Raw genomic sequence first — 128,698 nt, 5'->3', positions numbered from 1 at the left:
TTTCTCGGGGTGGATAATGAGACATTTGTTTTTCCACTGGCTGGGGAATCTAGAACACGGGACACCGTCTCGAGGTAAGGGCAGCACAATAGCACAGTGGTTAGCAAAGTTGCTTCACAGCTCCAGGGTCCCAGGTTCGATTCCCGGCTTGGGTCACTGTCTGCGGAGTCTGCACGTTCTCCCCGTGTCTGCGTGGGTTTCCTCCCACAGTCCAAAGACGTGCAGGTTAGGTGGATGGGCCGTGCTAAATTGCCCTTAGTGTCCAGGAAGGGCCGGTGCAGGCTCGATGGGCCTGTGATTAGGTGCTGATTATTTAGGATTGAGATGAGGAGAAATGTCTTGACTAAAAGGGTTGTGGATCATTGGCATTCTCTACCCTGGAAGATTACGGATGCTCCACCAGTGAATATGTTTAAGGCTGGGATAGAGAGATTTTTGGTCAAGGGATATGGGGGCTGGGCGGGAAAGTGGAGCTGAAGCACCAGCTCAGCCATGATTGTGTTGAATGGTGGAGCAGGTTCGACAGACCATATAATCTCCTGCTTTATCTATCTTTAATCTAAGTTTTAACAGTTTCACTTTACATTGCCTCAATAGTTTTTTGTGGGAGAGAGTTTCTGATATGCCTTGTGTGACAAGAGTGGTTCCTAACATCAACCCCTTTTTTTTGCCTCCCCAAAAAGAGGATATATTTGCTCTCCGTTTTACCCAGCCAATTCAATTAATTATCTTGAGGACCTCCATTTGATCATCCCTTCCTTTTTTATATTTGAGAATGCAAGCGTAATTCATGAAACATCCTCATTTTAACCCTTTTTGCCCATGTATCATTTTGATCAATCCTTTGTTGCACAAGGGGAGGCAATGGCATAGTAATCTGGAGACCCAGAGTAATGCTATGGGGACCCGGGTTTAAATCCCACCATGACAAATGGTGAAATTTGATTCAATAAAAGTCTGGATTTAAAAGCCTAATGATGACCTTTTCTTGTCGCTATCTGATTCACTAATGTTCTTTTAGGAAACTAAATCTGCCATCCTTACTTACGGGGCAGCACGGTAGCCTTGTGGATAGCACAATTGCTTCACAGCTCCAGGGTCCCAGGTTCGATTCCGGCTTGGGTCACTGTCTGTGCGAAGTCTGCACATCCTCCCCGTGTGTGCATGGGTTTCCTCCGGGTGCTCTGGTTTCCTCTCACAGTCCAAAGATGTGCAGGTTAGGTGGATTGGCCATGATAAATTGCCCTTAGTGTCCAAAATTGCCCTTAGTGTTGAGTGGGGTTACTGGATTATGGGGATAGGGTGGCAGTGTTGACCTTGGGTAGGGTGATCTTTCCAAGAGCCGGTGCAGACTCAATGGGCCGAATGGCCTCCTTCTGCACTGTAAATTCTATGATTACTTGGTCTGGCCTACATGTGACTCCAGATTCACAGAAGTGTGGATGACAAATGTACTTTGAAATAGCCCAGTAAGCCACTAGTTCAAGGGCAATTTGGGTTGGCAATAAATGCTGGTCCAGCCAGCGACGCCCACATCCCACAATGCAATTTTAAAATAATGCTTCCAAGACCAAGATAATATTTTATTATTTTGTACCTGCCACTAGTCTTTAATGATTAGTGTGCATGAGTGGCATGGTAGCACAGTGGTTAGCACTGTTACTTCACAGCTCCAGGGTCCCAGGTTCGATTCCTGGCTTGGTCACTGTCTGTGCGGAGTCTGCACGTTCTCCCCGTGTTTGCGTGGGTTTCCTCCGGGTGCTCCGGTTTCCTCCCACAAGTCCCGAAAGACGCGCTGTTAGGTAATTTGACCATTCAGAATTCTCCCTCCGTGTACCCAAACAGATGCTGGAATGCTTTTCACAGTAACTTCATTGCAGTGTTATTGTAAGCCTACTTGTGACAACAAAGATTATTATTATCTCTCTGCCTATCGACAGTTTTAGTGCCTCATACCGAATAGATACTTTGCCTCAGTTTTCACTGGAGCGACAAAGTAGAAATGGCAGTGGGTTGAAGTCAAGGAACATTGCTACAGCTAAGAGGATAAGAGTGGAGATACTAGATGAGTGCCAGCTCACTCCAGAAGTGGAAAGGGCAGCAGTGCAGGAAGAAGATGACTGACCTTCTTCACTGGGCCTGGGTAAGTCTACCACCTCCAGTGTCTTACCACACCCCCTCACCCACTCCTCTCACTGAGGTGATCTCTCACGCAGCCACCTCACGGGTTGGCCACCTGTCATGAGCCCCTCCTCCACCACCGATCCTCTAATTAGGTGATTGGACTATTGAGTGGATGCATCCTCACAGAGTACCTCAAAGGTGCCTCCCTGTCATGACCTATAACTGGGTGAGTGATGAGAGACTTCACCATGAAGCCTTACATTGGGGTTCACATCCGTGTATCCTGTGTGATGTTAACTCTTGTATGAGCATTAGAGTTCAATGCTTTCGATGAGCATTAGAGGTCGATGCTTTGGACTCCAATCAGTGAAAGTGAATTTTAGCTCTTCAAATTTCATTTGCACAAATGACCTAATAATGCAGGGTGAAGTAGCATATCACTCAATGACTGCCTCTTGTGGCAGATGAGGTGTAGCTGATTAGAGTGAAGCCTGCAATTAGTATGACCAGTACAGACCTAGAGGGTACCCTCATTCTCCCATTTCACAGACCGACACATTAATTCCTGACAGACAAACTTCCCAGACAAGTGGAATTGAATATCCATAAAGCTCAACCCCTTGGTCCTCAGAGTGTGGAGTTCTACTTACCGTTCAATTGTGCTTCTCCAAGTGAGAGAGTCTTCATTCCTTTATGAGGCTGGGATGCAACCCATCCCTGAGTCGCCCACTCTGTCTGGCCTCTCCTCATAATAATAATCGCTTATTGTCACAAGTAGGCGTCAATGAAGTTACTGTGAAAAGCCCCTAGTCGCCACATTCCGGCGCCTGTTCGGGGAGGCCGGTACGGGAATTGAATCCGTGCTGCTGCCTTGTTCTGCATTACAAGCCAGCTGTTTAGCCCATTGTGCTAAACCAGCCCCCAAGAAGGATGTCAGGAATGGGACCTCACCCAGGAACCTCACAGTCAGCCCTTATGGTGACCCTTTGTATTCATCTCCTCCCACCCACTTTCCAGCTCCCAATAAGGATGGAAACTCCCTCAGCGGTGATTTGAGCAGAAGCTCAGCAAGCAGGCCACAGGAAGCGATGCTAGGAGTCAGCCTCCAGATCCCCTTAAAGTAAGGGGGACCCTAAATGAATGGAAGGTAAGGCCTGTTAGTGACCCCTCCTCCTGAGATTGAGAGACTGACCTCCAGCCCTGATCCCGGGTTGAACGTGTCCTCTCCGGTGCACCCTTAACAGTGAAGAACCAGGAGAACCATGGCTGGCTGATATCCCCCTCGGAGGTGAGACTGCTAGGTTCACGTTTTTGTAGGCCTTTTGTAAATGATGCTAGCGTGACGTCACACCGATACCCGCTGAATATTCCGTGAGGGGGGTGGAAGGTCTGGAGAGAGCGCTCACTAATGTATTAAAATGAGGTTTCCGGACTCCCATGGCGTGATTTGCACTGTCCCACCGAAGAGGGGCGGGGGGGTGAAAATTCCAAAATCCCAACACGCTGGAGAGAATCGCGTTTTTCAGTTCTCGGAGTTTCTCACGGGCCGAGAGTGTGGGCTCAATCGCCCCCATAGTCTTCCGCTGAAGAATTTTCACACGAGGTGCACAGTGAGTGCAATCAATGGTTGCCAATAATGCAAAAAAAAATTCAACACATTTTCTTTAAAAGAATCCTAAGAGGATGTGGAGATTTAAAGTTTGTGCAAAATTGTCCCAGTCCTTAATCATTCATGGAGGGTTTTTTTTTTGGGGGGGGGGAATGAAGTTAGCAAAGGAGACATGTTGGGTTGTGTAGATTTGAAGCTGGTGGTTTTCAACTCTTCAACGCAATGACTTTTTGGCTTTATGTACTGCTTAGAAATATGTAATAGCCATTCAAAATTTAGAGGCGTGTCAATCTGAGGGCCTTTTCTTTGGTCCCAGAGACTGCCAGCCTAGTAACGTGACCAATTGGGAGACATTGGTACATCCTGGCATTGAAGTTTCTCAAGGTGGGTCATTTCTTTAGCAGTATATGGGTCCCAAACAGCTACGCCATACTTAAGGAGCGGTCTGACCAGTGTTTGATATAGTATTTTCTTTACTATAAGAGTGCTGAAAGCTTCTTCCCCGCTGTTACCAGACTCCTAAATGACCCTCTTATGGACTGACCTCATTAACACTACACCCCTGTATGCTTCATCCGGTGCTTATGTAGTTACATTGTGTACCTTGTGTTGCCCTATTATGTATTTTCTTTTATTTCCTTTTCTTTTGATGCACTTAATGATCTGTTGAGCTGCTTGCAGAAAAATACCTTTCACTGTACCTCGGTACACGTGACAATAAACAAAAATCCAAGTTCCATTTTGTGAACCAAGCACCTTGGATTTGCTTATCGACTTTGTCAAGAAACCTCCTGATGATTACCGCCTACCATTCCTCCACTCGCCTCAGCTCACACATCAGTACTCCTCCATGGTGAACAACACTTTAATAATTTTTAATAATCTTTATTGTCAAAAGTAGGCTTACATTAACACTGCAATGAAGTCACTGTGTAAAGCCCCTAGTCGCCACATTACGGCGCCTGTTCAGGTATACGGAGCGAGAATTCACAATGTCTAAATTACCTAACAGCATGTATTTCGGGACTTGTGGGAGGAAACCGGAGCACCCGGAGGAAACCCACCCAGATACGAGGAGAACGTGCAGACTACACACAGACAGTGATCCAAGCCGGGAATCGAACCTGGGACCCTGGCGCTGTGAAGCAACAGTGCTAACCACTGCCCTTCACTTGGAGGAAGCACTCAGGGCGGGAGGAAGCACTCAGGGCGGCAAGGGCATGGAATATAATGTGGCTGAGGGACATCAATGCTGATTATCAAGAGTGGCTTGGTACTATCCCTACTGACCGAACTGGCCCAAGTCCTAAAGGACTTAGCTGCTAGACTGGGTCTGCAGTACGTGCGGAGAGAACGAACAAGAGGGAGAAACACGGTTGACCTTGTCCTCACCGTCTTTTGGGGAGATGAAGTCCCGACTTCACATTTATGTCAAAGAGATCTATCAACTTAAAACTGGGCATCCATGAGGCGTTCTGGGCCATTAGCGGCAGTAGAATTCTATGCAACCATAATTTGTAACCCCATGGTCCTGCATGCCCCCACTCTACCATTATCACCAAGCCAGGGGATCAACCCTGGTTCAATGGAGAGTTCAGGCAACACCAGAAATACCAGAAATGATATGTCAACCGGGTGAAGCAACAGCACAGGACTACTTGCATGTCAAACAGCATAAGCAGCAAGTGATAGAGAGAGCTAACCAATTACACAACTAATGGATCAGATCTAAGCTCTGAAGACCTGCTACATCCAGTTGTGTACGATGGTGAATATAAAACTAACAGAAGGAAGAGTTTCCACAAAAATTCCCTTCCTCGGTGATGTGGGAGCCCAGCACACCAGTGCAAAAGACGAGGTTGAAGTACTTGCAACAAACGACAGCCAGAAGTGCCGAGTGGATGATCCATCTCGGCCTCCATTGGAGGTCCCCACCATCACAAATGCCAATTTGACTCTGTCCATCGGTGAAGAAATGGCTGAAGGCACTGGATAGTGTAAAGTGTCATGTGAGAGTACCTTTAAGAAATGGATGTTTAAGAAATGTACCTTTTTAAGAAATGGGTGTTTATCAGTGATGTCAGAGTGTGGGTGGAGCTGGGCTGTCTGTCAGCTTTTTACTTTTGTTTTAGGCTGTTTGCTGCAGGGTGTGTTTTAGTTTTGTTTTCAGAGCTGGATAGCTGCAACAGCCAGAAGGGGTATCAGTCTCCCTCTCTGTAATACAAAGACTGTAAATCGATCCATTGGTGATTTAAAACTAATAACTGCTCTCAGTAGTGACTTTAACCTGATGTGCTTCTGTTTAAAGGTTGTTTTTTTAAAGTCTTCTGGATGTTAAAAGGACAGCTTACGGATTACTTAGTGTTGTATTCTTTGGGGGTTGTATTCAAATTAATGGTTGCTAAGATGTTCACTGTTTTAAAAAGGTTAACTTGAGTTCTTTGTTTTGCTTTAAAAAATACTTTTCCATTTCTGCTGTACCACACCTGTAGAGTGGGCCGTGTGCTCCCCATACCACAATCTATTAAATGTTGTGGGTCAGGTGAACTCCATGATACACTTTGGGATTCTCTAAACCCTGGCCCATAACAAAAGGCAGTACAGCTACAATACTGGCATCTACCAGGTGATGTGAAAACCTGCCCAAGCACTGACCCAGCCAATTACTGCCCCATCAGTCAACATTAGCAAATGATGGAAGTGGTCATCGACAGCGCTATCTGATAACACTTACTCAGCAGTACCCTGCCCACTAATGCTCATTTAGTTTCTGACCTCATTACAGCCTTGGTCCAAACATGGGCAAAATAATTTAACTCCAGATGTGAGGTGAGAGTGATTGTCCTTGACACTAATGCTGCATTTGACTCAGTGTGATATCAAGGAGCTACAGCAAAACTGGAGTCAATGGGAATTGGAGGAAATCGCTCCACTGGTTGGAGTCATGCATTGCACAAAAGGTTATTGTGATTGTTGGAGGTCTCTCATCTCAGTTAAAGGACATCACTGCAGGAGTTCCTCAGGACACTGCCCTAGACTCAGCCATCATCAGCTGCTTCATCAATGACCTTGCCTCCATCATAAGGTTATAATTGGGGATGTTCGCTGGTAATTGCACTGCACAATCATTTGCAATTCCTCAGACGTTGAGGCAGTTGCTGCCCATAAGCAGGAAGTCCTGGACAACATTCAGGATCGGGTTGATAGTGGCATGTAACATTTGCGCCTCAAGTGCCAGGCTATTTCCAACAAAACAGAATCCAAACATCTCCCCTTGACATTCAATGACATTGCCATCACTGTATGCCCTGCTGCCAACATCCTGGGGGTTACTATTAACCAGAAACTGAACTGGACTAGTCATAGAAATACTGTGGATACAAGAGCAGATCAGAGGATTGGAACTCATCTCCTGACTTCTAAAGCCTGTCCACTATCTAGAAGGCACAAATCCGAAGTGTGATGGAATGTTCTCCACTTGTCTGGATGTGTACAGCTCCAACAGCACTCGAGCAGCTCAACACCATTCATGGCAAAGCAACCTGCTTGATTGGAGTCCCATCTACCACCTTCAATCTCCACTCCCTCCACCACTGACACATGGTGGCAGCAGTGACTACCATCTACAACAATGGTGGCAACCTACAGCCTGGAGGCCACATGTGGCCCATCTGGGATCTGAATGCGGCCCATGAGACATGTTGTTGACCGTTGCCCATGCACACGGTTGCCATATTCACTGATTTCCATCCCCATATTTTTTTTGTTCTTACCAGTATGATTAAAGTGACACGGATGTAAAGCATGGGTAAGTGAAGTGAGGTGTGTGCTGATTGCTCACATCATTGACTGTGAGAGCCGTGTGCTCCCTGTGTCCAAAGTGTAAATATTTCCTTTGTTTTTACCATCAGAAGTTGATAGTTCTAATAATTAATAAATAAATGATTAAGCTTTTTTATAACCTGTTAGGAAATATTTGACATGTATTTAATCTTAGTCAAGGGGGGCCATGGTTAGTGAGCAAGGCGGGCCACTCAAGGCGGCTAGTCTCAATTGCCCTTCACCGATCTACGAGATACACTTCAGGAATTCAGCAAGGGTCCTTCAACAGCACCTCTCAAACCCACTAGAAGTTCCCCACCAAGCCACATTCCATCCTGACTTGGAACTATATTGTTGTTCCTCCACTCCACCTCTGAAAGATTATATTGGCCTTGAAGGGACTGCAACATAGATTTACTAATTGTGTGTAGGAGTGTTTCCAAACTGCACTCTTGAAAGGTCTGGATCTAATTTCTAGAGTCTGTCACCTTACCCTAGACTCCCCAACAGCAGAATAGGCTGCTTTTTTCGATCCTACCTGTTTCTTCCTTAATATATTGAACATTTGATTAAAATATCCCTCAACCATTTCAAATCTCTCCTCATAATTTAATTCAAAAAGTCCTGGTATAGTTCTGCTGCACTCAAGAACAAAGAAAAGTACAGCACAGGAACAGGCCCTTCGGCCCTCCAAGCCCGTACCGACCATGCTGCCCGTCTAAACTAAAATCTACACTTCCTGGGTCCGTATCCCTCTATTCCCATCCTATTCATGTATTTGTCAAGACGCCCCTTAAATGTCATTATCGTACCTGCTTCCACCACCACCCCCGGCAGCGTGTTCCAGGCACACATTACCCTCTTGTGTAAAAAAATAAATTAAAAAACTTGCCTCGTACATCTCCTCTAAATTATGCCCCCTAGTAATTGACCCCTCTACCCTGGGGAAAAGCCTCCGACTATCCACTGTACCCTCTGTACATCTCCTTGCCTCGTACATCTCCTCTAAACCTTGCCCCTTGCACCTTAAACCTATGCCCCAACGACTGCCAAATATGGGCCATTGGCTTTGACAGAGTTTCAATTGACCCCTCTACCCTGGGAAAAAGCATCTGACTATCCACTCTGTCTATGCCCCTCATAATGTTGTAGACTTCTATCAGGTCGCCCCTCAACCTTCATCGTTCCAGTGAGAACAAACCGAGTTTATTCAAGTGCTCCTCATAGCTAATGCCCTCCATACCAGGCAACATCCTGGTAAATCTCTTCTGCACCCTCTATAAAGCCTCCACATCCTTCTGGTAGTGTGGCGACCAGAATTGAACACTATGTCTAGCACGAGGGGGCATATCTTTAAGTTGAGGGGAGATAGATATAAGACAGATGTCAGAGGTAGGTTCTTTACTCAGAGAGTAGTAAGGGCGTGGAATGCCCTGCCTGCAACAGTAGTGGACTCACCAACACTAAGGGCATTCAAATGGTCACTGGATAGACATATGGATGATAAGGGAATAGTGTAGATGGGCTTTAGAGTGGTTTCACAGGTCGGCACAACATTGAGGGCCGAAGGGCCTGTACTGCGCTGTAATGTTCTGTGTTCTATACTCCAACTGTGGCCTAACTAAGGTTCTATACAGCTGCAACATGACTTGCCAATTCTTATACTCAATGCCCTGGCCAATGAAGGCAAGCATGCCATATGCCTTCTTGACTACCTTCTCCACCTGTGTTGCCCCTTTCAGTGACCTGTGCACCTGTGCACCTAGATCTCTCTGACTTTCAGTACTCTTGATGATTCTACCATTCACTGTATATTCCCTACCTGCATTAGACCTTCCAAAATGCATTACCTCCCTTTAAGGCTAATATAATCTTCCTGAGGCGGCGTGTACATAGTGCTCTAACTGGGATTATGTATCTGCAACAAAATGTCCACCTCTTCATATTCCAATATAAAGTCCAACGTTTCATTAGCCTTTTAAGCCATTTAGCCCATCATACCTGCACCAGCCCACTCTACCTAGGCCAACTCCCTAGCCCATCTCACCCTAACCCCATAACCTAACCTGCACATCCCTGGACTGTGGGGGGAAGTTGGAGCGTCTGGAGGAAACCCATGCAGACACCGGGAGAATGTGCAAACTCCACACAGGCACCCAATGCCAGAATTGAACCCATGTCCCTGGCACTGAGGCAGCAGTGCTAACCACCGTGCTGCCCGTCAATTGTACATATCCGGTTGGGCAGCACGGTGGCACAATGGTTAACATTGCTGCCTACGGCGCTGAGGATCCGGGTTTGAATTCCGGCCCTGGGTCACTGTCCGTGTGGAGTTTACACTTTCTCCCCGTGTCTGCATGGATTTCACCCCCACAACCCAAAGATGTGCAGGTGAGGTGGATTGGCCCTTAAATTGCCCCTTAATTGTGGGGGGGGGGGGGGGGAGGGGGGGGGAATAATTGGGTACTCTAAATTAAAAAAAAAATTGTACATATCCTGTTAATAATAACATTTAGCTTAATGCTGCCCTGATAGGTTAACTGTTGTACTGCATTGAGATTGCAGCCATCAATGCTGATCTGCAATGAATTGCCATTTCCTCCGGCCGTGGTTGGTGCTTCTGTTTTCTTTAGGTTACTGTAAGACGAGAGGCACTTGCTGCCTCAGAAAAACAGTTTAAAATGAGCTGCATTACCTTCTTCGTGAGTGGAGGGTGCAATTGGCAGCAAACCAAAGCTTCAGGATAAGCTGCTCTGTGGTTTGAGTGCGTGTCAATAGTTGTCGCATCTGTTTGGGAATGGATGTATATGCTCTCCTCCCTTTGCCTCTTGAAACATTATATTGAAGAAATATTTTGGTGCCAGAACACATTCTTTCCTAGCATGAATGGAGATAGGGACGTTGTCCAAGAGGACTCTATTCTGCTTGACATGATCATTCTGGCCTTTATGCAATTGACTGGATATGGTAGAAGCTTTGGAGTGTACCTCAATCTAGACAATCTTCCCAAGTCCATCCCGGCTGACAATATGGAATGCCTTAGTAAGATCTACAAAATTGGGTGCACAGGCCCATGTTTTGTTTTCTACACTTCTTGATCTGTCTCAGCACAAAGATTATGTCAGTAGTTCCACTGTTGGGTCTCAATCCACTCTGATTTTCATCAAGGCTGCCTTCAACTATTGTCAGAACAGAACCAGTCTTTTTGAGTACTTTGGCTGAGATTTAACTAACAACAGGGGGGGGGGGGAGTTGGGAAGGGGTACCGGACCATCCAAAGGAAACCCATGCAGACCCGAGGAGTATGTGCAAACTCAGATAGTCACCCAAGGCTGGAATTGAACCCAGGTTCCTGGTACTGTGAGGCAGCAGTGCTAACCACTGTGCCACCGTGCTGACCATACATGTGATTCAGATGTTGGTTTACCGCGTGCTGCAGGCTTCCCTATGTGTACCCTTTTGTAACCTTAACAGAGTGTGGAAGTGATGGACTTTGGCAAGAGTATTTCTTTGGAAATAGCTTTGGATTTTCATTTTATTTCATCAAACCAATCTTGGTTCCTTCCACTTCTGCAGTTGTTTCTTGTAGATTGGATTTGGAATGTTCTTCCTACTCTGCTGGGTTAATATCACTGCCCAGAGATGGTCACTGCCCAAAGTTTGTCTTCAAGCTTGCTCTGGAAAACTGCTGTTCCTTGTGAACTTGCATTTTCCTTTATTGTGTATCTTTCCATTTGGGTGATGGTTTGATTGTGAAGGCAATGTTAGCGGAAACTAGCCTGTGGCCCGTCTAATTACTTATCATGACGTCTACTTTTGTTGCTGATTAGAGTACTTGCCCATTATCCCTGCTTTGTCACCTGCCACTTAAACAATTTCATAACTCAGTCAATAATTACTATCTTGTCATTATCTTTGAGCTGTTTATGGGAATATGATGCAAGACAATTGGCTGTATTACAACAGCGATTATACTTCAAAACAACTTTGTTGGCTACAAAGCACTTTGGTGAACATACATAGAACATAGCAAATACAGCACAGAACAGGCCCTTCGGCCCACGATGTTGTGCCGAACCTTTGTCCTAGATTAATCATAGATTATCATTGAATTTACAGTGCAGAAGGAGGCCATTCGGCCCTTTGAATCTGCACCGGCTCTTGGAAAGAGCACCCTACCCAAACTCAACACCTCCACGCAACACCAAGGGCAATTTGGACATTAAGGGCAATTTATCATTGGCCAATTCACCTAACCCGCACATCTTTGGATATATGTGTTGTGACAATTTCTGGGCAAATACAGATTTGCACTCCTCTCCTGCCATGCACTATGCCAAGCTGCATCACTCTGTATATCCTGCCATGCACTATTGTCATACTGCATCCCTCCGTTTCTTTCCATGTATCAGAATTGTAGGGAACGGAAGAAGGGGCTCTTTTCTCTGCAAAAGGGAAGATTGAGAGGAAACCCAGTAGAGGTCTTGGAAGTTCTGAAGAGAGAATTGTATAGAGTCTTAGTGAACTCCCTTTTGCAACAGTAGAGCAAACTGAGATGTTGTTAATCTCTCCACCATGTCATTGCCACAATCACTTTCACAGCTGCTGACTATGATGTCCTTGGTCCTGCTCTGAGCCAGGAGTTATAGCTGGCAGATTTCAAAGAGGGCATTTTTTATGTGGTCAACTGCCACGCACTTTGTTCTTCATTCAGTTAGAGAATCGTTCGCTGAATACCTTGAATGGATACAGCCTCCTGGTCGGAGCCCTTTTTCCTCTTGTCTCCCTCCAACGTCCAGCGGCTTATCCTAATTGAGTGGCCTCAATGTTGCATTTCAGAGTGAATGGCTCTTTCGTCCATGCCGTGTGAGCAACCAGAAGCTTTGCAGTCAGAAAAACACTTCCTCAACATCTCCCTGCAGCAACTACAAAAAGCTTTTTGGAATCAAAGCCAGGAGAAGTGAACGAGAAACAAACCTGGAAGTTGTTGAAATGGCACTGATGGATGGGAAGGCCTGTACTTTGGCGCTGAACACATGTTGTGGTGGGTGTGACATTAAGAGAGGAAGTTAGCAGGAGCATTGAGCTCCAAAGGGCTGTTTGGCATCATGGTCTGATACTTTTGGTGTCTGCATACTTTTGATGTTGTTTGCTGCACCACTACTGAATTCTGAATTCTCCCTCTGTGTACCCGAATGTGGCGACTGGGGGCTTTTCACAGTAACTTCATTGCAGTGTTAATGTAAGCCTACTTGTGACAATAAAAGGATTATTTTTTTATTATTATTATACTGATCTCACCAACATGACGTACAGCTCAATTCAACCGTGGACGCCATTTTGATGGAAAGTACTCTTGGCGCCCCCAAAAAGGTACTTATGATCCAAATTTTGTGCTGACTGTTTGCACTCATGAGTCAGTTGAGAACGAAGGGGCATCAATATAAGATAGCCATGACAAACCCTACACGGGAAATCCTGATCCTGCAGATGAAATAAAGAATTTCGGAAGAATTTATTTTACAGAGAATGGTGGGAATGTGGAGCTCACTTCTGTATAGTAGACGCAGACACGAGGAAGAAGGGAATCAAGGTATATGGGGGCAGGGCAGCAATAACTGAAGGGAGGCTTGTGTGGAGTATAAACACTGGCAGAGACCAGTTGCTTTGGTTCCATGCTGTAGGTTCCATAATTCTATGAACAGGCACCTTGTAAACACAATCCTTAGTTCAGTTAAAGCAAAATGGTCGATTGACCATTTAAGAATGGTCGAAAGCACAGTATTAAAAACTATCGGTGCATTAAAATGATATTTAGAGCAGAAAGCATGCAAAGCACCAGAAACTGTATGCAATATATCCAAGTCAGAATGAACTTCTAACTGTGTTATGATGGTATGTTTTCCTGTTTGGAAGCGATAATATATCCCTTGGCACTAACAGTGTGCTATTTAGAGTTTGTTCTTTGTTTCTTGATGTACATGGCATTAAAGACACCACAGAGGATTAAAGACCATAACAAATAGCAACCGACTTGGCTTCAGGTTTTAGCTGTCCATTTTGCGATCTTGATAGTGCTTCTGGATAAGACGGTTGAGAATTGCTCCAAGATGTGAGCATAATTCTAAGAGAGCCCCACACTGCAGAAGTTTTTCTTCTTTATTTTGTGCCAAGGAGCCACCTGCCCTCTCGGAGAATGCAAATGATCCCATGACTTTTATTTGTAGGCGAACAAGCCAGTTATTCTGATATTCTGGCTAGCATTTATTCAGGAGTAGGCCATTTTTCCTGTTGAGCCTGTAACCAAACAGATCATGGCTGATCAGCTACCTCGATGTCATTTACCCCCATTATTTCACATTCCTCAACAAATAGCACCAAAGCCAATTATACATCACACTGCTCTTTGTAGGACATATTTGAACAAATTGGCTGCCTCGTTTGCCACACAAATGCAGCGACTACAATCAAAAGCAATTCTTTGGCCGTGAAGTGCCCGTGTGGGGCATTCTGAGGCTGTGAACAAAAAAGGTTCGGCCTGACCAATTTCGTCAACTCCTTCATGACGGTCAAGGTGACATCCCAGGTTTTCTCTCTGCAAGGCCATCCTGAAATCCTTTAACCAAGTTCCTTACATAAAACAATACACAGTTAAAACAAAAATAAATTCAGCAGGAATCTGAAACAATAAGGAACTGCCTGAAGGATATAAAGAAACCAGCACTAGTTAGGAACGGGGCTTGAGAAGGATAAGGGAAAAGTACTTAATGGAGTAGCCCAAAGATCAATGCTGGCATCCGTAATGCTTTTAATTTGCATCTTGAACTGGGAGCTCCATGATCACAAATTTAATCAAACTGAAGGGATTTGGGCATAAACTAGAGAAAACAGGCGTGGATTTATAAAAGGCATTACAGAACCGCGAGCAGGTCTTGTGGCGCAGTGGGTAGTGTCCCTGCCTCTGAGCCAGAAACTCTGGGTTCACATCCCACCCCAGGACTTGGTGACCACAGAAGGTGCGTTCATAACGCAGTTAAACCGGTTGCGTTCATAACGCAGTCAAACCGGTTGAGTGTCAACCTTCAAAATCCTTCCAAACACACACACACAACTTAGAATAGTACAGCACAGTACATGCCCTTCGGCCCACGATGTTGTGCCAACCATTTATCCTAATCTAAGATCAACCTAATGCTCTTCGGGAGGGTTTAAACTAGTTCAGCAGGGGCTTGGGAACCTGAATTGTAGCTCCAGTATACAGGAGGTTGAGAGTAGTGAGGTCATGAGTAAGGTTTCAAAGTTGCAGGAGTGTACCGGCAGGCAGGAAGGTGGTTTAAAGTGTGTCTTCAATGCCAGGTGCATCCGGAATAAGGTGGGTGAACTTGCGGCATGGGTTGGTACCTGGGACTTCGATGTTGTGGCCATTTCGGAGACATGGATAGAGCAGGGACAGGAATGGTTGTTGCAGATGCCGGGGTTTAGATATTTCAGTAAGCTCAGGGAAGGTGGTAAAAGAGGGGGAGGGGTGGCATTGTTTGTCAAGAACAGTATTACGGTGGCAGAAAGGACGTTTGATGAAGACTCGTCTACTGAGGTAGTATGGGCTGAGGTTAGAAACAGGAAAGGAGAGGTCACCCTGTTAGGGGTTTTCTATAGGCCTCCAAAAAGTTCCAGAGATGTAGAGGAAAGGATTGCAAAGATGATTCTGGATAGGAGCGAAAGCAACAGGGTAGTTGTTATGGGGACTTTAACTTTCCAAATGTTGACTGGAAACGCGATAGTTCGAGTACTTTAGATGGGTCCGTTTTTGTCCAATGTGTGCAGGAGGGTTTCCTGACACAGTATGTAGATAGGCCAACGAGAGGCAAGGCCATATTGGATTTGGTACTGGGTAATGAACCAGGACAGGTGTTAGATTTGGAGGTAGGTGAGCACTTTGGTGATAGTGACCACAATTCGATTACGTTTACTTTAGTGATGAAAGGGATAGGTATACACCGCAGGGCAAGAGTTATATCTGGGGGAAAGGCAATTATGATGCGACGAGGCAAGACTTAGGATGCATCGGATGGAGAGGAAAACTGCAGGGGATGGGCACAATGGAAATGTGGAGCTTGTTCAAGGAACAGCTACTGTGTGTCCTTGATAAGTATGTACCCGTCAGGCAGGGCGGAAGTGGTCGAGCAAGGGAACCGTGGTTTACTAAAGCAGTCGAAACACTTGTCAAGAGGATGAAGGAGGCTTATGTAAAGATGAGACATGAAGGTTCAGTTAGGGCGCTCAAGAGTTACACGTTAGCTAGGAAGGACCTAAAGAGAGAACTAAGAGCGAGGAGGGGACATGAGAAGTCTTTGGCAGGTAGGATCAAGGATAACCCTAAAGCTTTCTATAGATATGTCAGGAATAAAAGAATGACTAGGGTAGGAATAGGGCCAGTCAACGACAGTAGTGGGAAGTTGTGCGTGGAGTCCGAGGAGATAGGAGAGGTGCTAAATGAATATTTTTCGTCAGTATTCACACAGGAAAAAGACAATGTTGTCGAGGAGAATACTGAGCTTCAGGCTACTAGACTAGAAGGACTTGAGGTTCATAAGGAGGAGGTGTTAGCAATTCTGGAAAGTGTGAAAATAGATAAGTCCCCTGGGCCAGATGGGATTTATCCTAGGATTCTCTGGGAAGCTAGGGAGGAGATTTCTGAGCCTTTGGCTTTGATCTTTAAGTCATCTTTGTCTACAGAAATAGTGCCAGAAGACTGGAGGATAGCAAATGTTATCCCCTTGTTCAAGAAGGTGTTGCTAACTTTCTCCTTGGTTCAATTGCTCGGTTTTATTAACTTTGCTCTCGAATCGCCAGGTATCTTTATACCGCCACGAGGTTCAGGTCTGAGTAATGATCAATGACCCAATACACCGATTAGTAAGATTCAAATCAAAGCACATTTATTATACACAGTAATCGCTACTCATGCACAAATTCTACATCTAAGCTACTTCTACAACTAACAGGCCTATACTTAACTTCGGACTGGCCCACCAGGTCAGGGGAACAAATGGCCTTTCGTTCAGGTTCTGAGTCTGCGGGATTCGTAGTTGGTACGGATTGGTAGCTAGGAACGCCTATCTCGTAGCGAGCGTTGAATTAAGACTTACTTCTGTCGGCGGTCACTGCACCGTTCACGGTTAATGTTGGTTCGTGTTGCTGGGTGACCTGGGCAGGACGAAGAGGTGAAGAGAGTGATTGGAACTTGGGGCTTAACTCTTTTTGTCCCCAGGGGCTTCCCGCCTTTTGGGCCGGACCCTGTACCTGGTCCCAAGTGATTGGACTTTGTCCCAATCGCTTGGTTCGATTTCCCCAGTACTGGAGCGGTTCCATGATCGATGGGCGGTCTTGAGGTGCTCGTTCACCTCCTTTGTGTTGGTTCCTGCTGGTGCCGGGGAGTCTGGCTTTGCTTTGTGTGTCCAAAATGTTACTTATTGTTCCCGGGGATTGCTCATCAGTATGCAGATGGCTGCTATATTGTTATGCTGATGGTCGCTGGTATCGATGTTGTCTGGCCTTTGCAGAGGTAAATACACAGAAACCAGCAGCTGCAGGTTTGCTGTCTATGTTGGCTGACTTTCCCATCAGCCTTTGCCATTCGCCATTTTAAATCGGGAGTTGGCCAATTTAGGTGGCTACAAAAGGGAGTAGAGACAACCCAGGTAACTATCGACCAGTGAGCCTTACTTCTGTTGTGGGCAAAATCTTGGAAAGGTTTATAAGAGATAGGATGTATAATGATCTGGAAAGGAATAATTTGATTAGAGATAGTCAACACGGTTTTGTGAAGGGTAGGTCATGCCTCACAAACCTTATTGAGTTCTTTGAGAAGGTGACCAAACAGGTGGATGAGAGTAAAGCAGTTGATGTGGTGTATATGGATTTCAGTAAAGCGTTTGATAAGGTTCCCCACGGTAGGCTACTACAGAAAATACGGAGACATGGGATTCAGGGTGATTTAGCAGTTTGGATCAGAAATTGGCTAGCTGGAAGAAGACAAAGGGTGGTGGTTGATGGGAAATGTTCTGACTGGAGTCCAGTTACTAGTGGTGTACCACAAGGATCTGTTTTGGGGCCACTGCTGTTTGTCATTTTTATAAATGATCTGGAGGAGGGCGTAGAAAGATGGGTGAGTAAATTTGCAGATGACACTAAAGTCGGTGGAGTTGTGGACAGTGCAGAAGGATGTTACAAGTTACAGAGGGACATTGATAAGCTGCAGCGCTGGGCTGAGAGGTGACAAATGGAGTTTAATGCAGAAAAGTGTGAGGTGATTCATTTTGGAAGGAATAACAGGAAGACAAGAGTACTGGCTAATGGTAAGATTCTTGGCAGTGTGGATGAGCAGAGAGATCTCGGTGTCCATGTACATAGATCCCTGAAAGTTGCCACCCAGGTTGAGAGGGTTGTTAAGAAGGCGTACGGTGTGTTAGCTTTTATTGGTAGAGGGATTGAGTTTCGGAGCCATGAGGTCATGTTGCAGCTGTACAAAACTCTGGTGCGGCCGCATTTGGAGTATAGTGTGTGTCATGATATTCAAACACACACATCATGATGGACACACTAACAGGCAAATCAGAGTACACAACACCACAACCAATCACAGACAAGAACACCAACCACATAAAAAGCACGAGCACGACACCTGGAGGTCAGTAGGTCTGGGGAGAAGGAAGCATGAAAGAGCTGTTGAAACACCACAAGCAGGGAGCCCCCCACGTGCAGAGTGCAAAGACCAAGTTGTAAATAGTGAGTTTAAATAAACAAGTGTTGTACCATATGCAACTGTGTTGGCTCTTCTGTGTGTTAGAACACCCAACACCACATGGTACAGGAGTGGATCGATACCTGCCTACCAACCTGCCATTCTGGACATGGACCACACCGGCAAACCGCAGCCGATGCAAGTCACGGGGAACCTAGGCACCAACTGGAAGCTCTACAGGCAGCGATTTGACCTGTACATCCGTGCCACCGAAAAACAGAATGTCTCGGATGATTCGAAGATTGCAATGCTCCTCTTCTACGCAGGCCCCCACCCAAATGATGTCTTTAATTCACTGGTGTACGAGGAAGGCGAAAACCAGGCCAAATATGACACGGTCATCCTCAAAATGGACCAGCACTTTCAAACTGAAGTAAACGAAACTTTCGAAAGATACATCTTTCAGCAACGCCTGCAAGGTAAGGAGGAGCTTTTTCAACCCTTTTTGACGCACCTCCGGATTCTAGCGCAGTCCTGCGGTTACGGCACCACCACAGAGTCCATGATCAGGGACCAGATTGTTTTTGGCGTTGCCTCCAGTGGCCTACGCCAGCAGCTTCTTAAAATAAAGAGCCTCACCTTAGCGTCTGCTGTGGAAGCCTGTGTCCTCCATGAAAATGCGACCTGCCGTTTTGCCCGATTTCAGGCGTCCGAGTTGGCACGGAGGGGGTCCCCAGCCGTCGAATCGGCAAGCCAGGCCGCCCACGACGTTGAACGCATCCAGGCCGTCGATTTCTTCCCGCCCCACGGCCCGGACGACAGCGGCCGCTTCCCGCGCTTTTCGCGGTCTCCCGCGCAGGTGCGCGCCAAGAATAACGGCCACAACGAGGGACGCACTGCGCAGGCGCGCCCACCGCAAGATCGCACTGCGCATGCGCAGTGGCGCAACGAACGCCGTGACGTCATGACGTGCAGCAAGTGTGGAGGTCTACACTTAAAAGGGCAATGTCCTGCAAAATACCAACAGTGCAACAGATGTGCCATGATAGGCCACTACGCAGCCCGCTGTCGTGCGGCTCAACCCATGGATCCGGCGCATCCTCGACAACCTCGCACACGAGTCAGGACCGTCCAGCCCACGCATCAAGACTTCCAGTTAAGTGATGCAGATGACCAGGATGACTTCAGAGTTGCCGTCATTGATGTCAACAAGGTCAATGCCATCAATCCAGACGATGAGTGGTGTGCCACCCTGACGGTCAACCGATCGCGCGTCGCCTTCCGTCTGGACACCGGCGCATCCGCCAACCTGATTGCTTACTCTGCAGTCCAGGCCATGAAGGTCAAACCACTCATCACACCATCCCGGCTTAAGATGGTTGACTATAACGGGAACGTTATCCCGTCCGCAGGATCTTGCCAGCTACAGGTGACTCACAAGGGGTACACGGCCACACTCCCCTTCGAAGTTGTGGGCTCATCAAAGGACTCGTTACTGGGCGCACAAGCGTGTAAGGTCCTTCACCTGGTACAGCGCATCATGTCTCTCTCTCCAGATGAGATATCCGACTTCCCGGATGCTGAGTTCCACGCGAATCTCCATTCCCTCCTCGCTCACAACCAGGAGGTTTTTGAAGGCATGGGGACATTGCCACACACGTACAAGATTCGACTCAGACCGGACGCCATCCCTGTCGTTCACGCACCTCGCAGGGTTCCTGCGCCTCTCAAAGACCGCCTCAAGGCACAACTGCAGATTCTTCAGGACCAAGGGGTCCTATCCAAGGTCACGGAGCCCACGCCATGGGTCAGCTCCATGGTCTGTGTAAAGAAGCCCTCTGGCGAGCTCCGTATATGTATAGATCCAAAAGATCTGAACAACAACATCATGCGGGAACACTATCCCATCCCAAAACGAGAAGACCTCACCAGCGAGATGGCGCGAGCCAACATATTCACTAAATTGGATGCGTCCAAAGGATTCTGGCAGATCCAACTGGACCCGGCCAGCCGAAGACTATGCACATTCAACACCCCTTTTGGCAGATTCTGCTACAACCGGATGCCATTCGGCATCATTTCGGCATCTGAAGTATTCCACCGCATTATGGAGCAGATGATGGAAGGCATCGAAGGGGTACGTGTATATGTGGACGATATCATCATTTGGTCCACCACTCCGCAGGAACACATGCATCGTCTTCGACGTGTCTTCACCCGCATACGGCAAAATGGCCTGCGTCTCAACCGTGCGAAGTGTGCTTTCGGCCAGACGGAGCTGAAATTCCTCGGGGACCACATCTCAAGGTCCGGGGTCCGTCCCGATGCAGACAAGGTTAGCGCCATCACAGCCATGCCACGACCGGCTGACAAGAAGGCTGTCTTAAGATTCCTGGGCATGGTCAACTTCCTTGGGAAGTTCATTCCCAACCTGGCTTCTCATACAACAAACATGCGCCATCTCGTAAAAAAATCGACGGAATTCAACTGGCACCAGTCGCATCAGCAGGAATGGGAGGAGCTCAAGCACAAACTGGTCACGGCACCAGTGCTGGCCTTCTTTGACGCGACTCGCCCTACAAAGATCTCAACAGACGCCAGCCAATCTGGTATTGGAGCGGTACTCCTGCAAAAAGACAGCACGTCATCATGGGCCCCGGTTGCGTATGCCTCACGAGCCATGACCCCTACCGAACAGCGCTACGCGCAAATCGAAAAAGAATGCCTGGGCTTGTTAACTGGACTGGACAAGTTCCACGACTATGTGTATGGCCTGCCACGATTCACGGTCGAAACTGACCACCGCCCCCTGGTCAACATCATTAACAAAGACCTGAACGACATGACTCCTCGCCTCCAGCGCATCTTACTCAAACTCAGGAGGTACGATTTTGAACTGATCTACACTCCGGGGAAGGAACTCATAGTGGCGGACACTCTTTCCCGAGCAGTGAGCACACCACCAGATGCGGAGGGGTTCGTGCGTCAAATTGAGGCACACGTGACTCTGACAGCAGCAAATATGCCAGCTGATGATCCTTGTCTGGCCCACATACGCGCAGAGACGGCGACTGACCCTCTGCTGCAGCGAGTGATGCGCCACATGACGGAAGGGTGGCTAAAAGGGCAGTGCCCCCAGTTTTACAATGTGCGAGATGATCTCACCAATATAGACTGGGTCCTTATGAAATCGCATAGGATCGTCATTCCACACAGTGTGCGCCAGATGATTCTTCGTCAACTACACGAAGGCCACCTGGGTGTCGAAAAATGCAGACGAAGGGCCCGGGCGGCGGTATATTGGCCGGGTATTAATGAAGACATAGCCAACATGGTGCTCAACTGCACAACCTGTCAGAGGTTTCAGCCGGCGCAACCTCCGGAAACACTTCTACCACACGAGATGGTGACGTCCCCCTGGGCGAAGGTGGGTGTTGACCTATTTCACGCGCTCGGCAGAGATTACATTGTTATTATAGACTACTTCTCAAACTACCCGGAAGTCATGCCTCTCCATGATCTGACGTCGTCCGCAGTCATTGGGGCCTGCAAGGAAACGTTTGCTCGCCATGGCATTCCAAGGACTGTCATGTCAGACAATGGACCTTGTTTTGCCAGCCGTGAATGGTCGTCCTTTGCCGCAGCATATGGTTTCACTCATGTGACATCCAGCCCTCTGCATCCACAATCGAACGGGAAGGCTGAAAAGGGTGTCCACATCGCAAAGCGGCTCCTGTGCAAGGCGGCTGATGCCGGATCGGACTTTAACCTTGCCTTGCTGGCCTATCGATCGGCCCCGTTATCCACGGGCCTCTCGCCAGCGCAGCTACTAATGGGTCGCTCCCTCAGGACGACGGTACCTTCCGTCCTGGCACCGACAACAGACCATGAGGCGGTTCTTCGGGACATGCAACTGCAGCGTGATCGCCAGAAAGGTCGGTACGACACACGAGCGACGGACCTGCCCCCCCTGTCCTCCGGAGACAAAGTACGCGTCCATCAACCGTATGGTGGCTGGTCAGCACCGGCCGAAGTCCTCCGACAAGTGGCTCCCCGCTCGTTCCTGGTTCGCATGCCGGATGGTTCCGTGCGTCGCCGCAATCGGCGCGCCCTTCGCCGACTTCCACGTTCACAGCCACACAACACGCCAGATCCTCAACAGGCTTCCGAGGATGACTTTGTGGAGCTGCCGCACATCACGCCCTTTCCATCGCCACCCATGGCCATGCCTGCACAGCAGCCGGTGGTTCTTGATCCACCCTTAAGGCGGTCAACCCGAATTCGTCGCAAACCCATTAGAATGGACTTATAATACAGTTCATATGTTTAATAAGTTGGACAATTTTACATGATAACCTGTTGTTGTTTATCGTTCCAGATGTCGTCTGACTGGACAACTGTTCAAAATTTTTTTTCTTCTTCTCTCGTTCGAATTTCTGTTATGTTATGGTACAACTGGATTCATGTGACGCACTCGACATCGCCCCATGTACATAGTTCCGTCATAGACACATGCTGCACACGACACACACACACTCTTAGATGCACTCACGTCACGATCATATTTATTACCACGTAGGCACATATCTTTGTAAAAAGGGGGGATGTCATGATATTCAAACACACACATCATGATGGACACACTAACAGGCAAATCAGAGTACACAACACCACAACCAATCACAGACAAGAACACCAACCACATAAAAAGCACGAGCACGACACCTGGAGGTCAGTAGGTCTGGGGAGAAGGAAGCATGAAAGAGCTGTTGAAACACCACAAGCAGGGAGCCCCCCACGTGCAGAGTGCAAAGACCAAGTTGTAAATAGTGAGTTTAAATAAACAAGTGTTGTACCATATGCAACTGTGTTGGCTCTTCTGTGTGTTAGAACACCCAACACCACAGTGTGCAATTCTGGTCGCCGCATTATAGGAAGGATGTGGAAGCATTGGAAAGGGTGCATTTACCAGAATGTTGCCTGGTATGGAGGGAAGATCTTATGAGGAAAGGCTGAGGGACTTGAGGCTGTTTTCGTTAGAGAGAAGCTTAAGAGGTGACATAATTGAGGCATACAAGATGATCAGTGGATTGGATAGGGTGCACAGTGAGAGCCTTTTTCCTCGGATGGTGATGTCTAGCACGAGGGGACATAGCTTTAAATTGAGGGGAGATAGATATAAGACAGATGTCAGAGGTAGGTTCTTTACTCCGAGTAGTAAGGGCATGGAATGCCCTGCCTGCAACAGTCGTGGACTCGCCAACACTAAGGGCATTCAAATTGTCATTGGATAGACATATGGACTATAAGGGAATAGTGTAGATGGGCTTTCGTTTCACAGGTCGGCGCAAAATCGAGGGCCGAAGAGCCTGTACTGCGCTGTAATGTTCTATGAACATACACCCTTTCAATTTACTGCAGTCCATGTGCCTATCCAAGAGTCGCTTAAATGTCCCTAATGATTCTGACTCCACCATCTCTGCTGGCAGTGCATTCCACGCACCCACCACTCTCTGTGTAAAGAACCTACCTCTGACATCTCCCCTATACCTTCCTCCAATCACCTTAAAATTATGTTCCCTCGTGACAGCCATTTCTGCCCTGGAGAAAAGTCTCTGGCTATCCACTCTACCCATGCCTCTCATCACCTGGTGCACCTCTTATCAAGTCACCTCTCTTCCTTCTTCGCTCCAGTGAGAAAAGCCCTAGCTCCCTCAACCCTTCTTCATAAGACATGCCCTCCAGTCCAGACAGCATCCTGGTAAATTTCCTCTGCACTCTTTCCAAAGCATCCACATTTTTCCTATAATGAGGCGACCAGAACTGGACACAATATTCCAAGGGTGGTCTTATTAGGGTTTTATAAAGCTGCAGCAAACCCTCGCCACTCTTATACTCAATCCCCCTGTTAATGAAAGCCAGCACACCATACGCCTTCTTAACATACGACTCTTGGACTGGCACATGGCCAGCAGTAAATTGAAGGGGTGCAGGTTAGGTTGATCTTAGATTAGGATAAATGGTCAGCACAACATCGTGAGCTGAAGGGCCTGTACTGTGCTGTACTGTTCTATGTTCTATACTCCTTCTTAAGAACCCTATCAACCTGGGTGGCAACTTTGAGGGATCTATGTACGTGGACCCCAAGATCCCTCTGTTCCTCCACACTTCCAAGAATCCTGCCTTTAACCCTGTATTCAGCATTCAAATTCGACCCTCCAAACTGAAACACTTCACGTTTATCTAGGTTGAACTCCATCTGCCACTTCTCAGCCCAGCTCTGCATCCTGTCAATGTCCTGTTGTAACCTGCTACAGCCCTCAACACTATCTACAACTCCACCAACCTTTGTATCATCGGCAAACTTACTAACCCACCCTTTCACTTCCTCATCCAAGTCATTTATAAAAACGACCAGAGGTCCCAGAGCAGATCCCTGCAGGACACCACTGGTCACCGACCTCCAAGCGGAATACTTTCCATCCACTACCACTCACTGTCTTCTTTCGGCCAGCCAATTGTGTATCCAGACAGCCAGATTTCCTTGTGACCCATGCCCTCTAACATTCTGAATGAGCCTACCATGGGGAACCTTATCAAATCGGGCAGCACATTAGCAGAAGTGGATAGCACTGTGGCTTCACAGCACCAGGGACCCAGGTTTGATTCCCCGCTGGGTCACTGTCTGTGCGGAGTCTGCACGTTCTCCCCATGTCTGCGTGGGTTTCCTCCGGGTGCTCCGGTTTCCTCCCACGGTCCAAAGATGTGCAGGTTAGGTGGATTGGCCATGATAAATTGCCCTTAGTGACCAAATACATGGTTGGGAGGGGTTATTGCGTTGCGGGGATAGGGTGGAAGTGAGGGTTTAAGTGGGTCGGTGCAGACTCGATGGGCCGAATGGCCTCCTGTACTGTATATTCTAAATGCCTTACTGAAATCCATATACACCACATCCACTGCCCGACCTTCATCAATGTGTCTCATCACATCCTCAAAGAATTCAATGAGGCTTGTGAGGCATGACCTGCCCCTCACAAAGCCATGCTGACTATCTTTAATCAAACTATGTTTTTCTAAATAATCATAAATCCTATCTCTCCGAATCCTTTCCAATATTCTGCTCACCACAGACGATAGACTGACTGGTCTGTAATTCCCAGGGATTTCCCTTTCTTGAACAGGGGAACAACATTCGTCTCCCTCCAATCATCAGTTACTACTCCAGTAGAGAGTCCCTCCACTATCCCTGATCGGTCCTTACTCTCACTCTGATCATCCTCTTATTTCTCACATAAGTGAAGAACGCCTTGAGGTTTTCTCTAATCCTTCCTGCCGGGGCTTTTTCTTTTTTTAAAAAAATTGAACTTTTTTTCCCTGAGCAACATTTTTCCCGCTTACAAAACAAGCGAAACGATAACAGTAACAAAACAGAAATTTTTAAACTTTTTAACAATAATAATAATAGTAGTAATAATATACAAGTAACAAAACCTCGTACTCTATTGACCTATACTCAACTGCCTCCCCCCCTCCCCCCCCTCCCCCCTCCCCCCCCCCCCCCCCCCCCCCCCCGGGTTGCTGCTGCTGGTCATCCGTCTTCCCTCTAACGTTCCCCAAGGTAGTCGAGAAATGGCTGCCACCGCCTGGTGAACCCTTGAGCCGATCCTCTCAGGGCAAACTTTATCTGCTCCAGTTTAATAAACCCCGCCATATTGTTTACCCAGGCCTCCAGTCCGGGGGGTTTCGCCTCCTTCCACATGAGTAGGATCCTGCGCCGGGCTACGAGGGACGCAAAGGCCACGACATCGGCCTCTTTCGCCTCCTGCACTCCCGGCTCTTCCGCAACTCCAAATAGAGCTAACCCCCAGCCTGGTTTGACCCGGGCCTTCACCACCTGCGAAATCACTCCCGTCACTCCCTTCCAATACCCTTCCAGCGCCGGGCACGCCCAAAACATATGTGCGTGGTTTGCCGGGCTCCCGCCACACCTCCCACATTTGTCATCCACTCCAAAGAACCTGCTCAATCTTGCCCCCGTTATGTGTGCTCTATGTAGCACCTTAAATTGAATCAGGCTAAGCCTGGCGCATGAGGAAGAGGAATTTACCCTGCTTAGGGCATCAGCCCACATACCCTCCTCTATCTCCTCCCCTAATTCTTCTTCCCACTTTCTTTTTTGTTCGCCCACCGACTCATCCCCCTCTTCCCTCATCTCTCTATAAATCTCTGACACCTTGCCCTCTCCGACCCACACCCCTGAAAGCACCCTGTCCTGTATCCCCTGTGTCGGGAGCTGCGGAAATTCCCTCACCTGTTGTCTAGTAAACGCCCTCACCTGCATATATCTCAAGAAATTCCCCCGGGGTAACTTATATTTTTCCTCCAGTGCTCCCAAGCTCGCAAAAGTCCCATCTATGAATAAATCTCCCACCTTCCTAATTCCCAACTGGTACCAGCTCTGAAATCCTCCATCCATTCTTCCTGGGGCGAACCTATGGTTGTTCCTGATAGGGGACCCCACCAGGGCTCCCCGCACCCCTCTCTGTTGCCTCCACTGTCCCCATATGTTCAGTGTTGCCGCCACCACCGGGTTCGTGGTGTACTTTTTCGGTGAGAACGGTAGCGGCGCCGTCACCAGCGCCTCTAGACTCGTCCCTTTACAGGACCTTCTCTTCAGCCTTTTCCACGCCGCTCCCTCACCCTCCATCATCCATCTACGTATCATTGCCACATTGGCGGCCCAATAATAATCTCCCAAATTCGGTAGTGCCAGTCCTCCTCTGTCCCTATTGCGCTGCAGGAACCCCCTCCTTACTCTCGGAACTTTCCCTGCCCACACAAAGCTCGTAATGCTCCTATCTATTTTATTAAAAAAGGTCCTGGTGATTAAAATAGGGAGACATTGAAATACAAATAAGAACCTCGGGAGGACCATCATCTTAATTGCCTGCACCCTGCCCGCCAGCGATAAAGGCTGCATGTCCCACCTCTTAAAGTCCTCCTCCATTTGTTCTACCAGCCGTGTCAGATTAAGTCTGTGCAAGGTTCCCCAGCTCCTAGCGATCTGAATCCCCAAGTATCGGAAGTTTCTTTCCACTTTCCTTAGCGGTAAGCCTTCTATCTCTCTACTCTGGTCCCCTGGATGTATCACATATAATTCACTCTTCCCCATGTTTAACCTATACCCCGAAAATTCCCCGAACCTCCTCAAGATTCGCATAACCTCTATCATCCCCCCCGCTGGGTCCGACACGTATAGCAATAGGTCATCCGCGTATAACGAGACTCGGTGTTCTTCTCCCCCTCTAGTCACCCCTCTCCATTTCCTGGAGTCTCTCAGCGCCATGGCCAGAGGTTCAATTGCCAGCGCAAACAACAATGGAGACAGCGGGCATCCCTGTCTTGTTCCCCTATATAATCGGAAATACTCCGATCTATGTCGACCTGTAACTACGCTTGCCGTTGGTGCCCCATAAAGTAGTCTAACCCAGCGAATAAATCCGTTCCCAAACCCAAACCTCCTTAACACTTCCCATAAATACTCCCACTCCACCCTATCAAATGCCTTCTCTGCGTCCATTGCCGCCACTATCTCTGCCTCCCCCTCCACTGAGGGCATCATTATCACCCCTAATAGCCGTCGCACGTTAACATTCAATTGTCTCCCTTTTACGAACCCTGTCTGGTCTTCGTGCACCACCCCTGGGACACAGTCCTCTATCCTCGATGCCAGCACCTTTGCTAGCAGTTTGGCGTCCACGTTCAATAGTGAAATAGGTCTATAGGACCCACACTGCATCGGATCTTTGTCCCTCTTCAAAATTAGCGATATCGTCGCCTCCGACATTGTCGGGGGTAGTGTCCCCCCTTCCCTGGCCTCATTGAACGTCCTTGCCAACAACGGGGCCAACAAGTCCACATATTTTCTGTAGAATTCCACCGGGAACCCGTCTGGCCCCGGGGCCTTCCCTGCTTGCATGCTTCCCAGTCCCTTAATAACCTCGTCCACCTCAATCGGCGCCCCCAGGCCTGCCACCGCCTGCTCCTCCACTTTCGGGAACCTCAACTGGTCCAGGAACTGCCGCATCCCCTCCTCTCCCTCTGGGGGCTGAGACCTATACAGTTCTTCATAAAAGGTCTTAAACACCTCATTCATCTTTCCTGCCCTTCGCACGGTGTCTCCCCTTTCATCCCTAATTCCTCCTATCTCCCTCGCTGCTGCCCTCTTTCGCAGTTGGTGCGCCAACAGGCGACTAGCCTTTTCCCCATATTCATACCTCCTCCCCTGTGCCTTCCTCCACAGTACCTCCACCTTTCTGGTGGTCAGAAGGTCAAACTCGGTCTGGCGTCGTCTCCTCTCCCTGTACAGCTCCTCCTCCGGGGTCTCTGCAAATTCCCTGTCCACCCTTAAAATCTCCCCCAGTAATCTATCCCTTTCCTTGGCCTCTGTTTTCCTTTTGTGGGCCCCAATAGAAATCAGCTCTCCTCTGACCACCGCTTTTAGTGCTTCCCAGACCACTCCCACAGGGACCTCGTCGTCGTCACTGACCTCCAGGTATCTCTCGATACACCCCCTCACTCTTGCACACACTCCCTCATCCGCCATCAGTCCCACATCTAATCGCCAGAGTGTTCTCTGCTCCCTGTCCTCTCCTACTTCCAGGTCCACCCAATGTGGGGCATGATCTGAAACCGCTATGGCTGAGTATTCAGCTTCTTCCACCCTAGAGATCAACGACCTTCCTAGAACAAAAAAATCTATCCGGGAGTACACTTTATGGACGTGGGAGAAGAAGGAATACTCCCTAGCCCTGGGTCTAAGAAATCGCCATGGATCCACTCACCCCATTTGGTCCATAAACCCCTTAAGTATCTTGGCCGCTGCCGGCCTTCTTCCAGTCCTTGAGCTGGATCTATCTAGCCCCGGGTCCAGCACCGTATTGAAGTCCCCTCCTAAAATCAAATTTCCTGCCTCCAGGTCCGGAATACGCCCCAGCATCCGTCTCATGAACCCCGCATCGTCCCAATTTGGGGCATACACATTAACCAACACGACCTCCATTCCCTCCAGCCTACCACTCACCTTTACATATCTACCTCCACTATCTGCTACGATGTTCTTTGCTTCAAATGCTACCCGTTTCCCCGCCAAAATGGCCACCCCTCTGTTCTTTGCGTCCAGTCCTGAGTGGAACACTTGTCCCACCCATCCTTTCCTTAGCCTAACTTGGTCTGCCACCTTTAGGTGCGTCTCTTGGAGCATAACCACGTCTGCCCTTAGTCCTTTCAAATGCGCGAGCGCTCGGGCCCTTTTTATCGGCCCATTCAGGCCTCTCACGTTCCACGTGATCAGCCTCACTGGGGGGCTACCTGCCCCCCTCCCGTGTCGACTAGCCATTACCTTCTCTAGGCCAGTCCCATATCCCGCCTCCGCGCTCGCTCCCCCAGCGTCGCATTCCGCCCCCGACCACCTTCTCTTTAGCCATTTCCTTTTGGATTTCCGCAGCAGCAACCCAGTTGTTCCCCCCCCCCCCCCCCCCCCCGCTAGATCCCTATCTAGCTTGATTGCTCCCCCCATATCACTTCCGTAAGTCAGCTGACTTCAACTGACCCCGGCTACTCCTGCTCGCTCCTCGGCCCCCCCGGTGTGAGGGAACTCCCTTGCGCCTGTTTTCCCGCCTTATTCTTTCTGGCGCGGGAACATCCCTTTACCTGTCCCGCCTCTTATGGCGCAGCTCCCTTTCCCCTCCCCCTCCCCCTCCTTCCCCATTCTCTGACTATGTCCCGCCTCGCCCCCCTCACCGGCGCCCACGTTTCCCCAGTGTCCCCCCCCTTCCCTGTTTACTTCTCGCTTAACTTTCACCATCCCATTAACAAAAACAATAATAACAACAATAACAGTTCCCTGCAGCATCAGTCCCTCAGTTCCTGTCCAGTTTCTCTTCATTGATGAAGGACCATGCTTCCTCCGCCATCTCGAAATAATATTGTCTCTCCTGATGCGTGACCCATAGTCTTGCCGGCTGCAGCATCCCAAACTTCACCTTCCTTTTGTGCAAAACCTCTTTGGCTCGGTTGAAGCTCGCCCTCCTTCTCGCCACCTCCGCACTCCAATCCTGGTAGATCCTTACCACCGCATTCTCCCATCTGCTACTCCGCACCTTTTTGGCCCATCTCAGGACCTCTTCTCTGTCCTTAAGGCGGTAGAATCACACGATTATCGCCCTCGGTGGTTCTCCCGCTTTTGGTCTTCTCGCCGGGATCCGATTTGCCCACTCCACCTCCATGGGCCCGCAGGGGCCTCAGCACCCATCAGTGAGCTCAGCATCTTACTTGCGTACGCTCCACAGTCCACTCCTTCCACACCCTCCGGGAGACCTAGTATCCTAAGGTTCTTCCTTCGCGCTCCATTTTCAAGGGCCTCAATCCTGTCAGCACACTTTTTATGAAGTGCCTCGTGCGTCTGAGTCTTGACTGCCAGGCCCAGGACCTCGTCCTCAATGCCTGACACCTTCTGCTCCACCACGCGAAGTTCCGTCTCCTGGGTCTTTAAAGTCTCCTTAAGCCCCTCAATTGCCTGTAACAACGGGGTCATTACCACCTCCTTCAGCAGGTCCACGCACCGTCTCACCACCTCGTCCTGCTCAGGCCCCCATGTCACCTGTGGTTTCTCCGCCGCCATTTTGTTTCACTCCCTCTCTCTCTCTCTCTGATCTTCTGGCTGCAGATTCTTTGGGCTGCAGCCGCCGCCGCCGGTTTTTCCCTCCGTCTTTCGGGGGGGGCTCCCTTCCCTCGCGCCTCGCACCGGGTTTTACGGCCGTCCAAGTCCCCGTTGGGGCTCTTAAAAGAGCCCGAAGTTCCGTCGGAGCTGGAGCCGCTGAAACGTGCGGCTAGCTCATCCCTGCCGCAACCGGAAGTCCCTACCAGGGCTTTTTCATGCCCCCTTCTAGCTCTCCTAAGTCCATTTTTGAGTTCCTTCCTGGCTCCCTTGTAACGCTCTAGAGCCGTGCCACATCCTTGCTTCCTCAACCTTGCGTAAGCTTCCTTATTCCTCTTGACTAGAAGCTCCACTTCTCTTGTTATCCAAGGCTCCTTCACATTAACATTCCTTCCTCGTCTCAGTGGGACAAAACTATCCAGCATTCACAGCAAGTCCTCCTTAAACAACCCCCACATTACTGTTGTGCATTTCCCCGAGAACAACTGTTCCCACTTTATGCTCCTCAGCTCCTGTCTAATAACAGTATAATTTCCCCTCCCCCAATTAAATAACTTCCCATACTGTCTGTTCCTATCCCTCTCCATGACTATGGTAAATGTCAAGCAGTTGTGGTCACTGTCACTGAAATGCTCTTCCACCGAGATATCTGACACCTGGCCTGGTTCGCAACCAAATCCAATATGGCCTTCCCCCAGTCAACCTATCTACATATTGAGCCAAGAATCCTTCCTTTACACACCTGACAAAATCTGCTCCATCCAGACCATTTGTATTAAGGAGGTTCCAGTCAATATAGGGAAGTTGAAGTCACCCATGACAACTCTATTACTTCTGCATCTTTCCAAGATCTGCAGCCCAATCTGTTTCTCCATCTCTCTGCTGCTAATGGGGGGGTCTATAGAAAACTCCCAATAAAGTGACTGCTCCTTTCTTATTTCTGACTTTCACCCATACTGACTCAGCAGATAAACCCTCCTCGACTACCTCCTTTTCTGCAGCTGTGATTCACTCCCTAATTAACAGTGCCACTCCCCCTCTTTTACCTCCCTCCCTATTCTTCTTAAAACACCTAAACCCTGGAACATCTAACAACCATTCCTGCCCTGGTGAAATCCATGTCTCCTTAATGGCCACAACATCGTTGTTCCAAGTACTGATCCATGCTCTAAGTTCATCTCCCTTATTCCTGACACTCCTTGCACTGAAACAGACAAACATATAGCCGGCAGTAAGAACAGGAGAGACTGCTGATGAGCCATGCTTGATGTAGAGTGATGCCCCTCAAATCCTACGTCGAGTAACTCTCCTCCTGACCCCCCCCCCCCCCACCCCAAAAAACCTGTCCACCATCTACAAGACACAAGACAGGAGTGTAATGGAATACTCTCCACTTGTCTGGATGAGAACAGCTCCAACAACACTCGAGAATCTCGCCACCAACCAGGACAAACCAGCCCACTTGATTGCTCTTCTTTCCACAAACTTTCAAACCCTCCACCAACGACGAACAGTGGCAACTGTGTGAAGATGCACTGCAGTAACTCACCAAGGTTCCTCCAACAGCACCTTCCAAATACATGACCACTACCATCTGGAAGGACAAGAGCAGCAGATACCTGCGAACCCCACCACCTGGAGGTTCCCCTCCAAGTCACTCCCCACCATGCCTTGGAAATATATCGCCTATCCTTCACTGTCACTGGGGCAACATCCTGGAACTCCCTCCCTAACAGCACAGTGGGTGAACCTACCCCTCAAGTACTGCAGTGGTTCAAGAAGGCAACTTGTCAGCACCTTCTGAAGAGAACTAGGGTTGGGCAATAAATGCTGGCCTAACCAGTGCCCACATCCCATAAATGAATTTTTAAAAAGCCACTGGCGACGGACTCACTAGTTTTGGAACCAGATAAAAGTCTGCCTTCGTGCTCCACTAGGTGCTGGAAGAAAATTGGAATTCGACAGAAAATATTCTGCACTGTAAATTCTGTTCTGTTAGATGAGCAGAACAATGTCAGATTAAAATTAATACCAATATATAAATATTAGTTTAAAAAGGGTGGCATAATCTGTGAATGCTGTAGAAACAGCAAGATGGACAATGGGGAACCTGTGGATGTGGTATATCTAGGCTTCCAGAAGGCGTTTGACAAGGTGCCGGAGAAAAGACTGATTCAGAAGATGAGATTGGGGGTAGCGTGCTAGATTGGATTCGGGATTGGCTGACTGACAGAAAGCAGAGGGTCTGGTTAAATGGGTCCTTGCCTGGCTGGTGAACTGTACCTAGCGGGGTGCCGCAGGGGTCAGTCCTCAGACCTGAACTGTTTACAATCTTGATCTGCAAGCAGGGACAGAGTGTAACATAGCAAAATTTGCAGATGATACTAAAATACGTGGAAAAGCCAGCCGTGAAGAGGAGATAAAGTTTAAAGACGGATATAGATAGGCTAGGAGAACGGGCCAAAATTTGGCAGATGGCGTTTAATGTGGATAAGTGTGAGGTTATCCATTTTGGCTGAAAAAGTAAAAAGGCAAATTAGTATCTAAATGCAAAGCAGATTCCAAATGCATCTCAGCAGAGAGATCTGGGTGTCTTTGTTCATGAATCACGCAGGTACAGCATGTAATTAAAAAAAGGCAAATGGAATGTTTGCGGTTATTGCAAAAGGACTGGAGTATAAAAGTGAAATCGTGTTGTTGCAATTGTATAGGGTGTTGGTGAGACCACATCTGGAGTCTAGTTTTGGTCTCCTTTTTTGAGGAAGATCAGAAGAACTGCCTTCAATGCCACCAAATTGATTTTGGGATTGAAAGAGTTGACTTATGAGGAGAGATTGAACAGTTTGGGCTTATACTCGCTGGAGTTTACAAGAATAGAGAGGGGATCTGGTTGACGTGTATAAAATACTAAGAGATAAAGGACATGTAGACCAAATGTTCCCCCTTGTGGGGAAATCGAGAACGAGAGGACATAGATATAGGTTGAGAGGCGTTAGATTTAAAACTGAGATAAGGAGGATCTACTTCTCGCAGCGAGTGATGAATTTGTGGAACTCACTGCCCCATAATGCAGTGGAATCTGAATCATTAAATAGTTTCAAGAAGGAGATAGAAATATTTCTGATTTTCTAATGGGTTAAATAGATATGGGGTACAGGCAGGGAGGTGGTTTGGAGACCAGGAAGAGATCAGCCACGATCTGATTGAATGGCGGAACAGGCTCGAAATGCTGAATTTCTTACTTCTGCTCCTAATACAAATGCACCTATGCTTCAAAAGCGGGGCTCCAATGAACCAGAAGAGTTTATTCATTGGAAAGATCTGGGAATAAAGAATTTATTGGTTGAATGTGCTGAAACACTTTAAGCTAGAGTCACAAGTCAGTGATGCAGTTAAGGACACTAATGTTTACAGTAAATTATCAGGCAGAATAGATCTGGAAGCCATGTAGTAAGCATGTGCCATGCATTAAGCATGTGCCATGTAGTAAGCATGTAAGGACTAGAGCAGCCGGGGCAGCTGGTCCAGGACAGCCGGGGCCTGCTCGCCTTTGTGCCGCTTTACCTTGTCAGTAAATACCCTGGCAAAGTCTGCAATGTGCAATCTATTACAGTAACCTAACAGCTCTCTGGGTTTACATACACCATATGGACGGCAGCACTTCAAGAAGGCTGTTCTCCACCTTCTGAAGGGATGGACGGTAGATGCTTGCTGAGCCAGCGACCCACATCTCATGAAATAATCCTGTGAAAGTTAGGGGCGGCACGGTAGCACATTGGTTAGCACTGTTGCTTCATAGCGCCTGGGACCCGGGTTTGATTCCCGGCTTGGGTCACTGTCTGTGCAGAGCCTGCACATTCTCTCCGTGTCTGCGTGGGTTTCCTACGGGTGCTCCAGTTTCCTCCCACAAGTCCCGAAAGACATGCTTGTTGGATGAATTGGACATTCTAAATCCTCCCTCTGTGTACCCGAACAGGCACCGGAGTGCAGCGACTAGAGGATTTTCACAAACATCATTGCAGTGTTAAACTGTAAGCCTACTTGTGACAGTAATAAAGATTATTATTATTTTAAAAAAATTCTATGATTCTAGTACGGAACCATGACTGCGGTAGATAGCCTATATTCCCTGGAATTCTTCCATCCAACCCTGCTGATCTTTAAAATAATGGTGACGTCGTGGACTGCTGTAAGATGGTATAATCATTGCATTTTCCATTAGAGTGCAAGCTTCCACACCTGTAGTCATAGACTAGTTGCACGTTCATGTGAACAGAAGAGTTATTTCTTTGTGAAGAGGATTATATTGATGACGGTGGTGTATACGGGTGTCAAAGTTACATGAATTTTGACCAATCTAACAAGATGTTAAAGTGAATGGTTATATTTTTAAGTAATCTGGTGGGTTGGATTACCCTTAAGACCCAACCCACCCCCATTATAATACCCATCCCAATTTCAAGCCATATATTTCAATAGCGTGCAGCTGTAAGAAGCTCTGAATAGTGTTGAAAACAGCAGAATATCAAAGAATCAATGGAAACGAAAAAAACAGTTAAGCAAGATGAACAGTATTTAATGGAGGTACAAGACATCTCACTTGCTGGCTAGAGAGCAGACAAGAGCCCATGGCACCTCTTTTAGGAAAGGCCCGGCACATTATGTGCCAATCTGAGTTCTGGGTGGGCTTTTCCCGGGATTATGAATGTCGGGTGGATGAGCCACTTGCTGAGAATTTCCGGCCAATCAGAGACCAGGTGCTCCTCATTGCTCAGTGACGCTATGGCGGGGAGGGCACGATGACTGCTGCTGGCACTGCACCCACTCAAGGCCTAGAATCACCGAGGGTACCAGGCCACAGGTACGTTACGGCAGGAGACGATTCACGGCAGAGGGGGTTGAAAGAGGTTGGCAGCAAGGACAGGGTGTTAGCTCTCCGAGGGCCATGTCACTTCCGAATGTTCGGTCTCCCAAACGGGTGCTGAGTCTCTGACAATGAGGAGCCACCCTTGGGAGCCTGAGTTTGATTCACAGGCTTCCAGCATGGCGTATCCCCTTCCCACCATTGGGTGAAAACCATCGGTGGTGGGATGAGACCCTTCAATTGGCGCAGCACGGTAGCATAGTGGCTAGCACTATGACTTCACACTGCCAGGGTTCCAGGTTCGGTTCCGGCTTGGGTCACTATCTGTGCGGAGACTGCATGTTCTCCCCATGTCTGCATGGGTTTCCTCCGGGTGCTTCGGTTTCCTCCCACAGTCCAAAGACATGCAGGTTAGGTGGGTGGATTGGACATGCTAAATTGCCCTCAGTGTCTAAAAAGGTTAGGAGGGGTTATTGGGTGACGAGGATAGGGTGGAAGTGAGGGCTTAAATTGGGTCGGTGCAGATTCGATGGGCTGAATGGCCTCCTTCTGCACTGTATGCTCTATGTTCTAATTTGGATATTCTGAATTCTCCCTCTGTGTACCTGAACAGGCGCCGGAATGTGGCGACTAAGGGCTTTTCACAGTAACTTCATTGCTGTGTTAATGTAAGCCTACTTGTGACAATAAAGATTATTCTAATTGGCAGCAGGGTGGGAAGGCGATTCACAAGCATTAAATTCCACCCAGTAAGTTTACCAAAACGATGAAAGTAAATTACTGCAGAGGCTGGAATTTGCTACGAAAACAGAAACTACTGAACAATCTCGACAAGTATGACAGCACCTGTGGAAAGAGAACGGAGCTAACAGTTCGAGTCTGGGTAACTCTTTGTCAAAGAGGTGGTTCCCATAAAAAGGTGGTTCCCTTAGAGGAAAGGATATAATGTTCTGGCCGAGCTGCCCATGCAGTGCCTGTTTTAAATGGTGCATCAGAAACATAGAAACAGAAAATAGGAGCAGGAGGTGGCAATTTGGATCTTTGAGCCAGCTCTGCCATTCATTGTTATCATGGCTGATCATCCAACTCGCATGTCTGGAGTGCTGTTTAGGTACTCTGACCACATTAGCTTTTTTTATTGAGCTGTAATAACCCTTACGGAGAAATCATAATTGATCCCTGCCCGTCGAGCTCATGGAATGTGAGCTTCCCCACTAGTGGGCGGAGGTCCACCCAGCTGGGCGCATGAGATCGAGCATAAAAGCTGGCCCAAACAGGGACCGGCTTGGTGGTTGTTCCAATGGACTGGGTCATGTAAATAGTTTGCTTCCGTGGGAAGCCTTTACGTTACTCTAATTACATCTATGTTCTTCCTACTGCTGGTTTCCTGGCCATAATAGGAGTCATAATTAACCTAGTGCCTGAAAGATACAAGGACCATTCAGAAGGACATTATGAAGTATGTTGTGCAATAGCAGTGACCAGGCTCCTGGCCTCCTGTTTAACAACACCTGTTGCACCATTCAGCACATCATTAGCTGCTTGGCACATTACTTAAGGGTGTGAACTATATTGAACACCAGAGGCTACACATTCAAACTGGTGATGGGCAAACCTAGGACTGATCTAATCAGCACTTCAGTAGATGTCACAATGACCAGCAAGTTAAAAAACAGACTTTCAAGTAGGTGGTGCTATCCTTTAACTTTATTAACCTTTGAACTAAAATGGGTTGAATGTACTTACTAGTGGATTATAACCTGCCACTGCAGGAGCTGCTGCTTGCTCTCTATATTTTGAATATCTACATAGTTTTTAAAATTAATGGTTTTAAGGATGAACAATTACAACGTCATCAAAATTAACTCATGGGCTGAGACTGACATACTGCCGGAGTTACACGAGACTTCTACTCAAGGTATTTTCTGTAAGAAATGGCTGCAAAGGAGAGACTAGGTTAATCCCAGAGTTGAGGGGGTTGGATTACGAGGAGAGATTGAGTAGACTGGGACGATACTCGTGGAATTTAGAAGGATGCAGGACGATCTTATAGAAACATATAAAATTATGAAGGGAATAGATAGGATAGATGCGGGGAGTTTGTTTCCACTGGTGGGTGAAAGCAGAACTAGGGGGCATAGCCTCAAAATAAGGGGAAGTAGATTTAGGACTGAGTTTAGGAGGAACTTCTTCACCCAAAGGGTTGTGAATCTATGGAATTCTTTGCCCAGTGAAGCAGTAGAGGCTCCTTCATTAAATGTTTTCAAGATAAAGATAGTTTTTTGAAGAATAAAGGAATAAAAGGTTATAGTGTTCGGCCGGGAAAGTGGAGCTGAGTCCACAAAAGATCAGCCATGATCTCATTGAATGGCGGAGCAGGCTCGAAAGGCCAGATGGCCTACTCCTGCTCCTAGTTCTTATGTTCTAAATTGTCTTAACGTACAAATTAAGAGCAGGAGTAGGCCACTTGACTCTTTGAGCCTGCAGTGCTGTTCAATAAGGTGATGGTTGATTTAACTGTGGCCTCAACACCACTTTCCTGCTTACACCTGACACCCTTTTACTCCTTTGTTAGTCACAAATCTATCTACCTCTGCCTTAAAAGATTTCAGTGACCTTGCCTCCTCCACTCTCTGTGGAAAAGCATTACGCAGAATTTGAGAGAAAAAAAAAATCCCCTCATCTTTGTTTTTAATTGGAGACCCCTTATTTTTGTTAGACATTTAGCTGCTGTTGTATAGTCAAAGGTTCTGCTCCTTTTCCACAAACACCTTTATTTCACTTTAACAGACTCTGCACAAAACTCTATCACCACATCACCTGACACAAAGGCCACCCGAAGCCCCTTTACATATCCGTGTCAATTATTGGATACTTAACATAAATGAGACAACTAATTGGAATGTCTCAATCCATTACTTAACAGTCTCCCCTTGGAGAAAAAATAATTAGGTGAAAACAAAATTTCAAGAAACTCAGACACACGCAATTCCCCCCCCCCCCCCCCCCCCATTATGTTTCTTTTTTTGGGGGGAAGAAAAAAAACCCAAAACAGTCACAGAAACAGGCACCCTTCATTAACAATATCCAGAATTTCTGTGAACAAGCCCCTCTTTTCGTAGCTATTGTCGACCCATTTAATTTTTGCTATTTCCCCTCTGTCCAACATCTGCTTCAAACTTGCAATGTTTATCCTTAACCTTTTCTCATTGACACTTTTGGTAGAGTGCACATTTTCCCACAGGGATTTACTGTCAATGTGACAGTCAATAGGTATATTACCCAAATACCCTAATCCCAAAATTTCTGTCAATGTTTGAGATATATAAAAGGCCATATCCACCGCCTCTACAAGGTTTAACGTCTCAGCAGCCAAAGTGCTTTTTAAAAAAAAAATATTTTATTCAAAATTTTGTGGCCAAACATAACAGTACATAGTTTTTCTTTTGAACAACAACAAAGCAATATAAATTACCGTGGCCAATTTTAAACAAATAAATAAATAATATATAAACAAAAACAAAACTGAGTGGCAACTGCCTTGTCAAAAATAGTTACTCTCCAAAGATACAATCCAACAATCCAATATACATTACCTATAACAAGTGTCTATACATATACAATGACATCCCTGAGAGTCCGTCCGGTTCCTCCCCCCACCCCACCCTTCCCCCCTGGGTTGCTGCTGTTGTCTTCTTCTTTTCCATTCACTCTATCTTTCTGTGAGGTAGTCGACGAACGGTTGCCACCGCCTGGTGAACCCTTGAGCCGAACCCCTTAATACGAACTTGATCCGTTCTAACTTTATAAACCCTGCCATGTCGTTTATCCAGGTCTCCACACCCGGGGGTTTGGCTTCCTTCCACATTAACAATATCCTGCGCCGGGCTACTAGGGACGCAAAGGCCAAAACATCAGCCTCTCTCGCCTCCTGCACTCCCGGCTCTTCTGCAACCCCAAATATAGCCAACCCCCAGCTTGGTTCGACCCGGACCCCCACCACCTTCGAAAGCACCTTTGCCACCCCCACCCAGAACCACTGTAGTGCCGGGCATGACCAGAACATGTGGGTGTGATTCGCTGGGCTTCTCGAGCATCTCCCACACCTATCCTCTACCCCCAAAAATTTACTGAGCCGTGCTCCAGTCATATGTGCCCTGTGTAGAACCTTGAATTGTATCAGGCTTAGCCTGGCACACGAGGACGATGAGTTTACCCTACGTAGGGAGTCAGCCCACAGCCCCTCCTCAATCTCCTCTCACAGCTCTTCTTCCCATTTCCCTTTCAGCTCATCTACCATGATCTCCCCCTCGTCCCTCATTTCCCTATATATGTCCGACACCTTACCATCCCCCACCCATGTCTCTGAGATCACTCTATCCTGCACCTCCTGCATCGGGAGCTGCGGGAATTCCCTCACCTGTTGCTCGCGAAAGCCCTCAGTTGCATATACCGAAATGCATTCCCTTGGGGCAACCCATATTTTTCCGTCAGCGCACCCAGACTCGCAAACGTCCCATCTACGAACAGATCTCTCAATTCTACTACCCCAGCTCTTTGCCATGCTCCAAATCCCCCATCCATTCTCCCCGGAACAAACCTATGGTTATTTCTTATCGGGGACCGCACCGAGGCTCCCGGCTTTCCCCTATGCCGTCTCCACTGCCCCCAAATTTTCAATGTAGCCACCACCACCGGGCTTGTGGTGTATTTCTTCGGTGAGAACGGCAACGGTGCCGTCACCATTGCTTGTAGGCTAGTCCCCCTGCAGGACGCCCTCTCCAATCTCTTCCACGCCGCTCCCTCCCCTTCTCCCATCCACTTACACACCATTGAAACATTGGCGGCCCAGTAATAGTCGTTTAGGCTCGGTAGTGCCAACCCCCCCTGTCCCTATTACGCTGCAAAAATCCCCTCCTCACTCTCGGGGTCTTCCCGGCCCACACAAAACTCATAATACTCTTCTCGATTCTCTTGAAAAAAGCCTTCGTGACCACCACCGGGTGGCACTGAAACACAAAAAGGAATCTCGGGAGGACCACCATTTTAACCGCCTGCACCCTACCTGCCAGTGACAGGGACACCATGTCCCATCTCTTAAAGTCCTCCTCCATCTGTTCCACCAACCGCGTTAAATTAAGCCTGTGTAATGTACCCCAATTCTTGGCTATCTGGATCCCCAAGTACCGGAAGTCCCTTGTTACCTTCCTCAACGGTAAATCCTCTATTTCCCTGCTCTGCTCCCCTGGATGCACCACGAACAACTCACTTTCCCCCATGTTCAATTTATACCCTGAAAAATCCCCAAACTCCCCAAGTATCCGCATTATCTCTGGCATCCCCTCCGCCGGGTCCGCCACATACAACAACAAATCATCCGCGTACAGAGATACCCGGTGTTCTTCTCCTCCCCTGAGTACTCCCCTCCACTTCCTGGAACCCCTCAATGCTATGGCCAGGGGCTCAATTGCCAATGCAAACAATAACGGGGACAGAGGACATCCCTGCCTCGTCCCTCTATGGAGCCGAAAATAATCAGACCCCTGTCCATTCGTGACCACGCTCGCCATCGGGGCCCTATACAGCAACTGTACCCATCTGATATACCCACCTCCAAAGCCAAATCTCCTCAGCACCTCCCACAAATAATCCCACTCCACTCTATCAAATGCTTTCTCGGCATCCATCGCCACCACTATCTCCGCTTCCCCCTCTGGTGGGGGCATCATCATTACCCCTAGCAGCCTCCGTATATTTGTGTTCAGCTGTCTCCCCTTCACAAACCCAGTTTGGTCCTCATGAACCACCCCCGGGACACAATCCTCTATCCTCGTTGCCATTACCTTGGCCAGAATCTTAGCATCCACATTCAGGAGGGAAATGGGCCTATAGGACCCGCAATGCAGTGGGTCTTTTTCCTTCTTTAGGAGCGATATCGTTGCCTCTGACATAGTCGGGGGCAGCTGCCCCTTTTCCCTAGCCTCATTAAAGGTTCTCATCAGTAGCGGGGCCAGCAAGTCCATATATTTCCTATAGAATTCCACTGGGAATCCGTCTGGTCCTGGGGCCTTCCCCGCCTGCATGCTTCCAATCCCTTTCACTACTTCCTCCGTCTCAATCTGTGCTCCCAGTCCCGCCCTCTCCTGCTCCTCCACCTTAGGAAATTCCAGCTGATCCAGAAAGCACGTCATTCTCTCCTTCCCTCCCGGGGGCTGAGCTTCATATAATCTTTCATAAAATGCCTTGAACACTCGATTCACTCTCTCCGCTCCCCGCTCCATCTCTCCCTCCTCATCTCTCACCCCCCCTATCTCCCTCGCTGCTCCCCTTTTCCTCAGTTGGTGGGCCAGCAACCTGCTCGCCTTCTCCCCATATTCGTACTGTACACCCTGTGCCTTCCTCCATTGTGCCTCTGCATTACCCGTAGTCAACAAGTCAAATTCTACATGTAGCCTTTGCCTTTCCCTGTACAGTCCCTCCTCCGGTGCCTCTGCATATTGTCTGTCCACCCTCAACAATTCTTTCAACAACCGCTCCCTTTCCCTACCCTCCTGCTTTCCTTTATGTGCCCTGATAGATATCAGCTCCCCTCTAACCACAGCCTTCAACGCCTCCCAGACCACTCCCACCTGAACCTCCCCATTGTCATTGAGTTCCAAGTACCTTTCAATACACCCCCTCACCCTTAAACACCCCCCCTCATCTGCCAATAATCCCATGTCCATTCTCCAGGGTGGGTGCTGTTCTTTTTCCTCCCCTATCTCCAGGTCCACCCAATGTGGAGCGTGGTCCAAAATAGCTATAGCCGTGTACTCCGTCCCCGTCACCTACGGGATCAGTGCCCTTCCCAAAACAAAAAAGTCTATCCGTGAATAGACTTTGTGGACATAGGAGAAAAACGAAAACTCCTTACTCCTAGGTCTACTGAATCTCCAGGGGTCTACTCCTCCCATCTGCTCCATAAAGTCCTTGAGCACCCTAGCTGCAGCCGGCCTCCTTCCGGTCCTGGACCTCGATCTGTCCAGCCCTGGGTCCAGCACCGTATTAAAATCTCCACCCATGACCAACTTTCCCGCCTCTAGGTCCGGGATGCGTCCCAACATACGCCTCATAAAATTGGCATAATCCCAGTTCGGGGCATATACGTTCACTAAAACCACCGCCTCCCCTTGCAATCTGCCACTCACCATCACGTATCTGCCCCCACTATCCGCCACTATGGTCTTTGCCACAAACATTACCCGCTTCCCCACTAATATAGCCACCCCCCTGTTTTTTGCGTCTTGCCCCGAATGAAACACCTGCCCCACCCATCCTTTGCGAAGTCTGACCTGGTCTATCAGTTTCAGATGCGTCTCCTGCAGCATAACCACATCTGCCTTAAGTTTTTTTCAGGTGTGCGAGTACCCGTGCCCTCTTAATCGGCCCGTTCAGCCCTCTCACATTCCACGTGATCAGCCGGGTTGGGGGGCTCTTTACCCCCCTCTTCTCCCCCCCCCCCCCCCCCCCCCCCCCTTTTCGACTAGCCATCTCCTTTTTCAATCCAGCTCCTCTCCCGGTTCCCACGTAGCCGTATCTCCCCCCAACGGCGCCCTCCCGCCCCGACCACCCCACCCCATACCAGCTCCCCCTTCTCCCCAGCAGCAGCAACCCAGTTACCCCCCCCCCCGCTAGATCCCTTTCTAACGTAATTGCACCCCCCATGTTGCTCCCAGAAGTCAGCAAACTCTGGCCGACCTCGGCTTCCCCCCGTGACCTCGGCCCCCACTGTGCGAGGCCCCCTCCTTCCTGCTTCCATGTTCCCGCCATGATTACCATAGCGCGGGAACAAAGCCCGCGCTTCCCATTTGGTCCCGCCCCCAATGGCCGGCGCCCCCAGCTCCCCATCCTCCCCCCCCCCCCCCCCTCCCCCACGACATGTGGAAGAGAGAAAAGTTACAGGGTCGCAGGATTAATAACTTGGGAAATCATCTCTTCCCCCATTTCCCCCCCCCCCCCTTCACCCCACGTAATCACCCCACCACTTTGTCCCAAACGTTTTTTTTCTATCCCGCTTATTCCAGTTTCTCCTCAACAATAAATGTCCACGCCCCTTCTGCCGTTTCAAAGTAGTGGTGTTTCCCTTGATGTGTGACCCACAGTCTTGCCGGCTGTAGCATTCCAAATTTAACCTACCTTTTGTGCAGCACCGCCTTGGCCCGATTAATGCTTGCCCTCCTTCTCGCCACCTCCGCACTCCAATCTTGATATATGCGGATCACCGCGTTCTCCCACCTACTGCTCTGGGTTTTCTTTGCCCATCTGAGGACCATTTCTCTGTCCTTATATCGGAGAAATCTCACCACTATGGCTCGAGGAATTTCTCCAGCCCTCGGTCTTCGCGCCATAACTCGATAGGCTCCCTCCACCTCCAACGGGCCCATCGGGGCCTCCGATCCCATTAACGAGTGAAGCATCGTGCTCACATATGCCCCGATGTCCGCCCCTTCTGCACCTTCGGGAAGACCAAGAATCCTTAAATTCTTCCTCCTCGCATTATTCTCCAGCACCTCCAGCCTTTCCACACACCTTTAGTGTTGTGCCTCGTGCATCTCTGTCTTCACCACCAGGCCCTGTATTTCGTCCTCATTCTCAGCAGCCTTTGCCTTCACGACCCGAAGCTCCTGCTCCTGGGTCTTTTGCTCCTCCTTTAGCCCTTCAATCGCCTGTAATATCGGGGCCAACAGCTCCTTCTTCATCTCCTTTTTAAGTTCTTCCACGCAGCGCCGCAGGAACTCTTGTTGGTCAGGGCCCCATATTAAACTGCCACCTTCCGACGCCATCTTGCTTTGTGCTTGCCTTCCTGGCCGCTGCTCTAGAGGATCCACCGCAATCCGGCCACATTCCTCTCCTTTTTCCATCCGTGTCCAGGGGGGATTCCCTTCTGGTTTACCGCACAGTGTTTTTAGCCGTTAAAATTGCCATTGGGGCTCCTATCAAGAGCCCAAAAGTCCGTTCCACCGGGAGCTGCCGAAACGTGCGACTTAGCTGGTCATCGCCGCACCTGGAAGTCTCAGCCAAAGTGCTTTTGACCACTCTCCTTATTTTCTTTGTTTCCCACACAAGAGGGCAACATTTACCATTGTTCCCCAAAAGGAAAATTATAAAAGCTCCTGAGCTTGAAACCCCATCACATAAATTTGCATAGGGCGCATCACTATAAACTATGAGTTTCAAGTCACCTAAAACCAGGAACCTCAAAACACACTCCTGCATTTTTAGTTTGGCCAACGCTTTATTTGCTCTTCTTATGTCTTCCACTTTGGCATCATTCATTTTTTAACTAAGACATCAAATCACGTCCGGTCTAGTCTGTCTACCTAACCAATTCAGTTGCCTAATTAACCTTCGCAGTTGCTCTTTTTCCATCTTTGAAACCATTGCATCTTTTTGTGAAACCCGGCCACGACTAATTGCTATTGGACTGATGCTTTCCAAATAAGATTGCTGACGTAAAGTTGCCCCTAACCTAGTCTGTCCGATTTCCAGTCCAATATATTTAAATGCACTGGAAGCCTGACTTCCAACCCTGAATTCTTTCCTCAAACCAGAGATTACAATAGCTTCAAAATCACTAGTCCCACCCCACAAAATATTATCGACATGCATCATAAATATGCCAGAAAGATTCCTTTATAGTGCCAGTAAAACATTGCCTGATCTGCTTTCAACTGGCAACAGCCTAACTTTAATAAAACTGGCCTTACACAAAAATACCAGATTCTAGACGCATCATTTAATCCATATACACATTTGTTCAACTTCCAGAGTATCCCTTCTGTGTTAGCAGCCTCTTTCGGAGGACGGAGAAAAATGCCTCTCTGGAGTTGATGCCCCTGCAAAAAGGCAGCTTTTATATTTATAGATTTGCATTCCCATGCCTTTGTGGCTAATAGAGCCAAGAAGATCTTTAAAATAACCTTTCCTGTCGTAGGTGAATCTACCCTGAAATGAAATGAAAATCGCTTATTGTCACAAGTAGGCTTCAAATGAAGTTACTGTGAAAAGCCCCTAGTCGCCACATTCCGGCGCCTGTTCGGGAGGCTGGTACGGGAATTGAACCATGCTGCTGGCCTGCCGTGGTCTGCTTTCAAAGCCAGCGATTTAGCCCAGTGTGCTAAAAAGCCCATCCTGACTTCTAAGTTATCTTCAAATCCCCTTGCCACAAGCTTGGCCTTTGCCTTATAAGTTCCATCCGGAAGAACCTTTTCGTGCAAATCCATCTGTGGGATAGAGCTCTTTGTCCCCTATCCGGTACTTCCATGTATACCCCAAATTCACTCCAACTATGCAGTTCTTGCTGTTTGGCATCTTTGATAACTTTTTCACCTAATTTAATGGAAGCCACCAAAATCTCACATGCATGTGGACTTCTACTCCTATTAGTATTCGTACTCTTACTCGTGTTCCGAGACCTTGATAAACTACATCCCCTCTCCCGCCTGGTTTCTCGTTCTGTACTGCTATTGCTTGATCTTTCCCTTCTGCTGTGGGATGACCTTTCAATAGTTCTCAACCTTTTCCTGCAGAGCTGTTCACTCTCCGATGTACTATCTGAGCCGACACTGCATTTCTGTGCCCTCCATTTTTCAACTTTGTGTTCCCAATCCATTGTCTTGACTCCCTCCCCTGAATGCTGTACATTCAACCAATGTTTATACTTTCCAGTGGCCTTCCCTGCTCTACTAATAACAGTTGCATCCTTCCATTGACTAGACCCTTCAGGCAACTATGTCACTTTTGAACCAACTTTTGGCAGTTGTCCTTTCAGAAAAATGGCCTATTCTAATTCATCAGACGTGTTGTGTTCCTCTACAGAAACCCTGTCTATATCAGTTAACTGTCCTCATAGTTCTGTAACACGTGCGTACCAGATGACCCTGGTCCCTCGTCATGTCTGTCTGCTCTGTCTAAATTTGAAAATTTGTAATCTGTACCCATTATCCTTGATGAATGTACCCTAACAGTTTGATTGCCATGTTGCAAAATAATTGTTTTGCGATCTATGCCTATGATCTTCCCTGGGCCTCTCTTATAGCATACTATGTCTCCTTGCTGAAAAACGATATTTGATGGCTGTACATTATGCCTTAAAGCTCTGCGAATTCTTTCAGAGACTTCTGCTTCCAAAAAAGCTTTTCTACTGCAATGTAATGCATTTAAATGCTCAGCAAAGGCAGAGCTAATTGTAGTCCCTTCCCAAGCTGGAGGTCGGTCATCCAAAATGGACGGAGTTTTAGGATTTCTACCAAACACTAATTGATAGAGACTATTGCCCCCAATCATCTGCAATGAATTCTTTGCATGTACCGCCCATGCTAAAGCTGAATTTAGCTTGCAATTCGGTCGATCTGCCAAAATTTTCCGGAGCATGTCATCGATTACAGCATAGTTTCTTTCACACATACCATTACTAAATGGGCTTTCCACAGCTGTATTCATAACTGTGATGTTCACGTTTTCACACATATCCCTAAACTCATCATTAGCAAATTCTCCCCCATTGTCCGTAAGGAATTTTGCCGGTGGGCAATTCCTGCCCATTCCTGTCCCTATCCATTTTCCAACGATTTGATCCAGAATTACTCTCTTTTCTTGACTTTGTACAATCGTTGATTGACTAAATCTGGTTGCTAAATCTACAAAATGCAAAAATAAATATGTAAAAATAAATATATTAATGACTTTATCCCAGATCTTAAGGTCAATGGCCACATTGTCATTAAAATCCCTGGCCAAAGGTAGGGTTACTATCGGTCGTGCTGGTGTCCTTCTGTACTTCCTACAAACTTCACAGCGATCACTAACCTGTTCTATCAGTTTAGTATAGTCTTCATCCCTTACCCCTGCATCCTTTAATAAATTTTTCAGCCTCTGAGGAGACGGATGCGCAAATTGCCTATGCAGTTTTAATACAACGAGCTTTTTATCAGCTAAAGTCCCATTTTCAACTGCCATTAACACATCCTTAACAACTGTACTTGAAATATTATTTGTCAGTAATGGAATACAATAGTGTCCCAGCTGTGTAAATTGTAAGTCCACCGTCTTTCCAAAAACTGTTGCCTTATCCTGTTCCATATCCAGTTTCATGTGTGCTTTCTTCATTGACGGTCTGCTCAGAAGCAAAGATATCGCACTTGATACAACATCTGTGCTAATGAAATGATTCACTCTGGCAATATTGCAAGGGATCACCACTCTTCAGCGACTTCAAAGTATTATCATCCCCAAACCTGAAACTTGTGGAACTTCCAAATTCCTTAACCTTGTTACGATTTTCAGCATTCAAGGAGTCCAGGTAACACTTTAACCAGTCAATTCCACACACAGTAGATGTGCAGCCACTGTCCAATACAGCACAATTGAAGAATTCTGCAACCAACACCCTCATTACCGGCGTAAAACTGCTTGTTAATAGGACAATGCCTTCTTTCTGGTCACTATGCTTTTCCTCTTCTGACTCTTCCGTGTCATCTGTCGCTTCAAACACTGTGTTGGTCAGTTGAAAGCATAATGGTATTAAGAGTCACATCGATTTATCATGCCCCGTGCATATCTGGGGTTCATCTTCCTATTGTAAGTTCTAACTGGGTTTCTGTTTTCATAATTTCCTTGTCTCGATCTCCTTCTATAGTCTTGGAACCTGTTCGGAGCCATACGATTTTGCCATGTATCTTCCATATTCTGCTTTATTGCAGACTGACCTATTTGGGTCATCAGATAGATCAGAATCAAATGTTTTCCCAGAAACTTTTTTGAAGCTTCTGCCATCTGATCGACTAAGGTATCCTTATCCGCAAACTGAACTCCTGTCAAAACCAGGAGCCTTTCCATGTTCCTCACTCTAGCACAGTCAAGTAATTTAAAGGCCAACACAGACTGTGGAAATTCCAGGTTGCGTTTCTGCAGCCTTTTATATAGTCTGGCAAATTCCATTATATAGTCTTCAATGGAGAAATCCTCTACTTTCCGGAACCTATCAAAATCCGACCATGCTTCATATGCACTTAACAAGTCATCCTTTTTATACATCTTATCCATATAACGTAATAGAGTCTCCAGACCTTATTCTGAGTCTAACTCTTCCAATTCCAGCTAAGAAAACACTTTGCTTCGGATGTTACTGTCATAAGGTAAAGAAAGAGTCAATGCCATACCTTGTTTTCTCTTTCCCAAGGCAGTTACCTTAGTCCACATAACTACTGCACTTCTCCATTGGTCGTACGATCCCCTTTCAGAAAATAAGGGGGGAATAGTCATATCCAGCCATCTTTATCCTAGGTTCAGCCATATATCCTTTTTTTTTCTCTTCTCACTCACTCCTTGGTTTGGTCTGGAAAAGTTGTATCTTTCAACCCTTTACATTTGCACAGCAACCATCCTCTGCTACCATTTGTTAGACGTTTAGCTGCTGTTGTATAAAGAGTCAAAGGTTCTGCTCCTTTTCCACAAACCCCTTTATTTCACTTTAACAGACTGCACGAAACTCTATCATCACATCACCTGACACAAAGGCCACCTGAAACCCCTTTACATATCAGTGTCAATTATTGGATACTTAACATAAATGAGACAACGAATTGGAATGTCTCTTAACCCATTAATTAACAATTTTTAAATTGCGTCGCCTAGTTCTGGTGGTGATTTTCTGGCTGTTGTCGCCTGCGGGATCTTCCTGTCCCGTCGACAGCTGGCGGCGGGGCGTGGATTCAATGGGGAGTCCCATTGACAGCTGCGGGACTAGAGGACCCTGCCAATGGCCGGACACCTCCTGCCGCCGAGAAACATGTCGTGGGGGAGGGGGTGGGCACTGAAAATGCACCCTCTCCAGTCTCTCCCAAAAGGTAACATTGGTAGATTAATTAGATATAATGCCAGCCAAACTGACAATTTTAAGCTGTTTGTGCCTGATGGGACTAACTATTCAAAATTATTTTGGTCTAAGTCAATGATATGTGATATCGCTCGGGCTCAAATAATTGGTGTATGTTCGCAATCCATTATGCATACCATAATACATCCCATGATCCTAGAATATCTGACATTATCCATCAATCCATAATTGTGAATGAACATTTGGGTTTTGTAATGCCAGGGGGTGTAAACCTTAATAGCTTATAACATTACACAATTTCACATCTCTTTCCCCCCCCCCCCCCCCACCACTTAAATTAGGGGAAAGAAATAGGAGCAAAACATTCCAGGTGATCAGGAGTAATTGAATATCTCCACCAAAGAGCCAGTGATGGGCCAGATGACTCCTTACATGCTGCATTATTCCACAATTCCAGGATTCTTGTGAATTGTAATTTATTCTCTGCAGATATCCAGTATATTTTGCCAGCCATGTTAATTTCATGTACTGTGTGGTTTTTTTTCAGGTTCTAATATGCAGAAACTACATGGGTGACGTGGATATGAATGAAATTGACTACTTCCTGCCGATGCTGATGCAGAAGGAGGATGAGGGGACCAGTTCCCCCTTCTTCATCCATGGACGTGTTCACTTCCTCTGGATAAGGCACAATAACCTATATCGTATCCTTCATAGTGGTGGATATGGCACAGTGGAGATCTCTTTTGCAGCCCCCTGGTTTAGAGCAGGGTGTGAGGGTGATATTGGAGGGGATTCTGGAAACCTGTTTTGTTTGGCAACATGGTGGATCTGGTACATAGCCTCGTGCAGCACCGAGGTTACTTGTCCCGTCATGCGTGTGGCAAAGTGGGTTGAAGGATCAGAGGCAATTTGTACTGCAGCCCTTGCTTGAGGAAAAATAATCTGTACTGCCTCCTTATCCACAGGAGGATTAACCAAAGGGGGTCTCGTACTTTTATCAGGGAAGGTTTTTCAGATAATTTACCTGCTATCGCATTTGTTCCCTTGTGGAAGGTGGGGTGGAGTTCTGGATTTTGTTGTGTGCAGTTCACAATGTCCACCTGGAATGCTCATGCATGTAACCAGAAGAGGGGATATCTGGCAGATTATAGCAGTGGGGCGAGTGGAGTTAGCTGCTGATAGCAATGGCATGTAGTTGATGTGTCAAGAGTTGTTTTCGTACTTCCTGACAAAAGGGGTGTGTCCTCAGTTAGCTGCAGGGAATAATAGGCAGCAAAAACTTCAAAATTGGGGGTTGCTTAGGTTTGGGGCTGGGGACGGAGGGAGGGGGGGGGCGGGGGGGAGAGAGTGTGATTTCAACTGACAGCTGCTTCACTTGTAAAGGCCTGGGTGAGATATAAGCCCAAGATATTAAGTTACCAATTTTATTCTGAAGTAATTCATAAATTAAGAATGATTTGTATACTGTGAACCTGATGTTCCCATTGGCAATGTCAGTGGATGATGCTTTACCCACTAGTTTAATGTTTCACTCTGACTGCCAGCAGTCATATAACACCTGCATTAAAATACCAGACAGAAAAACGTCATAGAATGTGCTAAATGTTCATTCATTAACGTATGCAACAATAATTTCTCACTTCCTATGTACACATGAATTAGGAGCAAGTGTGGCCACTCATCCCTTCAACAAGCCTGTCCCGCCATTCAATAAGATCGGATTGTAACAGCAACTCCACATTCCCGCCTATCCCCAACAACCTTTCACCCCTTTGCTTATCAAGTATCTATCTACATCTGCCTTAAAAATATTCGAGGGCTCTGCCACCATCGTCTTTTTGATGAAGAGAGTTTCAGAGACTCTGAGAGAAAGAAATTCTCTTCATGTCTGTCTTAAGTGAGTGACCACATGCATTGGGTTTTCCAGTCCTCCCCACCTCCAGGATTGTCCAGTTCCACTGAAAGTCAATGGACTTTTGGTTGGGCCCCTGAACCTCCCAAGGCAGGTCCTGTCACAACTAGGCTGGAAAATCCCTGTCCTTTTTTTATACAGTGACCCCTAGTACTAGATTCTCCGATAAGAGGAAACATCCTTGCCATATCCACCCTGTCAAGACCCCTCAGGATCATGCTTCAATTAAGTTGCCTCTTACTCTTCTAAACTCCAGCGGGAACAAGCCTAGCCTGTCCAACCTTTCCTCATAGGACAACAATCATTCCAGGTTTTAGTTTAGTAAACATTCTCTGAACTACTTCCAACGGATTTACATCTTTCCTTAAATAGGAAGACCAATACTATACAAACTACTCCAGATGTGTAGAATTTTTACAGTGCGGAAGAAGGCCATTCGCCCCGTTGAGTCTGCACCAGCCCTTGGAACGAGTACCCTATCTACACCCTGTCCCTATCCCAGTAGCCCCACTTAACATTTTGGACACTAAGGGGCAATTTAGCATGGCCAATCCACCTAACCTACACATCTTTTGACTGTGGGAGGAAACCGGAGTATCCGGAGGAAACCCACTCAGATACAGGGAGAATGTGCAAACTCCACACAGACAGTCACCCAAGGCTGGAATTGAACCTGGGTCCCTGGCGCTGTGAAGCAGCAGTGCTAACCACTGTGCCACCGTGGTCTCACCAATGCCCTGTATAACCAAAGCATAACCTCCTACTTTTGTATTCAATTCCCCTCCCAATAAATGATGACGTTCTATTATAATTACTAGCTGTACCTACATATTTATGCGCTATAACACCCAGATCCCTCTACATCTCAGAGCTCTGTAATCCGTCACCATTTAGATAATTTGCGGCTTTATTTTATTTTTCCTGCCGAAATGGTGAATTTCACATTATACTCCATTTGCCAGCTCTTTGCCCACTCACTCTGTCTATATTCCTTGTAGCTTCCTTGGGTCCTCTTCACATTTTACTTTACTACCTATCTTTGTGTCATCAGTAAATTTAGCAACCATCCTTTCAGTCCCTTCATCCAAGTTATTTATAGAAATTGTAAAACGTTGAGGCCCCAACGTTGATCCCTGTGACGGACTACTCGTCACATCCTGCCAACTAGAAATAAAACAATGTCAGTCCTCTGTTTGCTGTTAGCCAGCCAAGCTGGTCTACCTGCAACTCCAACAATATGGCGATGGTTGGTTTTTTGAGTTCCTCCCTTCCATTTCCTGATTTACAAATATTTCTGGGATGTTACTTGTATGCTCTCTCGTGAAGACCAAAGCAAAATACCTCTTTAATTTGTCTGCCACCTCCATTACTAATTCCACAGACCCACTTTCCACACTTGCTCACTTTCTTAACTTTAAAAAAAATAATAACTATAGAAACTCTTATTATCTGTCTTTGGAGAATTATGGAATGCATTTGTCTCAATATGTGAACTTATAAACACATACATTTTAAAATTCAATTTGGCTTACAAATGGAAGTCGCGCAACCTAAAAATTGGAAACCAAGTAAAGCAAAGGAGTATTGTGTGCAGTTTATCTGAGGAAGGATGTTCTTGGTCTGGAGGGAGTGCAGCCAAGGGGTACCAGGAGAGGCAGTTAGGATTATATTCATTGCTTTAGAAGAGCGAGAGGGGATCTCATAGAAACTTTAAAAATTCTAACAGGATTAGACAGGATAGATTCAGAAAGAATGTTCCCGATGGTGGGGGAGTCCAGAAGTAGGGGTCATAGTTTGAGGATAAGGGGAATGAGGCTAAACCTTTTAGGACTGAGCTGAGGAGAAATTTCTTCACCCAGAGAGTGGTGGAACTGTGGAATTCACTCCCACAGAACGAAATTGAGGCCAAAAAGTTGTGTAATTTCTAGAAGGAATTAGATATAGCTCTTGGGCTAAAGGGATCAAGGATATGGTGGGTGGGGTGGGGGGGGGGGGGGGGGGATCAGGGTATTGAACTTGATGATCAGCCATGAATTAGATATTATTGTTGCTGGAAAGCATCCGTTCTGCTTCTTAAGGTGTTGTTCTGCAATTTAATTTCTTTAACCTTGAACACTAAGTGGTAGCAGTGACAAAGAGAAATGCAAATGCATCCCTAGTCTTTGCGTTTTTATATAAAATTGTACAGGTGAGTGTCATTCAATCAATTCTTGTGTTCTTACAATATCTAAATTAGACTCATTACCTTAAACTACTCACTATCTTCGTCTCTATCTTAGTCTCGGATTTATGCATTGAGCCAGACTGAAGGAATGTTTTACTCTCGTTCGTATATACGGACTCAGAGCGTTTGATTTAACGGGAAAAGCACAAAATGCCATAACAGGCGTGACTTCCCGGGTGCTTCCCACAGCCTGTATTTAATGGCACTTTGTGCCGGAAACTATCCCCCACAAGGTTCACGGCGGACCTGGATGTCCCACCAGCTGATTCACCTGGACTATGCCTGGCGGCTCCCCGCTAACAATGGGGAGTTGCTCATAAATTGCTCCCTTCAAACTCACTCCCAGACAGCACAGGACCATGGCACCATGTAGACCAGCTCCGGGTTTCAGAGATGCCAATCTGGCCAGGCTGCTGGACACCGTGGATACGAGACACGGCAACCTGTTCCCCCGAGGGGATTTCCTCCCCCCCCCCCCCCCAAGAGAACACCTTGGAGGACAGCGCCGAGGAGACCACCATCGAGGTGTCAAAGCTTTCCTCCCATTAGTACAGACACACACACCTCAGTGAGCAACATTAGCGGGCAGGCTTCTGGGGCACAATCTGGTGAATACCACACAGTTGCTGATGCACAGCAGTTGGAGGTCTGCTGGATCACAGGACTCCGCTGGATCCCAGTCAGATGCTGGGCCTCTGGGCAAAGTTATCCCTGAGCTGATGCAGGTGCTAGGGCATGGCAGTGAGATTCAGGAGGGGATTTCAGCAAGACTCCAAGAGTGCATAGTCGATTGGAGGAATCCCAAAGGCTGTGGGCGCAGGAGATGATGCCAACAATGCATGCCACTGAGGCCAACACTGCCAGGATGGCGACCACAGTGGTGTCCAAGAGGTGGCTCAGTCAGTAATGACCATGGCTGAGGGTCTCAACAGCATGTCCCAGACACTGAGGGACATGTCCTAGATACAGCTGGACATTGTATCACTGAGGAGCATCGCCGAGGCCATCAACACGATGGTGCAGACAACGGGGAGACGCCGGGACAGCTAGATTCTATGTTGCAGCGGCCTCAGAAGCTCACTTCAGTTGCCACGCCATTCCAGGGAGACCGCCAGTGCCCTACTGGCACCATTTGGGACGAGGGAGTGCTGGAGGTCTACCCGGTGCCTTCTGCCAGGGAGATGGCAGTGGTCTCAACCTCACCCAAATTCCCCCCTCCTGACAGCGCATCTCAAGGGCAGTGGGTAGAAATTGGTGGCACGGCGAAGCCAGTGACATCAGTAGGTCATCCTTGGGACTCAGGCTCCAGGCCCACCCTGTCTGATGTGCATCCTGGGGACATATCTAGATGTAGCAGCAGAACGCAGAAGCTTAACAAGATACAGGATCCCTAAGCGGGCACTGGGGGTGGGGGGAGAAACATCTGGACCTAGGACAATGAGGGTTTTGATTGTTTACAATTAAAATATGCTACACCTGATACATGTGAAGCCTCAGTCACTTTATTCCTCAGTGGGTTGGCCTGCACCCCCACCCCCTGTTGTCTTCTGCTCCCTCCACCTCATGCACCCCCCTCCTAGGGCACAGTGGTCCTACAGCAAGAGCCCCCGATGCAGTCCACATGCAGGTGATGGAGAACCAGGGGGCAGAGGTGAGTGCAGTGACCATTACTAAGGAGAAGGTTCTGGGGAAACTGAAAGGTCTGAAGGTGGATAAGTCACCTGGACCGGATGGACTACACCCCAGGGTCCTAAAAGCTGAGGAAATTGTGGAGGCATTGGTGATGATCTTTCAGGAATCACCGGAGGCAGGAAGGGTCCCAGAGGACTGGAAAGTGGCTAATGTAACACCACTGTTTAAGAAGGGAGGGAGGCAGGAGACGGGAAATTATAGGCCGGTTAGCCTGACTTTGGTGATTGATAAGATTTTAGAGTCTGTTATTAAAGATGAGATTGCGAAGTACTTGGAAGTGCATGGTAAAATAGGACTGAGTCAGCACGGCTTTGTCAAAGGGAGGTCATGTCTGACAAATCTGTTAGAGTTCTTTCAGGAGATAACAAGGAAGTTAGACACAGGAGAACCAGTGGACGTGATCTATTTAGATTTCCAGAAGGCCTTTGACAAGGTGCTGCCTAGGAGACTGTTAAATAAGTTAAAAGCCCATGATGTTAAGGGTAAGATCCTGGCATGGATAGAGGATGGGCTGCCTGGCAGAAGGCAGAGTGGGAATAAAGGGGCCTTTTTCAGGATGGCAGCCGGTGACTAGTGGTGTGCCTCAAGGGTCGTGATGGGACCACAACTTTCCACAATATACATTAATGATCTGGAAGAAGGAACTGAATGCACTGTTGCTAAGTTTGCAGATGATACAAAGATCTGTAGAGGGACATGTAGTATTGAGGAAGCAGTGGGGCTGCAGAAGGACTTGGACAAGCTAGGAGAGTGGGCAATGAAGTAGCAAATGAAATACAATGTGGAAAAGTGTGAGGTTATGCACTTTGGAAGGAGGAATTTAGTCACAGACTATTTTCTAAATGGGGAAATGCTTAGGAAATCAGAACCACAAAGTGACTTAGGAGTCCTTGTTCACTATTCTCTTAAGGTTAACGTGCAGGTGCAGTTGGAAGTTGTGAAGGCAAATGCAATGTTAGCATTCATGTCAAGAGGGCTAGAATATAAGACCAGGGAGGTACTTCTGAGGCTGTATAAGGCTCTGGTCGGACCACATTTGGAGTATTGTGACCAGTTTTGGGCCCCGTATCCAAGGAAGGATGTGCTGGCCTTGAAAAGGGTCCAGAGGAGGTTCACAAGAATGATCCCTGGTATGAAGAACTTGTCATATGAGGAACGGTTGAGGACTCTGGGTCTGTACTCGTTGGGAGTTTAGAAGGATGAGGGGGGACCTTATTGAACCTTGCAGAATACTGCGAGGTCTGGATAGAGTGGATGTGGAGAGGATGTTTCCACTCGTAGGAGAAACTAGAACCAGGCGACACCATCTCAGGCTAAAGGGACGATCCTTTAAAACAGAGATGAGGAGGAATTTCTTCAGCCAGAGCGTGGTGAATCTGTGGAACTCTTCGCCGCAGAAGGCTGTGGAGGCCAAATCACTGAGTGTCTTTAAGACCAAGATAGATAGGTTCTTGATTAATAAGGGATCAGGGGTTATGGGGAGAAGACAGGAGAATGGGGATGAGAAAATATCAGCCATGATTGAATGGCGGAGCCGACTCGATGGGCTGAGTGGCCTAATTCTGCTCCTATGTCTTATAGTCTTATGAGTGTGAGCGTGCTGTCAGCAGCAAGACAGGAGTCCGACTTTGGCATAAACTGAGGAGCACCAGAGTTTACCTCACAGCGAGTTATCATCATTCTCCTGACTTGTATATTGGCCTGCTGACAGTGCCAACAGAGGCCCATCACCCTGGAGTGATGTTACACAGACGCTGGGAAGGTGGAACAGGATAGTTGGGGAGGGGATAAGTGTGTGTGGGAGAGTTGGGGAATGGCAGGGAGGGGTTTCGGGTGGTCAATGGAGGGATGGGGTGGTTGGGGAGGAGGGGGGAAGGAGGGAGTGGGGGGGAAGGAGCAATTGTGGGGGTGAGGGAGGAATTGGGGGGCAAAGGGATAGCGGGTGAGCTGACGGACAAAGCCTCTTCCTAAGAGATGAGGGCATCCCTGGTCCTCCGGGCATGCAGGACCCCCGCTGCCACAACCTGTGCTGGGTCATGAAGGGCACAGCAGACCATTACAAAGCGGAAACCCTCTGGAAGGTATACTGCAGTGCACCACCAAAGCAGTCCAGGCATCAGAATGGCATTTTGAGGAGCCCGATGCACCGCTCAATGAAGGCACCGTTGGGCACATGCACCTCTTTATATCGGGTCTCCATTTCAGTCTCTGGCCTCCACACTGGCTTCATCAGCCAGGACCTCAGTGTGTTCCCCTAATCCCCTAAGAGCCAACCTGTCATCTTGGGGTGGTCCTCAAAGACACCGGGGATCTCAGAGTGTCTGAGGATGTAGCTGTCATGCAGGCTTCCTGGGACGTGCGCACACACATACATGATCTGAAGGTGGTTGACATACACGAGTTGAACGTTCAGGGAGTGGAACCTCTTCCTATTAATGAAAGGCACTCCCTGATGCCCCAGTGTGTGCAAGGAGATATGCACGCCATCAATTACCCCCAGGACCGGGGACACCTGGCGATGGCGGAGAATCCTGCTACCGGGCATCATGATAGGCTTGCTCCAGCTCAAAGTTAATAAACTCAGATGCCCGGGAATACAGAGCATTAGTGAATTTGTGGATGCACTTGTGGGTTGTAGCTTGTGAAATGCCGCACAAGTCTCCGCTCGATCCCTGGAATGAACCCGTAGCATAAAGATTCAGGGCTGCGGTGACCTGCACGGCCACCGGGAGGGCGTGTCCTCCTCCTCCATGGGGTGCCAATACAAGAAAATGCAGAGGTGCCGCCCCATCTCCTGCGGCCTATGCTGTCCGTCATCTCCTCGAATGAATTAAGTCGCCTGTACACCTTGGGCCGTCACTGGCGTCACCGTCTGGGTCCCTCACAGTCTGATGGCAGCCGAGTCTGCAGGATGTGTGGCGGCCCCCTGCACATGGAGTCTGCCTCGAGCCTGCGTTGATGCTGCTGCCGCCTGGTCCGGTGTCATTGCTGCGGGGTCGACTACTCCATCCACCTTGGTAGCTGTAAGGAATTGGAGAAGGGGAGAGAGACTGACAATCATTTAAGGCTTGCACCCTGTGACCCTCATATCCTTCAACCTCACCCCCACCCCCCACCCACTGACATACACACAAACCCTTGCGTGTTCCATCTTCTCTCATAGTGCCGTCCACTGAGCCAGCAGTGCTGGAGGACACCATGCAACTCGGGCCACATCAGGAGCCCCTAGACCCCAGACCTCTGCTGGAACACTCTGGGAGGACTGTGCTCAGATACTCTCCCTCGATCTACACACACACACGCGCGCACACACACACACACACACACACACACACACCCTCTGGTTGCGGGAGTATCCCCAGTGCTGAAGCCCAGCTTTTGGTGTTGTTGCTGCGGTGGTGTTGGCGCCCCCAGAGTTCAGGCAAAGTGTCCAGGCCTCACAGTTTGATTGGATTGCGAGGCAATAAAACTCGTCTGAGAGATGGCACATGTACCCTCGAGAATGCACTTGTGTAATATTTTATAGGCAAAAATGGTCACCAGTGACAAAGGTTTGAAAATCAACAACATAACATTCCACATATCACACTAACTATTAAACAACAAGGAAACATAACGGTTCCATCTTGGTGCTAATACAAAGCTATATCTGCTTCAGCATGCCTGTGGGATGCTCCATTTCGCCGGCTGGTCAATGGGGTTTCCCGTTATGGGGCAGCCCCACGCCGTCGGTAAACTGCCGGGATGCCGGCAAAACAGAGCATACGGATGGCAGATGATCCAGACCATGGTATCAACCATCGCAGGTTCCTCAACAGAAACAGGATAAGCCTCAGAATGTGTTCTCATGTCCAGAACTTTGTCGTAGAAATGATCTGTCCATCAATGTGTTACTTGTTCCACGTATCAGTGCCATTCTCCATCCAGGAGCTGCAGCTGTGCAGCCCCTCCCACACGGCTCAATCTCATCAAATCCTGGCATCCACATATTCCACTGCCGCTCTAGGTGCAGTTGAGCATCCTTGAATTCCAGCGTGTTTAACCCGCAATGACTTGTCAGTTACATGCAGCACTCACCACACCAGCAACAAAAACATCAGCAATCTGCAAAAGCATTTCTTCAACAATGTCATCACGTGGCCCGTTTGGACCAATGTAGTGCACCAGGTCCCGCAGCGTGTTCTTGCTTCAAACCGGATTGCCTTCTGGACTCCTGTGTCCCCCTGCGCTGTGAAGTGCTCACATAACTAGCAATGCCAATTCCTTATTAGCAAAGCCTTCAGCTGTGTAGCCAGAGTTAAAGTGACCTTCACCATATAACCAAGAACAGGGCTCTGCCCTGGAAGTGTTTGGTGGGACAGACAGGCAGCAGCTGTTGTTGCCCCTGTTATGGGAATACACAATATTGGAGGATGGCCTTTAGGACCCACAGGTGCTGAGCCACCCCCCCCCCCAACCCAGCCCAGGGGCAACCCCCGATTAATTACACCTTGCCACCGACACCCCCCCCTCACCCCCAACTAGGCCGTCACCTCACCCGCCGCCACCCCCACCCCCTCCGGGGACTCCCCCACTTCCTCCTGAGTAATACTTTCATTCTGATATCATGTCACCTAACAGAGAGGGTGATTCACTCTCTTTCTCACAATGGGGTATGATCTCTGGAGCCAATTCCTGCCTGGATTATCTTCATTTGAACCCAAAAAGCAGGCGGGGTAGGAATCAGGTAGCTGATCCGCCACACCCCATCATGTTGTGTCCTTGCCAAAGTTAAATAGTCCTCCCCACATTTGAACTTCACTTTGACCAGGGGAGGCCAACAATCTTTAGAGGGTGACGGACTGGTGCAACGTGTTGATTTCCTGCATCGCTTCTGCCCACCACTCCCAATCTGGCTTCCTCCCCATGTTCCTCCATTTTCCATTTTCTGCAATCCAGTGCCCTCAAGCCACCCAGTTGCCTTCCCTGTTCCTCATCTGAACCCCCCCCCCCCACACACACACACATTGCCTGCCTCACCAAATCTCCACCCCCCACCTCCGAGCCTGCCGGTCCCTCCCCCTGCCAGGAGATAATGATCTCCTTACTAAACCATAGGTAGTTTATCTCTTCAGTCATTGTTGATCTGACACCATTTGACGATCATTCTAAAGATCATCATTTCTATCACCCTCAGGTTTTCACAGAATATTTTAAAGAGGTCGAGGAGGAAAGTATTCGCGATAACTTTGTTATTGTTTATGAACTTTTGGATGAGGTGATGGATTTTGGCTTCCCACAAACGACGGATAGTAAGATTCTCCAAGAGTAAGTGCAGAGAAAGCAATTTGTTTGTTTTAATCTACTTACCTAAACTGATTCACTTGGCCACCTGTAAGCTTCCACCTATCTTCTTTGCGTTCCTTTTTCCGAGCCACTGGATTCTCCGGCCTCCCAACCGCGTGTTTTTCGCTGGCAGCGGGATTCTCTGCTCCTGTCGTTGTCAAGGCGAATTACCATTGAAGCCCCCCCACCCCCCCAGCCCACGTCGCTAGGAAACCTTCGGGCGGGTGTAAGCTTCCAGCGGGACCAGACAATCCCGGCACCAGCGAATTGCCGGAGAATTCCCAGTTTCCTTTAAGGTGCTAGGAATACCTTAATTTTGACACCCCTCATAAAACTCTGGTTTGTTCAATGTTTAAAGGCAATTCATTATGATTAACAGTACTTCTTTTGTCATGGAATGCAGAAGCATTGTCTAAAACCTAGGGTAGATTTGTCTGTCCTTCTTGCTGAAGCTAGTATGAGCAGGCTAATTGATGGTTCATTGCAGTGTTGGTTTGTTTAGGCTGAACATTCTGGGCTAATACTATTCCACCACTGTTTACAAGAGGCCCTTCACCATCTCCCTGACAAAATTAAGTAGATCAAATCATCGCGATGCTGGGAAATGACACAGCTAAAATCAACTCAACCCACTTTTTCGATAAACACTAGTTAATTATAGTGGCATTAAGCTTATGCCTTAATTTGGCGACAGTCTAAAATGTTCACCGCAGTTGGAATAACTGTTCATTGCCTTAAATGGTTTATGAGTTCAGCGCAGTTTTGAATACTTTATTCCACATTCCTTGCAATCCACACACTGCCTATGCGAGATGATGTAGTGTTCCATTGCATGTGTAACAATAAGGTTTTCACTGGCCAGGAAAGAGCTACCATCCACTAAAGTGTGACCTGTTCTATGAGCAGCAGTAATGTGCACAAAAGACAGGCGGCACTGTGGCACAGTGGTTAGCACTGCTGCTTCACAGCGCCAGGGACCGGGTTCAATTCCAGTCTCGGGTGACAGACAGTGTGGAGTTTGCACTTTCCGTGCCTGCGTGGGTTTGCTCCGGGTGCTTTCCTCCCACAGTCCAAAGGTGTGCAGGTTAGGTGGGTGGCCATGCTAAATTGCCCCTTAGTATCCAAAAGATTAGGTGGGGTTACTGGGTCATGGGGCTAGGGCATGGGCCAACGTAGGGTGCTCTTTCCAAAGGTCAGTGCAGACTCGATGGGCCAAATGGACTCCTCCTGTACTGTGCAGATTCTATGAGACACATATTCCAGGTTATGGAGTCTCAGTCTATTTTCCCCTCCCTCCTTCCAGAATATTTTTGGAGCTGTTTTACACACAAAAGTCGCTTTCTTCAAGATAACAAAACCAGGAAATATTGACTGTCTGATGCTGTGCAACCAGCAGAGGCCAACAGTGCTTTCTTTCCTACATATTATACATATTTCTATTATATAGTGGAATATCGTGATCAAGAAAGATAGATAAAGATCACGTGGTCAGTTATTTGGCTTTGTGGAAGATCCACCAGCATCTTATTCCTGTTGGATTAGAAAGTTAGAGGGCGGGACCAGAAGTTAGTGATGATTTCTCAAGGCAGGAATGTGCTAACTCATTGCAGTTGACCACTGCCTGACCTGTTCTATAAATTGCATTGTGTGCAGGCATATAATGCAACCCCCCTTTACCATCTACTGAATGCCAGCCACCTGTGTGTACATTTAGGCTTGACTAACTTCTTCACTGCTGCCCAAGGGCAATATTGAATTGAGGCTCCACTTCCCCAACTGATCTATTCTATGTGAGTTCAGAAATTGTAGTGATGACTGTTCTATTGCCCAGTCACATATTTACATAGCAGAGGACGATGAAGATAATGCTATAATTAGTTTGGCGTGATCCTGATTTAATAGAGATTTGCCAAGTTAGATACACTGCAACTTTTGAAACATACAAACATACGCACTAGGAGCAGGGGTAGGCCACTTGGCCCCTCGAACCTGCTCCGCCAGTCAATAAGACCATGGCTAATCTGATTGTAACATCAACCGCACATTCCTGCCTACCTCCAATAACCTTTCACATCCTTGCTTAACAAAAATCTATCTAGCTATGCCTTAAAAAATATTCGAAGATGCTGCTTCCATTGCCCTTTGAGGATGAAAGTTCCAGAGACTCTCAACCCTCTGAGAGAAAAAAATTCTCCTCACATTTGTCTTGGATGAACAACCCCTTATTTTTAAACAGTGACCCCAGCTTCCTATTTTAGATCCTCCAACAAGAGGAAACATCCTCTCCACATCCACCCTGTCAATAGTCCTCAGGATCTTAAAGGAATGATTACTCTCCTGCATTACTCCAACCTGTTTTCAGTGTTTCTCCCAAGAACCTCAGACTTTATAAAGATGCTTCACGTAGGGACAGACCCAATAATGCAGGTCACATTAATATCAAATGTTGCAACTTTACACCTGTAACTGTAGCCTAGCTTTAAGCTTCAAATCATAATTGATAAGGAAATAAATCATAAAATCGCTACAGTGCAGAAGGAGGCCATTCGGCCCATCGAGTCTGCACCAAACATTGTAACCCAGTAACCCCACCTAGCCTTTTTGGACATATATATTTATATAGTACTTATCATGGTCTCGGGACATCTCATAGCGCCTTACAGCCAATAAAGTACTTTTGAAGTGTTGGAATATCGGAAACATGGCAGCTAATTTATGCACAGCAAGCTCCCACAACAGCCAAGTGATAGTCACAAAACAATCTGTTTTAGCACAGTTGTTTGAAGGGAAAATATTGGCTTGGACAACAGCGAAGGCTCCCCCGCTGTTCCTCAAATTGCATCATGGACATTTTTGCATCAATCCGAGAGTTTAATCTCTCATCCAAAATGCAACACTGCAGAAAGCATAGATTTCCCTCAGTCCTGCACTGGAGTTTTAGCCTAACTTTTTGTGTTCAAATCTCTGGACTGGGAATTGAACTCTCACTCTTCTGAATCAGAGGCTAGAGTACTACCAACTGATTCACATCTAATATTATAATGGTTATGATGTAGAGGAACTTGGTCTTGGTCTTGGTTCAGTACAATTTACACTAATAAAGAATGGTTATCCTGACAAACCACTGCATTTCTGAAGTGAGGAATGAATATTTCAACAAAACAGTCAAGTAACAAGTAATTTTTCTTGCTTGATTTCATTGACTTAAAAGCAATATTGTGGATCCTAAACAATGCCATCCATTTTTCCAGTTATGTCAGGACTTTTAATGTGGGATTTACTAGCTGTTCACGTTGCCGGAATCTTACGGTCCCGCTGACGACGCATCCCCGCTGCGGATTTTGCGGCAGCGAGAGGTACGTTTGGCAACGGCAGGATCAGAAGATCCTGCTGCCGGCCACTGGTGAGCCATCCTCCGCCGCCGCAGAACACATCGCAGAGGGGGAGGAAAGTCCCACCCATAATCTCTGTTGAATCTTATCATAGTAAGAAGTCTTACAACACTAGGTTAAAGTTCAACAGGTTTGTTTGGAATCATTTGCTTTCGGAGCGTAGCTCCTTCATCAAGTTAGTGATGAAGGTGAGTTGACTCACCTAATGAAGGAGCTACGCTCTGCAAGCTAGTGATTGCAAACAAACCTGTTGGACCTTAACCTGGTACATAGAACATAGAACTGTACAGCACAGAACAGGCCCTTCGGCCCTCTGTTGTGCCGAGCATTGTCCAAAACCAAGATCAAGCTATCCCACTCCCTGTTATTCTGGTGTGCTCCATGTGCCTATCCAATAACCGCTTGAATGTTCCTAAAGTATCCGACTCCACTATCACAGCAGGCAGTCCATTCCACACCCTAACCACTCTCTGAGTAAAGAACCTATCTCGGACATCCTTCCTATATCTCCCACCATGAATCTTATAGTTATGCCCCCTTGTAACAGCTACATCCACCTGAGGAAATAGTCTCTGAACGTCCACTCTATCTATCCCCCTCATTATCTTATAAACCTCTATTGAGACGCCTTTCATCCTCCTCTGCTCCAAAGAGAAAAGCCCTAGCTCCCTCAACCCTTCCTCATAAGACCTATCCTGCAAACCAGGCAGCATCCTGGTAAATCTCCTTTGCACCCTTTCCAATGCTTCCACATCCTTCCTATAATGAGGTGACCAGAACTGCACACAATACTCCAAATGTGGTCTCACCAGAGTCATGTATAGTTGCAGCAAAACCCCGCGGCTCTTAAACTCTGCTAGTAAACGCTCACACACTATAAGCCTTCTTCACGGCTCTATCCACTTGAGTGGCAACCTTATCTGTGGACATGAATCCCAAGATCTCTCTGTTCCTCCACATTCCTCAGAACCCTGCCATTGACCCTGTAATCCGCATTCAAATTTTTTCTACCAAAATGAATCACCTCGCACTTATCAGGGTTAAACTCCATCTGCCATTTTGCGGCTCAGCTCTGCATCCTATCAATGTCTCTTTGCAGCCTACAACAGCCCGCCACCTCATCCACTACTTCACCAATCTTGGTGTCATCAGCAAATTTACTGACCCACCCTTCAGCCCCCTCCTCCAAGTCATTGATAAAAATCACAAATAGCAGAGGACCCAGCACTGATCCCTGTGGTACACCGCTGGTAACTGGTCTCCAGTCTGAAAATTTTCCATCCACCACCACCCTCTGTCTTCTCTGTGATAGCCAGTTACTTATCCAATTGGCCAAATTTCCCTCTATCCCACACCTCCTTACTTTCTTCATGAGCCAACCATGGGGAACCTTACTAAAATCCATGTATACAACATCAACTTCTCTACCTTCATCTTCACTCAAAGAATTCAATCATATTTGTCAGGCAAGACTTACCCTTCACAAATCCATGTTGACTATCCCAGATTAAGCTGCATCTTTCCAAATGGTCATAAATCCTATCCTTCAGGACCTTTTCCATTATCTTCCCGACCACCGAAGTAAGACTATAACTGGCCTATAATTATCAGGGTCATTCCTATTCCCTTTCTTGAACAGAGGAACCACATTCGCCATTCTCCAGTCCTCTGGCATTATCCCTGTGGACAGCGAGGACCCAAAGATCAAAGCCAAAGGCTCTGCAATCTCATCCCTTGCCTCCCAAAGAATCCTTGGGTATGTCCCATCTGGTCTAGGGGACGTGTCGACCCTCAGGTTTTTCAAAATTGCTAATACATCCTTCCTCAGAACATCTACTTCCTCCAGCCTACCCGCCTGAATCACACTCTCATCCTCAAAAACATGGCCCCTCTCCTTTGTGAACACTGAAGAAAACTATTCATTCAACGCCTCTCCTATTTCTTCTGACTCCATGCACAAGTGGTTTCACAGGTCGGCACAACATCGAGGGCCGATGGGCCTGTAATGCACTGTAATGTTCTATGTTCTAAGTTCCCACTACTGTCCTTGACCGGCCCTACCCTCACCCTGGTCATTCTTTTATTTCTCACATAAGAGTAAAAAGCCTTGGGGTTTTCCTTTATCCGACCCGCCAAGGACTTCACATGCCCCCTCCGAGCTCTCCTAAGCCCTTTTTTCAGCTCATTCCTTGCTACCTTGTAACCCTCAAGCGACCCGACTAAACCTTGTTTTCTCATCCTTACATACTCTTCCCTTTTCCTCTTGACAAGACATTCAACCTCTTTTGTGAACCATGGTTCCCTCACACGGCCATTTCCTCCCTGCCTGGCAGGGACATGCCTATCAAGGACACACAGTATTTGTTCCTTGAACAAGCTCCACTTTTCATTTGTGCCTTTCCCTGACAGTTTCTGTTCCAATCTTATGCTCCCTAATTCTTGCCTAATCGCATCATAATTACCCCTCCACCAATTATAAACCTTGACCTGCCGTATGGCCCTATCACTCTCCATTGCAATAGTGAAAGACACCGAATTGTGGTCACTATCTCCAAAGTGCTCTCCCACAAACAAATCTAACACTTGGCCTGGTTCATTACCCAGTACCAAATCCAATGTGGCCCCCCCCTCTTGTCGGCCTATCCACATATTGTGTCAGGAAACCCTCCTGCATACACTGTGTACAAAAACTGCCCCATCCAAACTGTTTGACCTATAGAGATTCCAATCAATATTTGGAAACTTAAAGTCACCCATGACAACTACCCTGAGACCTCCACACCTATCCATAATCTGTTTTGTAATTTCTTCCTCCACATCTCTATTACTATTTGGGGGCCTATAGAAAACTCCTAACAATGTGACCGCTCCTTTCCTATTTCTAACTTCGGCCCATATTACCTCAGTAGGCAGATCCCCTTCGAACTGCCTTTCTGCAGCCGTTAAACTATCCTTGATTAACAATGCTACTCCTCCACCTCTTTTACCTCCTTCCCTATTCTTACTGAAACATCTATACCCCGGAACTTCCAACAACCATTCCTGTCCCTGTTCTAACCATGTCTCCGTAATGGCCACAACATCGTAGCCCCAAGTACCAATCCACGCTCCAAGTTCACCTACCTTATTCCGGATGCTCCTTGCATTGAAGTAGACAACTTCAACCCACCTTTCTGTCTGCCGGTACACTCCTGCGACCTTGATACCCTCCTCAGTACCTCACTACTCTGGACACTGGCTTCTGGAACACAGCTAGTTTTCCCAGCCCTCTGACAAATTAGTTTAAACCCCCCGAAGAGCTGTAGCAAATTTCCCTCCCAGGATATTGGTGCCCCTCTGGTTCAGGAGCAAACCGTCCTGTCTGTACAGGTCCCACCTTCCCCAGAATGTGCTCCAATTATCCACGTAACTGAAACCCTCCCTCACACCATCCCTGCAGCCACGTGTTTATCTGCACTCTCTCCCTGTTCCTCACTTCACTAGTACATGGCACCCGCAACAAACCAGAGATGACAACATGGTTTGTCCTGGCTTTCAGCTTCCACCCTAGCTCCCTAAATTCCTGTTTTAAATCCCCGTCCCTTCTCTTACCTGTGTCGTTGGTACCGATGTGTACCACGACTTGTGACTGCTCCCCCTCCCCTTTAAGGATTCTGAAAACACGGTCCGAGACGTCACGGACCCTGGCACCTGGGAGGCAGCATACCATACATGAGTCTCTTTCGCTGCCACAGAACCATCTATCTGTCCATCTAACTATCAAGTCCCCAATAGCTATTGCTCTCCTGCTCTCCCTCCTTCCCTTCTGAAGCCACAGGGACGGGCTCGGTGCTGGAGATCCGTTCACCGTGGCTTACCCCAGGTAGGTCGTCCCCCTCAACAGTATCCAAAATGGTATACTTGTTACTGAGGGGAACGACCACAGAGGATCCCTGCACTGACTGCTTCCTCCCAGCCCCTCTCACCGTCACCCATCTATCTTGATTCTTCGGAGTAACTACATCCCTGAAGCTACTATCTATGACCACCTCTGCCTCCCGAATGATCCGAAGTTCCTCCAGCTCCAGTTCCCTAACGCGGTTTCTGAGGAGCTGGAGATGGGTGCACATCCCACAGGTGAAATCAGCAGGGACACTAACGGTGTCCCTCACCTCAAACATTCTGCAGGAGGAACATTGCACTGCCTTCCCTGCCATCCCCTATAGATAAAAAAAGAAATAAAGAGCTTACCTGTTATTCACTCTACCACTTAGGTTAAGGGTGGGGGACACTACAAGTGTAGTGTCTAGGGTTTAGAAACTTCCCAACTTAAATACAGGTAAAAATAAAACACTTAACCAGCAACCACTGCGCCCCACACGAGAACAGCAACCACTGCGCCCCACACGAGAACAGCAATCAGCTGTTATGGGACTGCACAAACAATTTAAATCCTTACTACTTACCCAGCAGTTACTCTGTCCTCAATCCGACCGGATTCAGCTGGAAACTGCCAACAGTAAGTTTAAAAAATGTTTTACTCCCCTTCTCAGCAAGCACTCACTCAGCAACCACTGCGCCCCGCACGATAACACCTCAGGGAAAAGAAAAATTACTTACCAGTCACCAGCCAATCACTTATCTGCAGGCTGTGATGTCATGGTTCAACTTCTTTCTACCTGCCCTCGAGCCTCCCTCTTGATCTTTACTTGGCTGGGATCCTTACAGTGATTGTCTTTTTTTGGGGTTCGAGGAGGGAGGGAGGGAAACACTGAAGAAATGTTTTGGGTTTAACTGTCACTTGACAACAGCTCCTCCACAAACCACCTTCAAGATACGGTGACCGCAATGCACTGATGCAAATTGTCCCCGCAACAGCCAATCAGCAGCTCTGCTCTACTGCCCTCTGCTGGATGCTTGCCTTCACTTGAACACCTAGGGTGTCTTGCTCAGGTATACTTTCTGGATGCAGTGACCACAATGCACTGATGTAAATTTTCCACGCAACAGCCAATCAGCAGCTCCGCTCTACTGTCCTCTGCTGGTGTTGTAAGACTTCTTACTGTGCCCACCCCAGTCCAACGCCGGCATCTCCACATCATGGGAATCTTATCATGAGGTGGCTATTCGTATTTTAATCTCTACATAAAATAACAAACAGATCTACTGTGTCCTGAACCTTTATAGCTGTATCCATCCTAGTATCACTCAGCTTTTTTAATTCCCTGAACTCACTCAGTTTATCTCATTCCCGCAATGATGGGGAGGACTTTTAACCCAACACTTTACTCACGCGGGTGGTATGGAGAGGGACAGGGGGCTAAGGCGCAGTTTCAAAAATCTGAAGCTTGACTCTGTCCTGTCTCAAACACGCACACTTCGGGTTTTAAATATCCAATGAAGCAGCGTGCCTCAATTTTCAGAACACTTTTAGATTTACCGACTGCCTGCCAGTTTTCCAAGCGCTTGGGAAACCGAGTAGCTGAAGAGAGGTGAGAATGGCTGGATTCAGCAGTTAAGTGCTTTTCTGATCCTGCTTAAGGGCTAGGCGGACCTCCCACGGCCCTGTCCCCTCAATCAAACCTGCATCTCTCCCTGTGATTGGCCTTCATGTCCCCCAGCCCCACCATTGTCTCTTCCACTGATACACAACCTCTCCTCCTAACCCACACTCTTCCACCAACCCAAGAACTCGTGCAAGACACAATCTCCCCCGCCACCTGCTTGTCGAACCACGATCTCTCCTCCCAACCCATGGTTTCCATCTGCCCCCAGGCTGCAAGTGTGCACCTCTCTTCTGGCAGCCCATCAGCTTCGCAAACAGGCCGGCTGCCTGCCAGGAATCAGAGTAAAAACAAATGCAAATGAGGTGTTGTCGTTAAATTCAGCAGTACCTTCACTTCACCTGCATTTCTGGCACTTCCAGTCACTGTGTCTAATTCCCAATAACTATTTTCAAACTGTCCTCAGAACTGAAGTGGCGTCCCAAAAGGATCAGTCCTGGGACCACTGTTGTTCACTAATTACACAGATGATTTAGGCTTGGGAATTGCAGGTATAGTTTCAAAATTTATAGATGATTGGGGATGGGGTGTTTTAGTTGATACAAAGGAGGATTCCATCTGAAACATGGCATTAATAATCATGCAGAACAGGAACCTAATGGCAAATTAACTTTAGTATCGATAAGTGTGAGGTAATTCATATTGGTAGGAAAATTAAGGGGGCCACACACGCTCCTCGGAAATAATTATCTAAATGTTACGGGGAAACAAGGAGATCTGTGGGTTTGGATACACAAATCATTAAAAGTGTAATGCAGGTTAATAAGCTACAGATAAGCCACAAAGCACTGATGTTTATTTGTAGAGGGATGGAACTGAATACCAGAGCAATTATGTTAAACTGCATTGCAGAACCTTCCAAATCCACAACCTGTAGCACCTAGAAGAACAAAGGCAACATGGGGACAACACCACCCACACATTCTCATCCCAGGCACTCACCACCCTGACTTGGAACTTTATTGCCATTCCTTCCCTGTCGCTGGGTCACAATCCTGGAACTCCCTCTTTTAATAGCACGGCGGGTGTACTCACGCTGCAGGAACTGCAGCGGATTAAGAAGGCAGCTCATCATCACCTTCTCATGGGCAACTAGGAATGGCTGGTATCCTGTGAATGAATTCAACAGACAACTCAGGAGAAACGTCTTTCCTGGAGAATGGTTAGAATGTGGAACTGGCATGCAGAAGCAATAGTTGAAGGTGCTGGTAGAGGTGCCTTTACAGGAAAACAAATCGAGGGTAGAAAGGAATATAAGGAGATATTGATGGGAACAGATGAAGAGGAGTGGCATGAGGTTCATTCGGATTATAAACCGATTGGGCTAAATCATCTATTTCTATGCGATAAACACCAATTAAGCTTTGTATGTTTAAATTTTCCTTGTTCACAATAAATATGATACAACGTAGTGTATCATTGCTAATAATTATTGACTGGGTCAGTGACCCATTTGCACTCATTGCGATAAAGCTCATTGTGTTACATGTCTAAAAACTATGGTGTGTCTTAATATATTCCATTCATAAAATAAATGTGGAGTTTAGTGTATTCCATTCCCAGAATGAATATGGAGATTAGTGTGATGTTAATTGTTTGCAGGTGGAGGGCACTAACTGCGGAGATACTGGTGTGCGCCTCGTGAAAGAAACATCCCAAAAGTGTGCTTGATGGGTTGCGAGCTGCACTGTTGTAAAGTGCATCTCTGCTCATAAATACTTATAAAACTGTGTACCTTTTACCATGTAGCTGTCCGGAGAATGACAGCATATTCCATTCTCCAAATGTGGACCCCCGTGTATTTCGATGCCACAATTCAGTTGGTATAAACATCCGAGTTGCCCTTTGTCGAGACTTGCTGTGAACCTATTTGAATGAGAAAAGCGGGAATATTCATCGTATTGAACAGCTGCTGCTCATTAGTCACTCAGCTGAATGTGAACACAACCTTTCGAGAATTCACTGTTCCACTATAAGCTTGTAAACAATGTTATTTTGAATGTATCAAGGAGCTCCTTGAACACACAGTTGTGTCCTAGTTTATTGGCGCAAACCATTGCTCGGAATGCTATGAAGATTTAAAAAATAAATCATTGATATATTTTCCAGCGAACTTGCTAAGCCATGTGATTTATGGTTCAGACTGAGGGAGTGTTGGAATTTGCGGGAAAGGGTAAAGGTGTTGGTGTTTTGGAGCTCAACTCTATTTTAATACAATATGGGAGGAAATGGGTTAATCTCCAGGGACCATGAATTTCCTGATCTTTCAGAGAGATCTGGGGTGCGATTCACCGGAAAATGATCAAAGTACGATCTTGGGTGAGTTTGGCAGGGTGTTTTGCGATGGTTGCAATGCCGAGATGGAGACCGCTATTCAACGGCACTTAGGCATTTTCTTTGTCGTCGGGGAGTTTCTCCTCGTCGAGGCTACACTTTGAAATTTTTCTAGTGCTGGGGAGCTGAACTTGCCAGCTGCCCTGATCCCTGGACAGCCCCCTTCACCCTGCCCAACACTTCTGCGGCCTCTTCATACCCTACTCACCCTCCCCCCTTTCATGGGATTGGCTCCCCCAGGGCCCTGACCCTTGGCAGTGCCAACCTGGCACCTGTGGACCCTGACACGGCCAGCCTGGCACCCTGGCAGTGTAAACTAGGCACCCTCGTATGCCGGAGGAGTGCCAGTGTACTACCCTGCCCTGTCCCCGACCACCTGGGGGGTTCTAATGGCCTCCGAGACCCACTGAAGCGCCATCACACGTGGTCCACGATTGTGGAAGTCAGTACTAATCGGTGTCCGGTTGAGGCCTCGCATGCGCGGCCGTTGACTCCCGGAAACCGGGTAAATGTGGCATTGGGATATTGGCTCATTTAAATATCTGAACGTGATCTAAATCATGTAGGGCACCACGTGTCAGGTAACACGCGTGAGCATTCGCACACGATGCAAATCCCGATTTGGGCTTCTCCTGCGATCCACTCAGCGTGCTGGGCACGACGTGGTGGGAAAATTGTGCCCCTGATATTATAACCCTTACATTGGCTACAGGTGAACACGTCAATCATGGCATAATTTTCGAGAAGACCATTGTACCTGACAGAACTTGGGTTCACCTTATGGTGGCAGGGTTGTCCCCAATATTGGACACTTACAATCGAGGAACGACCTCACGTTCTGTTCTATTGGGCGGTGCCGAGAGAATGTTTCTGCATCGAGTGAACTGGGTGTTGTAAACTAATTCTAACAACAATCTGGTTCAGAGAGAGGAGGAACACTCTGGTGTGACTCAGAAAGGCAACAGTCCAGCAAAATGCCCATGATTGGATGCACCTTTCCTCAAACAGTGTTGGTGTGTGTGAGAAAATTCAACATCTGAATGATTACATTTCAAAGATTTGCACCAGCTGCTGCTGTTGGCAACCTACCAGAGGTGGAATTTCAGACAAATCTCCACGCTAACTTACTATCCCCTAAAGACTGTCGGGTCATGTTCCAGAGTGATATGCAATGTTAGCTTGGAAGAGGTAAATCCACTTGTAAAATACGAATAAACCAATAGTATGTTCTATTTGACAAAGGCTATCGTTCTTTTTAAGTGTATTGCTGAAAAAATGTTTTGTCTTGTTGAAGATTTCAACCTTGCACCATCAGGACAATCACAAGAATTAAAAAGTGAGGTGGAGAGAACTCAGGGAATTTTGGACCAAGACTGCCTGACGTCAGTAGTGAGGAAGATTCTAGAGTCCGTTATGAAAGATTTAATAGCAGAGCACTTGGAAAGCAGTGGCAGATTCGGAGAGAGTCAGCATGGATTTACGAAAGGGAAATCATGCTTGACAAATACTGGAATTCTTTGAGGATGTAGCGAGTAGAGCTCATGAGGGGGAGCCAGTGGATTAGCTTCATTTGGAATTTCAGTGTATAAAATTGAAGTGCATGGGATTGGGGATAGTGTACTGAGGAATAGGTGGGTCTTTTTCCGAACGACAGGCAGTGACTTGTGGCGTACCACAGAGGATCATGCTGGTGCCTCAGCTATTCACTATATATATTAATGATTTAGATGAGAGAACTAAATTTAATATCTCCAGGTTTGCAGCTGACACAAAAGCTGGGTGGGGCGGGGGAGGGGAGGAGCTACAAGGAGGATGCAGAGATGCGTCAGTGTGATTTGGACAAGCTGAGTGAGTGGGCAAATGCATGGCAGATGCAGTATAATGAGGATAAATGTGAGGTTATCTACTGTGGTATCAAGGAAGGCAGATTATTATCTGAAGGGCCAAAGATTGAGAAAGGGAAATGTGCAATGAGACCTGAGTGTCCTCGTACACCAGTCACTGAAGGCAAGCATGCAGGTGCAACAAGCATTAACAAAGGCAAATGGTATGTTGGCCTTCATTGTGAGAGGATTTGTGTACAGGAGCAAGGATATTTGCTGCAATTATACAGGGCCTTGGTGAGACCACCCCTGGAATGTTGTGTGCAGTTCCCATCTCCTTATCTGAGGAAGGATGTTCTTGCTATCGACGGAGTGCAGCAAAGGTTTACCAGACTGATTCCTGGGATGGCGGGACTGTCATATGTGGAGAGATTGAGTCAGTTAGGGTTGTATTTGCTGAAGTTCAGAAGAATGAGGGGGGTGGTCTGATAGAAACCTATAAATCAGGACTAGACAGGGTAGATGGAGGGAGGATGTTCCAGAAGGTGGGGAACTAGGGGCCAGTCTGGGAATATGGGGTAGACCATTTAGGATTGAGATGAAGAAAAATGTCTTCATCCAGGGAGTGGTGAGCCTGTGGAATCCGTTACCACAGAAAGAGGTTGAGGCCAAAACACATGATTATATTTTCAGGAAAGAGCTCTTGCGGCAAAAGAGATTGAAGGATATTGGGGGGGGGGGGGGTGTCAGGATATTGAGTTGGATGATTAGCCATGATCTTTATGAATGGCAGAGCAGGCTCAAGGGCCAAATAGCCACCTCCTGCTCCTATTTTCTATGTTAATACCAATGTCAGGGGAACCAACACCTTAGTAATGTGTGAGAAGAGGGTGCTGATTGGTTGGCAAGTGGACTCTGATTGATAGAGGCATTACCATAAAGAATGCACTAGTTAATGGTGACTGACAGTTAACTGCCAAGCATTGTTTGAAAGTTTAAAGCAGACAGATTGACTCTGATTGGTCAAAGTATAGCCCCGGGTCATCGGCAAATGGCTGTCGCTTATTCATGGCAGCTTCCGGTCCAAGCACAGGCCTGCAGCTCCTTTGTTGGCTCAGGTCCAATTGTTTTTACTGGACCCACAAAAGTAAAGGTTACCATTTCTTCAGTCCTTTTTTTTGAGAGGCCTGAAGTGATCCTTTTAAATTACCATACCATTTAAAAATGATAGTGTTAGAAAACCAAAGTTGGTTCTAAAGGATTCATATTTGTATTGGTAAACATTAGAAAAAAGGTATAATTTTAAGTGAGTTTAATGTTTCTGTGCCTGGAAGGGTAAAACCTATAGGTAGCTTCATACTGGACAAAAGTATTTGTACGTGTGGGGGTCGGTTAAATTCCAACTGTATTCCTATTGTGCTTAGAGAATGCAGTGGCGTGAAGAATAAATAGTGATAGCAGGGGCGCTGCTTAGCGACAGGAGGCCACTTTACAGAGGGAGGGACTTTCTTTTCTTCTTAGTTTTTAACTGGAGCCAGAGCAGTTGGAAATATATGTAGAGAGTGAGAAGGCAGCTCTCACAGCTCTGCTAGATACAGTTGATTTAGAAGGCTAAAGAGGGAACATCTCTCTTAGTTTTGCTATAAGAAAAACCATACCATGGAGTAATGCACTCCTAGTGAAGGACACTAGAGAAATTAAGACATGTTTCCAAGATGTTTGAGGTTAAATACACAAAAGCAGAGATCTGTTCAGTAAAGTGGAAGGCTGAGAAGCCAAAAAGACATCTGAGTGATTTTCAAGTTTGTGAGACTTTACTACATCTGTGGAACTGAGTTAAAGTAACTATGGAAATCAGTGGCTGGATCTCAGAATTTGTGTGGAAATCTGTAAGACATAGAAATCCTAAAAGGGATGGTATAAAACCTGGACTGGATTCTCTGTTAAAAGTGAAGCAGAAGCTTTGTTTGAAAGTGTCATTTGTAAAACCTGGCCTGGATTTCTGAATGCAAAACACCAAGGAAGAATATTATTGTGAGAGAAGATTTTGTTTTTTTAAATTTTGAGTACCCAATTAGTTTTTTTCAATTAAGGAGCAATTTAGCATGGCCAATCTACTTACCACATCTTTAGTTTGTGGGGGGTGAAACCCAAGCAGACACGGAGAGAATGTGCAAACTCCACATGGACAGTGACCCAGGGCCGGGATCGAACCTGGGTCCTTGGCGGCATAGGCAGCAGTGCTAACCACTGTGCCACCGTGTCGCCTAAGAGAAGATTTTGTAGCATGTTTTTGAGAGTGGAATTTGTCCCATGTGACAATCATCTGGGGGATTCTGAGGAGAAAAATCACAGATTGGGTCCAGAGCAGAGTCCGTGTATTTGACCACAAGTCATCTTGCGAGCTTAAAAGGGACTTTTGTGTTATTGAGACCATTGTAGATTAAGATGTGCTTTGTAATCAATGCTAATCTTTAAATCTGTGTGTATTTGTTAAGATGAAATGAAATGAAATGAAAATCGCTTATTGTCACAAGTAGGCTTCAAATGAAGTTACTGTGAAAAGCCCCTAGTCGCCACATTCCGGTGCCTGTTCGGGGAGGCTGGTACGGGAATTGAACCGTGCTGCTGGCCTACCTTGGTCTGCTTTCAAAGCCAGCAATTTAGCCCTGTGCCAAACAGCCCCTTATAAAGGGGGGAGTAAAGGAGTATTGTATCATAACCCAATTTTTTCATGCTTAATACATTTTTTTCCTTGTTGTTAAAACTAATTAGCGGTCCTGTGACTCTGTTCTCCCACGAGTTATATATAAAAAAGTAAAAGTCACGTTCTTTTGAGCGAGGGTCCTACTCTGGGATTTTCCGGCCCAATAATAACACCAACTGGGATTGTAATGACCGTGAGATTTGTTGGAATGAATTTAAACTTTAAAAAAGATTCATTCTCATGATGTGGGCGTCACTTGCAATGCCAACATTTATTATTCATCCTTAGTTGGCCCGAGAAGACGGTTGTGAATTTCCTTTTCGAGCTGCTGCAATTTGTTGCTACTGAATGGCTTGTTAGGCCAGGTAGTTAAGAGTCAACCATGCAGTAACATAACTGTGACACCACTAGAGCCTTGTATGACACCCATGGCAGGTGTTAGTGTGTTGCTTTGAAACAGAAATTCCAAGATGTAGGGGCGAACACGCCTTCATTCCACTTAGGCAGGATTGCACTGATGGACTCTTTATTTTTAACCCTCAATGTTCAGGTATATCATCCAGCAGGGACACAAACTGGAAATTGGAGCACCACGCCCCCCTGCTACCCTCACAAACGCAGTGTCCTGGAGATCTGAGGGCATCAAATACAGAAAGAATGAAGTGTTCATTGACCTGATTGAATCTGTCAATTTACTGGTGAGCAACAGTGACTGCAACAATCTTGTGATCCACCTCCATCTTTGGCGAGCATTGCATGAGTATAGGGAACATTAGCACCGGCTGAAGTGTTGTAGTAAACCGCATCTTTTTCTAATAAGTTTGCCATTTATGTGGGATTATAATACATGTTCAGTTCTTCTGTGAAAAAGTCTCAAACCACAATGCTACAGATTGTGCAAATTAATTTTAATTGCTTGGTGGCTAATTTCAGGCTCTGAAAATTAAGTGAAGCCTGAAAATCAAGGGGGATATAAAACACTCATTCGGCCTTAACTGGAGTATTGCGTCCAATTCTGGGAACCACACTTTCGGAAGTGTAAAAGCATTAGAGTGGGTGCAGAAACGATTTCCAAGATTGGTTCCAGGGATGACTTCAGTTCCGTAACAGATTTGTGAAGCTGGCGTTGCTCTCCACAAAGAGGAGGTTTGCTCGAGATATTCAAAATCATGAGGTATCTACACAGAGTGGATGAGAAGAAAGTGTTCCTATTGGCAGAAGGGCTGAGGACCAGAGGACACTGATGTAAGATGAACAGCAAAAGAAACAATGGCGACTTGAGGAAAACGTTCTTACACAGGGAGTGGTGAGGATCCAAGACGTACAGCCTGTGAGTGTCGTGGGGGCAGATTCAATCATGGCTTTCATAAGAGAATTAGATAAGCACCTGAAGACCAAAGAATTGTAAGACAAAAGTGAAAGGGCAAGGAAATAGGACTAGCTGGGTTATTCCTGCATAGAGCCTGTATGGACATGGTGGGCCAAATTTCTGCTGTAACCGTTCTCTGATTCTCTAAATGTGTTAGGAAAGGGGGTATTCTATGAGCTGATATATAATAATAAATAAATTGGAGAGTTAAAGGATTTCTTTCAAACATCAAAAATGAAAAACATTTGCAAACGAAATTAGATATGTACCAGAGTACAATTTGATTGAGGAATGTTATAAACTCTATCTCATTGGGTTCACTGGCATCGCTCGCTTGTTACAATCGCTGTGGAGATTGTTGATGTTTAAAGAGAAATTGAAATTAATGTTATCTACTGAAAGAATAAAGTCACAAGATTCCACGGTTTAATCAAACATTTTACCATACAAGAGTCAAAAGAGTAATCACTATTAACAAAACACTATCTTGTTATCGATTATAACGTACACTGAAAAATAATAAATGTGATCTCCTGTACTTTAAAACTGAACCTTTCCCCATCGACTTTCACGCCCCCCCCCCCCCCCCCCCCCCCCCCCCCCACCGCCCAATCTGCGGCAATTGGTCACATGTTTGAAGGATCCTTCACTTCCTGGGAACAAACCAAATTGCTACAGTTCTCAGGAATTGTCCTTTGGTTCGCCTCGGTGTTCCTGCTGTCCTCCGAGGTCTGAGTTTTCTTGGGGTTCTTCCACCAGCCTCCAATTAAGCGACCCTCCACCGCTCATTAAACACTGCGAATGTGGACACTTCAGTTCAAGTTTGGGTGTCACTTCATTCAGAGTTCTATGCTTCCACCTCAGACAGACCCTTGATTCCTGATAGCCTTTTGATTTCAGGCCGCAGCTATTTTCAGCTCAGAGCACCCAGCCTCTTCTTCTGCCTCCTGAGCTGTAGGCTTACATGCACCAACTTGGGCACAATTGGCTCCAACCCAAAAAGACCTACAGGAAAAATTCCACCGACAACTTCCCAGAATTAGAACCCAATGCTCCACTCTGAATCACTCATCTCTATGGCAACAGCGGTTAGTTGAGATGTTCAGTCGATATTTACCTTAATTAACTTGTTTGCTTCAAAACCGATCCCCTTGACCTTGAGCCTGCATGAATAATTGAAACTTTTAATTACGCCAGGCCAGTTCTCTTCCGATTTGCTGCCTGCAGTTCCCCAGCTAAATACCTGCCATGTAACTTTTCGCCTCCTGATGCTAATCTCATAACTCACTACTTGAGGTGATCCAGCATTTTCTAAAATGCAGAATTTTAATTCATTTGACTTTTCAAATTTAATCTTCCCAAAATTAAAAGTTACATATAAAATTTAAATCAATTGCAAACTAGGAGAAAAAAACAGTTGCTTTTTTGGGCTCCACTTATAAAACAACACTTTGAGGCTATATAGAGAAAGTAGCGTTCAGATTCATCAAGATGTTGCCAGGTGAGAGGAAACACAAATATAAGGTATGTTAGTGCTGGAGTGGGAGCAGGCCAGTAAGCTTTTGTGGGGGATACTTCATGCGCAGCACTCCTCACAGAGCGGGGTGGGTTGAAGTATATAGGTGTACGCGGAGATCCTGACTTTCTACATACTATATAATACCTGCCTTGTCGTATTCTATTTTCCCAGGTGAGTGCAAATGGCAGCGTACTGAAAAGTGAGATCATTGGGAATGTAAAGCTGAAGGTCATTCTGTCAGGAATGCCAGAACTACGACTCGGACTTAATGATAAAGTTCTGTTCGAGATCTCTGGACGTAAGTAACTGTGGAACAATCCGCAGTGAACCCATTAAGTGGGGGGGGGGGGGGGGGGGGGCGGGGGAGCGTAAATATTAATGGACGGGATTCCCCCTGGGATTCTTCCCGCTCTGACCCAGATGCAATTTCATGGTGGTGGTCGTGGTGGGGGGGCGCAGGACCTCGGGCGAGCAACCTGCCCTTTCCCCTATTGTGGCCACTTTATGGCCATTTAAGGGCCTTTTCTCGCCTGGCCTCAATTTTTACACTGGCGGCTGCAGGTCAGAGCAGGTTGGGAAACTGAAAAAGAAACAGCTCTCCATCTCAGGGGGTAAGGTGGGGTGAGCTCCTCAATTTGAAGGCCCCTTCCCATTTGGGGCACCCTTCCCTGTGGGATATGGGAGCTCCAGCCCTCCCACTCCCGCTGGCCTAACCCCAGCACCGAGTCGCGCCCCTCCCTCAACCCCTCAGGGCATTCCCTACCCTCCTGCCCCCAGGACGCATAAGACCATAAGATATAGGAACAGAATCAGGCCATTTGGCCCATCCAGTCTGCTCCGCCATTTGATCATAGCTGGAAGGCGGAATCAGGGTATTTAACTTGATCAGCCATGATCATAATAGACATAGAATTTACAGTGCAGAAGGAGTCCATTCGTCCCATTGAGTCTGCAGCAGCCCTTGGAAAGAGCACCCGACCCAAGCCCACACCTCCACCTTACCCCTGTAACCCAGTAACCCCACTAACCTTTTTGGACACTTAGGGCAATTTAGCGTGGCCAATCCACCTAACCTGCACATCTTAGGACTGTGGGAGGAAACCGGAGGAAACCCACGCAGACACGGGGAGAATGTGCAGACTCTGCAGACAGTGACCCAAGCCGGGAATCGAAATTGGGACCCTGGAGCTGTGAAGCAACTTTGCTAACCACTGTGCTATCGTGCTGCCATAATGAATGGCAGAGCAGGCTCGTAGGACCAAATGGCCTCCTCCTGCTTCTATTTTCTATGTTTCCATATGTTCCTCACCCCCATTCCCCTGCCTTCTCTCCATAACCCCTGATTCCGTTATTAATCAGAAAATCCTCTTATTAATCAAGAACACCAAATTTGTGCAAGGGTGGATGGAAGTCCTGTCCACTGTAAATTAGAGCTCAGTTGAGCGTGAAATGGCAGTGGGCTTCTGAGAGTCGGCGGGAACGGGTTTTGCGCTGACTCTCTCTTGCCATCGTGAAAATTCTGCCCCATGTGTCAAATGTTGCCACTGTGTTTTTTTTTAGAGATTCAGCATTCACAGTACTTTACTTTGATATCACTGCATATTGGGTGTGGAATTATTTACTTTAGCTATTAGTTCATTTTTACACTGCTAGTGCAATAGTTATCAATAGATCTGGTGCCACCATCTCCTGATGTTTGGGTCTCACAAAATCTGCCGCAACCCCATAACAAACTAAGTAAAGCACGCCACCAAGTAACTGGAGACCCAGTTTCGATTCCCACCATGGCAGGTGGTGGAATTTAAACCCAATAAAATATCTAGAATGAAAAGCCTAATGATCAAGAAACGATTGTCGTAAAAGCTCCTTTCGGAAATCTGCCAGCCTTACCTGATCTGGCCGACATATGACTCCAGACCCACAGCAATGTGGTTGACTTTTAAATGCCCTCTGAAATGGCCTCAACCGCTACAAAACCCCGAACAAGGAATGAAGCTGGACGGACCATCCGGCATCGACCCAGAAACGAAAACGGCAAATGCAGTCCTGGTGATGTGAAAAGTCCTCCTTACTAACGTCTGGGGGCTTGTGCCAAAGTTGGGAGAGCTGTCTCACAGACTAGTCAAGAAACAGCCTGACATAGTTGTAATCACAGAATCATACCTTAAAGACAATGGGCGTCATTCTCCGCCGGCGGGAGTCTCCGTTCTGCCGGCGCTCGGGGGTTTCCCGACGGCGTGGGGGTGCCCCACAATGGGAAACCCCATTGACCGGCCGGTGTTACGGAGACTCCCGCCGGCCGGTCGGCGCAGAAATGTGGCGGGGCGGGTAGGAGAATTTCGCCCAATGTCCCAGACACCACCATTCCTGGGTTTGACCTGTCTCACCGCTAGACAGACCCAGCAGAGGTGGCAGCACAGTTGTATACCATCGGGAGGGAGTTGCCCTGGGCGTCCTCAACATTGACTATAAACACCATGAAGTCTCATGGCTTCAGGTTAAACCCCTGCTGATTACCATGTACACTCCACCATCAACTGATGAATCAGTACTCCTCCCCCTTGAACACCACTTGGAGGAAGCATTGAGGGTGGCAAGGGTGCAGATTATGCTCTGGGTGGGGGACTTCAATGTCCATCACCAAGAATGGCTCGGCAATACCACCACAGTCCTAGCTGGCTGGGTCCTAAAGGACATAGCTGCTAGAATGGAACTGCAGCAGGTGGTAAGGGAACCAACAAGAGGGAAAAACATACCTGATCTTATCCTCACCAACCTGCCTGGTACAGATGCATGACAGTACTGGTAGAAGTGACCACTGCACAGTCTTTGTGGAGACAAAGTCCCGTCTTTACAGTGAGGATACCTTCCATCATGTTGTGTGGCACTACCAGTGAGCTAAATGGGATAGACTTTGAACAGATCTAGCCAAGACTAGGCATCCATGAGGTGCCGTTGGGCATCAGCAGCAGCAGAATTGTACTCAACCACAATCTGCAACCTCATGGCCTGGGATATCCCCCACTCTACCATTACCACCAAGCCTGATCAACCCTGGTTCAATGAAGAGTGCAGGAAAACATGCCAGGAGCAACATCAGGCAGATTGAAAAATGAGATGTCAACTTGGTGAAGCTACAACACAGGACAACTTGTGTGCCAGATATCAGAAGCAGCAAGTAATAGACGGAGCTCAGCGATTCCATACCAAACACATCAGATCTAAGCTCTGTAGTCCTGCCACATCCAGCAGTGAATGGTGGTGGACAATTAAAGAGATCCTTGGAGGAGGAGGTTCCACAAATATCCCCATCTTCAATGATGGAGGAGCCCAGAAAATCTGTACAAAAGATAAGGTTGAAGCATTCACAACAATCTTGAGGCAGAAGTTACGAATGGATAATCCATCTCCAGAGGTCCCCCGTATCACAGATGTCAGTCTTCAGCTGACATGATTCACTCCACGTGATATCAAGAAGGCACTGAATACTGCAAAGGCTATGGGTCCTGATAATATTCTGGGAATAGTACTGAAGCCTTGTGCTCCAGAACTTGATGCACTCCTAGCCAAGTTGTTCCAGTACAGCTACAACACTGGCATCTATCTGGCAATGTGGAAAATTGTCCAGATGTGTCCTGTACACAAGAAACAGGACAAATTCAACCCAGCCAATTACCGCCATATCTGTCTCCTCTCCATCATTAGCAAAGTGCTGGAAGGAGTCATCAACAGTGCAATCAAGGGGTAATTACTCAGCAGAGTTTGGGCTCCGGCAGAATTACTCAGCTCCTGACCTCATTATAGCCTTGGTTCTAACATGGCCAAAAGAGCTGAATGCCAGAGGTGAGGTGAGAGTGACTGCCCTTGACATCAAGGCAGCATTTGACCGAGTATAGCATCAAGGAACCCTAGGTAAACTGCAAATCAATAGGAATCGGGGAAAACTCTCTGCTGGTTGGAGCTATACCTCACACAAAGGAAAATGGTTGTGGTGATTGGAGGTCAATCGTCTCAGCTTCAGAACATCACTGCAGGAGTTCCTCCGAGGCCCAACCAATCTTCAGCTTCTTCACAAATGACCTCGCTTCCATCATAAGGTCAGAAGTGGAGATGTTCGCAGATGACTGCACAGTATTCAGCACCGTTCGTGACTCCTTAGAGATACTGAAGCAGTCCATGTCCAAATGCAGCACGACCTGGACAATATCCAGGTTTATGCTGACAAATGGCAAGTACCATTCATGCAACACAAGTGCCAGGCAATGACAATCTTCTATAAGAGAGGATCTAACCTATGCCTCTTGACATTCAATGGCATTACCATTGCTGAATCCCCCCACAACCAGCATCCTGGCGGTTACCATTGATCAGAAACTGAAGTGGACTAGCTACATTATCACTGTGGCTAGCAGACCAAGCTGAAAGCTAGGAATGCAACAGCGAATAACCTATCTCCTGACCCCGCCAAAACCCATCCACCACCTGCAAGGCACAAGTCAAGAATGTAATGGAATACTCTCCACTTGCCTGGATGAGTGCAGCTCCAACAACACAGCACGGTAGTTAGGGGCAGCACGGTAGCATTGTGGATAGCACAATTGCTTCACAGCTCCAGGGTCCCAGGTTCGATTCTGGCTTGGGTCACTGTCTGTGCGGAGTCTGCACATCCTCCCCGTGTGTGCGTGGGTTTCCTCCGGGTGCTCCGGTTTCCTCCCACAGTCCAAAGATGTGCAGGTTAGGTGGATTGGCCATGCTAAATTGCCCTTAGTGTCCAAAATTGCCCTTAGTGTTGGGTGGGGTTACTGAGTTATGGGGATGGGATGGAGGTGTTGACCTTGGGTAAGGTGCTCTTTCCAAGAGCCGGTGCAGACTCGATGGGCCGAATGGCCTCCTTCTGCAGTGTAAATTCTATGTAAATCTATGTAAACACTCGGATTGCTACCCCTTCCACAAACATTCATTCCCTCCACCACCAGCGAACAGCGTCAGCTGTGTCCCATCCACAAGGTGCACTTTAGTAACTCACCAAGATTTCTGAGACAGCACCTTCCAAACCTATGACCACTATTATCTAGAAGGGCACCTGGAGGTTCCCTTCCAAGTCACTTACCACCCCAATTTGTAAATATATCGCCGTTCCTTCACTGTCGCTGGGTCAAAATCCTGCAATTCCCTCCCTTTCAGCACTGTGGATGTACCTACACCTCAGGGACGCAGTTCAAGAAGGTAGCTCATCACCACCTTCTGAAGGGCAACTAGGGATGGGCAATAAATGCTGGCCTATTCAGCGACGCCCACATCCCATAAATGAATTTTAAATAACATTAGACTTGAACGTTGAAAGCCAATAGCTTTTAGCACAATATTACATGTGGTTTGAAGGCTATGCAACAGATTTTGGAAATACATTTTTTTTGACATGTTGCCTTTAGTGGGATCAGGAAAAGCTGGGAGAAGGAATTTATGGAATTTTCAATCCCTCTGCTACACTTTTAATTGTCAACCTGTTCTGTTTTACACAAGGTGACAAAACTAAATCTGTGGAACTAGAGGATGTAAAGTTTCACCAGTGTGTGCGCCTGTCTCGCTTTGAAAACGATCGAACCATTTCCTTCATCCCCCCAGATGGAGAGTTTGAACTCATGAATTACCGGCTATATACTCAGGTATGTTTTATGTTCCAGCTCTGGGTCACTGTCCGTGTGGAGTTTGCACATTATCCCCATGTTTGCGTGGGTTACGCCCCCACAACCCAAAAGATGTGCAAAGTAGGTGGATTAGCCATGCTAAATTGCCCCTTAATTGTAAAAAAATTAATTTGGTACACTAAATTTATTTTAAAAAGGTATGTTTTATATTCACAAGCCGAGCTGGTAAATGTAAACTAGTGCCTGTGACATGTTCACATGTAGCACTGATAAATATACACTCATTCCTGTCACTCACTGCTGTCTCCTGCAGGGAGATTCATTTAAGTGTTTTGCAATAGATGCATTTTGGTTACAATATTTTGACGAGAGCTTGCTGAGTCATTTTAAAGTAAAATAATGGGCGGGATTCTCCGAAAACTGGCGCGATGTCCGGGACCCGGCGCCAAAAACTGCGCGGATCACTCCGGCTTCGGGCCCCCCAAACAATGCAAATTCTCCGGCCCCAAATGGGCAAGCAGCGGCGTGACGCCATTCGCGATGGCGTCACCCGACGTGGACGGTGATGCCGCATGGCATGACGGCTCAAAAGACGCGCCCCCCCCCACCCCGGAAGTCCCGACAAGATGGCCGCCCGCCGCGCAGCCCCGAGGTTCCAGGACCGCGACATCAAGGTGCTCCTGGACGCAGTGGAGGAGAAGAGGGAGTCCCGTACCCCGGTCACGGCCGCAGGGTCGCCCCACGCCTCAGCCGGCGTCTGTGGAGGGAGGTGGCAGAGGCCGTCAACGCTGTGGCTCTGACACCACGGACAGGCACCCAGTGCCTCAAGAAGGTGAACGACCTCGTCAAGGCAGCCAGGGTGAGCCCCCCCCCCCTCCTGATGTGCGGCACACTCCCAGGTGAAACCAACCCTAACCCTAACCTCTGCACTATACGCGCAACCGATGGCATGCATTCATATACCTGTCTAACGCTGTTGCATTTTACCCCTGCTGCCCACCCGCCCTCCACAGGAGAAGCACGCACACAACAAATGGGAGCATGAGAGGACAGGAGGGGGCCCAGCTGATGAGAGGCCACTCACCGTACATGAGGAAAGGGCCCCATATTCCCCCATATCCCCCATATCACCTGATCACCGCCTGCGTGTCTAACCATGCATGCTTCATTGTGTATCGCAGGAGCAAACGTGGAGGCATCCAACCCCGCAGATGCCAACCGCCTGCAGGATGCCCCAGGGCGACCACGGGAGACGGAGAGACCCGGACCTTCTGGCACGGGACGCCCACAGGATGCCGCAGGGCGACCACTGGAGACGGAGAGACCTGGAGCAATAGGGAGACGACGCCCCTGTCTCGTGCGGGTGCGGCGACGCAGGCGTGGCCACCCAGCGATAAGGGGGGCAGCCACAGGCCCCCGTCTCAGCCGAGCCACGAAACCACTACCCAGGACACCCCTACCCAGGAGGCCCCTACCCAGGACACCCCTACCCGGGACACCCCTACCCGGGACAGCACTACCCAGGAGACTCCTACCCAGGAAACCGAAATACAGGACAGTGACACAGAGTGGATGGGTGGAGACGAACCGCCACCCCAAAGTACCATGGACTCCGAGTCGGACGGTGCACATGACAAAATGCCACTGCTGTCTCCAACACCCTCCACCATCACAGAGACATTCACCTCGGTTGGGCACTTTAGTACACTCACTGGTGCGCACAACACAGCCGTACAGGTACAGCAGGTGGAGGTAGGAGCAGCAGAGGGGCCGGGAGGTCGCAGGGCATCCTGGCGCAAGCGAACATCTGCCGCCCAGATAGATCCCGGGTTCCTGGAGTTACCACACCCACCCATAGATCCGATGCAACCACCGAACCTGGGACGAGCGAAGAGGGTGATGGCCGGCTTGCAGCGGCTACAGTCGCAGGTGGAGGAGTGCACCCGCGTCCAGGAGCTGGGAGTGGTGCTGGTCATGCGTGCCACACAGGCTGACACCGCACGGGTGGCGTCCGCGGTGGAGGCAATGGCTGCGACGGTGTCAGACATGGGGAGCAGTATGCGAGGCCTGGGGCTTTCCGTGCAGGCGGCGTCTGTGGCCCAGGACATGGCTGCCCTCTCACAGGAGGCCATGAGCCAGCGGTAGATGGCAGAGGCGCTCAACGCCGTGGCCCTATCTCAGCAGGCCATGGCCCAGTCTCAGCAGGCAATGGCCCAATCCCTGCAGGCCATGGCCGAGTCTCAGCAGGGCATCGGCGCCATTGCCCATGTGTTGCCCGGCGTCGCACAGTCACAGACAGGGATGGCCAACTCCCTGAGCTCCATGGCTGCAAACCTGCAGACCGTTGTCGATACCAGCACGGGCCTCCAGGACTGGCAGCGCCAGGTGTTGGAGGGGCGTCGGATGGCCGGTCCGTTCGCACCCCCGACCCATGTAGAGCCTGGGGGCCATTGGGGAGGTCCAGGAACACTGCAGCACCTCAGACTCCCCCCCCCCCCCCCCCGCCTTCCTTCCCAGGTGCATCGGGTGGACAACGGGCAGGACAGGCTGGCAGCTCGCCATCCCAGTCGCCCGGGCCGCAGCCTGGCCCATCTAAGACAGGACGCCCCAGGAAACAGCCGCCAAAGGGATCCCGAGTCACAGGGCAGGAATCGCAGGAGTCCACCTCCAGTTCTGCTGTACCCCCTGGGGAACCACCTAGGCATAGTCAAATGGCCCGTAAGGCCAAACAATTAGACACTGAGTTTTAGGGACTAGGGCACGTGTATGCACTGTTTATTATTAAAATCACTATAACACCTACAGAAGCTGCCTTTGTGCTCTGTCCGAAGCGTGCGGGGTTGTCATGTACGTTGAGCACCAGTGTGTGTGTGAAGGGTGGTCTTACGTCAGCCTCAGGTCAGCCTGCCCCCTTCCCCCTGGGCTGCCCTCACCATCCCCCCGGGCAGAGGACGGGACCTTGCGCTGCAGTGTCACAGCCGCATGCAGGGATGGTCCGGGTGGATGGTGGTACTGTGGCCATGGGTCAGACATTGTCCAACGATGTGGAGCCAGGAGCTCATCGCAGAGCGGGCAGTCATCATCCTCCATGGCCTGCAATAGACACGCTTCCACCAGCGCCCGTGAGAGCCCGGCCGTCGTGCCGCAGGTGGATCTGCAATGGAGAGGTGGTGTGCATGCGGGTGGGGTGGGTATGGTTGGGGGGGGGGGGTGAGGGTGCTAGGTGGATGGATGGGTGGGGGAGTGAGGGTGTTCGGGTATTGCCATGGTGTGCGGTATGTGGCCATACTCGCCGATTCCCACGCCCCCTAGTCAGTGAAGCGGGCGGCTATCAGCCTGTCCCGTGCCCGCTGGGCCAGCCGGTAACGGTGGACAGCCACCCGCCTGTGTCTACCCCGTCTGCCCTGACCATTACCCCCATCCCCCTCATCTGGAGAGGACTGCGCCTCTTCCTGCTGCTCCTCCACTCCGCCCTCCTCTGCCTGCGGAACATCGCCCCTCTGTTGGGCTATGTTGTGCAGGACGCAGCACACCACAATGATGCGGCCGACCCTATCTGACGGATACTGGAGGGCACCCCCAGAGAGGTCATGGCACCTGAAGCGCATTTTGAGCACGCCAAAGCACCTCTCTATCACACCCCTTGTCGCTGCATGGGCATCATTGTAGCGGTTCTCCGCGTCATTCTGGGCCTCCGTATAGGCGTCATCATCCACGACCGCAACAGGTAACCCCTGTCGCCCAGCAACGAGCCCCTCAGCCGGGGGTGGCGTCCCTCGTACATGCCGGGGATGGGAGACCGCGACAACACGTATGAGCCATGTACACTTCCTGGGTACCGGGCGCAGACGTGCAGGATAATCATGCGGTGATTGCAGACCACCTGGATGTTCATCGAATAGGTCCCCTTCCTATTGGTGAACACGGACCTGTTATCTGCAGCTGGCCGCACGGCGACGTGCATCCCATCGATTGCGCCCTGGACCATGGGAATCCCGGCCATGGCAGAGAAGCCCACGGCCCGGGCATCCTGGCTGGCCCGGTCCACAGGGAAGCGGATGTAGCGGTCCGCAATGGCATATAGGGAGTCTGTCACTGCCCGGATGCACCGGTGCACCGATGTCTGCGAGATGCCGGACAGGTCCCCACCTGGTGCCCTGGAATGACCCTGTGGCATAAAAGTTCAGGGCCACCGTAACCTTGACGGACACGGGGAGAGGGTGTCCCCCCCCAGTGCCACGCGGTGCCAGGTGTGCCAGCAGATGGCAAATGTGTACCACGGTTTCCCGGCTCATCCGGTGTCTCCTCCTGCATTCCCGGTCCGTGAGGTCCTGGTACGACAGCCGGGGCCATTACACACAGGGCCTCCTCAGGTGCCTCCGTTGCCGTGATGCCGCGACGTCCTCCTCCCCCTCCTCGTGTTCCTCCTCCACTTCGTGCTCCCCCTGCTCCTCCTCGTCGTCCTGTCGGGCGGGTGTCCCTCCAGCATGGACGGCTGCCGCCTGCCCCTCTGCGGCAGTCTGCTTCGCCTCTCTGGCACGCTCCTCCTCCTCCAGGGCAACATGGAGAATAGCGGCTGCCGCCACGGCGGCCAACATCGCTGGCTGATCAGAAAACATGACGGCCTGTGTGGGGGGGGGGGGGGGGGGGGGGGGGGGAACGACGACATGTTGTCATTGCCCGTATCCCCCCTCCCCCCAGCCAGGTGGCATGGGCGCGACTGTTGGAGGATTGCACCTGGCCAGGCAGACAAATTCCCTTGCCCTCACAACCCCGGTCCCCGGCACTCATCCCCCCCATACCCGGCACTCACCCCCCCTTAACCCGGCACTCACCCCCCCCCGTACCCAGCACTCACCCCCCCCCCGTACCCAGCACTCACCCCCCCCCCACCCCCGTCCCAGGCACTCATCCCCCCCCCCCCCCCCCCCGTCCCCGGCACTCACCCCCCCCGTCCCTGGCACTCACCCCCCCCGTCCCCGGCACTCACCCCCCCCGTCCCCGGCACTCACCCCCCCGTCCCCGGCACTCACCCCCCCCGTCCCCGGCACTCACCCCCCCCGTCCCCGGCACTCACCCCCCCCCCCCCCCATCGTCCCCGGCACTCATCCCCCCCCGTCCCCGGCACTCACCCCCCCGTACCCGGCATTCACCCCCCTGTACCCGGCACTCATCCCCCGTACCCGGCACTCATCCCCCCCGTCCCCGGCACTCATCACCCCCCCTCCCCGTCCCCGGCACTCATACCCCCCCGTCCCCGGCACTCATACCCCCCCCGTCCCCGGCACTCATACCCCCCCCGTCCCCGGCACTCATCCCCCCCCCGTCCCCGGCACTCATCCCCCCCCCGTCCCCGGCACTCATTCCCCCCCGGTCCCCGGCACTCATCCCCCCCCTGTCCCCGGCACTCATCCCCCGTACCCGGCACTCATCCCCCCCCCGTACCCGGCACTCATCCCCCCCCGTACCCGGCACTCATCCCCCCCCATCATCCCCCATCCCCAGCACTCACCCCCCCCCTCCCCGGCACTCCCCAGAAGCCCCCCCCCCCGCCGCGCACACACCCACACACACCTCTCCCCCACACACACAGACAGCGGCCACGCCATCACCTCTCCTGCGGCCACCCCCCAGGCCGTGACCTACCTCCACGCTGGACGGCGTCAACCATCGGCACTGGTTAAAAAGGTGTTTTGATTTCGCCGGGAGAATATGGGCAGCCCCGGAGTCCATTGTCTCGCGCCCGCCCCTGCCATTCTCTGAGGCGGGTGGCGTGATTGACGCCCCGCCGACTTTTCACCCTTCGGAGAATTCGGCGGGGGTGGTATTTACGCCGCCCCCCCCCCCCCCCCCCCAGTGATTCTCCGACCCGGCGGGGGGTCGGAGAATCCCGCCCCATATGTGTAAAGGGCAGGGAAACATCGAGACTGCAGAGTGGTAGGTTTTGAGGTGGATAATGAAGTTATGTTTAAGTCACGCTGCTAATGAAGAGGTGCGAGTAAAATCGGAGGGCAAATGAACTCTTCTGAAGTAGACCAGGAAGAGACTGCACAACATTCAGTGCCATTTGCGACTCCTCACACTGAGGCTTCCATGTCCAACTCCAGCAAGATCTGGACAATATCCAGGCTTCAGTTGATGAGTGGCAAGCAACATTTGTGCAACACAGGTGCCAAGCAATGACCTTCTCCAACAAAAGAGAATCTAACCATCATCCCTTGATATTTATAATATTCTTTATTAGTGTCACAAGTAGGTTTACATTAACACTGCAATGCAGTAACTGTGAAAATCACCAAGTCGCCACACTGCGCCGCCTGTTTGGGTACAGAGGGAGAATTCAGAGTGTCCAATTCACCTAACAAGCACTTCTTTTCAGGACTTGTGGGAGAAAACCGGAGGAAACCCACGCAGACACGGGGAGAACGTGCAGACTCTGCACAGACAGTGGCCCAAGCCGGAATCAAACCCGGGCCCCTGGCGCTGTGAAGCAACAGTGCTAACCACTGTGCTACATTGTGCATTACACATGCTGAACAGTGGTAGCCAAGTGTACCATCCACAAGCTGCACTGCAGGAATTCACCAAAGCACCTTAGACAGCACCTTACAAACACACGACCGCTACTATCTAGAAGGAAAAAAGTGGCAGATACCTGGGAACCCCACCACCTGGAGGTTCCTCTCCAAAAATGAAACTGTCCTGACTTGGAAATATATCTCTGTTCCTTCACTGTCACTGGATCAAAATCATGGAACTCTCTCCCTAACAGCACTGTGGGTGCACCTACACCTCCGAGACTGCAGCGGTTCAAAAAGGCAACTCACCATCACCTTCTGAAGGGCAACGAGGGATGGACAATAAATGCTGGTTTAGTCAATAATGCCTACATTCTGCAAAATAATGAAATAAAAGTTGGAATTCCTTAGTCACATGATAGGAAATCATGATTTAGAATGTCTGATGGGAAAGTTCAATGGTAAAGTGTTCAAGGTGGACAAAGTGGCCCTTAAACTGGATGAATGTACTGCCATTGAAGATGATCCTGATCTCCAGAGCAAGATTGACATGGAGGCCCAATGCTGCCAACACCCTCTTAGGGCATTGTACCCGAAGAGAGAGATAAATAGGGCGAGATTCTCTGATCCTGGGGCTAAGTGTTGACGCCGTCGTAAATGCCGGAACGTTTTACGCCGGCGTCATCTGGCCCCTAGGATCAGCGATCCTGCACCACACAGGGGGCCAGCACGGCACTGGAGAGCCTCACGCTGCTCCAGCTGTCGATCCGGGCATCAGAACGGGTCTGCGCATGTGCGTTACGCCGGCGGGAGTTCACGCATGCGTGTGGTTTGCCTTCTCCGCGCCGGCCCTGAAGCAAGCAACATGGCGGAGAGCTACAGGGGCCCGTCACGGAGGAACATAGGCCCCCACTAGGATCAGCCCACCAACCGATCGGTAGGCCCCAATTGTGGGCCAGGCCACTGTGGAGGGCCCCTCCCCGGGGTCGGATCCCCCATCCCCCCCCCCCAGCCAGGCTGCCACCCGCAACATGAACGCCAAGGTCCCGCCGGGTGGGACCATACGAGAACGACGCCGGCAGGACTCGGCCTAACTCGGCGGGCACTCGGACCATCGCGCGGGGAGAATTGCCGGGGGTATCGGCGAACCGCCGTCGGAGCGTGATTCGCCCCCCCCCCCGCCGCCGATTCTCCGACCCGGCGCGGGGTCGGAGAATCCCACCCATAGTGTTTTGTTACATTGTATTAGGGAAATTTGGAATCGATATTTTCATTCAGAGAAGTTACAAATTAATAATTAGAATTTACAAATTATCCTCCTCTTTTGCCCATCTGAGAAAGAGCAGATCCTATTCGCATGTTGCCTGAAATCATACTTAGCGTTAAGTATCGGGCTTTTGCCTAACAGACATATACATATAGTAAGATGATATATACATAGAAGTATACACTGGTCTGGAGTTAGTACTACATAAGAACATAAGAACGAGGAACAGGAGTAGGCCATCTGGCCCCTCGAGCCTGCTCCGCCATTTATTGAGATCATGGCTGATCTTTGTGGACTCAGCTCCACTCTCCGGCCCGTACACCATATCCCCGAATCCCTTTATTCTTTAGAAAGGTATCTATCTTTTTCTTAAAAATGTTTAAAGAAGGAACCTCAACTGCTTCACTGGGCAAGGAATTCCAGAGATTCACAACCCTTTGGGTGAAGAAGTTCCTCCTACACTCCGTCCTAAATCTACCTCCCCTTATTTTGAGGCTATGCCCCCTAGTTCTGCTTTCCCCGACCAGTGGAAACAACCTGCCCGCATTTATCCTATCTATTCCCTTCATAATTTTATATGTCTCAATAAGATCCTCCCGCATCCTTCTAAACTCCAATGAGTACAGTCCCAGTCTACTCAACCTCTCATCATAATCTAATCCCCTCAACTCTGGGATCAACCTAGTGAATCTCCTCTGCACTCCCTCCAGTGCCAATATGTCCTTTCTCAGGAAAGGAGACCAAAACTGAACACAATACTCCAGATGCGGCCTCACCAACACCCTATACAATTGCAGCATAACCTCACTAGTCTTGAACTCCACCCCTCTAGCAGCGAAAGACAAAACTCGATTAGCCTTCTTAATCACCTGTTGCACCTGCACACCAACTTTTTCCGACTTCTTGCGACTGACCAGCTATTGGATTTAAAATTCTATATGAGATGCTTGTACTGGAAAATGACTGCATGACGATAGTCAAAATGTGCCTCGGTTCATTCCATTACTTTATAGAACCGTACAGCACAGAACAGACCATTCCGCCCTCGTGGTGTGCCGAGCATTGTCCGAAACCAAGATCAAGCTATCCCACTCCCTGTCATTCTGGTGTGCTCCATGTGCCTATCCAATAACCGCATGAAAGTTCCTAAAGTATCCGACTCCACTATCACAGCAGACAGTCCATTCCACACCCTAACCACTCTCTGAGTAAAGAACCTATCTCGGACATCCCTCCTATATCTCCCACCCTGAACCTTATAGATATGCCCCCTTGTAACAGCTACATCCACCCGAGGAAATAGTCTCTGAACGTCCACTCTATCTATCCCCCTCATCATCTTATAAACCTCTATTGAGTCACCTCTCATCCTCCTCCACTCCAAAGAGAAAAGCCCTAGCTCCCTCAACCCTTCCTCATAAGACCTACCCAGCAAACCAGGCAGCATCCTGGTAAATCTCTTTCCACCCTGCACCCTTTCCAATGCTTCCACATCCTTCTTATAGTGAGGTGACAAGAACTGCACACAATACTCCAAATGTGGTCTCACCAGGGTCATGTACAGTTGCAGCATAACCCCGCGGCTCTTAAACTCAAGCCCCCTGTTAATAAACGCTAACACACTATAGGCCTTCTTCACGGCTCTATCCACTTGAATGGCAACCTTCAGAGATTTGTAGACATGAATCCCAAGATCTCTCTGTTCCGCCACATTCCTCAGAACCCTACTGTTGACCCTGTAATCCGCATTCAAATTTTTTCTACCAAAATGAATCACCTCGCACTTATCAGGGTTAAACTCCATCTGCCATTTTGCGGCTCAGCTCTGCATCCTATCAATGTCTCTTTGCAGCCTACAACAGCCCTCCACCTCATCCACTACTCCACCAATCTTGGTGTCATCAGCAAATTTACTGACCCACCCTTCAGCCCCCTCCTCCAAGTCATTGATAAAAATCACAAATATCAGAGGACCCAGCACTGATCCCTGTGGTACACCGCTGGTAACTGGTCTCCAGTCTGAAAATTTTCCATCCACCACCACCCTCTGTCTTCTATGTTACTTATCCAATTGGCCAAATTTTCCTCTATCCCACACCTCCTTACTTTTTTCATAAGCCGACCATGTGGAACCTTATCAAACGCCTTACTAAAATCCATGTATACATCAACTGCTCTACCTTCATCTACACACTTAGTTACCTCCTCAAAGAATTCAATCAAATTTGTGAGGCAAGACTTACTCTTCACGAATCCGTGTTGACTATCCTAGATTAAGCTGCATCTTTCCAAATGGTCATAAATCCTATCCTTCAGGACCTTTTCCATTAACTTACCGACCACCGAAGTAAGACTATAACTGGCCTATAATTATCAGGGTCATTCCTATTCCCTTTCTTGAACAGAGGAACAACATTCGCCACTCTCCCGTCCTCTGGCACTATCCCCGTGGACAGTGAGTTAAAATCAAAGCCAAAGGCTCTGCAATCTCATCCCTTGCCTCCCCAAAAATCCTTGGATATATCCCATCTGGCCTAGGGGACTTGTTGACCCTAAGGTTTTTCAAAATTGCTAATACATCCTTCCTCAGAACATCTACCTCCTCCAGCCTACCCGCCTGTATCACACTCTCATCCTCAAAAACATGGCCCCTCTCCTTGGTGAACACTGAAGAAAAGAATTCATTCTATGCCTCTCCTATTTCTTCTGACTCCATGCACAAGTTCCCACTACTGTCCTTGACCGGCCCAACCTCATCCTGGTCATTCTTTTATTTCTCACATAAGAGTAAAAAGCCTTGGGGTTTTCCTTCATCCGACCCGCCAAGGACTTCTCATGCCTCCTCCTAGCTCTCCTAAGCCCTTTTTTTTAAGCTCCTTCCTTGCTACCTTGTAACCCTCAAGCGACCCAACTGAACCTTGTTTTCTCATCCTTACATATGCTTCCTTTTTCCTCTTGACAAGACATTCAACCTCTTTTGTGAACCATGGTTCCCTCACACGGCCATTTCCTCCCTGCTTGACAGGGACATACCTATCAAGGACATGCAGTATTTGTTCCTTGAACAAGCTCCACTTTTCATTTGTGCCTTTCCCTGACAGTTTCTGTTCCCATCTTATACTCCCTAATTCTTGCCTAATCGCATCATAATTACCCCTCCATCAATTATAAACCTTGCCATGCCGTATGGCCCTATTCCTCTCCATTGCAATAGTGAAAGACACCGAATTGTGGTCACTATTTCCAAAGTGCTCTCCCACAAACAAATCTAACACTTGGCCCAGTTCATTACCCAGTACCAAATCCAATGCCCCTCTTGTCGGCCTATTCACATATTGTGTCAGGAAACCCTCCTGCACACACTGTACAAAAACTGCCCCATCCGAACTGTTCGACCTATAGCGGTTCCAATCAATATTTGGAAAGTTAAAGTCACCCATGACAAATCCCCTGAGACCTCCACACCTATCCATAACCTGTTTTGCAATTTCTTCCTCCACATCCCTTTTACTATTTGGGGGGCTATAGAAAACTCCGAACAACGTGACCGCTCCTTTCCTATTTCTAACTTCGGCCCATATTACCTCAGTAGGCAGCTCCACTTCGAACTGCCTTTCTGCAGCCGTTAAACTATCCTTGATTAACAATGCCACTCCTCCACCTCTTTTACCACCTTCCCTACCCTTACTGAAACATCTATACACGTCCAACAATCATTCCTGTCCCTGTTCTAACCATGTCTCTGTAATGGCCACAACATCGTAGTCCCAAGTACCAATCAACGCTCCAAGTTCACCTACCTTATTCCGGATGCTCCTTGCATTGAAGTAGACACACTTCAACTCATCTTTCTGTCTGCCAGTACACTCTGCGACCTTGATACCCTCCTCAGTACCTCACTACTCTCAACACTGGCTTCTGGACTACAGCTCGATTTCCCATCCCCCTGACAGATTAGTTTAAATCCCCCCCGAAGAGCCGTACAAATTTCCCTCCCAGGGTATTGGTGCTCCTCTAGTTCAGGCGCAAAGCGTCCCGTCTGTCCCACCTTTCCCAGAAGGGCCCGGATCCAGTTTCATGTGCACCACTTTATTGAATCGTATTGTTAAAAGTTAGTGACCCACTGGCTCATTTCTGTCGTTTTAATGTATCACGTGCACACTGATTGATACATTATTTTTCAGGTAAAGCCCTTAATATGGATTGAGTCAACGATTGAGAAATACACACACAGCCGCGTGGAAATTATGATAAAGGTAAGACTGCGACTGGGATCCAAACATTTTAATCCAGATTTCCTAAATCCCCCTGTGAAAGTTACCTATGAATGCTTCGGTCTTCCCTCTATGTAGGTCCCTCTATTTTGTAGCCTCACTTTCTTTCCCTCGCTTCCTAATCATCCACTCTTTACTCTCGGGTTCCAATCGCAGATACCAGAAGCTCTGTGGTACCTGTTCCAAAAAGCCATTCTCCATATTCTAGCTATGGGGCGGGATTCTCTGACCCCTCCGCCGGGTCGGAGAATCGCCGGGGGTCGGAGTGAAACCCGCCCCCGCCGGCCTCCGAATTCTCCCACCCCCCAAAAACCGGCGTGGCGAGAGTCGCACCGTCCGCCTCGGAGAATGGCGGAGTCCGGCGCGACTCAATGGATCCCGGGGCAGCCCGAATTCTCCAGCCCGCGATGGGCCGAAGTCCCGTCCGCCTGTAGCCGCTCCCACTGGCATAAATTGGAGTTGGTCCCTTACCAGCGGGACCTGGCGGCACGGGCGGCCTCCGGGGTTATTGGGGGGTCGCGGGGGGATCTGGCCCCGGGATGTGCCCCCACAGTGGCCTGGCCCGCTGTCGGGGCCCACGGATCCGCGGGCAGGCCTGTGCTGTGGGGGCACTCTATTCTTTCCACACCGGAGGCCGTGGTCATCCGCCATTCCCGGTGCAGATGTGACTTCATGTGCGCATGCACGGGGATGACGTCAGCAGACGCTGACGCTCCCGCGCATGCGCGGACCTGCACCGGCCAGCGGAGTCCTTTCGGCCCCGGCTGGCGCGGCGCCAAAGGCCTTCCACGCCGGCCGGAAGGGCGCAAACCACTCCGGCACCAGCCTAGTCCCTGAAGGTGCGGAGGATTCCGCCCCTTTGGGGCGGCCCGACGCCGGAGTGGTTCCTGCCACTCCACTGTGCCGTTTCCCGGAGAATCCTGCCCAAGATGTTTGGTAGATTTTATTTATTTCTTACTTGCCTGCTGATGGATAGCTTTGTAACTAAGCTAAATCCAGTGCTCAACTGGTGGCGACACATGCAATTCCCAGCAGTGAAAACCCAGGATGATCTCCCCCCTCAAACATCCCGGCCCCCAGACTTGGGATGCTCAGGCCAATTTGTAAGGCATTATTTTCTTGGGTTTACTGGCCAAAATCACCTGAAAAATTGTAAACTGTGATGCTAATCAAATACTCCTTACCCCTCCCAACCATTTTGTGGAAAAAGTCCGCTTAAATGTTTTCTACCACAAATTGGTCATCCAATCTAACTCTCTTCACTCCCCAGATCCTTTAACACGATCGCAGAATCATAGAATTGTTACGGCGCAGAAGGTGACCGTTTGGACTATCTCAACGATTATCATAACTTAGTGCCATACACCTGCACATTGTTTTGATTCAAGTAATCATTTAATGCCCTCTTGAATGCCTCAATTGAAACTGCCTTCACCACACTTCCAAGCAGTGCGTTCCAGACCCAAACCACTCTGTGGAAATCTTTTACTCACATCACATTTGCTTCTTTTGCTAATCACTTTAAATTTGTGCCCTCTCATTCTTTTTAAAAAAATATTTTTATTCTCCTCATTTTTCACATTTTCTCCCAAATTTACATCCACCAACAATAAACAATAATCAGTAATGAATATGTCAATCCCCATATCAATAACAACGATCCCACCAAACCCCAAACATTAGCCCGCATGTACACATAAACAAATGACAAAAAGGAATCAGGAATCACCCATCGTCACCATTAACACACAGTCCCTCTCCACCACCCCCCCCCCCCCCCAACCCTCCCAACCCCCCTCCCCCAACTACTGTTCGATGTTATCCAGTTCTTGAAAGTGCATAATGAATAATGCCCATGAATTGTAGAACCCCTCCATCCTTCCCCTCAGTTCAAACTTAACCTTCTCAAGAGTCAGGAATTCCAACAGGTTCCCCTGCCACGCCAGGGCACAGAGTGGAGAGGTTGCTCTCCAACCGATCAGGATCTGCCTTCGAGCGATCAATGAGGCGAAGGCTACAACATCTGCCTCTGCACCCATTTCGAACCCCGGCTGGTCCAACACTCTGAATATGGCCTCCCGAGGGCCCGGATCCAGTTTCATGTGCACCACTTCAGAGATTACCCTAAAAACCTCCTTCCCGTAATCCTCCAGCTTTGGACAGGACCAAAACATATGAACGTGATTTGCGGGCCCCCCCCCGCAACGTTCACACACATCGTCTACCCCTTCAAAGAATCGGCTCATCCTTACCCTCGTGACGTGTGATCTATATACCACCTCTTTTTACCACCTTCAGCTGTATCAGCCCTAATCTCGCACACGAGGTGGAGGCGTTCACTCTCCGGAGCACCTCACACCCGGACCCCTCCTCCATATCCTCTCCCAACTCTTCCTCCCACTTTGCTTTGATCCCTTCCTGTGGTGCCTTCTCCTCTTCCAAAATAGCTCCGTAAACTGCCCACACTACCCCCTTCTCCTGTCCCCTTGTCGTCAGCACCTCCTCCAACAATGTGGAGGCCGGCTTCACCGGAAAGCTCTGCATCTCCTTTCTCATAAAATCTCGAACCTGCATGTATCTAAACATTTCCCCCTGTTCCAGCCCATACTTCGCTTCCAGCTCCTTCAATCCTGCAAACCAACCCTCAAGAAACAAATCTTTTAGTGTCTTCATCCCCTTCTCCTCCCATTTCCGAAAATTTCCATCCCACTTCCCTGGCTCACATCTGCGGTTCCCCCGAATCGGCATTTCCCTTGACCCTGCCCCCAACCCGAAGTGTTGGCGGAACTGCCTCCAAATTCTCAATGAAGCTATTATTACTGGACACCCTGAGTATTTCCCCAGGGCCATCGGGAGCAGCGCTGTTGCTAGCGCCTTCAATCCCGACCCCCTGCACAAACTCTCCTCCATTCTGACCCACTGGGAATCAACCTCTCTGACCCAGCTCCGCACCTGTGCCCTCTCATTCTTGATCCTTTTATGAATGGGAACAGTTTCTCCCTCTTTTGCATTCTCTCCAATGCATTCACGTCCTTCCTGTGGTGCCCAGAACTGTACACTATACTCCAGCTGTGGTCTAACTAGGGTCTTGTATAAGTTCAGCATAACCTCCTTGTTCTTGTACTCTGTGCCCCATTAATAAAGCCCAGAATATTATTAGTTTATTAACTGCTCACTCCATCTGTCCTGTCATCTTCTATAATCTATGCAAACCCAGGTCCCTCTGCTCCTGCACCCCTTTAAGAATTTGTCTTTATTATTTGTGGGGCTGTCGGAGAAGGGAAGGAACAATGCCATGGATGGATTTGAAAACGAGGATGAGAATTATAAAATCGTGGTTTTGGTTAACTGGAATCAAAAGTAGGTGAGTGAGCAGAAGGATGGTGGATGAACGGTGTTACAGCAACAGATAAACTGATGGAAGGACGGAATCGGTCAATGAAACTGAGCTGGAATTAGACAGTTTTAGCGATGGTTAGACATGTGGTCTGATATGTATCTCGGATTCAAATATGACACCACGGTTGAAAAGAATATGGGTCAGCCTCAGATAATGGAACAGAATTGGTGGCTAGGGAATGGAGTTTGTGGCAGGGATGAAAGACAATGGTTGGAATTTTCCAGGCCCTTTCCCACGACGGGTTTTCCCATGGCGGAGGACGTTCACCATTCCAGTCCCGGCAGTGTCTACGACGTTCTACATGGTGGGCCCGTCCAGCCGCCAAAGAACCTGCGGCAGTGGTCGACCTCGCGAGACTGGAAGATTCCGTCGGCAGGAAGGGCTGGAAAATCTCACCCAATTTTTCCCCCAATAACTAGTCAGAGGGAATTTCTAATCATCTAGTACTGTATATCAGACAAGCAAATGGACAATTAGAGACACTGATGGGCGGCGGGGGGGGGGGCTGCATGTGGTGGTGAGGCAGTTAGATGCTGTCAGTATACATGTGGAAAATGAGTCTGTACTTTTGATGATGTCGCTAAAGGGCAGCATGAAGATAAGAATTAGGAGGGAGCCAATGAGTGATCCTTGTGGGAAACCAAAGGAAACAGGTGACGGAATGGAGAGAGAGGTCAATGAAACTGATTCTCTAACCATGGTTAGATGGGTAAGAATGAAACCAGGTGAGTGTAGTCCCACCCAGCTAGACATAGATATTGAGGACAATGTTGTGGTCAACTGTATCAAAAGGCTGCAGACAGTTCAAGAAGGATGAGAGGGAGAGGTAACGTTTGCCGCAGTCACATAGGATGTCATTTGTGACTTTCATAAGAGCTGCTTTGCTACTGTGGCAGGGGTGGACAACTGATTGGAGGGATTCACACATGGAGTTCTGGGAAAGATGGACATGAATTTGGGAAGCGACAACATGTTTAAGAACTTTGGAAAAGATAAACAGGTTGGAGTGGCATGGTCATTTACAAGGGCAGTGTGGTCAAAGTTGTTTTCTTTTTAGGAGAACGGTGAGAACAACAGATTGAAAGGAGAGGGACAACACCTGAAGAGAGAGAACTGTTTACAATATCATCCATCATGGGAATGGAGATAGGAAGTTGGGTGGTCAGCAGTTTAGTGGGAATAGGGGCATGATTGCAGGAATTGGCTTTCATGAACAATGAGCCTGGAGAGGGCATGAGGGGAGAAAGGAGAGAAACTAGAGAAATATACAAATTCAGGACTATGACAGTGGGGACTTCAGACAAAGTTTGGGCCTGGGCTAGGGGAAGGGAGTAAAGTACCAGAGGTAGCTGATTGAATATGCTCCATTTTTGCTCCTTGCATTTGTTGTTGGAAGTGAGGGTGGTGGAGGAGAGGTGTTTCAGAAGGCTGCGTGCTGTAGAGAAAAGAAATTGGGGGTTATCTTTGTATTCCAGGATGATCTGGAATAGTGCATATGACAAACAAGAATCAGACCCAGTATGTGATCCAGCTGGATCTGGCAGCGAATGACTAAACCAGTCGGCTGTTAAATTAGGCTCAGTAACATATCTGAAGGGAAATGATAATTAACTGTGTTTCCCATCACATCCAGTATTTCAGCCTAACCCGGTGCTATGACATTTTTAGGAAAAAAATTACCTTGGCGCCTGTTGCCTTTTGGGGGATGGGAGTAAAGGACATAATAGGGAAGAACATGCACTGTAACATGAAGCATAGTATCTTGGCAGAACGACATGTTCCCTGAGCTATGTGTGATGTTCCCACTAAGATGCATGGATGCATGGCGTGCAGCAGCCTGAAAGGTACCATGCAGGTCTTGTTCTGTGGGAAATAACACTGGTATGCAGCCAGGCAAAAAACAATTTAAAAGCAGTCACGCACTGGGGAAATTGGCTGAACAACAGCAACTAAATTTGAAAGGGAACATTGATTGTGATAGTGTTTAGCGTGTGTCTGTATGTGTTATTGCTTATGTTCATATATCATATTCATCTGCTTGTTTATCTTTTACCTTAATTTCATAAGTTTTCTACCTACTTAAATCCAGGCTAAGAGTCAATTTAAACACCGTTCTACAGCAAACAATGTTGAGATTTTTGTACCAGTTCCCAGTGATGCTGATTCACCAAAGTTCAAGACCAGCACAGGCAGTGCAAAATGGCTGCCCGAAAAGAATGTTGTCCTCTGGTCAATCAAGTCTTTCCCTGTGAGTAATGCGGATAATTCACAATCTTGATATGAATTAGAGTGGTGCAGCGCATCAGAGCGCGGACCTGTGCTGACATAAAGTAGTGGGATATTATTGCCTTGCCCATTTGGGTGGATTAAATGCCCCCGCCATGGTAGCAAGGGGGTTTAATCAGACGGGTGTGGGGTGGGATCCTCCACTCCAATTAAGTCCATGGCAGGAAGGCTTCCCGCCCACCGCCAATTGAGGCCCTTAAGTGGGCAGCTAATTTAAGAGCACTCGGTGCCTGATCAAGGGAACCAACATTGGGAAAAGGTGTAGCCTGCTGAGTGTTAACCCATGCTGACACCCTCGCCCCCATTTACCTGTGGTGTGGTGTCCAGCGACAATCCTAGACCTCGGGTGGGTGTCTTACCAGCTGCAGTCGCCGCCTTCCCAGTAGCCCCACCATTCAATACTGCTGCCAGCCTCTAACTGACCGACAGCTCTCAGTGGGCAGGATTTGGGCCCCGGGGTCCTTGAGATACGGAAGATCTGATGTTGGCCTGCCAAATGCCTGAATGGCACTTAATTTGAAAGGCTTTCCCAAATATAAGTGATGTGAGGCTCCTGCTGGTGGGTGAGACCCTGTTGCCTTCAGTAAATTCTGTACCTTGATGTAAGATAGGGAAAAGTGGGCCAATTAAACCCTCTAACAGAGAGACCTATGCTTTGGACCTTTCAAAGTCTATGGTTTTCTGAGGCTTTGAGGGAGCCATTCGAAGGGTCACTTCACCCCAAATAAAGTAAAATGGAGAAAGTAATAAGTTTACCATAATTTAAATAAGCTATTTTATTCCGTTCGTATGGAATAAAATTAAGTGCAATATGGAATTTTTCCAAATTTCTTAGCATCACTATAACCATTGCACCTCTAACATTTTATTGTAAGGCTCTCTTGTTTCTTTCTTGTGGCCATCTCCTGTTTTTGTTATTTTCAGGGTGGCAAGGAGTACTTGATGCGGGCTCACTTTGGCCTCCCAAGTGTTGAGAGTGAGGAGCAGGAGGGGAAGCCACCCATCACCATCAAGTTTGAAATTCCCTATTTCACTGTCTCAGGAATTCAGGTCAGCATTTTATTAAAAGAGAAAATCTGAAATGTTCACTCTTTTTAATCTCTTGTTTCCTGGCGTTCTTTTCAAAGGTAAATTGGGATTGGGGTTGCTTTGGAATATTAAAAAAAGCTTCACCTCATCTGGGTGATGATCACGTTTGGAGCTGTACAGTTTAGTCACATCCAATGTAGACTCTATGTGTCCAGTCATATCTATTTATACAATCAAAACACACGCTCACGTACACTCACGTATTGCTTTGTCAATACTAGCCAGTGCACTGCACAGCAAACTACCATAATGTTACTAACATCTATATACCAGCATTGCTTGATGAATGCATAACCACCCTATGGAACGCCTGAAGATCGGTGATGTCCATCACTCCAAAACCTGCAAAACTAGGCCCACCAGCTCAGTACAAAGCCATACCACCAGACATACTCTAGGTTTATCTTGATTTGTACAACAGATGTGAAGTCAATAAAAATATAAATTGGGAAAGATGTAAAACCAGCTGCTGACTCTCTCGCTCTTGTTTTACTGCATTGCACCAAGTCAAGACCAGGCTCCCTAACTTAATCGGGTCCAGTCAGTACAGCTACACACACACACAAATACATTGAGGCTAGTCCAATCTAACATAATTTATTTAATTGAATCCAGCCCAATCCCCTTAATTATTATCTGCTTCAGAACAATCCGATATAACCCAGTTAAGAACAAATTATTCTAACTCTGTGGAGGTTGCACTTCCATTTTATGATGTAATGTTTGGCTCTACCCAAAAACCTTCATCGCAATAACTTCAACAAAACATAATGAGGCTGAAATAAATGGATGGACATGTTGATCGGGCAAGATGAAAAGTGCTGGGAGGAAGGCTCATGCAGAGCATAAACAACAGCTCCGTGCAGTTAGGTTGAATGGCCAGCTTCTGGCCTGTACATTGTATGTTTAAAAAATAAAGTCTCAATAATTACAAAGTCGGATTGACTGTATATTTTTAGCAAAGTTATCAATAGAATTAATGTCACACCCCACATCCATATGGATTATTGCCCCTCACTGAATGGGCAGGAGAGGGTTAAAAGTTAAGTGGTGAAACATGACCCCAAGCCACCACGTACCAGTCCATTGCCATTATTATCGGGTTGTGTGCTGTGTGTTGTGCAAGTGTCCTTCCCTCAAAAGGTGGCACAATTCATTATGATATTTAAATCAGGTTCCCCAGTGCAGGGGCGACCATAATGGAGATGGAAGCTGCCGGAACAAGCAGATAAGTGTTTTTATAATGCTGCTTGTGATCTGGGGTGAGCAGGCTTTCTCTCCCCAGCCCCTCGAGCAACTTTTCCGCTGATCGCAACCCACAGACTCTTCTCATTACTGCAATTGGCTGACCTCCCATTACCCCCCCCCCCCCCCCCCCCAACCAAATCCTGATCTTTCACTCTCTGCTGAATGAAGAGCTCCTCCTTCCCCACCCATCCAGCCTGGGTCCTTTCGGACTACCAGACACTGACCCAGTTGGATTCTTCTATCTGGCCTCCAGCCAGCTGCAGGACGGGATATACAATTTAAAAAACGATTGAGATCCTCCCTTCAAGCTCGGCAGGACCTCGATGTTCTGGAGATTTCACAGTTTCCAACCACACTCCCTCCCTATTGCCACGTGAGAATTAAGGCTGGTCAGTGTGGTGACCTACTCTCTGTGAGTTCTCCATTACAACCTGATTGTCACTGCTTTGGGAGGCACTTGTGGTTCATATTATCAATAACATTAATAGAAAGCAAGGCAGACATTTGACGAAAATAATCAATTGAGGGATATGGATTGTGAACTTTGGGGTTGGTCAGCTGGACCAAACTGGTCTTTATTGGTCGTAGTATAACAACCGCACATCATTATTGAATTCTTACTTCCAATTCTGCAGTGAAAGGTTATAATCCATCTTAAGAAAACACCACTCCCTGGCTGGCGGGTTTGCAGCCAGCTGTGCCTGTAAAATTCCTCATGTGACCTGCCCGCCACTCTCCCATCTGTCCCTGGTCTGTCCACATTGTACCTGCCCCAAATGAGACCCTTAAATGGCCAATTATTTTCTTGCTGATTTTGAAGCTGACAGGAGTAGTTCAGCAGCAGGGGGGATACCCAGCAGGGTTACCCTGTTCGGGCTTTGGGCAGGAAAGGTTCAGAGGGTACTTCATTCAATGGCCATCTTTCCCTATTGCACGCGCAACACCTTTCCCCGCCCCCCGCCACCCCCCACCACTGACCACTCCATCAAAACTCCCAGTCCCCACTAACACCCCGCCCCACCCATTCCTGCCCTGGGACCATGCACAGTTTTCTTGTCTTGCAGTCTGGGACTTTGAATCTGAGGACTGCCTGTAGTCCCAGTCATGGCCATTGCTGCCACTGGCACTGTTGGGACTACAGAGCTGCTAACCAATCTGTTGACTGGCAGTGCCGTGAGGCATAACTGCTGCCCGAGTGAGGGGAAGTCCAGTCTCCTGCCAATTAACACTTTTCAGAGCGTGAAATGGCTGTGAAGCTCTATTACTGGCGGGAATACAGGGAAACCCGCCATCTGAAAGAATCCTGCCCTATGACTGCCCTGTGCAAATGTAATATCCAGCAGCAAGCAGCACTGGTTGCTGTTTGCCACAGCTGAAATTCCTATTTTCCGATTCCAACGCAGGTATATTTGTTTTGTTTTATTCACAGCAGAATAATGCGTTGAAAATAAAATTACAATGAGAATAAGCCAGATCTAAAGAGGTTTTGTAAAATTCATTATTAAAAGCTGTAATACTCGTTTGTTTTAAATTAGGTACGTTACCTGAAGATCATTGAAAAGAGTGGCTATCAGGCTCTCCCCTGGGTTCGTTACATCACTCAGAGTGGAGGTAAGAAATTGGGTGTGATCACAGGGGCTGGTTTAACACAGGGCTAAATAGCTGGCTTTTAAAGCAGACCAAGGCAGGCCAGCAGCATGGTTCAATTCCCGTACCAGCCTCCCCGAACAGGCGCCGGAATGTGGCGACTAGGGGCTTTTCACAGTAACTTCATTTGAAGCTTACTTGTGACAATGAGCGATTTTCATTTTCATTTCATTTTTCATTTCATAAATGTAAATAATCTTTATTGTCACAAGTAGGCTTACATTAACACTGCAATGAAGTTACTGTGAAAAGCTCCTAGTCGCCACATTCCGGCGCCTGTTCGGGTAAGCTGGTACGGGCACGCGCTGCTGGCCTTGTTCTGCATCACAAACAGCTGTCTAGCCCATTGAGCCGATTATTTATAATTTTTGGATAATTCTATCTCATTTTGCTATTAGTTTTAGCTCCAATATTTATCTACCTCTCCTTTATTTAAAAAAATATAAACCGAGGTTTTCAAAGAAAATTGGTTACAAGAAAACCCCAAAATTTGTTTGACTCCCTTACATTGCTTCTTCTGAGTTGCTCAGAGCAGCACCAGGGAAATGAATCTTCAATTCCTAAAGACGCCTGAACAATCCTGGAGGTTGGCAACCTTAGTTTATACTCCCGTGTCATTGCAAAAACACTGCAAATCCATGCCTTTTGAAACCTTTAGAAACCCAGATATATGGGGCAGGTTTTTGCATCATCCCATTGTAAATCATTTTGGGAAACTGCCACAATTTGTTACACCACTCTGGACATTATCCTTCAAAACCTGTCGGGGTATAACCATTATCAAAGTAGGTCAGTGATAGTGTGCACCTGAAACATGGTTCTGTACTGGGATCTGTCTGGTGCAATCAATCCAGCAGTGTTCTTAGTGTTGGTATCCAAGCAACCTGTTGAGTAAACACAGGGCGTCAAATTACAAAAGAGCAATTATATGTGCTCAGTTGCAAAACAAATTCCACTATTTGTCGTCACCCAAGGTGTAAGCCGGGAGAACAGGCGCATGGTGTTAATATCTGGACCAGCACGCAATCTGAACTTGAGATTTTGATGCAAGCTTAAGTCTCAGCGCGAAAGTCTTTATTTGGGAGGGTTAGAGTTTGCGACTTGCGACTGGTAGTTAGTCCTTCCTCTGATTACTTTGTGTCTCTGTGTTGTATTCCAGATTATCAACTGCGCACAAATCAGTAGGAGCTCTGCTATCCTGCGGAATTCCAATGTTTGAAAGAACAAAACTTGTGAACAAAGTTAGATTAAAAAAAAAAGGAATCTTAAACTCTGACTCCACAAGTCTCCACATACGACAGAGCAAAAAATCAAAACGCAGTTCCTACCAAACAAGATAGGAAAATGTGACTTGTCAATGATGCACCATCTCTGTATTGCTTCTGGATATATGTTAGGTTAATATTTCATTAGTGTTCCTTCACTGTTACTTCGAAACAGTCGGATGAAATGCTGATTGATTGCTGCACCCTGCTGGATTTTCTGACATACAGTTTAATCTCTGAAGCTACGAGTGCAGGAGACTAGTAAAGCAATGCTGCGTCAACCTTTTCACTGCACTGATATGGAGGGAGCTCTACTGTCTTTGACATAAGAATCTGTACTTTGGGACTATGAGGAGGTTCTGCCTCATTTGCCTGCAACTCTTGTTCCTTCACACTCCCCCTCCACCCCTAATTGAGCCTGCGGTGCCTTGCTTCAAAGCTCTTAATGTTGGCAAGCACCTCTGGAATCAGAAGTGAAGGTTCACTTCCGTGAGCTTTGTATCCTGTCATTGATTGGGCAAAGTTAATTGGAAAGAAGGTCATAAACAGGCCAAAAAAAAAAATCAAAGAAATAGAAGGGTAGATTTTCCAGCAGAATCATCTACCATCTTGTGGGCAGATATATTTGCACAAGGCCACCATGGTATGTTTTTCTGATCTCCTGCAAGCCATTTCCCAACAGTCCCGCTAATTTGGTACTATTTCTATTACTTACCCAAATATCCAGGGCCACTTAGCGCTAGTTTTATATTTGAATGTAAGTTTAAAGAGTCTGGTGGGAAGATTATCTGGTCACTTGCCAGTGGCCAGCTCAGTGAGGGAGCTGGCCTATTCTTTAATAAGGACATCAGGGGTCCACACCGAGTAAGAATAAAGAACTTTGGTTTATTTACAGTTACGTTATGTATAAGTCCTGGTAAATCCCTACCGGGTGTCTCCACAGTCGGTGCCCTACTGGCCGACCTTTTACATATTAACTGAACGGAGTTCCCCTGCCCCTCAGCGGGGGAGCTCGTACTTCCCAAGAACCATGGAGATGATAATCATTCCCACCTCATGTCTCGTGTGGGATATGACAGATTCTCCACTCTTTCACAACCAGCAGGGGGCCCGCTTGGCACCTGGACCTTACAGGAGTAACGTGGTAAGTTGCAAGTCCCTGACGAAGCTTCCTTTACTCGGACATATTGGAACCCAGAGCCCGAATAGCAGCAGCCTGAGCTTCCACTGAAGTTGTTCAGTGAAGGCCCCATAATTGAGTACCGGGCTGCTTGTATTAAGGAAAGCCAAGTCATATTGAGACCTAACCAGCAGCCCTAAAAAGGTAAGGCGGCCAACCCGAAAAGGTAAGTTTGTTAGATTGTATTTACCCGATTGTGGATCCAGGAGGTGCTAGAGTCCTCCTTCTGACCACGCATTAAAGCACAGGCTGCTGCTGACCGTACTTTTATTGCATGCCAGCTTGTCCTGCAAGGAGCAATGGAGCATGCTAGTACATGGCCTGCCGAAAGATAATGAAGATGTGGGTGCGAAGCTAGATTTTGTGGAAAGTGCATGAAAGATGCCACCAGTTTAGAAGGTGAGGGGCATAATTGTGAGGATAATGCACCGAGTGTGGAAGAAACAGCAGAGGGAGGTTCAGTGAAGCGTGCTGCTGGGATTGGAGTAAAGTGATGGAGTGTGGCGGGAAGAAGGCTCGTGAGGTAACAAATCAATTTAGACCTAAACAGAGAGTAAGAGAGATGCTAATGGGAATCTTAGTAGCTTCGGTCATGTGACTGAATTTTATTGTCTTACATTCCGCCCAGTTTCTGGGTGTTATACTTTTGTACTCTGCTGGCTCAACCACCTCAGACTACAGTCACAAACTATTTGCTTTGGCACCCTTCTTCCGTGGAAACCAGGAACCTTCTTCCAGCTGACCTCCTTCACATGAACCTCCACAGGGCTGCCTGAAGATCTTGAGGCCTTTTGCCATTCTCAAAAACTCACCGGATTCTCCACTTCCAAGTGCAGGTACACAGTGCAGGCAAAGTACATCTCAACCTTAAGAATCTCCCTTTAAATGGCATCACAATTATACAGCAGTCCCAGTGGGCAAGCTGCCAGCGACCATTGGGATAGCATTTCCAGTGAAGCACAAAGCCAAATTTGGGTGGTTCTTCTTGCCCACGTCATTGGGTGGTGGCCCTGCCCACAAGACCCCACTTTGGGTAGAAGCTGCATTTCTCTGCCAGTAACCCTTGGTTATTTTGTTATTTAATCTATTCATTCCTCTAGATCTTGTTTCACCAGTCCCTAGTGCAAACTTTTGTGTTTTATTGTTGCTTGCATGTAGGCACTAGGGAAATCTTTAAAGATACAGACTGCAGTTTGCACTCAGCGGTGAATGAACGGCATCAAATCTTTCACTACACCTACACATACCCACAGGCTCCTTATGGGATTTTGTACTGGAACTTCCTGTAAATTGGAAAGCCAGTTTGGGGCACTGCCCTCTACAGGGGATCTGGGAACTGTATGAACATGTTATGTAACCGTGTGTCTCCTCAGCTAATCAGATTGAATTGTTAATAAGCAGTGCAGAGTCTGAAGCAGGAAGTGTTATTGAGAATATTTAATTAAATGTCAAACTAGGTACAGAAAGAAAAATAAAGCGAGGGAAAGAAGGATAGGATTAAGAAAAGGGAGATGGAAGGCAGCAAGATTTTTTTTCAAACTTAATTGTTATTATTCTTAAATCTCCAACAATAATTAAAATCTGAGGGAATGCAACTCCAAATCTGTAAAATGATTTTTCTGTGCAAGAGATGTTTTCTGGCTATCATTAAGATGTCTCACTTTAATATACTTACACTGAAATAGACGGGAACTAACGACCTCTCCAGCAAGGCCTGGAGTGAGTGCCGTTTAGTACTGATTCATACAAACATGGACCAGGCCTAATGGCACCTGCGGATTTTCCCAGCCGACTGGAGACCCCTAGGTGGTCAACGATAGGACAGAGTGGCTTTTTGGCGCACATGCACCTTGGCAGTGCCACCCTGCACAGGCTACACTGAGCAATTTCCTGATTTCCATATTAATCTGTGTGTACGCTGGAGGCTGCTGCTCAAATTATTTCATCATAACAGTGAGGACTGTTAGCCTCATCATTATTTGTACAGTAACTTTTGGCCGTACACATTCAGAACTCTATATTCCCCTCCCTAAGTACCAGGAGTAATAGCAAACATTAGCATCCTGCTATGATGCCTGCACTATTTGACTAAAAACCTCCTAGCCTTTCAGGTGCCAAATTCAGGCTCGGCCTACTAATAAAGCTGTTGGATTTGGTGAAATGCTGTCTGGTGCTCACTGAGCATCGGGAAAGCTCATCATGATCCTGAAAGAGTTTCTGCTGTTGGGTTTGGGAGATACGTGGACACATCACTTGAATTTCAAGCGCAAGTTTAAAATTTCCCTCTTTTGTGTCTTATTAATCATGGCAGGAAGGGATTCAGCGGTATCTCACCAATTGATGACATTTGCTCCATCCCTTCACCCGTTTCCCTGTGTTTGTTGATCTACACGGGCTCCCAGTTAAACAACGGCTCCATTTTAAAAGTCTCATCCTTTTCTCAAATCCCCCCACCTCTCCCAATCTCACTAATTCCCACCAGGCCTACAATCCTCTGAGATATTTGTGTTACACTAATTCTGGCCTTCTGAAAATCTCAATTTTAATCATTCCACCTTTGACAGCCGTGCCTTCAACTCCCTAAGCTTTGGAATTCCCTCCCTAAAATACTCCATCTCGGACTTTCCTCCTTCAAATCTACATCTCTGACCAAGGATATGCTTTTCTGCATCTAATATTTCATTGTGCGATTTGGTGTCATATTTTATATTATAATGTCCCTGTGAAGCATCATGGAATGTCTTATTACGTTAAAGGCATTAAATAAATACAAGTTATTATTGTCGTTGAAAGGATTAAATCAATGTGAAGCTTTTACCAACAAAACTAATTGATCTCAACATCAGCCAAGTAGAAGTCAGAATAAATTACTGCAACATTGTAGGACCCACGGCTAATCTAATAGTTATTATGCTTAATCACGCCATCACAGAATAATACATAAGAACATAAGAATGAGGAACAGGAGTAGGCCATCTGGCCCCTCGAGCCTGCTCCGCCATTTAATGAGATCATGGCTGATCTTTGTGAACTCAGCTCCACTCTCAGGCCCGTACACCATATCCCCCGAATCCCTTTATTCTTTAGAAAGGCATCTATCTTTTTCTTAAAAACGTTTAAAGAAGGAGCCTCAACTGCTTCACTGGGTAAGGAATTCCAGAGATTCACAACCCTTTGGGTGAACAAGTTCCTCCTACACTCCGTCCTAAATCTACCTCCCCTTATTTTGAGGCTATGCCCCCTAGTTCTGCTTTCCCCGACCAGTGGAAACAACCTGCCCGCATCTATCCTATCTATTCCCTTCATAATTTTATATGTCTCAATAAGATCCCCCCGCATCCTTCTAAACTCCAATGAGTACAGTCCCAGTCTACTCAACCTCTCATCATAATCTAATCCCCTCAACTCTGGGATCAACCTAGTGAATCTCCTCTGCACTCCCTCCAGTGCCAATATGTCCTTTCTCAGGAAAGGAGACCAAAACTGAACACAATACTCCAGATGCGGCCTCACCAACACCCTATACAACTGCAGCATAACCTCACTAGTCTTGAACTCCATCCCTCTAGCAATGAAAGACAAAACACGATTAGCCTTCTTAATCACCTGTTGCACCTGCACACCAACTCTTTGCGACTCGTGCACCAGAACACCCAGGTCCCTCTGCACAGCAGCATGTTTTAACATCTTACCGTTTAAATAATAATCCATTCTGCTGTTATTCCTCCCAAAATGGATAGCCTCACACTTGGCAACATTGAATTCCATCTGCCAGACCCTAGCCCATTCACCTAACCTATCCAAATCCTTCTGCAGACTTCCGGTATCCTCTGCACTTTTTGCTTTACCACTCATCTTAGTGTCGTCTGCAAACTTTGAAACATTGCACTTGGTCCCCAACTCCAAATCGTCTATGTAAATTGTGAACAACTGCGGGCCCAACACTGATCCTTGAGGGACCCCACTAGTTACAGGTTGCCAACCAGAGAAACACCCATTTATCCCCACTCTCTGCTTTCTGTTAGTTAACCAATCCTCTACCCATGCTACCACTTTACCCTCAATGCCATGCATCTTTAGTTTATGCAGCAACCTTTTGTGTGGCACCTTGTCAAAAGCTTTCTGGAAATCCAGATATACCACATCCATTGGCTCCCCGTTATCTACTGCACTGGTAACGTCCTCAAAAAATTCTACCAAATTAGTCAGACACGACCTACCCTTTGTGAACCCATGCTGCGTCTGCCCAATGGGTCAATTTCCCTCCAGGTGCCCCGCTATTTCCTCCTTAATGATAGATTCCAGCACTTTCCCTACAACCGAAGTTAAGCTTACCGGCCCATAATTACCCGCTTTCTGCCGACCTCCTTTTTTAAACAGTGGTGTCACGTTTGCTACTTTCCAATCCTCTGGGACCACCCTAGAGTCTAGTGAATTTTGATAAATTATCACTAGTGCGGTTACAATTTCCCTAGCCATCTCTTTTAACACTCTGGGATGCATCCCATCAGGGCCAGGAGACTTGTCTACCTTTAGCCCCATTAGCTTGCTCAATACTGCCTCCTTAGTGATTACAATCTTCTCAAGATCCTCACCTATCATATCCTTATTTCCATCAGTCACTGGCATGTTATTTGTGTCCTCCACTGTGAAGACTGACCCAAAAAACCTGTTCAGCTCCTCAGCCATTTCCCCATCTCCTATTATGAAATCTCCCTTCTCATCTTTCAAAGGACCAATATTTACCTTAGCCACTCTTTTTTGTCTTATATATTTGTAGAAGCTTTTACTATCTGCTTTTATGTTCTGAGCCAGTTTACTTTCATAGTCTACCTTACTCTTTATGGCTTTTTTAGTAGCTTTCTGTTGTCCCCTAAAGACTTCCCAGTCCTCTAGTCTCCCACTACTTTTTGCCACTTTGTATGTTTTTTCCTTCAATTTGATACTCTCCCTCACCTCCTTAGATATCCACGGTCGATTTTTCCCCTTTCTACCGTCTTTCTTTTTTGTCGGTATGAACCTTTTCTGAACACTGTGAAAGATCGCTCGGAAGGTTCTCCACTGTTCCTCAACTGCTTCACCATGAAGTCTTTGCTCCCAGTCTACCTTAGCTAGTTCTTCTCTCATCCCATTGTAATCGCCTTTGTTTAAGCACAAAACACTAGTGTTTGATTTTACCTTGTCATCCTCCAACTGTATTTTAAATTCCACCATATTGTGGTCGCTCCTTCCAAGAGGATCCCGAACTATGAGTGCAGAAGTGGCCCTTCAGCCCCTTGTGGCTGCACCAATGCATGAAAACTACCTGACGTGCCTACTTAATCCCATTTGCCAGCACTTGGCCCATAGCCTTGAATATTATGACATGTCAAATACTCATCCAGGTACTTTTAAAGGAAGTGAGGCAACCCGCCTCTACCACCCTCCCAGGCAGTGCATTCCAGGCCGTCACCACCCTCTGGATAAAAATGTTTTCCCTCAAGTCCCTCCTAAACCTCCTGCAACTCACCTTGAACTTGTGTCCCCTCGTAACTTCAACTAAGTGGAAACAGCTGCTCCCTATCCACTCTGTCCATGCCCGTCATAATCTTGTACACCTTGATCAGGTCACCCCTCAGCCTTCTCTACTCCAGAGAAAACAGCCCAACCTCTTCCAACCTCTCTTCATAACTTAAACGGTAATCGCCTCTGCACCCGCTCCAGTGCAATAACATTCTTCCTATAATGTGACGACCAGAATTGCACACACAACTCCAGCTGTGGCCTCACCAAGGTTTGTACAACTCCCAACATGACCTCCATGCTTTTGTAATCTATGCCTCGATTGATAAAGGCAAGTGTCTCATCTGCCTTTTTCACCACCCTATAAGCTGCCCATCTGCCTTCAGAGATCTATGGACTAACAACGCGAAGGTCCCTTTGTTCCTCGGAATGTCCCTGTGTCAGGCCATTCATCAAATAATACCTTGTCAAATTACTCCTTCCAAAGTTTATCACCTCACACTTTTCAGGTTAAATTCCATCTGCCACTTTTTTTCCCATTTTCCCATCCCGCCACATCTTCCTGTAACCCACGGCACTCAATCTCATTGTTAACCAATCTTTGTGTCATCTGCAAAACTTACTGATCCTACCCCCCACATAATCATCTATGTCATTTATATGAATGACAAACAGATTCTTGTGGTACGCCACTGGACACTGGTTTCCAGTCACTAAAGCAGCCGTCTATCATCACCCTCTGTCTTCTACAGCTAAGCCAATTTTGAATCCACCTTGTCAAGTAACCCTATGTCCCATGTGCATTTGCCTTCTTTATAAATCTCCCATGTGGGATCTTGTCAAAGGCTTTGCTGAAATCCATGTAAACTACATCAAATGCACTACCCCCATCTACACACCTATCAATCAAATTTGTTGGGCATGATCCCCCTCTGACTATCCCTGATCAAACCTTGCCTCTCCAAGTCGAGATAGATTCTCTCCTTCAGAATTTTCTCCAATAGTTTCTCTACCACCTGTGTAAGACTCACTGGTTTGTAGTTCCCTTGCTCATGTCTACAACTTTTCTTAAATAGTGGGACCACATTAATGTTTCTCCAGTCCTCTGGCACCTCCCCTGTGGCCAGAGAGGAATTAAAAATTTGGGTTAGAGCCCTTGCAATCTCCTCCCTCATCTCCCACAGCATCCTAGGACACAATTCACCCGGACCTGGAGATTTATCCACCTTTAAACCTGTCAACACTTCCAATACCTTGTCACTCCCTATGTCATTTTGCTCAAGAACCTTAGTCTCACTCCCTGAGTTGTATGTCTACCTCCTCATTCTCTTGGGTGATGACAGATCTGAAGTATTAATTCAATACCAATGTCCTCTGGCTCCCCCCAGAGATTTCCCCCTTGGTCCCTAATGGGTCCTACTCTTTCCCTGGTTATCCTCTTCCCATTTATTTACTTATAGAATATCTTGGGATTTTCCCTACTTTTATCAGCCAGACTTTTCTCATATCCCCTCTTAGCTCTCCTAATTGATTTCTTAATCTCCATCCTGCACTTTCTCTACTCCACTAATGCCTCCGCTCAATTGCTCCCCTTGTACTTGCTAAAAGCCTCTCTTCCCTCTCATCATATCCTGAATATCTCAGATCACCCATGGTTCTCTGGGCTTGTTACTCCTTCCTATCACCCTAGAGGGAACATGTTGGGCCTATACCCTCCCCATTTCCTTTTTTACCCCCCCCCCCCCCGCCCTTCTGTAGATTTACCCACAAGTAACTTTTCCCAGTCTAGCTTGGCCAGGTAATGCCTTATTTTACTAAAATACGCTCTCCCCCAGTCCAAAACCTTGTTTTGCAACTTGTCCATTTCTTCATCCATAACAAACTAAAATTGTACCATGTTGTGTTCGCTATCACGAAAATGCTACCATCACCACCTCAACCACTTGCCTGGCTTCAATCCCCAGAATTAGGTCCAGCACTGCACCGTCCCTTGATGGACACTCTACATATTGAGCTAAAAACTTCTCCTGGATACATTTCAAGAACTCACTCAATTTAATCCCTGATGTACCGTCAATTACCACGAGACGAGAATGGTGGAACAATCGAGGCTTTATTGAACAAGATATTGTGCCTCCTGTAGCTGGAACCAGAATAGCTGCAGTGCAGGAGAGCATACACTTTTATACGCCGCCTGCTGGTCGGAGCCAGCAGGCAAGGATTTACCATTGTACCTCTAATATACGGGCAGTGTCATAATACATATAATATACCACTAGTGGTGTTCACCACAATCCCTTAACGTGATGAGTATCCCAAATAATGTGGGGAAAGTTGAAATCACCTAATATAATTACCTGACTATTATTTTTACACAACTCCGTGAATTGTGCACATATTTGCTCCTCAATTTCCCACTGACTATCTGGAGGTTTATAATAAACACCTAGCAATGCGAATGTGCCTTTTTATTCCTAAACTTTGCCCAAAAGGTTCCATTTGATGCCTCCTCCAAGATATCATCTCTCCTTACTGCAGTAACTGGCTCCTTAACTAATGCTGCAATGCTTCCTCCTCTTTCACCCCCTCCTCTGTCTCATTTGAAGATGCTATATACCGGGATGTTGTGCTGCCAATCCTGCCCCTCCCTCAATCATGTCTCCGTGATGGCTACTATATCACAATTCCACGTGTCAATCCTCACCCTAAACTCAACCGTTTTACCTGCAATACTTCTGGCATTAAAATAGAGGACATCCAGCCTTGTCTTACTCCCTTGAAACTTCTGCGTTATTCTCTCGGACTTGATTCCTTTTCTGTATTATGCTGTGTCCCTAATCTGCGAACAGTCTGTGTCCCCTCCCCCTTTGAAATAATATGGATGCAGCAGTAGGGTTTAACAAAAAGTTACAATAATGATTCAGGGACCTAGAGATGTTAAGTGGTAAATAGAGATTTTCAGAATTTAATGCATCGTTATTGGAGTAAAGACGACGAAAGGGCCAGATTCTGGTGTATGAGTTATGGATATATGTGCTTAAAATAATCTATTTTTAATTTGCCTTGTGTAAACGGAGGCGTGTGGTGTGAAATCTGTGATGAGAGAAATTAATTTGATGGAAGAGTCTCTGGCTAATTCAGTCATTTGCAGCCATTTTAATAAGGCAGGGTAGGCCCCAAAAAGCCGACTGAGAACAGTTAAGTATTGACCTGGAACCTCCAGGAATAAAAGATGAATCTCCTGCTGTGAACAACCTGCGAGAACATTCATGGGTGCATTCACAATAAAAAGATTTACAAAGATTTGCTTTGAATACTGTTTGTTTATTAATTATAAAACATTGGAGATGGGAAAACAATTAAGGCCTGTTTCACTAGATGGGCGGTTGGAGAAAGAGGGCCATTTGATGAAGCTTACAGTATTACATCCAGAAAGAATTTTTTTTTAAATTAATTCATGAGATGTGTGCATTGACTGTAGCGTGTTGCTTTCTGCGGTGGTACACCCATAGATCCAAAGAGGGTGAGACCCTGATCCCACGACTTTGAAGGAATGGCGATATTTTTTCACATCAATATGGTGTTTGCCTGGGAGAACACCTTGCAAGTGATGGTACTCTCATTTACTTGTTACCATTGTTGTACCAAGTGGTAGAGGTCATGGATTTTGGAGGTGCTGTGGCAGGAGCCTTGGTGAGTTGCTGCAGTGCATCTTGTAGATGGTACCCACTGCTGTGTCTGAGTCGGTGGTGGAAAGACTGAACTTAAGATGGTGGATGGGTACCTATTACGATCCTAGACCAGACCCAACAGTGGCTAGGATACTGGATCAAAACCCCAATATTTAGATTATTTGCAAGACCGTGCGGAAAGAATAATTCGCTTCAGGAGTGATTGCATGAGAAATAGGGCTTTGGTATTTTTAAACATAAAACTTTATTATGAATACAATATTTTAACTTCACACCTGAAAGGAACAGCTTACAATACCCCTTACACACTGCTACTCAATTTCCCATTGAACAACAAAAAATTAAACATACAGCTCTCAATCTATCTTAAAATCAGCATGACATAGAGTAATACTTGCTTTATAAAGAGATTTGGTCGCAGTTAGAACCCCTTTCAGACTCTGGCTGAATATCTTTGAAGAGCTGGTCATGTGCCGTGTTTCAGCTGCTTCCTTATCCCCAGGCAAGACTGCTCTGCTTTAAATATTATTACTCTTTTATAACTATCTTTTGGAGATAATTTTGGGCTCGGTGTCAGACAGATCAGACTTTACTTCTTCCTCCAAAGCCCTCTCGAAAACTGACTTGTGCATTCCTTGGCTCCAACCCAACAATTACATCATCTCTCCAAGCTAAAAGACAAAATACTCTCAGCAGATTGAAAGTATATTAACTCCCCAGGAACTTTCACTAGTCAAACCACAGTGTATTAGCCTAGACTGAAAAAACTCCTTTGGTCAATTTTGGCTTCTGGCTCCTGGAAGCTCTCAGGCCTTCACAAAACAAAATCCTGTTTAAAAACATGATCACTGCAGTCACACACACTATAACCCCTAAATTGTCCAATATTTAGAAGCCTATATTCCTAAAACACTTCATTCATCACATACCAAAAAAGTGGACTGCTTTATCCCGGATAATGCTGAGTGTTGTTGGAGCTGTACTCTTCCAGACAAATAGAACATAGAACATACAGTGCAGAAGGAGGCCATTTGGCCCATCGAGTCTGCTTTGGAGAGTTAGGAAGCAAGATACTCACCACAGGATTCCCAGCCTCTGATGTGGTTTTGTAGCTGCAGTATTTATATGAAGAGTCCAGCTCAGTTTCTGGTCAATCGTGATGGGGTGTTGATGGTAACAGAGTTGGGATTGGCTACTGTTAAATGTCAACAGGAGGTGATTAGGTTCTCTCTTTTGGAGATGACCTTTATCTGGCATTTGTTTTGGCATGAATGACACAGGGCAGAATTTAGTACTCATCCCAGCTGGTTCAAGGGGCGGGGGGGGGGTGGGGTTTGCAATGTGGAGAGCATGAAATCTGTTGGACAGGATTGAATCTGTCATCACAAATGTCCCAACCCAGTTACAATTTTATACCGGGGCAGGCAGGTTCTCAGATGGGAAGTCCACTTTTGCTCCAGTTAAGGCCCTTAATAGCCATTTAATAGCCATTTAATGGCCCTTTTCCCACCCATCATCCAGGTCGATGATTGATTAGATGGGGAAAGCTGAAATTGAACAACGATCTCAGGTAGGAATTTAGGGGCAGTGGAGTGGGGGGGCACCAAGATCAAAAGCACCCTTTGGAATAACGCCCAGTGGCCTCTCGACTTTTCTCCCTCCCAACCTGTACTCTGAGTCTCTTCCCCCTTCCCTCCCCCCCCCCCTCCCCCAAACCCCGCCATTCACAACCACCAGGCTCTCGCTACTGGCACCCCTCTGCCTGATCCCGGTTCCTGCCATTTAGTTTCAGGCAACTAACTGCAGTGCTTCATCTAGCCACTGCAGCGCTGTTTCTGGAATGACTGGAAAACTGCTAGCCAATTCTTCCCAGTGATGGCAGAAGTCCCGCCTTCTGCCACTCAATGCCCCTTAGAGCATGAAATGACATCAGGCCTGCTGGAGTTGGGGGATGTGTTCCCCTCCAGCCCTGCCATCCTGAATACCCCGACCGCTATGTACAATATTCCACCAAACTCTACAACCATTTTTCAGAAAGGGAATTGGCAAAGTGATGCATGATCAATGACCACTAAAGCGAGGTTGTAGTCCAACTGAAGGCTTTAATAAGCTAGATGTTTCACCCAGCAGCTCAGATACAGAATGAAGGCTGCTGGGGCGGCACGGGTTCTTATACCCCGCCTAGCAGGGCGGAGCTATCATACATTCTAACCAATAGAAAGCATACAGTTTCCACCAATGGTGCTTTAGCCTATCAGGTACCGTAATACCAATAATACCACACAAAAGGTAGAGAAATCCCTGAAAATGGCTAAACTCTCAATCTGTAAAAGCACTGGGAACTCACAGAGATCATTATCAGGAATTGTATTCCCTGAAAATACAAACAAGGAGCAGGAGTTCGCCATTCAGCTCCTCAAGTCTGCTCCGCCATTTAATAAGATCATAGCTGACCTGACAGTAACCTCAAATCTATACTCCGCCTACCCTCGAATAACCTATCAACCCCTTGCTCACCAAGAATCTGTCCACATCTGCCTTAAAACTATTCAAAGCTTCTGCTTCCACCGCCGTTTCAGGAAGAGAGTTCCAGAGACTCACAACCCTCAGAGAAATAATTACACCTCATCTCTGTTTCAGATGAACGACCCCTTTTTATTTAACAGTGACCCCCCATCCCTCCGTACCTCACCAGTTCTAGATTCTCCAACAAGAGGAAACATCCTTACCACTGGCTGCAATACTGGTGGTATTTGTAAACATGGCCCATTTCCCAAACAGGATTTGTTGTAGCCACTCAAGATACTTGCCATATCCTGGAAATACTCCCTCAGCACTTGCAGATTGGCTTGCACCGGCAGCCTGTGGGAACTTTTAAATCTTTGAACGGCATCTCTTCATTGTTAGAAGGAAGCAGAGGACCTTGCTGTGCTCTTGAAGAGAACAAGGCCTCCTGGAGAGCGGAGCCATGGGCGTGCCTGGGCAGAACTCGGTTATCACTACACTTTAACGCTGGTCAGACTCAGGTCAGTGTGCACTACAATGATCAGATACCAATCTCAACTCATTTGCTGCAGTGGTAGAAGATAAGGGTTTGTACATAGAATTGTATAGAATTACAATGTACTGCACTAGAACAAGCCATTCAGCTCAATAATAAAATGTATTAGTGTCACAAGTAGGCTTAAGTTAACACTGCAATTAAAATTAACTGGTCGCCACACTCCGGTGCCTGTTCGGGTACATTGAGGGAGAATTCAGAATATCCAATTCACCTAACAAACACATCTTTCGGGACTTGTGGGTGAAAACCGGAGGAAACCCACGCAGACACAGGGAGAACACGCAGACCCCGTACAGACAGTGACCCAAGCAGGAATCGAACCCGGAACCCTGGCGCTGTGAAGCAACAGTGGTAACCACTGTGCTACCGTGCCACCCTATGTGTTAATGCTAATGTTTATTCTCCAACTGAACCTCCTCCCAACCTCTCCATTTATCTCTAACCAGCTGACCTCCTATTTTGTTCTTCAACTATCTTCCCTTAAATGTTATTCACCTAAGCTGTTCCTTGTGGTGGTAAGTTCCATAACTACCCTCCAGGTCAAGAGTTTTTTCCTGAATTTCCTTTTGTAATTATCAGTCACTTTCTTGAATGTCTCTGAGTTATGACCACCCCCACAAGGGGGAATATTTTCTCTTCACCTACCCGATTAGACTCTTTCATAATCTTTAAAGACCTTTATTGGGATACACCTCCTTTCTAAAGTAGACTCCTCAGCCTGTTTAATCTTTCCTGACAGGTATAACATCATCTTCATTGTATGTCCAGTCAGGAATATAAGGTGTGTAAAGTATAAGGTTGCAAAAAAATCAACTGTTTCTTCTTATAAATATTAATCCTACAGATGAATATGTATGGAGGCAAATAAAATGTTTACTGCCTTTTGACTCACATGCGTTTGATTCAAACATTCTGCAAAATGAATTGCAAAGTTTTGACACGATGGCAAGCTGTCCTGATATTTTAATTTCCTGCCAAGTGTGACAGTGCAGTGGGATAAGGCGTTCCAAAATACACAACCATTAATTTACATCAGTTGATTTTGAAGCAAATTATTCAGCCTGTGACAGTACCCGCAACTGCCTGTTGGGGCACGAATGTCGGTCTGCGCAAAAAATGGAGTGGATGGCCTTTGAATCGATAGTGAAGGAGTTCATCCCATTGGGTGTTTTGTCAGCTGTCACTATGGCAACTGAGTACAGCCAGCCAGGTACAAAACAAACCATAAACTGCAACTTCCCAATCACATAAGAAAGAAGAGTCCGAAGCTAGAAATCTGAAAAATAAACAGAGACCGCTGGAAATACTCAGGGCCTGGCTACATGCAGGGGTGTGAAACCAGTTAAAAGTTTCAGGTGGTTGATGAAAGATCATGGCAGAGGAGGCCTAAGCATTCTCAGTGGAGTCTGAAGTTGCTCTTCTGGACTCGACAAGAAAAGTTTAAACATCTTTAAAAACGCATCCTTCGTGCCTATTCTGGCCCTGGTCCTCCTCCTCCTCCTCCTCATCGGGTTGGCTTGGCAGCGAAGCTATTTGCTGCCCCGTGCTCAGGCAGTATATGAATTGTCGTTGGTTCCCAAGGACAGCACGGTAGCACATTGGTTGGCACTGTAGCTTCAGAGTGCCAGGGTCCTAGGTTCGATTCCCAGCTTTGGTCGCTGTTGTGTAGAGTCTGCACATTCTCCCCATGTCAGCGTGGGTTTCCTCGGGATGCTCCAGTTTCCTCCCACAAGTCCTGAAAGATGTGGGGCGTCATTCTCCGACCCCCCGCCGGGTCGGAGAATGGCCGTTGGCCGCCGTGAATCCCGCCCCCGCCCCCGCCGAAGTCTCCGAAGGGAGAAAAGTCGGCGGGGCGTTAATGGCGGCGCTGCCGCGGAGAATGTCACGGGTCTGCGCAAGGCAGCCGATTTTCGGCCTGCCGATATTCTCCCTTCCGGATGGGCCGAAGTCCCGTCGACGTGATGACCGTTCACGTCGACGTTAATCAAATCTCCTTTTCATCGGCTTGACCCGGTGCTCCAGGCTCACGCCAACCAGCGAGGAGGTGAGTGACGGCCTGGGGGGTTGGCTCTGGGCAGGAAATGGCGTGGCCGCAGACTGATTGCGTGAGGAGAGGTGTGTCTCGGCTTGTGTGTGTGTGTGTGTGCGGCGGGGGGGGGGTGTGGTTAGAGTAGGCTGGGCTTCGGGGGAGTGCCGGGAGGGGGTCCGTGCTGGGGTGGAGGTTGGGGGGGGGTCCGTGCTGGGGTGGAGGTTGGGGGGGGGGGGTCCGTGCTGGGGTGGAGATTGGGGGGGGGGTCCGTGCTGGGGTGGAGGTTGGGGGTTGGGGGGGGTCCGTGCTGGGGTGGAGGTTGGGGGGGGGGTCCGTGCTGGGGTGGAGGTTGGGGGGGGGTCCGTGCTGGGGTGGAGGTTGGGGGTGGGGTCCGTGCCGGGGTGGAGGTTGGGGGGGAGTCCGTGCTGGGGTGGAGGTTGGGGGGGGGTCCGTGCTGGGGTGGAGGTTGGGGGGGGGGGTCCGTGCTGGGGTGGAGGTTGGGGGTTGGGGGGGGTCCGTGCTGGGGTGGAGGTTGGGGGTTGGGGAGGGGGTCCGTGCCGGGGTGGAGGTTGGGGGGTGGAGGTTGGGGGGTGGGGTCCGTGCCGGGGTGGAGGTTGGGGGGGGGGTCCGTGCTGGGGTGGAGGTTGGGGGGGGGTCCGTGCTGGCGTGGAGGTTGGGGGCTGGGGGGTGGTCCGTGCCGGGGTGGAGATTGGGGGGGGGGGTCCGTGCTGGGGTGGAGGTTGGGGGGTGATCCGTGCTGGGGTGGAGGTTGGGGGTTGGGGAGGGGGTCCGTGCTGGGGTGGAGGTTGGGGGTTGGGGAGGGGGTCCGTGACGGGGTGGAGGTTGGGGGGGTCCGTGCTGGGGGGGAGGTTGGGGGGGGGGTCCGTGCTGGGGTGGAGGTTGGGGGTTGGGGGGGGGTCTGTGCCGGGGTGGAGGTTGGTGGTTGGGGGGTGTCCGTGCTGGGGTGGAGGTTGGGGAGGGGGTCCGTGCTGGGGTGGAGGTTGGGGGTTGGGGGGGGTCCGTGCTGGGGTGGAGTTTGGGGAGGGGGTCCGTCCTGGGGTGGAGGTTGGGGGTTGGAGGGGGTCCATGCTGGGGTGGAGGTTGGGGAGGGGGTCCGTGCTGGGGTGGAGTTTGGGGGTTGGGGGGGGGTCCGTGCTGGGGTGGAGGTTGGGGGTTGGGGGGGGTCCGTGCTGGGGTGGAGGTTGGGGGTTGGGGGGGGTCCGTGCTGGGGTGGATGTTGGGGAGGGGGTCCGTGCTGGGGTGGAGGTTGGGTGTTGGGGCGGGTCCGTGCCGGGGTGGAGGTTGGGGGTTGGAGGGGGTCTGTGCTGGGGTGGAGGTTGGGGGTTGGGGGGGGTCCGTGCTGGGGTGGAGGTTGGGGAGGGGGTCCGTGCTGGGGTGGAGGTTGGGGGTTGGAGGGGGTCCGTGCTGGGGTGGAGGTTGGGGAGGGGGTCCGTGCCGAGGAGGGTGATGGGAGGGCAAATGAGTTGGTCCACCTGGCCAGGTGCCAGCCTCCAACAGTTGGACCCATGCGGTCCATGCCACCTGGCTGGGGGGAGGAGGGGATATGGGCAATGATGACATGTCGTCGTTCCCCTCCCCCCCACCAGGCCGTCATGTTTTCAGATCATCCAGCGATGTTGGCCGCCGTGGTGGCAGCGGCTCATGTCTATGTTGCCCTGGATGAGGAGGAGGAGGAGCGTGCCAGAGAGGCGGCGCAGGCTGCCGCAGAGGGGCAGGCGGCAGCCGCCCAGGCTGGAGGGACACCTGACCGACAGGACGAGGAGGGGGAGGAGGACGTCGCGGCCCCATGGCAACGGAGGCACCCGAGGGCGCCCCGTGTGTACCGGCCCCGGCAGTCATACCAGGACCTCACGGACCGGGAATGCAGGAGGAGACTCCGGATGAGCCGGGAAACCGTGGCACACATCTGCCACCTGCTGGCACACCTGTCACCGCGTGGCACTGGCGGGGGACACCCTCTCCCCGTGTCCGTCAAGGTTACGGTGGCCCTGAACTTTTATGCAACGGGGTCATTCCAGGCACCGAGTGGGGACCTGTCCGGCATATCGCAGACATCGGTGCATCGGTGCATCCGGGCAGTGACAGATGCCCTTTATGCCATGGCGCACCGCTACATCCGCTTCCCCATGGACCGGGCCAGCCAAGATGCCCGGGCCGTGGGCTTCTCTGCCGTTGCCGGGTTCCCCATGGTCCAGGGCGCGATCGATGGGATGCACGTCGCGGTGCGGCCACCTGCAGAGAACAGGGCCGTGTTCACTAATAAGAAGATGAACGTACAGGTGGTCTGCGACCACCGCATGATGATCCTGCACGTCTGCGCCCGTCACCCAGGCAGTGTACACGACTCATTCGTGTTGTCGCGGTCATCCATCCCCGGCATGTACGAGGGACGCCATCCCCGGCTGAGGGGCTGGTTGCTGGGCGACAGGGGCTACCCATTGCGATCGTGGCTGATGACGCTTATACGGAGGCCACGCAATGAGGCGGAGAACCGCTACAATGATGCCCATGTAGCGACAAGGGGAGTGATCGAGAGGTGCTTTGGCGTGCTGAAGATGCGTTTCAGGTGCCTGGACCTCTCTGGGGGCGCCCTCCAGTATCGGTCAGATAGGGTCGGCCGCATCATTGTGGTGTGCTGCGTCCTGCACAACATAGCCCAGGAGAGGGGCGTGTGCCGCAGGCAGAGGAGGGCGGAGTGGAGGAGCAGCAGGAAGAGGCGCAGTCCTCCCCAGATGAGGGGGATGGGGGCAATGGTCAGGGCAGACAGGGTAGACACAGGCGGGTGGCTGTCCACCGTTACCGGCTGGCCCAGCGGGCACGGGACAGACTGATAGACGCCCGCTTCACTGACTAGATGGGCATGGGAATCGGGTAGTATGGCCACAGACCGCACACCATGGCAACAGCCGACCACCCACAGCCCCCACCCATCCACCCACCCAGCACCCTCACCCCCCTCCCCAACCCCACACACCCCACCCGCATGCACACCACCCCCCCCCCCCCCAATTGCCGATCCACCGGCGGCACAACGGGCCGGGCTCACCCAGTTGCGGGTGGACGCGTGTCTATCGCAGGCCATGGAGGATGATGACAACCCGCCTCCGATGAGCTCCTGGCTCTACATCGTTGGACTATGTCTGACCCATGGCCACAGTACCACCATCCACCCGGACCATCCCTGCATGCGGCTGTGACACTGCAGCGCACGGTCCCATCCTCTGCCCGGGGGATGTTGATGGCGGCCCAGGGGGAAGGGGGCAGACTCACCTGGGGCTGAGGTAAGACCACCCGTCACACACACACTTGCGCTCAACGTACATGACACGCCCGCACACTTTGGACAGAGCACAAAGGCAGCTTCGGTAGGTGTAACATTGACTTTAATAACCAAAGGAGTTCATGCACGCGCCCTAGCCCCTAAAACTCATCTGTGCCCTGCACCCATGCCAACTTACTCAGTGTCTAATTGTTTGGCCTTACGGGCCCTTTGACTACGTCTACGTGGTTCCCCAGACGGTACAGCAGAACTGGAGGTGGACTCCTGTGATTCCTGCCCTCTGACACTGGATCCCTTTGGCGGCCGTTTCCTGGGGCGTCCTGGCCTAGATGGGCCAGGCTGCGGCCCGGGCGACTGGGATGGCGAGCTGCCAGCCTGTCCCGCCCGTTGCCCACCCGATGCACCTGGGACGGAAGGGGGGGGAGTCCGAGGTGTCGCGGTGTACCGGGACCTCCCCTACAGAGGGAGCCGGGACGGACCACACCACCTCCTCCTCCCTCGGGGTGCCCGATGGCCCCCAGGCCTCTACATGGGTGGGGGATGCGAACGGACTGGCCATCCGACGCGCCCCCGACATCTGGCGCTGCCAGTCCAGGAGGCCCGTGCTGGTATCGACAGGGGTCTGCAAGTTTGCAGCCATGGAGCCCAGGGGGTTGTCAAGCCCTGTCTGTGACAGTGCGACGCCGGCTCGCACATGGCCACTGGCGCCGATGCCCTCAGCGATGGCCTGCTGAGACTGGGCCATGGCCTGCTGAGACTGGGCCATGGCCTGCAGAGACTGGGCTATGGTCTGCTGAGACTGGGCCATGGCCTGCTGAGACTGGGCTATGGCGTTGAGCGCCTCTGCCATCTGGCGCTGGCACTGGCTCATGGCCTCCTGTGAGAGGGCAGCCATTTCCTGGGCCACAGACGCCGCCTGCACAGAAGGCCCCAGGCCTCGCAAACCGTTCCCCATGTCTGACACCGTCGCACCCATTGCCTCCACCGCGGACGCCACCCGTGCGGTGTCAGCCTGGGTGGCACGCATGACCGGGACCACTCCCAGCTCCTGGACGCGGGTGGACTCCTCCACCTGCGACCGCAGCCGTCGCAAGCCACCCGTCACCCTATTCGCTCGTCTCCGTGTCGGTGGTTGCATCGGATCTATGTGTGGGTGTGGTAACTGCAGGAACCCGGGATCCATCTGGGCGGCAGATGTTCGCTTGGCCTGGGCTGCCCTCCGACCACCCGGTCCCTCTGCTGCTCCTAGCTCCACCTGCTGTACCGGGAGGGCTGTGTTGTGCGCACCAGTGAGTGTACCAGACGCCTCATCACTAAAGTGCCCAACCGTGGTGAGTGTTTCTGCGATGGTGGAGGGTGTTGGTGACAGCAGTGGCGTTGTGTCGTGCTCTTCGTCCCACTCTGACTACATGGCACTTTGAACAAAGAACAAAGAAATGTACAGCACAGGAACAGGCCCTTCGGCCCTCCAAGCCCGTGCCGACCATACTGCCCGACTAAACTACAATCTTCTACACTTCCTGGGTCCGTATCCTTCTATTCCCATCCTATTCATATATTTGTCAAGATGCCCCTTAAATGTCCCTATCGTCCCTGCCTCCACTACCTCCTCCGGTAGTGAGTTCCAGGCACCCACTACCCTCTGCGTAAAAAACTTGCCTCGTACATCTACTCTAAACTTTGCCCCT

General features: G+C 48.4%; 1 protein-coding gene across 1 annotated transcript; it reads left to right on the top strand.

Annotated features, from left to right (window-relative positions):
* The first annotated feature begins 50,292 nt into the window (after positions 1 to 50,292).
* On the top strand, positions 50,293 to 118,227 carry LOC140426166 (AP-1 complex subunit mu-1-like). The gene is made up of 11 exons (XM_072510601.1): positions 50,293 to 50,461; positions 53,793 to 53,860; positions 60,765 to 60,895; positions 77,263 to 77,410; positions 79,772 to 79,898; positions 85,124 to 85,266; positions 97,218 to 97,289; positions 102,797 to 102,955; positions 103,918 to 104,043; positions 106,866 to 106,941; positions 108,137 to 118,227. The coding sequence occupies exons 1-11, from the start codon at positions 50,326 to 50,328 to the stop codon at positions 108,160 to 108,162; spliced, it is 1,212 nt and encodes a 403-aa protein (XP_072366702.1). The 5' UTR covers positions 50,293 to 50,325; the 3' UTR covers positions 108,163 to 118,227.
* The last annotated feature ends 10,471 nt before the right edge of the window (positions 118,228 to 128,698 follow it).

Source organism: Scyliorhinus torazame, chromosome 7 (genome assembly GCF_047496885.1).
Source record: "Scyliorhinus torazame isolate Kashiwa2021f chromosome 7, sScyTor2.1, whole genome shotgun sequence".
Taxonomy (NCBI): domain Eukaryota; kingdom Metazoa; phylum Chordata; class Chondrichthyes; order Carcharhiniformes; family Scyliorhinidae; genus Scyliorhinus; species Scyliorhinus torazame.
Note: the sequence above shows the minus strand (reverse complement) of the source record. Positions and strands in the feature narration are given on the sequence as shown.

Excerpts from the sequence above, each read along its gene's own strand:
- LOC140426166 (XM_072510601.1), top strand. The coding sequence starts at position 50,326 with ATGGGTGACGTGGATATGAATGAAATTGACTACTTCCTGCCGATGCTG. Across the intron at positions 79,899-85,123 it reads TCTGTTCGAGATCTCTGGAC|GTGACAAAACTAAATCTGTG; the intron begins GTAAGTAACTGT and ends GTTTTACACAAG. Across the intron at positions 85,267-97,217 it reads ATTACCGGCTATATACTCAG|GTAAAGCCCTTAATATGGAT; the intron begins GTATGTTTTATG and ends ATTATTTTTCAG.